Below are 129,093 nucleotides of genomic sequence, written 5' to 3'. Positions count from 1 at the left end.
CATTCAAATATTAGTGCATACAATAACAATATAAATTAGAGGTAAATCATTCTACATTTACTAGAGAGCAAAGACCATAATTTTGGTTTAGATAGCTGATAAACTATCTTTATTTATGAAAGAAGATACAATCATATAATATACTAGCTTTTTTGCAAGTGCAATGCATGAGTTATTGTTTATAGTGGTTAATTTTAGATGAATTTTTAAAAATTTTGATATCACAATTGGAATTTTCATTAAGTTATATATATTCTTAAATTGAAAGCATTCAAATATTAGTGCATAAATAACAAATCCATAATAATTGAAAATGAATTATAATATCAAATATGGATAAAGAAAATGATATTACGTAGAAAACATGTCATATTTTTTAAAAATATCAAATTCTAAAAAATTATAATAGAAGACCTCCATGTATTTTGTAAAAGAAAGAGAGTGCAAATCATCTATTTTTAATAAATTTTTAAATAGATTTATCTGTTATTATTTCAAAAGTATTCAATATTTAAACATACAAGTGGTTGGTGGAACTCACATGGTAACTTGGCCACGTGGCGACACATGTCGAAAGCTGGAAAAGCCAAATATTACACGTGACCATTGTTATCAGAACCAGACCAGACCGGCCGATTCGACCAGTTGGATCGAGAATCGGCACCATGTTCAGTCCGGTTCGCCTAAAAATCCAAATTGCAGATTTGAATTGCCAGACCCATTAAATCGGCGAGTTTTGAGCAAAATTTCATTGAACCGACTGGTTTTATGAGTTTTTAATTTAGTGTAAAAATTGTTTGGTTGTGCAAGGATTTGAACTCATGACCTCTTACTTCCTATACTAGCATACTACCAATCAAGCCACCACTACTTTCTTGTTCTTTAAACCCTAGATTTAAGTACTTATTAAAATCCAATATTTATTTTGGAGTAAGAAATATTAAATATAGATATTTTCTTACACTATTCTTATATTTCTTTGAAATCATCATACTTCTATCTTAATTATCATAATTTTTTTAATATTATGAATATTTATTTTATTTTAATTAAACGTGCGGTCCGACCTATCGAATCCACGGTTTGACCTATAAACCCATGAACCCATACCCTTTCCAGTTCATCATCTGGTCTGGTTCTGAAAACACTGCACGTGACACAACCTGGTTAACTGCTCCAGACATTATATATTCGATTAAATTAATTTTTTTCATTTAATTAATTTTGTATTTTTTGCCATGTCTATTTTTTGTATTTAAATTAAAGGAATTGTTTTAACCCTGTAATTCTACCAATTCGATTGAAAGATTTTTTTCATTTAATTAAAGTTATACATATATATTCGTATTAAAATTAAAGCAATTGTTTTGGCACTGCAATTATACCAATTCGAAAGTTAAATTTGATCAAAATTATTTTTTATTGAAATAATTTTTTCTGTTGAATCTTACATAACTTTGCCACGTGTATTTTTTCGTATTAAAATTACTACAATTCTACCCATTCGAAAGTTAAATTTGATTGAAATTTTATATATATTCGATTAAATATTTTTTAATTTTGTAATTGATGAGGCACTTGAACACATGACAAGACGTGGTTGGTGGAACCCGCATGGGAACTTACTTACGTGGCGACACATGGCAAAAGTTGGTGAGGCCAACCATTACACGTGGCGTAACCTGATTTACTGTCCCAGGAATTATATATTATATATATTGATTCGAATGCTAAATTTGATTGAAAGATTTTTTTCATTTACTTAAAGTTATACATATATATTCGTATTAAAATTATACCAATTGTTTTGGTATTGTAATTATGCCAATTTGAAAGTTAAATTTGATAGAAATTATTTTTTATTGAATAATTTTTTCCATTTAATCTTATATAACTTTGCCACGTGCATTTTTTCGTAGTAAGATTACTACAATTATACCAATTTGAAAGTTAAATTTGATCGATATTTAATTAATCTTATATACATATTCGATTAAATAACTTTTAATATCGTAATTAATGAGGCACTTGAACATATGGCAACCAGCGTTTGGTGGAACCCACATGGGAACTTGCCTACGTGGCGACACATGGCGGAAGTTGATGAGGCCAAACATTACACATGGCGTAATCTAGTTTACTGTTCTAGGCATCATACATTATATATTGACTTGTTGCATAGATTTCTCTTTCAATTACTAATTATGTTGAAATTTTTTTATAAATATTTATTTTAAGGAATTATATTTTTTATGAATAAATTTTGTGATTATATATTTTAAATAAAAAATGTGCTTGAATAATAAAATTATTAAGTAATTAATGATTTATATGCATTTATTAATTTAGTTCTAATTATATATACATTTATACTTTATTTATTTAGACATTTACCTTTTTGACTTTATGATTTATATAAAATTACTTTTCTAATCCCATTTATTATGGAGGAGACAACTTTACCCATATAGGATTTGGTATATTGTTTATTATTATTTTTTATTGGATGAATGAAATAAAATATAATCATTGAGGAATTTTATAAAATCAGGGGAAATAAATATATCTGACTGTTTTTACAATGAAATGAGTGCTAAAATCGCACATCTTAAGGTGTGAGATTGCATCCATCAAAGAAATTAAGACAATAAAGAAAAATCATTTTCTAGAGATCATAATGAAAGAATTTTTAATACAACAAATCTGGCCTACGCATATGTGCACGGATCCATTCATTTAGTATATAACAAAGCAAAACTTTGGTGGGCTTGGCCGGATGGCCTTAGAATGTCCGAATTGCTTAATGGAAGTTTCTCGATTTTTGAGTTTTTTTAAAAGTAACTTTTAAATTTCTTAAATATGCAGATATAGATATGTGGGATCAGTCAATATTTTCTCAATTTCCTAAGCTTTCTTGAAAAATAATATTTTTGAATTTTTAAACTTTTATATTTTTTAAAACAGATAAATATAAATTTGTTAGATTGGTCGTTATTTTCTCAATTTTTTGGGTTTTTTACAAAATGATTTTTTAATTATTTAGTTTTAAAAATAAATAAATTTAGAAATTCTCAATATATATATATATAGATTCTTGGGATCATCCTTATTTTCTGAGTTTTTTGAGCTCTTTCTAGAAAATGCTTGTTTTAATTTTAATTTTTAATTTTTTGAAACATATAAATATAGATTTGTGTAATCGGCCATTATTTTTCTGAGCTTTTTTTAGAAAGCGATTTTTTAAGTCTCACATATATAGATATATAATTTTTGGACATGTCATTATTTTCTGAATTTATTTTTTAAAAAAAAAATTTATCTCGTGCAATACACAGACTCCGCGACCAGTATATATTCAAGAGGAGACATGGTGGGCTCGACTGCATGGCCTTGGAATGCTGTAATTGCAAATAGGACATTGTCGCTTTTTTATTTTTTCATTTAATAATAACTTTTAATTTTAATAAAAATATAATTTTTTAGCTTCAAAAGATATTTTATGATAAGAATATTAAGTAAAGGGGTATTTACCTAAAATGGCTCATGATTTGCCCGTTTTGTCAAATCTATCATATGCTTTTTTTTGTCAAATCTATCCCATGGTTTACTTTTTGCATCAAGTCTATCCCGGCGTTATCTTTTCCGTCGACATCTAACGGCCGTGCTGACGTGGCGCCTACGTGGCAAGTGTGGCCCACTATCTCTCCACGTGCCACGTCAGCACGGCCATTAGATGTCGACGGAATAGATTTGATGCAAAAAGTAAACCATGAGATAGATTTGACAAAAAAAAGCATGGGATAGATTTGACAAAACGGGCAAACCATGGGCCATTTTAGGTAAAAAACCCCTTAAGTAAATAAAACGTAATATTTTTTAATTCCTGATGAGAACTGTTGGTTACAAGATATTTGACAAATCACAAAATTTTGAATTTTCAAAATAAAATGTATATTTTTTAATAAAATATGGATATAATATGATATTTTGAAAACTTTTTTAGAAGATTTTATTATCTATATCTATATAATATTTAATAATATTTAATTATTTAAATAAAAATTAATATTTAATCACATAGTATTATTATTAAAATAAACATATATTAAAAAAGGGTAAATTGCACTGGTGATCCAAAATGTTTTACAAATATTTTATTATGGTCCAAAATATTTTTTTCGCTACATGATTTTACAAAATGTTTCAAAATTGTTTCAAGATGGTACAAACCGTTAATTGGCCATAACGCCGTTAATATTTTGCTGACGTGGCGCGTCTTATGTGTCACTTTTGTTACGTAGAACCAATCATAGTGCGCCACGTCATTTAAGAGAAAATAAAATTTTAAAAAGTTCAAAAAAATACAAAAAATAATTAAAAAAACAAAAAAAAGAGTAAAAATCTTGAAAAAAATAATTTAAATTTTGAAAATTTTAAAATTATTTTTAAAAATTTTAAAAATTTTAAAATAAAAAATACAAGAAAAAAAAAAAATTAGAAAAAATATAAAAAAAATATTTTAAAATTTTGAAAATTTTAAAATTGTTTTTAAAAAATTTAAATTCTTAAAATAATTTTTTATTTTTAAAAATAATTTTAAATACTTTTATAAAAAATTTAAATTTTAATATTAAAATTATTTTAAATTTAATATTAAAAATATTTTTAATATTAAAATAATAAAAATTATTTTAAATTAAAAGTTTAAAATTATTTTTAAAAGATTTTAAAATTTTCAATAATTTTAAAATTTTAAAATTTTTAGAATTATTTAAAATTTTTCGGCCACGTCAGCAAGGAGGTGACATGTAGTAACCACATCAGCGTCGACTTGACGGCGTCAAGCTCAAGTTGACGGTTTGTGCTTTGTACCATCATGAAACAACTTTGAAACATTTTGTACCATCATGTAGAGAAAAAAACATTTTGGACTATAATAAAACATTTGTAAAATATTTTGGACCACCAGTGCAATTTACCCATTAAAAAAATATTAATATATGTTTACACATAATAAAATTATATTAATATTCATATTTCTCTTGATAATATATGGTTGTGTGGACGATATTTAACACAGTTTTTAATCTTTGAATTAATAAATTTGAATGAAAATATTTTTTAAAATATATTGATTAAGAAAAATATTTTTGAAACTTTTTGAGAAGATTTTATTGTCTGCAAAATATTTTATAAACTTAAATTTTTTAGTTAAGGTAAAATCAATATATAATCACGTCGATATTAACATTATAATTAATATATATTCAATCGAGGGGCTAAATCCAGTGTCTCTACCTCAGGTATCCTCTTTGAAGTACTTGCATCTCCAGTACAACAAATTGATGGGTGGCATTCCAGAAAGTATCGGGCAGCTGTTTAATCTAGCTTGTCCAGTCTTGTCCAACAATCTCTTGAAAGGAGTGGTGACCGAACTTCACTTGGCTAATCTCACGAGCTTGACTTGGTTGGACATTTGTCAAATGACTTGAGCGGAGAAATTTCTTTGTGCAATATGAAGTCCTTACAAGGCTTTGACCTCTCAAATAACAAATTGTCTGGGACACTCCCAGAGGGTTGGAAAAGGTTAAGCCAACTGCAAGAAATAAACTTGGGGAACAACCAGTTCAGTGGCCTAGTTTCAATATCCTTATGCTCTATAAAAGAGCTGTCCTTTTTGGGGCTACACGACAATGCATTCAGTGGGAGTATCCCCAAATGCGTAAGCACTATGACTTATCTTGATGTGCTTGATCTGAGTCGAAATAAATTGGCTGGTCGAATCCCCTCCTGGATTGGTCGCATGGTTGAGCTCAAGGTGTTGAATCTTCAGTTTAATTCCTTCTATGGGGAGATTCCTGTGAGCATATGCAAACTCGGATACCTTCGAGTTTTAAACCTCGCGCACAACAACCTCTCTGGAAGCATCCCCCTTTGCTTTGACAACTTAACCACCATGTCCGACCCAAAGTACCCTGTTCAGACAAACAACTCTTATTGGTTTGGAGTTGAGGTCCAAATGAAGAGCATAACCCAAGTATACACCAGTGCACTCCGGTATCTTTTCTCCATTGACCTTTCAAATAACAAATTAAATGGAGATATTCCAACTGGTTTGACACGACTCTGCAACCTTGAAAATCTGAACCTATCACAAAATGATCTCGAGGGAGGAATCCCTCCAGAGATTGCCGATATGAAGAGGCTGGAGTCTTTTGATTTGTCCATTAACCAACTCTCAGGCCCCATACCCCGGAGCTTATCCGAATTAGACTCCCTGGGTTATCTGAACTTGTCATTTAATCAATTATCCGGTCCCATTCCCTCGATTGCCCATCTAAGTACATTTACAAATGAATCATATATCAGGAATGATGCACTCTACGGGCCTCCACTTTCAAAGAATTGCTCGGGAGATCATGGTCAATCTGAAGATATTCACAATCAACACGGTGATGATTCGGCAGGTAAAGACGAGTCCTATGACCGTTGGTTATATGCAGGCATCGCACAGGGCTTTGCCACGGGATTCTTGGGAGTTTGTTGCTCATTATACTTCAAGCATTCTTGGAGGCAGTCCTTCTTTCTTTGGTCGGACAAAATTATCACCCAATTGCTTGTGAGGGTAGAGATTAAGCTGCAAAAACTTACCCGAAAATGCAAAATGAACCCAAATCAGGTGAGTCCTTGCCTCTCCATCACTCCCTCCTCCCCATTCCCAAATCCTTAGCAGTTCTGATCTTATACCGGCCCTTTGGGGCAAGTTGCAGGTGAGAACTGACAATATCCAGCAATGAGAAGCACTTGCAACGATAGCTATTTCAAAGGTACCTCCAAGTTTTTTTTTTTTTAATCCCTTTTCGTTTTCTGGTTATGAACTTTTCTCATTGGGGGCTTTCTTTGCTGCAACAAACCTTTAAAATGTCACACTTATGGCTTCTTAGTTTATCTCAACTATAAAGTTTGAAGTCCTTCCTATTTAAAGTTTGAAATCTTCTTAGTTCGGTAAAAATCACATTGAAGCCCCAGTGGTCTAAAACCAAGCTATTTTTGCGTTCCATGTTTAGTTTAAGACTTGCACTGATATTTAGTTTACGAGTTATTGCGAATGCCTGACCATGTAATGAAAGTATCCATGGTCAATTATTCATGATGTAGGTCTGGGTAATGTGCATTGGGATTGGAATTTCATCATTTTAAAAGCTTGCTTTGTCCATTATCTCAAAGTCTCAACTGATCCTAGGGGCCTTCGGGCATGAAGATAATTGTAACCATAGACATGTTTTCTTCTTTACATGGATGCACTAAGAGCTTATGATATTTTCAATCTCCCGAAAGGTACTCACTATTGACATCTCATGTCTGATATTCAGCAATAAAATGAAGTCCAAAGTGAAGAGACGGTTCATCTATGAAGACTCCGGCAATTGCACTGTGGGCTAATCGTCGTGATGTAATGTTTAGGATCTTATGTATAAGTGAGCAAGTGAGGGCTTCTTTCATGTTTCATCAACAAAAAAGCTGTATGTTATTTGTATTTCTGTTGATCAGTTGTCACGTCGCTACAGTTGTCATCTTCTGTAATCAGTTAAGCCAAGAACTTTGTACAAAAAGCAATTTCCGGTTACTTAAAACAACAGATGAGGAATAACTACAAAACAAAGAAGCAGTGCCCAATAGCCAAGGCTTGGGCAATCCTCTCTTTCTCGGCTTTTGTATATTTTTCAGTTGCAGAAAGAGCCTCGACCATGGGCTGTGACCGGCCACACCATGAATTTGTTAGTGCCTTGGACATTGAGTGGTCAAGAGAGCTCCTGATGAGTGCACTTTCTCTGGATGCTTTCTTCAGAGGTTTGATTGGGCTTCCCTTAGTCAAACCTCCGAGGTGCTTCATTAACCGAAGATAAACCAAAGATACCAGCTTCTCAAGTAATTACTGCATCATACTCCTCCACTTTGTATTTCAGATCAAACAGAACACAAGCTAGCCATCATAATATAGTACAGTTCAAACCAACAGAGAAGTACGAATAACGGCCCTTTCCACATGCATCATATTTTCTTTCTTCGAAAATACAACGGTAACTGTTGAGGGTAAGCTTCAAATTTCCTGACCAAACCTATGTTATGAAAATGGAAAATATACATACAACAGGGAGGATGATCGCCCTGCAAGCAAGATAATTTTCTCCTAGATCTGCAACATTAAGTTACATTTACCTGTCCACACCAGCCTTCAGAGTATCTTCTTCCTTCAAGCTCCACATCTTCCTTGGCCAACGTTTAGAAACATTTTTGTGTTCAACCTTCCTTAATGGGGAAACGACTATTCCTTTAGAAGTATGATGTTGTGGTCGATCCTTTTGCCTCAGGCTAGTCATCCCACTATAAGAATAGTCAGATTAGAAAACATCCCCAGAACACAACTTCGTTATTTTATTTTTAAAGATAACATAAAAGGGAGAATTACAGCTGGGTAACACCTTCGCAGCAAACAAAAGGATAACGGAAGATGTGATATTGCCAAAGGTTACCCAAGTAAAGAGCAATACAAAAGAACTCGTGCAAAGATTGACCGATGCTGCTTAAGGACCTAACACCAAGATAAAATGGACTGGTGCTGCTAGGCTACCGACATGAAAGAAACAAGACATTTCTCTTCCCATACAATAACATAATTACACTTAATTAAAACCGCAATACTAAATAAAACACCGGCAAAACATGTAATACACAATATATAACTTCGATGCATGAAAATTGAGTGTTATGCAAGATATTCAGTTTTGACAAGGGATGTCATCAGGAAGATATTTGACCATAATAAGGAGATATCTGACGCGTTTAGTTGGAGCGGTTCTTTTCCAACGGGCTGCGTCCAGTTAGGACGATCAGAGGGCCACAATGTTGAGCCTTACAATTCCCCAGCCTTGACGGAGCAACATCAGTAGCACTCTTCTCCAAAAATGGTTCAGTTGCACTAACATCTTTTCCAATCTGATCTAGTGGCATTGGCTTGGGATTTGGAGCCGTATTGGCACCATCAGGCACCAGAGATGCTGGCACTCGCATTGCCTTGGGGATAGGATCCTTCACTGCTACTTGCAGCTTCAAAGAACTTAATTTGAATGCCTAACAGAGGATTAGGTAGACAACCAAACCTGGCAATTGAACCGATAGTTGCTTGGAGCAGAAGGCGAGAAAGTGAGAGTTTCTCTCGCGTTCAGCTAGCAAAGGAGGTCGGGTCCATTCATTTTGTAGACTGCACAGTCAGTATTATAAGCCAGTCGACTGGTTGTTTCTCTTGTCAAGATTTATGCTAATCATTTAAGCATCTCAACTTTAGTAGGGGAACGAAGGCGTTCTGCTTTGCCTTTTTCTGGAGAATCTGGTCACGAACCCCAGCAAGTCACTATTCCAATATCGGTAATCTCGACTCGAGGGCAAGTTCCATAACATTCCAATTTTTATCAGATGTCTGTAAAGATATATTACAAGATTATTACACAATATGGTCATTTAAAATGTCCTGCAAGCAATCTATTCTAGGCCATCAACATTCTTATGTTATGTCTCATTGAAAGATCACACAAAATAGTAATTTTTATCAGATGTCCGTAATAATCTCTTTGCCGCTGCCACCAACAATCTCTTTGCTCGCCATCTGATAAAAATTATTAATAATAATTTGTCATCAATTTTTTGAATTAATATAATCTACAAAAGATTTTGATTTATCATCCAAATCAAACAGTTTGTAGGCTCAGACTAATAGATGAAATTTTCTCTATCTTTAAGTTTTTATAAAAAAAAATTAATCTAAAATTTTTAAGTTTTAAATTTTTATAACTTTATAATTACAATTTTTAAAATATTTAATTTTAAATAAATATTTTTGATGAAATTTGGTTATTCACAAGATAACTTTTAGAATATTTGTAATATTTTTGGAATAAGATTTTGTGAAATTTGTAAGATTTTTTGAAATTTTAGTTTTTCAGACTTTTAATTTTAGAATTTTAATGCATTAAGCGAAGATGTAATCTCTGTATATAATATTTTGTATGATTTATTAACTGCATCTATCACCATATTTTGTATTTTTGGCACATTTCAATTTCAATAACTGTATGAATTACTAACATGTCATTAAATTAATTAAAGAGAGTATAGTGCATTGGCGTATGCCCTCGCTTGGTAATCAAGAGATTGCAGATTCGATACTCGATGCGGGACTATCCTTATCCGTTTATTAATTGTTAAGAAATCTATTTCATTGTACTAACATTATGGGTCTCCTTTATAGCTGAAAAATATATCATTAAATTACACTTTTACCTTCTTTAGTATAATTTTTTTTCTTATTTAGTAGTCATACATCTAATAATAAATTCTTATTAATTACAAATTCTGATTTTCAATAACTAAAAACACATAATCTTATATAAAATTGAATTTTTATTTATAGCTTGCCCTTGTTAACACAATAGTAATTCCCTCACAATCAACCACTTCCAACTGCCACCTGTACGCAATCGAGTGGATTTCAGTTCCTTAGGGTTGGACGACCCCGTACTTTACTCTTCGATCGATCACGTTCACACTATTTTAAGTTTAGACTAGCTTATAAACAAATAAATAAAAAAAAGTGTAGATCAACTCTGTCCTATTCAAGCTATCTCACAATTACCTTCGTCTTCACATATATTCTCGAAAGTCGTAGCCTCGGTTTGTACATAAAAAATGGAATAGGAAGAATTGGAATGAATTTTTATAGTGAAATTATATTGAGAAAAAAATAATTATTTTTAAGTTGAATTAGAAATGTGACGGATTATATAAATTATATTTTTAAATATATACAATTGAAAGAAAATAAATATATAATGCACATAAAATTTAGCATAGATATGGTGAAATCAGCATTCCTTAAATTTGGCGTGTTTTGCATAACTTTTTTAGTTTTTTTTGGTATTTTTTTTTTGAAGTATTGTATTGTATATTAGTGGTTGGTTGGGGGGAGGATTGAGCAAAACAAACAAGCCAAGCACGCGCCGTCTACGCGTTAACTGATTGAGACAGACAGACGGTGGCCCCCTCAAACAATCCCCCTGTGTTCTCTCTAATCTCATTGCTATAACTTCCTTAATCAAACTCAAAATCTCCTTTTTCCATCCGAATATTCTCGGCAAAGCCAAACAACCCCTCCACTAAACCTAACTTATGGCGTCTGAATTCCCGTTACTCACTAAATTAAACCTTCGTACTTGCTCCTCCTCGACCTCCTGTTCCCGTTAGAACACCCACCAAGCTATATTTGCAGCATCAATTCATTGTTTGATACCTTACCCTATTTCCGAGTTCTCGATTTTCAGTTCCAGCATCTTGGAGTGGATCTTGCCCGGTGGAGTGATCAGACATGGTGAAGAAGAAGAGCGAGAATGTTCCAAAGGACATCAACCACCTCCACCAGCACCCCCACCAGAAGCATGGTAGGAGCCGACCATGCGGTGGCATGGCCCAATCAAGTTGTTGTTGCCCGTGTCTTGGGGATCGAGAGGTGCCTGTTCGTGTCGTGTTATCTGGTGATTCAGTGCTTCCGATTGGACGAGGGCCGGTACCTCCACCACCACTACAGGCATTTCTATTGATTCCCCCAATTTGTTTTCTTTTCCAGTCTTAGGAAAGATGAAGTGTCAAGAGCCGGAATTAGAACAGAAGAAAGCATTGACAAAGACGAGAATTGGCCAGAAGTGCTTGCGTTTGTTATTCATTCATACGGTATGTATACACCAAAGTCTAATGAAATAAAAGGAAAGAGTTATCCACAGCTAAAACTAAGGCTATCCTAGTAAAATATGTAAAGATATATATACATAATTTATAATAGGAAGAAAATCTTCCCATAATACTCCCCCTCAAGTTAAAGAATGAGGATTACGAATTCCCAACTTGTCGAGGAGAAAACGAAATTGATTACGTCCAAGTGCCTTAGTGAAGATATCGGCCAGTTGAAAGCGCGTAGACACATGGGATGTTTCTATAACTTCATATCGCAGATGTTGCCTAATGAAGTGACAATCTATCTCAATGTGTTTGGTGCGCTCATGAAAGACTGGGTTAGAGGCGATGTGAAGAGCCACCTGATTATCACAGAATAAACGCATCGGGCCTGCATGATAAATGCCAAGAGAACTAAGGAGACAACGAAGCCATAGGAGTTCACTAACAATGGCTGCCATAGCTCGATATTCGACCTCGGCGGAAGACTTGGAAACCGTCGTTTACTTTTTAGTCTTCCAAGAGATGGGGCTTCCTCCCAAAGTGATGAAATATCTAGTTAAAGACCATCGAGTCATGGGGCAACTAGCCCAATCCGCAACACAATAAGCCGTTAAAGACAGTGATGTAGGCCGAAGAAAAATTCCTTGTCCAGGAAATTGCTTGAGATAGCGAAGCACTCGCATAGCGGCTTCCTAGTGTCCCTGGCGAGGATCTTGCAAGATAGAATATGGACAGGATAACAAAGCTCAGGCCCAGTGATGGTGAGATACAAGAGGCGACCAATGAGACGACGATACTGTCCCAAATCAGAAATGGAATTGCCACTGTCTTGAGATAACTGGTGTTGTTGTTCCATCGGAAAATAGGCAGGTCGAGAACCTAACATGCCAGCCTCAGTGAGAATATCCAGAGCGTACTTACGCTGATTGAGGAAGAGACCAGAACTGCTGCGAATAATCTCTATCCCCAAAAAATAAGACAAAGGACCTAGGTCCTTAATGTGGAAGCATTGATGAAGATAATTCTTAAAGCGAGCACATGAGACAGAATTATTAGTCACGATGATCATATCATCCACATAAACAAGGACGGCCAGAAAAACACTAGCATGAGAGTAGGTGAAAAAAGAGTGATCAGCCTCTGTCTGCTGAAAGCCATACTGAATGAAAGCTGCGGCGAACTTGAAATACCAATTGCGAGAGGCTTGACGGAGACCATATAGAGACTTCCGTAGCCAACAAACCTGATTAGTATGAGCTGAACGAAAACGGGGAGGGAGTGACATGTAAACCTCCCCATCCAAGTCGCCATGGAGAAAAGCATTGTTAACATCGAGCCGATGCATCACCCACTGCTTAGCAATAGCAATAGTCAATAGACAACATATTGATATCAGTTTTGCTACTGGAGCGAAAGCCTCGTGGAAATCTACTCCCTCGATTTGCGTGAATCCCTTAGCCACGAGCCGAGCTTTGTAACGTTCTACAATATCATCTGCCCGTCTTTTAATCTTGAAAACCCATTTACAGTCAATGAGTTTCTTCCCAGGAGGAAGTGACTGGAGAACCCAAGTACTTTTATCCTCAAGAGCACGAATTTCATTGGCCATAGCGAGACGCCATTGTGGATCCGTAACTGCTTGTGAGTAAGTTCTTGGCTCCGTGTCGGAATCAATAGCAGCAAAGAAAGATAATTGTGTGGCATCAATGTCAGAATATGTAAGAAAATACTCTAGAGGATGAAACGTATCTAAAGAGTGCAATGGAGTGGGTGATTTGATGGGGAGGGGATAATCAAAGTGGCGAGCAGTGTGGGAGATATCTGACGCGTTTAGTTGGAGCTGTTCTTTTCCAACGGGCTGCGTCCAGGTAGGACGATCAGAGGGCCACAATGTTGAGCCTTACAATTCCCCAGCCTTTGACGGAGCAACATCAGTAGCACTCTTATCCAAAAATGGCTCAGTTCCACTAACATCTTTTCCAATCTCATCTCGTGGCATTGGCTTGGGATTTGAAGCCGTATTGGCACCATCAGGCACCAGAGATGCTGGCACTCGCGTTTTCTCGGGGATAGGATCCTTCACTGCTACTTGCAGCTTCAAAGAACTTAATTTGAATGCCTAACAGAGGATTAGGTAGACAACCAAACCTGGAGATTGAACCGATAGTTGCTTGGAGCAGAAGGCGAGAAAGTGAGAGTTTCTCTCGCGTTCAGCTAGCAAAGGAGGTCGGGTCCATTCATTTTGTAGACTGCACAGTCAGCATTATAAGCCAGTCGGCTGATTGTTTCTCTTGTCAGGATTTATGCTAATCATTTAAGCATCTCAACTTTAGTAGGGGAACGAAGGCGTTCTGCTTTGCCTTTTTCTGGAGAATCTGGTCACGAACCTCAGCAAGTCACTATTCCAATATCGGTAATATCGACTCGAGGGCAAGATCCATAACATTCCAATTTTTATCAGATGTCTGTAAAGATACATTACAAGATTATTACAAAATATGGTCATTTAAAATGTCCTGCGAGCAATCTATTCTAGGCCATCAACATTATTATGTTATGTCTCATTGAAAGATCACACAAAATAATAATTTTTATCAGATTTCCGTAATAATCTTTTTGCCGCTGCCACCAGCAATCTCTTTGCCCGCCATCTGATAAAAATTAATAATAATAATTTTTATCGACAATTTTTTGAATTAATATAATCTACAAAATATTTTTATTTATCATCCAAATCAAACAGTTTGTAAGGCTCAGATTAATAGATGAAATTTTCTCTATCTTTAAGTTTTTATAAAAAAAATTAATCTAAAATTTTTAAGTTTTTAAATTTTTATAACTTTATAATTACAATTTTTAAAATATTAAATTTTAAATAAATATTTTTGATGAAATTTGGTTATTCACAAGATAACTTTTAGAATATTTGTAATATTTTTGGAATAAGATTTTATGAAATTTGTAAGATTTTTTGAAATTTTAGTTTTTCAGATTTTTAATTTTAGAATTTTAATGCATTAAGCTAAGATGTAATATCTGTATATAATATTTTGTTTGATTTATTATCTGTATCTATCACCATATTTTGTATTTTTGGTACAATTCAAATCAAATAATTGTATGAATTACTAACATGTTATTAAATTAATTAAAGAGAGTATAGTGTATTGGCGTATGCCCTCGCTTGGTAATTAAGAGATTGCAGATTCGATACTCGATGTGGGACTATCCTTGTCCGTTTATTAATTGTTAAGAAATCTATTTCATTGTACTAGCATTATGGGTCTTCTTTATAGCTGAAAAATATATCATTAAATTACACTTTTATCTTCTTTAGTATAATTTTTTTTCTTATTTAGTAGTCATACATCTAATAATAAATTCTTATTAATTACAAATTCTGATTTTCAATAACTAAAAACACATAATCTTATATAAAATTGAATTTTTATTTATAGCTTGACCTTGTTAACACAATAGTAATACCCTCACAATCAACCACTTCCAACTGCCACATGTACGCAATCGAGTGGATTTCAGTTCCTTAGGGTTGGACAATCCCGTACTTTACTCTTCAATCGATCACGTTCACACAATTTTAAGTTTAGACTAGCTTATAAACAAACAAAAGTGTAGATCAGCTCTGTCCTATTCTAGCTATCTCACAATTACCTTCGTCTTCACATATATTCTCAAAAGTCATAGCATTGGTTTGTACAAAAAAAAATGGAATGGGAAGAATTGGAATGAACTTTTATAGTGAAATTATATTGAGAAATAAATAATTATTTTTAAGTTGAATTAGAAATGAGATGGATTATATAAATTATATTTTTAAATATATGCAATTGAAAGAAAATAAAAATATAATGCACATAAAATTTAGTGTAGATATGGTAAAATCAACATTCCTTAAATTTGGCGTGTTTTGCATAACTTTTCTGGTTTTTTTGGGTAAAATTTTTTTGTAGTATTGTATTGTATATTAGTGGTTGGTTGGGGGGAGGATTGAGCAAAAACAAACAAGCCAAGCACGCGCCGTCTACGCGTTAACTGATTGAGACAGACAGTGCCCCCTCAGACAATCCCCATCTGTTCTCTCTAATCTCATTGCTGTAACTTCCTTAATCAGACAAACTCAAAATCTCCTTTTTCCATCCGAATATTCTCGCCAAAGCCAAACAACCCCTCCACTAAACCTAATTAACTTATGGCGCCCGAATTCCCCATTACTTATTAAATTAAATCTTCTTACTGGCTCCTCCTCGTCCTCATGTCCCCATTGTAACACCCACCAAGCTTATATTTGCAGCATCAATTCATTGTGTGATACCTTACCCTGTTTCCGAGTTCTCGGTTTCGGTTCCAGAGTCCTGGACTGGATCTTGCCCGGTCAGAGTGATCAGACATGGTGAAGAAGAAGAGCGAGAATGTTCCGGAGGACATCAACCACCACCACCTCCAGCACTCCCACCAGAACCATGGTAGGAGCCGACCACGCGGCAGCATGGCCCAGTCAAGCTGTTGTTGCCCGTGTCTTGGGGTCTCTTTTGTGGTGAAGGGGATCGGGAGGTGCCTGTTTGTGTCGTGTTATCCGGTGATTCAGTGCTTCGGATTGGACGAGGGCCGGCACCTCCACCACCACCACAGGCATTTCTACTGATTCCCCCAATTTGTTTTCTTTTCCACTCTTAGGAAAGATTAAGTCATCATTTTGGATTGAATAATTCCTTGCCAGAAAGTGTACTCATCAAGCTATGGGATCGTGTAAAATTAGCTTTCTGGCTTTGCAGCTTCTTCCATTCATCAATATGTGAATACTCTGTGCCTTCAACCTTTAACCGCATTAATCATCATCCCGGACTAGATTTCTTTCCTGGAATTTTGAGTGGAGTCCGTGATTCGAGTAGGTGATTCTTGTTACATAACCGACCGATTCCTGTTACGGAACCATAGTAATCAATTAAGATCACATCCGATGGAACTAAATGAAAGGGATGGATGGTTCTGTATGAGGTAAAACTCCCATATGGCAAGTTAGGAAGGCAGAAGAAGATGGCTAGCTGCTTGAGCAATATGTACATTAACAAAGTAGATAGATGACAATACCCCCAACAGAGAAAGGGAAAAAAAAAAAAAACAAAGAGAGAAAGAGAGAGATTTTCCTGCAGGGAAGCGAAAACCTTCACATTTTCATATGTTAGAAGATTCATTCACATCTAGACAGGATCTTGTTATTTGCATTAAATTCACCTCATTTTCAAGGTTAACTAACAACTTCAAGTTTTTTTCATCTCGGACTGTGGAGATCTTGGCCCTTTTAAGCCTCTAAAGTTCAGTAGATGAGGCATCTCAGCTTCTTCACATCCGACTGCTTCAGAGGCTTCAGTATGAACATCTGAGCTCCCTCCTCCAAACACCTGCTTGGGAATCGAATACCAATTAGAGGTTGTGTCAAGGAAAAATTATGAGTCGAGGAAGCTCGCATGAGTGTCATGGGTTTGAGACGCTAATTACTTGTTGATACGAGTTGGGACGTTCTCGGATGACATGATTACAACTGGAACCTCCTTTAGAATCGATGAACCCTGCAATACAAAATAAAGACAAAAGGAAAATTTCCACAATCAGCATATTACATCGATTCAACATGTATAAATGGCGTCGGGCGTTTTAGTGAAAAGTAATTGCATATGGTCACTACCTTGATCTTTTTTAGGAGCTCGTAACCTGTCATTCCGGGCATGCAATAATCCGTGATGATCATATTTACCTTTGAACCCTGAAAGAGAGCTCGTAATCAGAGAGCGAAACAAAGCAGAACACAGGGTTCTATCTCGAGTATTGCATAAATCGCGTACAAGTCAGCTGTCTACAATGCTTACCGTTGCCGAACAGTTGGGCTGGTCATCCCTCAAGCCCAGCAACTCCAATGCTCTGAGCCCATTCTCTGCCGTCGTCACTGCAGGATGAATTTCACAATATCCGATGGTCAGGTAGGTTATGACATTTTTCGAGACACTTCACAGCTACCTAATTGAACCAAACATAGAATACAAATTCTGCGGTACATATGACAAAATTAAAGGATGGATGGACATGTATCGATGTCGAGAAGGACAGGCCACCGGCATTTAATATGTGCCCAATGAAATTCACGAGCCCACATTTTCATGTGCATGCGAAAACCGAGAGGCTATTAAGTAACTGTAACATCAAACCAGTAAATGCAGCCCTGCAGATATGCTAGCAGGGGAAGAGAAGCATCCAAAGTGTTTGCAACAGTGGAAGGAAGGGAAGCTGTTGCTGAAATGGAAGAGTGAATAAATACAATGTAGCCGTCGGCAGGGGAAGAGAATCAGCCACGGGATCTCCCCCATTAATGGCAGCCTTAAATCCACACACACACACACACACACACACACATATATATATATATATCTGTGTACTTTCAGTTGGTGAAGTCAGTGCTGCAGATTCTCTCCTTACTAAAATCCAAGTAAGGTACAACCGGACCGACTGGCGGTCTGGCGGCCACGGTTAAGGTCGTTTAGGGCTTTCTTGATCTAGGCTCAGGATCTCATTTTGATACAAGCCCAAATGGACCATGTGGGCTCGAAAGCCGGGTCACGAGAACCCGATTTGTTTTGTTTCTGTATAAAAATATATGTGATATAAATAGTTAGAAATATAAAAATATAGAACAAGACATGTTCAGCCATCCTTATCCGTTTCCTTGATACGCTGACGTCGTTATCCTTCCTGCTTTTAGTGTTTTTATCTGGGCAAAGCAGGGTTCTCTGTACTTGCATGGAGAACTACTACGCCATAGCTCAAAGCTCAAAATCGATTCTGGTTTTTTTTTTTTTGTTTTATTCTTTCCCAGTAATCCTGACAATTTCCTTGCATGCAAGTCAAGATCAAGCACAATAGTTCGGAACGAGACGCTCAAGCTCAGGAAAATCGAACGGAATGTATGCTCTGTTGTTTCTCGAAGGTGTAACTACAGAGAGGATGAGATGAGATAGACCATCACCTTTGCAGGAGGAGTTGAGGAGGAGCTTCTCGATGAGCTTGCGGTCGAGGAGGTTGTCGTCCACGGCCAGAATATGGGGCCGGGAGTCTCCTCCGTGCTCGGACTTTGAGTTCAACCTCGACGAGCAAGAGGAAGAAGAAGAACCATCGAAGCTCCCTCCAAGGTTCATGTCCGAGGAACCAAATCAAACGACCCTTTTGTTGTTGAAATGTGAGAGACGGAGACGTAGGAGGCAGTGAGGGGGAGGTGTCTGCTTGGTGTTATATAGACAGAATACGAAATGGGTGGGGTTGAAATGGAATTGAATGCGGAGGGGACAGAGTATAGGATTCTCTGACAGAGATGGGTAGTTAATAATGGGGGGAGGGAGATATTGAATTAACGGAGAAGAGAAGAAGAAGACGAAGAAGAAGAAGAGGAGAACAAGAATTGCATGCTCACAAGAGATGTATGAATGGAATCCGCCATTTATACAAAAGGCTGAGGAGAAACAGGGGAATTGAATTTTGGTGGGTGGGGTTCTGTCTCTGGAATTTGAGGTGAAAAAGGTAAGACAAAACACCAGCTTCTTAGAGAGAGAGAGAGAGAGAGAGAGAGAGAGAGAGAGGTCATTGATATCATCAAGGGGGAGGGAAGGAAGGTCAGTCAGTCAGTCAGTCAGTCACAGATATTTCGTGATCCTTTTTGGGTTTCTCTCATATTTGTCTCTCTGTCTCACCCTTTTCGATTCGATTCGATTCAGGCACCCTTCGTTTTTAATGGGGTTCGCCATTATTCTCTATCCATATCCAAATCTCTCTCTTTCTCTCTCTAAAACTGTGTCTGTGCGTGGAGAAGAGAGGCAGACAGATGGAGGGAGATAGAAACACAGTATCTGATGAATCTTTCTGCTCGCGAGAGGTGAAGAAGAAGATCCTCCTAAATCACGTCTTCAGCCGTTGCGGCCCAGCCCTGCCCCTTACGCTGCATAGGTTTTTGGACCACGTTAATGCCCCATCCTAAAGTATAATTATAAAATGAGTGTGGCGCGGTGATATATACTTTTTTTAGTTAATAATTAAAATATTTTAATAATTGGATCAATATAAAAATATGCGTAGTTCTTTATTGGATGCTATAATTTTTATTTTATCATTATAATAGACTGACATGAGTCTCTCGTAATAAAAAATGAAGTAATTGGAAAAAATTCAAAATACGGTAGTCGCATGTCCTTCATAATAATCTAGTAAGTGTTTCATGTTCGATTCTCCCAATTACCCATGCTATTTTAAGTTATTTATTCCTTTTTATTTCATGTTCGATTAGACTCTTTATTTCTTTTTGTTTCATGGTCGTATCTTACAATGAGATTACTCTTTTAGATATTTTATTTTGTTGTACTTATGTACGAGTCTCTCCTGTATGGGTGTAAATGAAATTAGAAAAAACCGAAAAAAAATTTGATCCTACTCCACCGAAAAAACTGAGTTTTGGGTACCCTAAATTAAACTTGGGTGGTTTCTTAAGCTGAAAAAATCACCCAAGAGAATTAGGTACTCAGACTGAACGGAGCTCGACCCACCCACTAGAATTAAAATGATTATTTATGCTTCACACTTCATATATAAACGTTTTCGTTCTCCCCTAATCTCACTTTGTGAGACAATATTTTAATTTGTTGGGCGTAAATGATGTTTAATTTATGTTGATGAACTTATTTAAGTATCGAATATAATGTATCGTCTTACTGTGATATTTTTTATTTGTTAATTTTTCATATTTGAGAATTTATTATGTCAAATTCAGAGACCGAAAAAACCAAGTCCACTAATGGGTGGTTTTTTGTCACTTAAGATATATTTTGTGTGGTTTTTTTTATTTGAAAAAACCACCCGAGAAACTTGTTACCCACCCATTTATGTAAAAAAATCCACACCCACCCATTTACACCGCTACTCTCTTGTAATAAAAAAAATAATTATTTGAGAAACTTTTTAAATTAAAACTTATAAGTGACCTCCCTTATAACCAGAAAAATTCATAACTTAACATTATATATGCAAGTTCACATAATAAATTAGTAAATTCTGACCAATCATGTTGGGTTGCTACGGTGCTATTTTTTTAAAGGTGTTAATTATATAAAAAAAAATACGACATTTGTACTTTTTCTTAAATATAGCATAGCCTTTAGAAAGTAACACAGAAAAGTACGACATTTGCATTTTTTTCTTAAATGTAGTATGACTTTTGCAAAGTAACATATAAATGCATGACATTTGCACTTTTTCCTAAATAAATCACAACCCTTCAAAAATAGCAAAGAAATACACAACTTTTAGGTTGAGCTACGATTCCAGCATGGCCTCAATTATTCTGTCAAATGTAAGGATAATAACTAGCGGGAGTTAATGATACAATGTGACACAACATGATTGAACGAGTGACACTTGACATCGTTAGTTTCATGTTAACTGTTATCTTCCAATTATGTGAGGTCTACTCATTCAATCATGTTCTGTTATGTGATACCATTAGTTCCAGGTTAGCTTGACTGAATAATTTACATTATGCTCAACTAAACCTAAAGATCATGCTATATTTAGGAAAAAATATATAATTATTATGCCTTTATATAATACTCTTCGAAGGTCGTGCTATATATATGAAAAAAAAAAATATAAAAGTAATGCATTTTTATATTATTTTTCAAAGCTTATACTATATTTAGTAAAAATGGGAAAATAGTGCTTTTTAGGTAATTAAAGCCTTTTAAAAGGTACGTAGGGAAATGAAAGAGAAAAGGAAAGCAGAAGATCTTAGAGAGTTTGATGTAGACTTTTGTCGGAAAATGTCCTCCAACTTCCGTTATAAGAATATCGTATCTTATGGAGATGCTTTAATAGTCCACATGGTATTGGTTGCTGTGTAATTACGAACTGATGGACTTTGATTTATATTAAATAAACAAAGAAATAGGCTGGCTTGATGAGTTCTTGATGGAACAGAATTCAGAAAGGGAAAGAAACTCAATTATGGGGATTGAGATCGAATTCAGCACACTCTCCAAGTCGGAATGGAACAACTTATGGAATTTCTGTACATAAGTTAATCGATGTGAGGAGTTTTTTTCGTCTAAACTTTTGCTGAACTTTGAGTTTCGCACAAAAAAAAATACAATAAAGTTGGTATATGCTCTCAATTAAAAATTAAGAGGTTTTGGATTAAGTTCTCATTAATGAAAGTATATATACTTCTTTATCTAGCTTTGCATTATTTTATATGCTAGATTATGAGCCTCCCGCATAATTAAAAAAAAATTGAGTTGCGCACAAATGCATTATAGGTTAGTTAATATGGACATGGGGAATACTTGTGAAAATGTTTTTTTTCGGGGTCGATGCCTTGTTGAGTTCCCGCCTGTTTCGGTTTTATTTCATGCCATTTTGGTGATCATGCTACCATCTGTAGAGTTCTTGTAATTGACAATAATCGTATCTTAGTAAAAAAGTGACCATTTTATATTTATATATCAATCAAATTGTGTGACACTCAGTTCAAGATGATTTTGACCCATCTATTTTTTGATTTGATAGGCTAATACCAACTGTAGACATCTGATTCCAACACTTCAATGGAAAACTTTTACAATCCAGAGACGGGACTGCCTGAGGGACACGAGACCGTTAGAAGTGAAACTTCCGTTTTTCAAATGAGTTCCTCCATCCAATGGTTCCAAGTGCCCTGAAAAGTGGCCTTAGAACCAGGGGCGAATCCAAAATTTTTGTTCAGAGGAGTAAAAATATTGTTTGATATAAATAGTACATAATTTTTTTTTTCGGGGGGGGGGCAAAGTGCAAATTTTATATAAAAAAAATTCATAAATTAACATAATTTTGGGGCAAAATTATAAAAAAGTCAAAGTTCAGGGGGGACAATTGCTCCCTGGTATTACATTGACTCCGCCCTGCTTGGAACAGTAAAGCCTTCTCCTAAATGGAGCTGCAGGGACATCTTTGAGGCTGCAAAATTTGATATTAAGTGGTACATCCAGCCATTCTTTGGCAATAGGTAGACATTTAAATATCAAGCGAATGGTAACTACCATATATATATATAAATGTATGTATGTATGTATGTATGTATGCACACACACATATATAGATGGCTCAAAAGCAATATGAAAAGTGAACATTAGTCATGTGGGTCCTATTAGCACATGGAAAAATAAGTAAACATTATTCCAAAACCCAGTCCCATGCATATAATGAAACATGAGATACAAAATCTGATTTGTTTGGGAAGAAGGAGAAAAGTCGAAAAGAACAAAAGCTAAGTTAACAAATGAATGCTTTGGGGATGATACGTCAGTGTCATCACATATGCCATGAGTAGATCCGAGTTAGGCGAACATAATTGGATTCTTTACGTCTCTCCGCCCATCGTATTATATGTTTGTTTTACTAAAGATTAGATTTAGATGAAAAGTACGACGCTTGTCGTATACGTATCCAAAGAGTTTGTCAAATCTAACATGTCTTTTTGTTATGAAAAATTTGATATGATCTAATTAAAGACTCACCTTTGCCCCAAATAAAGAGATAATATGGAATATTTTTCCATCTGAACTCTCATAATTTATTTTTGGCTTTAAGCAACTGAGAAGAGAAAAATACACGATTTAGGAAAATTTAATCTTTCTTTGGCATTATCGAATCAAAAACGTCATCGTAGTGTGAAGACGTGCGGGAAAAACCAACACGATATGATCTCAAAGATTCTCACCATTTTTAGGGCAAATCTTTAATCAGTTCCAATAATTCAACCTGGTTAGATTACAAGTCACATCAATGGACATATAATTTAGAACAGCACAGTAAAAGATACTCTTCTTGTTCTTGCTCCATGTTAATAAGGTAAAAGAATTACTGATACCATTTAGGCCTTACAATAATCCATACTAATTCATATATATATATATATATCCTCTCCCAAGATGAAATGCGATTGCACGATATAAGATTTCTGCGCGAGTTCTGTGTGACAAGTTAACTTATTGTACTCGTAATAATAGCGCCAATTTCTGAATAAAGTGGATAATGACTCCTAGTAAATTTTACTTGTACCATAATCAACAACTTACACCGATTGTTAGCTTTATATATATATATATATATAATTAGAACCCATTAATTACTGTCATTTGCATTTCTTTTTTCTTATATTTTGTTTTGGCAGTTAGGTACGAATTCTGCTTTACCTCACTATGGATTTGCGCTTCTTTGTTAGGTTGGATTGTTTCTGCCTGAGAAATAGGGAGAAAAAAAATTCTTGAGGCCTGTAAATTTGAGAGAAAGGAATTCTCTATATTCACTTGTCACACCGGTTTATTGTACATCCATGACTTAATATACACCAAAATTGTCTAGAAGCTTAAAATAGGAAAGACAAAATACAGCAAGCTAATTCCAGTGGATATGGTAAGATACAGGGTAAATAAAGATACAGAATTAATAAGCAATATATCCGGGATTGACTTCCCTAATACTCCCCCTCAAGTTGGAGCGTGAAGATCATGAATGCCCAACTTGTCGAGAAGAAATTTAAAACGATCTTTTCCAAGTGCTTTAGTGAAGATGTCAGCTAGTTGTATCCTAGTAGACACATGAGAGGCAATGATGGTTCTTGACTGTAGATGTTCTCGGATAAAGTGACAGTCGATTTCAATATGCTTTGTCCTCTCATGGAATACCGGATTTGCTGCAATGTGGAGAGCAGCTTGACTGTCGCAGAATAACTGTACAGGTTCGGAGTGATCAATCTTGAAGGACCGAAGTAGACTCTTCAACCATAATATCTCACTTGTAGTAACCGCCATGGAACGATATTCCGCCTCAGCAGATTATTTGGAAACCGTGGTCTGTTTCTTGGTTTTCCAAGAGATAGGACAGCCCCCAAGAGTGATAAAATACCCGGATAAAGAACGGCGAGTCATTGGACAGCTAGCCCATTCTGAATCGCAGTATGCTTTTAACTGGAGAGATGATGGCTTGAGTATTATTCCTTGACCCGGTGTACCTTTGAGATATCGAAGTAATCGCATCGCAGCATCCCAGTGCGGTTGTCTTGGATCTTGCAAGAATTGAGACAAGATATGAACCGGATAACTTAACTCCGGTCGTGTGATAGTTAAGTATACAAGACGTCCGATGAGCCTCTGATACTTTCCAGGTTCCGAAAACCTCAACCCCTCTTCAGTAGACAACCGGAGCTGTTGCTCCATAGGAAAAGTGGCAGGTTTAGCTCCTAGCATGTCAGTCTCTGTCAATATATCCAATGTGTACTTGCGTTGACAAAGAAACATTTGGCCTCCTTTACGAGCTATCTCAATACCGAGAAAGAACTTTAGATAACCGAGACCCTTGATGCGAAAATGACGATTGAGAAATTCCTTGATGGCTGTGCAACGAGCTGGACTGTTTCCTGTCAAGATAATATCATCGACATAGACAAGAATGGCAACAAAATCGTTGTTCTTTGACCATGTGAATAATGAATGGTCTGCTGCAGATTGTTCAAAGCCAAAACCGCGTAATGCAGAAGTGAATTTGGAAAACCAATTACGGGAGGCTTGTTTCAAGCCATATAGAGACTTTCGAAGACGGCATACACGGTGTCGATCAGTCAAGTCAAAACCTGGGGGCAGCTGCATATAAACTTCTTCCTCGAGGTCCCCATGAAGAAAAGCATTGTGGACATCAAGTTGATGAAGATCCCAACCTCTAAATAATGCCACTGTTAAGAAGCATCGAACTGTAACTATCTTAGCAACAGGAGCAAACGTCTCATTGTAATCAATTCCTTCAACTTGCGTGAACCCTTTAGCAACAAGGCGAGCTTTGAATCGCTCTACGCTTCCATCGGCTCGACGCTTAATTTTGAAGATCCATTTACATCCTATCGGTTTCTTGCCTGGTGGTAATGGTTCAAGAGTCCACGTATGATTACTCTCTAAGGCACGTATTTCATCAAGCATGGCTGCTTTCCATCGTGGATCACGGATAGCTTGCCTATACGTGCTCGGCTCAACGTCAGAGTCTAGTGATGCTATAAATGCTTTATGAGAGTTTGAAAAACGATCATAAGAAACATGATGCTTGATATCGTAGGCCATACCTGAGTGAGATGAAGGAGCAGCATTCTCGGGGGGGGGGGGGGGGGGTGTGTGGCACTCGAGCATGACATATGTAATCCTTCAATCGAGTGGAAACCTTTGTTACCCTTCCTGACTTCCTCAACAGTTCCCTTGTGCCATCAGGTTCCACAGACTCCTGCAATTGTTCTCCATGTTGAAGTACTTGCTGAGATGGTTGCCCACCGAGTTGATCAGTATGAGAAGAGCTACTGTCTCCTGTATAGTCTGCAGGCCGAACTTGCTCCTGTGATTGTTGATCAGAAAGCGCACCAATATTGAACTGTGACTCCCTGCTTGAGTTATCCCCTGGTGGAGTTGTACCATCACTCCCCCTCTCGTTGAACTCAGTCTCTTGCTCATCATTATAACTGTCAGGATGTCCACTTGCAGCTTGAAAATAAAAATATTCATCTCCACCATCAGTTGGAGGAATTAATCTCGCTGAACTCTCTTTACTTTCCTTGACCGTTGCAGCAAAAGGAAATACATCTTCATAAAAAATTACATCCCGTGAAACAAACACTTCTTCGGTGGCTAAATCGTATACTTTCCATCCCTTCTTTCCATAGGGATATCCAAGAAACATACACTTTCTAGACCGATCTGCAAACTTATCTTTATTCTTCGGTTTGTATAATGCATAGCATAAAGACCCAAAGACACGCAAGTGTCCAATGTTAGGACATCGACCAAACAATAACTCATACGGACTTCGTCCTCCTAACACTGATGGGGGTGTATAATTGATTAAATAGCTTGCAGTCAGCACACACTCTCCCCAGAAAGTTATAGGAAGTTGTGCTTGAAACCGCAAAGCCCTGGCCACATTCAGTACATGTCTATGCTTGCGCTCTACCCTGCCATTTTGTTGTGGGGTCTCAACACATGTGGTCTGATGGAGAATGCCATTGTCAGTGTAAAATTTTTGCATTGCTCTTGAAAGGAATTCAGTTCCATTATCTGTCCTTATCACCTTAATCGACTTTTCAAACTGTGTTGCCACCATACGATGAAATTCAAATAATTTGCGCTGTGTTTCAGCCTTCTCGCGCATTAAGAACACCCATGTGGCTCGACTATAATCATCAACTATTGTCAAGAAAAAATGTGCTCCTGATAGAGAAGGGGTATGATATGGTCCCCATATATCGCAATGAATAAGATCGAATATCTGCGTGGCGTTATTGGAACTATAAGGAAAAACAGCTCGAGTTTGTTTGGCTCTAAAACAAACATCACAAGCCTTATTCTCAGCACTAAGTAGTTTTATTGCAGGGATTAAAGACATTGCCTTCCGTGACGGGTGTCCCAAACGCATATGCCACTTCTCGAAGTCTTGTCCTTCGAAAGATGCCAGAGCTGAGTGAGTTGCCACACACCCGAAACAGTAGAGTCCCCCAAGTAATTTAGCCACTCCAATCACCTTCCTCATGGTTTGGTCCTGCACTATGCAAAAATCAGAAGAAAAAGTGACAATACAGCTCATATCCTTAACCAAACGCCCAACGTAAATGAGGTTGCAAGTGAACTCAGGTATGTAGAGCACATCCTTCAAAAAAAAATCAGGTCCTAGTTGAACAGTCCCAATTCTCTTAGCGTAAACAGACCTTCCATCCGCAACCCATATTGGGTATGGCTTTTCAACTGGGAATGATTCGGTCATACAATTTATATTTCCTGTGATGTGTTGTGTAGCGCCTGTATCTAGTATCCAGTTTGAGCCTCCTACAGCCAAGTTAAAGGACATACCAGAGACTTGTTCAAGAGTAGTCTTGCTGTTCTGTCCTAGCATGGCCAGTAAATGCTGAATCTGTTGGACTTGTTCTCCAGTGATGGTGGCAGCAGCTCCCTCTTTCCATGAGCTTACCAGAGGATTATCATTGGCCAGGTATCCAGTAGACCGTGCCCCTTCTCTCAGCTGGTTGTCTGCCTTTGATTGCTTCCATCCTTCTTGCCTTCTTCCTTGATAATTTGTGTCTTTCCTGCCAACACCATTTCTTCTTTCGCCCTTATCAGCTGGATACCCATTCAACCGATAGCAATCTGTTCTTTCATGCCCATTCTTCCCACAATAACTACAAGACATTAAACGATAACATTCAGCCCTCTCATGACCATTCTTCCCACAATAACTACAGCTTTTCCTTCTCGGTAGGTCACTGCCCATTGCTGCGAGAGCAGTACCTTCCATGCTAATATCCCGATTTCTCGTGGCCATCTTTTGACTCTCCTCCAGGATCATCATGTTATAGACCTTTGCCATTGATGGTAAAGGATCATATGTCAAAATCTGGGATCGCACAATCCCAAATGTTTCTGCATTCAGCCCCATTAAGAACTGATGAATCTTCTCTTCTTCCTTTTGCTTCACAAACTCAGCCACAGCAGTACATGTACACTTTGGTATTGGCGAGTAGTCATCCAACTCATCCCATAACCCTTTCAATACAGTGTAGTATTTCCCAACTGTGAGTCCATCTTGCTTCAGAACACTCAATTCTGCCTTAATCTGCTGAATCCTTGTTGCATTCCCTTGAGAAAAACGTTGCTTCAGATCATCCCAGAGTGCCTTAGCCTCACCTGCATAAGCAACACTGGCGTGTAGACTCGTATCTAACGAGTTAAAAATCCAAGCAACAACAGTAGCATTGCAAATTTTCCATGCTCCATACTCCTCTGCTGTCTCTATAGGTTTCACCAGACTTCCATCGACAAAGCCGAGTTTATTCTTGGCTTGTAAGGCGTTCAACATGGCCCTTGACCAGGTCGAATAATTTGTGCCCGTGAGCTTGCAAGTCACGAGTACGGCTCCCGTGCCATCTGCTGTACTGAGAAAATATGGCGAGGTGATATCAATCATCTTCCCCTTGCTGCTACTCATTATCTCACTCTTACACAAGTCTCAGAGATCCCTTTTGCTCTGATACCATGTAAATTTGAGAGAAAGGAATTCTCTATATTCACTTGTCACACCGGTTTATTGTACATCCATGACTTAATATACACCAAAATTGTCTAGAAGCTTAAAATAGGAAAGACAAAATACAGCAAGCTAATTCCAGTGGATATGGTAAGATACATGGTAAATAAAGATACAGAATTAATAAGCAATATATCCGGGATTGACTTCCCTAATAAGGCCCTATAACCATAAAGAAATCATGATGAAAATAAAGAAAAGGAATCAAGGGGTTCGACTTTGATTAATGTCACCTTGAAAAAAATGTCTTATCTCATAATGATATGATGAAAAAAAATTAATGAGATTTTTTTTTAAGTTATGAACAGTTTACTCGAGTGATTAACATCTATTCCTCTATATCATGTAATTTAATTGATGTTTTCTCATACTACGTGACAATGTAGGATCACTAAAAAATTTCTCACTCGTTAATAAATTAACTGACTAGCTGATTAGTAAATCAAGTGATCATCTTAATAGCATTGAAAGTTTTTACAGCGGTCATGAAAAGTTTTCATTAAAATTTTAATGAAAAACAGATACAGCAATTCATCAACCATGAATGAGTTGCTAATTTGTTATTGATGATAATGGTGTAGCTAAAGCTTTTATAATACATAATAACAAGAAAATCATCAATACATAAAATAAATTTTAGGTGGCCAAAAAAAATAATTTAAGTACAACACCCATGATACAGCAGCTAATTACTTGTTAATAAAAGAATATTTACAACGATCAATTGCTGCGAGTTAATGAATCTATTGCATTAGCTCTCGATCTACTTTTATGCGGTCATGGAATATTGAACATTCTCCCGGCAAAGTGCCTTGGAAGATATAGGAGCACCAGCTACTGCCCTTAAATGCAAGGGAAGTAAAGAATTAATTAAAGGGCATTAATTGATTTGTAGGCAACATTAAATAGTATTGTTCCATAAGATTTCGGCATACCCTACAAAAGATTCTATTTTCAATTTTTTTTTATGGAGCTATATAAGGTTGAATAAATTGAGGCCATGGGCTCCATGGTCCATGTGACTGAGATACGTCTATCTTTCACTTTTTATAAGGTTCATCAAGAAGAGAAAGGGGAATTATCATGATAGTGTATATAGAGATCAGTATGCGGTCAATTATCACCGTCATCGTCATCGTCATCGTCATCACCATCGGTGCATAAAAGTATAAGATCACTTGAGAAATGGCTGATCCGTTAATTTATTAGAGATTCTCTTTGGAGACATCCGATGAAATTGGAACGATATATGAGAATCTTAAAACCGGATGCGTGTACGAATAAATTCCTTCTCCAGAGCCCATTGCATCAGCTTGCATGGACTTTCATGGGCTCAACGATTAGCCCAAACAATATTTGATGATTGGGCCTTTGCCTTTACGATTCTTGGAATTGGACCCAAGTAGAGCGATGCTCTCTTTAGAAATTGCCAGGATTTCTTGAACGCGACGATTTACACATGAACCCGGGTGAAGATAAGCATTGCATGATTTCTCCTTTGTTACTCATGTAGACTATATGAAATTTACAGTTGGTGAAATTTCTTTTTCTCGTGATCAAATACTATACCTTTTCAGTGCTATCACAAACAAACAACATGTTGTAACAAACTTCAGGGTTCTTAGGTGGGAGTGCTTTTAAAATTTTAAAGAAACAAGTCGTCGATAATTTCATCCCAATAATAATGGCTGAAAAATCGTAGATATACCTTGTGATATGGACAAGATCTGGATGACCGGATTCTAGCCAGAATTTGATGTCCCCCAGTCCCGGCGATGAGAGGGAGCAAAGAGCTTAGTGAGAGAGTGAGATTGTAGAGAGATAGAGTCTAAATGGAATGACGAGTTAGCTCCCCAATTTCCCGCCTATTTTCCTTTTATATCGGGTTGTTCACTGACCCGCCTCGAGTGAGAGGATCCATTAGAGGAGGAACGAGCTAATCGAAGGACAGTTCGTTTTATTCGGGCTCGTTACCGAGTCCGTGCCGAGTTGAAGTATCAATTAGACCCCGGCTGGACTTCTTTTTGGGCTGAGCATATTTCTTCTCGGCCTAAGCCATCAAGCGATCGGGCTGGGCTCATTCACTACTGGGCCATGTCCTTCCAACTACGAGCCCCATTCCTATTTTATATCCATGTCCTTATCAAATAAAACGAAACTTTTCTTGGATTAGCTCGTTCCTCCTCTAATGGATGCTTTCATTCAAGCCGTTTCAGTAGCCAACGCGATATAAAAGGAAAATAGGCAGGAAATGGGGGAGCTAACTCATCATTCCATTTAGACTCTATTTCTCTACAATCTCACTCTCTCACTAAGCTCTCAGCTCCTTCTCATCGATGGGATTGGGGGACATCAAATTCCGGTCAGAATCCTGTCATCGAGATCTTGTCCATATTGCCTCGATCATTAAGAATTTTATAGGGATTTTGGAGTGTCGGGCAGATATGGTTCAGTTCCAAAAATTTAAAAAGAAGAGAAAGAAGAGAATCTGAGGGAGGGAGAGAAGAGAAAACACAGAGGAATTGATAGGCAAACTTCACAATGCCTTCGACTTCTCATTTCCTTCCTTTAGGACAGTTACAACCGATCAACTGTTAAAACTGCTAACTCTCAATTTTTACACTGCAATCTCCTGATTACATTTTATTACAAATCTGCACCAACTATTCCTTTCTTTACAACATGCCCCCCAACTATTCCTTTCTTTCAATGTCATTAGATTGACTTGCCTGCGTTATGCCGGTGTTTATTTTAGATTAAAAAAGCCTAATTTCTACCTGGAATTAAAATATTTCGTTTTGAGACCTTGTTAGTTGAGTTTATCATACCTCTTATTTTTCTTTTTTCCTTTTTTCTTGTCTTTAGTTAAATCTATGGATCTCCATAATAAAAATGAATAAAATTTAGTTAACTTATGATAACTATTGAAAAAGAAAAAATTCTCCATCTATCAATGCAATTTGCAGCATCCGTTGTCCTTAGAAATATGCTCTTATTGTAGTTGTGATGAAATGGCCAGAGTAGCTTTCAAATCTCTCAAGATCTGCATAAATTTTAGCATATAAATTAGAAAATATCACCATCTAGCACCAATAAGAAGATTTTCAAAGTAGCTAGACACGAATACTTGAAAACGACAAGCTTTACAATAAGTTGCGTACAACATATGAGATTTATATGAAAAATTCGAACAGCTAAAAATTGAAATGGGGGAGAGGGAAAAGAGTGGAAAGTGGGTGGTTATCTGATTATTCTCAATATCAACCTTGTATTAGAACTAGATTAGATGGTCTAACCAGAGCAAGTATGTTTGGCAGACATTATTCTTGTAAACATTGATTTATTTGATACAGCTATGCTCTCATTTTGCTAGCTTTTTTTTATTTCAGAAAAGAAGCTTTGGACTTCAACTTAACTTCAAATGCAAAAATTAATTGTTCAATAATTAGCATGTAGGCAAATTATCAAGAGATATGCTATTTCTACCAAACCATGTGCTTACATATGCTGAAATTGTGAGTAATTGGCATGCCCTACAATTTCTTTAAGCATGAGGAGCATTTATCAATTCAGTCACATTGGCCACTTCCTCAACACAAGAAATTCGAGGAAAAATCGTTCCCCAGTTATCTATTAATGAAACTCAATAAATCGGTATAAGTGATTAAGCTTTGTTTGTTTATGGAGTAAATCATACTTTATTTAACTTCACTTTACTTTTACCTCAATTTAACAACACAATTATTACATTTTTATATTTATTTAATTTAGTAATAAAGTCTCATATATATTAATTTTTAATACTAAATTTCTCAAACTATCCATTATTTTTTTCTCAATTTAATAATATAATCATTACTTTTTTATCTTTTTTTTCAATTTAAAAGCAAATTTTTTCATATACTTTTTCTTGATCATTATCATAATTAATTTTTTAATAGTAAATTTTTTCAATTAATTTTATTTTCATTCGGTGGAATTAAGTAGAATAATATTTTACTCCGTTACCAAACACCACTAATGTCTCGTACCTTCCTAGATGATCTTATTATTACTATTAATTTGCCAAAGAAATATGGGGAAAAAATTCTTGATTTTGCCAACTTTGGTTGTGTATACTGTATGGTATGGGAAGGGGGAAACCTCGTTTGACCCATCAAAATTGAAAGGCAAAAACCATTAGAAAAAGGAAAGATAGAGCTCGATCGAATAAAAAGCAAAAGCAGGCATTTAATGCCGGGTAGGGGTGTCGCTTGGCTGTCTCGTTTTCCCTTTATTCCCATTTCTTCCTTTGCATTAGGAAAAGAAATGAAACGTAACGCGAAGGGGACGGGTCTGCTTCGACTCTTCTATCGATAGGCGTTTGGTTGGATGTGAAGTTCAGATTTTATAGAGAAAATCTGAACTTTGCATCGCAATTTATAACGATTAGTTATAAAATCAATCATTATAATTACTTTTTCGAGTTAAAATTTTACAATAGTAGTTGATAAAGATTTTACAAGTAATTCTTCAACACTAAGAGCTGATTTAAGTATGTTTTGTGCTTGCTTCTTATAGGATCTTGCACATCAAAACACGGATTGTTCAGATGCAATTCGGGATAATTTTAGGAAATTAGTAGTACCGACAATCATAGGCAATATGGAGCACGTGCTTGAGCATTTGCCGAAGGAAGGCTATGAAGCTCGCTAATAAGCATGATATCGACTTCCTCTGGCCCGTGGTTATTAGTCCTATTGCACTTCTCTAACCTCACCCCGAATTAGTACACGTGGAAATCTCAAATTACAACAAGATTATAATTGTTGGATCCACATTTTATCACTGTAAAAAAATAAAATACATAAAGTATATTATTACCACATTCTTGATAATTCAATATATTTACCTTATATAACAATCTCAAATTCCGACTTACAACTTTAAAAAAGCAATTTCATAATTAATTAAATTTAAAATTTTATATTTTCTGATTTTACAATGCTCAAACCAAATACTCTCTCAATCCATCCTTTAAAATTCTCATTTAAACAGAAAGCCCTGACAACCTATTTGCAATGTTTTTTATAAAATTATTTCAAAGATTCTTATCACACACCTCAAAACATTTTTATCTCAACTCATTTCACCAAACTAATATGGTTTTGTCTCAGAAAAAAAAAACATTTCGGAAAACTCCATCATCGCCCATGAAATAATGCACTTCCTCAACCATCATTAAGGCGATGATCATTTTGTTTCTATCAAAATAGACATGGAAAAAGCTTTTGATAGACTTGAATGGCCCAATCTTTTCGAAATTTTTTATGATTTTGTTTTTGATGACTCATGGATGCAATGGATTTCACAATGTATCAACATGGTATCCTAGTTTGCCCTCATCAATGGGAAGCCTTTTGGTTTTTTCAAATCTTCATGCGGCATTAGACAGGGAGATCCACTTTCTCCATTCTTCTTCCTTTTGGCCATTAAGGCCCTCTCCCGACTCCTTATTCGTGAGGAAAATTTAAGCAACATTCAAGGAATAAAAATTGGCAAAGATTGTCCGACCTTCACTCATCTCCCTTTCAATGATGACATCTTCCTTTTCGCAAAAGTCACGGAATCCAACTTGCAAAACTTCTTTAACATTCTTCATACTTACCAATCTTGGTTGAGACAGAAAATCAATTCTCAAGAATCAGCTATGTTCTTCGGTAAAAATGGTCCTTTATCCCTAAAGAACCACCTCCCTTGGCTTTTTCAGATCAGACAATGCACACCAAATTCCAAACACCTTGGCCTTCATCTATACATCCAAAAGGCAAAGACATCTGCTCTTTTAGCCCATCATCAACAGAGTTTTGAAAAAATAAAGATGTTGAAAGCCAAAACCTTGTCCTAAGTAGCCCGTGGAATGCTGTTAAGATATGTTGCTTCTTCCATACCCACTTCCATTATGAGTACCTTCCTACTCCTTAAAACACTTGTTCTAAATTGGACTTGATGGTTGCAAACTTCTGGTGGGGCTTCAATTCCTATGAAAAATCCAAATTCATCTCAAGGCTTGGGATTCCCTTTGTGCACTAAAAAACCACGGTAGGTTGGGTTTTTGCCGAATGTACGATCACAATAGAGCCCTCCTTGCAAAACAATCTCGGGAAATCCACACCCTCCAGGTTAAACCTCATATCTCTCTCATGAAAGCCAAATGCCTCAAACATAGGCCCCTTCTCCTCCCACAATCCAAACTCTCACTCTTCCTACTTTTGGAAAGAAATTTGTCACACCCATGACCTCATTTCTAAGGGCTCTTACTATAGAGTCAATAGTGGTCACGCCATTAATATCTGATCGAACCATTAGATTCCTCCCATATCCCCTTTCACCCATAACCCTTATATCAACTACCAGCCCACCACCCTAATTAGGTCTCATAATTGTTTCTACCAAGGAACTAGAATATGGAATATTCCATTTCTCCACTCTCTTTTCTCTATAGAAATAGTTCAAAAGATCTATTCCATCTCTTCCCACCACACATCTCCATTCGATGAACTCTCATGGCAAGGTACCATAAATGACACATTTTCTACCTCTTTTGCCTATATTCTTGACCAGTCACATAGATTTCCCACATCAGCTTTAAATCAACGAGAATGGAGAGTTCTTTGGAGACTAAAAATACATGATTGTCATAAGCTTCTTTTATGAAAACTTTGTCTGGAATTGCTTGCCAATAAAGGTTGTTTTGGCTTCTTATTTCAATATTGTAGACACTCTTTGTCCCTTCTGCAAGGAAGCCCTAAGAGAGATTGACCATATCTTCCTCCACTACCCCTTCTCCACAATTGTTTGGGCTTTACTACCTATACATATACGATTTACAAGCCTTGAACATGTTAAGATATTGGCATGGATTAAGCTCTTCATAGGTCTTGTTGATTCCTTGAATATTCCCTGGGATATTCAGCATAAATTTCAGCTCCAGGCTTTGGTCTGCATGGATTACTTATGGATGCTTCGAAACAACCAGCGAATTGCTCAAGACAGTCCACCTTCAACGCAACCTGCAGCTAATCATGTTGATCTCAGTCCTATGCAAACAGCAACAGCAATCCACAAGCTGCTTGTGGAACTTGAAGAAGCTTGGCTTCACTAGACAACGAGCCAAATCCTACCACGAAAGATCAACTCTCATCAATTATCATTCTCTTTCAATGCAGTAATATGCAATAATTGTTTTACCCTCGCAGTTATCTGCTAAGACAACAGGAGCAACATTATTTTTGTTTGGGCATTCTCCTCATACTCCACGGACCCAACTCTTGAGGAAGCAGAAGCTGCACGCAAGGTTGTCCAGTGCGCTCAAGGTATGAACATCAGCTGATTGTTTTTTTTTTTGGAGATGCTAAGGATGTCCTAAACTGTATAAACTCTCCCGTTCAGCCAACCTCCCACAGGCTCGGAGTCTATCTTTGCTAATATGTTTGCTGATCTTACTTTTTTTTTGTTATGGACTGCCTTGTATATACCGATGGCTGAAAACTTTATTGCCCGTAATCTTGCACATTGGGCAACCTTTTATAATCTCAATGGACCTATCAGGATCTCCTCCATCTCGTCATCTGTCTTTGTAAGGGAAGAGGAGATGTAGATAGACACGTTGAGTTTATGCTATTTAGTTTGAATGAATTATCCTTCGGAGCCAAAAAAAAAAAAAAAAAAAGCTTTCACAAAGTTGTAGGAAGTTTTTTCTTTTCAAATTGAAATTTTCTTTTTTGATAAATTTGTCAAAGCGACTTGTATCAGAACCAAATATCATCCATCACATACGGCGAAACCAATAATATTAAACTTAGGACACCCTGCTCTTGTTACTTTAATCGTAGGTTCATGATTTTGCTTACGTCAACGCGTGTCATGGGCCAAAGATGAAAGGAATTATAAAGGAGCAGTCACTAGAACAAATAAACGTCTCGCATTGATCACATATGAGTTTGTACAAAATGCTCATGGATGCATTTTAATAATTTGAGTGCTTATTTATCGAAGTTAACAATAATGGTGGCCAAACGATGCTCCCTACTCTAGAGTCTAGACATATCGGGGAAATTTCTATATAAGGTGTTGTATATATGTATAGGTCCAAAGGCTTTGGACGATAGTAGCAGCTCAAGGGAAGGCCCTAATCGGTCTGCACAAATATATATATGTGTGTGTGTGTGTGTGTATGATATATACAGAAGCAGAAGGGGAGGATCGATAGCTGGATTCCCTGTTCCCAACAGAAGCTTCCAAATCCAACCACACAGAAAGTCAGCCCTAAAAATGCCATCTCCGACCTGAAGACAAACATGTAATGGTTTGCCCTAACTAATCCCTCACAGTCCTAGACAAAGCCAGCCATAACGATAAATCTGGAGGAATGCAGTCGCAGTTCAGATGTGAATCGCTGCGGGTGCTATTACCTATATTTTCAGACGACTGCTTACTATATATATGAGCATCGATCATATACGGATAAGAAATTTTTGAAGGATTAACGAAACTTCCCATGGCGCAATTATATCGAATTTGAAGTGTCAACAATATTAGAGCCCGGAGAAAACAGCCATGCCAAAAGGGTCGCGTGAGTTTTGTCATTTCCATATGAAAGAGAGAGTAGAAAATACAGGATAGGATAGCCTCTACACGCCACGCGTGTCGGGATATAGAGCTTCCATGTCACGTGGAATTGTAATTTACTGGTCTGGAATTCCCACAAAAATCAAATCAGACGAAGAAAGAAGGATATTCATATACATTCATATATATACCATATATATGTATGTATTTTCTATCTAAATTGTATGCCTTTTGGATGCATTATTAGAATATTAATGTAATATATATGAACATGCAATGATATACAATACAACGACCGAATTATATTATTCCTTATTAGCCTACGGAAGACAGAAAAGAAGTTTCTAATTTCGAAAACCATGCAGACGGTGGCCTAGGTTTCCACACTCTCTCTCTCCCTCCCCCTCTCTCTGTGCAAAAATGGCTTTTAATGAGGAGGGAGCATTCAATGAATTGCATTTAATGGAATTTGCTAGATTAGTTGAGGGAGGGGGGGACCTCTCAGTTCAGATCAAATATTTCGTATATTAAATGACATTGCAAAGCAAAAAAATAAAATAAAATACAAGGGTCTTATAATTTCTAGCTTTTTCCATAACGGTTTCCATAAATATAATCACTACCGTTCAAAGGATGAGAATTTACTGGAGTATAGCATCAATCGCTCACTTAGAATCAAAAGATTTCTGATTTAATTTTCGAGAATGAGATTATTGTACCCTTTATTTAACTTAATTTATTATTGCACTCGACTTATAGGTCTTTTTATAATGAAAATAAAAAAAATATCACATTTCTTGTTGTAAATATTTTAAATACGAGTTAAAGGATAATTACTACCGACTGTTATGATCGTTAGATCAACTTCTTATGGTCTACCTCAGTATCCGACATAACAAGTTCGTCCGGAAGCGACTGCAGGACGGTAACACTTTCCTATTTATGTTTACTGGTTTTTGTTTTTGTAAGGTGATATTTGATTTGTAGAAAAATCCATGCAATCCATCAGAAAAAGATGCCCTTTTACTGTTACTTCACTTTCACCTCTGCAATTCTCTACCTCTCACCCCTTCTAACTTTGTTATTTATTACAACCTACCCAACAACACACCATTGCCAGCCCACTCACCTACTTGCCTTTATTGCTCATTGCCCCCTTCGGCTTCTTTCACTATCTGCTGCTTCCCTATCCTGAAAATTGCCCTTCCTCTTGTACCTTTCTTACCAAAACGGCCACTCCTCCTTCCCCGACATCCATTCGATCAAATCTAAGAGCCTCAATTGATAGAGAAAATTGAAGTCGTGCTACCTAGATTGACCATCTAATGGCACCCTCGTAAGATCTGGTAGCTTACGCTCGCAGTTAATTAAAGAAAAAGGGACGTAATTACAACATTCCCATTCGAATATATTATTATATGATGAAAACATATATGTTTAGTAGTTGCCAAATTAAAGAGAGCGAAAGGAGAGGCCATTTGTGCTGCTTCGTGACTTCGCAATTGATCCCATCTTGATCGATTGGGGGATCATATATAGCTGGTTTGGGTAATTATAGAATCTTATCCACCATTTGTTTGTCTAAGGTAAAGATTTTCTTTTTTACATCAGTATATATAAGTGGACATAAAGTCTATACCCATATCTAGTTTGTCTATTGGTTCCATGATTAAACGCAATATATAGCCGGATCTATTGATGAAGTGGACAAAATATGGGAAAGTGTTGGGAGGAAATTCAATTTGTCTCTTGCTTTTTCTAATTTCAAACATGGGGCAAAATAATATTCATCCTTATGATCAGGAAGTTTGAAAGATCCATTGTATAGTCAATTTAAGTTTATATTCAACTAAGTACCTTTTTTTTCCCCCTTTTCTTTTCTTTTCTTCTATTTTCTTTTTTGTTTTCCCTCAAAAGCAATTAATATATATTGTTTCATTATGATATGTATATGTAGTGCAAAAGGTATATATTATAGGCTTACGAAAAATTACAAGTCAACAAGCACCTCGCTGGTAAGGATATAATTATCTCCTTCAGGTGTGCATAACAAATTAGTTTGACCTCTCCATACATAATGTTTCGTACTATTGCCATGTTCTAATAAAAGAAATCATGTTCTTTATTCAATTTTTTTTTATATTTGACGCATTGAAATGAAACGAAATGAAATTATTTATTTTTACACTCCATATTATTATCTTATTGCACTTTCTACGAGTTTAAATTCTCATTCTTTAATATGACACATTTTCTTCTTACTTGATGGAATCAACCCAAGAAATTTAAGGAATGCTAATTTTACTATTTCAACAAGTTTAGATTAAAAAAAAACAAAGATCAAGATCATGAGTATGCACGTTTTAATGTTTAATTTATTGGGAGGTTGTAATGCACCTTCTTAAGATAGATATGAAATTAATACGCCATGCAACTTAAATCGATTAATTTCTCAAGAGACAACGATGATATACTGGTTCATAATTTCTGTGATTTGAGATGCTCTTATGAGCTCACAATAACTTTTTATTTTTGGCTTAAGAGTGGGCACTACCAAAAAAGGGGTTTTGACCGATATTTTTTCGGCTTTTCCCGACGCCACAAACGTCGGCCTATACACCGGCAACATTTCCTGCGACGTTTTGAAAAACATCGTCTTAAACTCCGTTGGCAAAGGCATCCTGACGCTTTTTAAAAAACATCGGCAAAAACCATCCTAGGCCGACGTTTCCCAAACGTTGGCCAAAACTTATGTCGGACAAAACCCTACCTAGACCAACGCAAGAAATGTTGGCCAAAATGTGCCTAGGGCGATGCTGATTACATTGCTAAAATTAGACCTAAGCCAATGCGAAAAACGTCGGCCCAAACCATTTTTTTAAAATAAAAATGACATCATATTGTCAATAAATTGAGAACCTATTGTCAATGATAAACGTTATCACTAACAACAGGTTGTCATACCCTAGAAATCATGAAAATTACCAAATCATGCAAAAGAATCACACTATAAATCAATATAAACTTATTATTATGATGAAAATGAGCTAATATTCACTTGAACAAGTATCAAAACATGAGTACATGATATCGAAAATTGAGTACAACACAATTTTCTCGATCGGACCTCTCGCCTTCTCTTAGTCTCAACTAAGAACAGCAAGTGTGCGGCTCTCCTCGGCGGACTTGATAACATGGGTGAAGGAGATAGCGACCTTAGAGAAGGAGATGCAGGTGAACATGTGGCAAACGGTGTGGAAGAGGTCGGGGCTGAAGAAGAAAAGGAAGAAGGCTTAAAGACCTCGGGTAGGGCCACATCTTCAGGTGCAATAGCAGAGCCATCCAGACGGACCAGAAGAAAAGCCGGAGCCTCTTGAGGAACCACGAGAAGTAGAAGATATTGAGGGCCTTCTTGTTGTAGATGTTGAAGATGATGTTTTGCAGGTACCATAGTCCGAACACCATCCCCGGCTGCAGGGTCGACTTCTTTTTTTCTCCTACTACAGCGGCTCAGGCACGACTATCTGCTCCCTTTCGGGGATGGCTTCGGCAGAAGCCCTGACGAGGCCATTGTAGTGGTGGAGGCGGGAGAGAGAAAGGTCGAGTGGGTAGATGCCGGTGCAATGGGATCTGAGAGGAAGGGGAGGTGGGGGTTCTGATGGAGGAGGAGTCTGGGGGTGCAAATGAGGAGGGCAAAAGATGAGGAAGGGAAGCAACGTGTCTAAGGGGGAAGACAATTAATAAGAAGAAAGGATGAATCAAATTTTTGGGTTTTAAATTTCACTGGTTGGGCGGGAGAGTTCCCGCTCAACCTTTAAATTTTTTTTTATAAGATAGTAGTGGGCGTTTATGAGATGTCGGCTAGTCGAAGTTTCATGAAATGTCAGCCAAAAACAACATTGGCCCAACATTTAAAGTGTCGGCCCATATCGTTCTCAAGTGACAATGTGTTGTCCTCCAAGGAGACAACACATTGCCTCGTCTATTATGATGCACAAATACCAGTGATAACAGATTATGTCAGATGGAAACGTATTGCCCAAGAACATTATAACACACTACCATATTTCAAAATTTAACACCGACTTATTTTTCTTGAAGTTCTCATTGAGGTTTAATTTTATTAACATAACATTAACTAATATTTGTTTGGATTTGTACTAGTTAGACGTAATTAGTTCGATAGGTACATGGATTAATAAGCGACTAGGAGTTCGAAGTATAAGGATAACGTCCATACATATAGAGGGCATCAAAATTTGACATGAAACCAAAGTGGCCCAACTCGTGGGCATGAAGATTATTGTTCCTTGAAATCCAAGAACAATTCCAACTCGAAAAATGAGAAAGAAAACGAGAAATATCCAAAATAAGAGATCTAATATGTGACTTTAATTTTAGGGGTTGACATTGCTTCGACAAGCAGCAAAGCATTGCTCTCAGTACAAATTTTGACCAACCATTATCAAAGGCTATGGAGACTATAATATTGAGGTCTGTCTAAGCTATGTAATATGCGGTTATGCTTATCAGTGTTGTTTTTCTTTTCGGTTTCATGGAAATTTATACCATGAGGAATTCAAAAGTTGTTGTATGATCGAAATGCGGCCAATTATCATGGAGTATTTTAACATTGGGTTTGATCTAGTCAAGCTTGGGAGAAACAAGCCTCTTGCAACTCAATTCCGTCATCGACAATAGGGTTTCTTTCATGTAATTAAATATTAAAGAGCACCGACATGTTGACTTATATCTTGAATTATCTTAGTCAGAACAGACATGTGTCAAGTTTTCATATGAAATGTGGAAAAGGTAATTACAAATGTTAGAAAAATCATTATTATGGAATGTTTTTTTAAAAACATTGCATCGCATTTTATTTCTTAGTAAGATGGTAAATTATTCTTTTGATAAATTAAGAGCCACCGTGAGTTTGCACAATAATGTTTTCTTGACGGGGCCTATCGGAGCTTGTACTCTAATAGTCGAAATTGTGATCCCATAAAAGGCTAGAAGCCATATTGTTTCCTCAATAGAACATATTCAAAGTTTATTTGAAACATTCTTTGTAAGTAAATATGCCATTTGATAAGAAAAACTATGAATTTGGATCCATCGATAACTATTGAAGACCAACGTAAACTTAATCTCAAAGATTTATTTTATCAACATCATCCTTGATAATATTTTTTGTTATATGATAACATATTTTCACAAGGAAATAACACGTTACCTTTTCCATTATGAATCACGAATACCAATGACAACAGATTGTATAATAAGGTGACACCGCGTTGCTTTTTTACACTTTGGTACTTTGACAACATCTAATAGCGAAATGATAATATGTTGACAGACTTTAACAACATCATGACAAAGGCTGGCGTTTGAAAAGTTGGGAAAAGTTCCAAAAACGTCGGGGTAGGGAAAGCAAAAGGCATTTTTTTTTGCATCGACTAAACTTAAAAATGTCGACATATGATTAACAAAGGCCAACGTTTTTCAAAATGTCAGCTAAAAAGTGGTCAATCCTGACGTTTTGAAAAACGTCGGGATAGACTCTTTCCGACCAATTTCTCCCAACGTTTTGCTGTGCGTCGAGCCAAAAATGTCAAGTTAGGCCCATTTTCTGTAGTGATCATAATATATAAAAACTGAAGCATGCGGCGTGGATATGCTGTCTAAATTCGATTAACAAATCATTAACTTGACAATAAATGTTTTTACAGTTCCATTGAACGAATTTTGTCACAGTTTTCAATTTGATCAAGTTCAACGAAACGTTTCTAATTAGTCCACATTACCAGTACAGATAAATTAATTATTAACATTTTTTAAAAGAATATAGAAATTTACTCGATAATTGTAAATGATCTCGAGATATAATTCTTTTTTTATATAATCCAATTGTCTAACGACTAAAAATTCTAAAAATATGCTACCATTGACAATTTTAAGTGCAATAAATTGAAGTTTTATTTTATCACATTTTCCCCCCAAATTTTTTTTCCATCTTTCTCAACCCCAATCCAAACTGCTCATTTCTCTCAACTTATTGCGTTAAATTTGCATATGAATATATAACTATACATATGTGTAAGTATACATGTTAGATATTTAGCTATATGAGTAAATTATTTTTATATGTCTCATCTAGATGGAAGTGATTTATTAGCTTAAAATTAACATATATTTAATAATATTTTTTCTTTTACATATTTTAAATGCAATCATCATTTATCATTAAACATTTTTTTAAATTAATTGAAGTAGTATATTTAAATAGATATTTTCTTTTAATATTGAATTTTTTCCATTTTAATTATAAAATCATATTTTTTTTGTGCACTTTCGATTTTATTAATATTACTATAATTTTTTAAAATATAACTCGGCAGTATATTCGTAACAAATTTCTCGTACAACATTCGGATTATCCCCTACTTTAATCATGAAAACAAAAGGTTGAAAATGTGAGCCAAATGCATTTATTTTCCCATATATAAATTTCCTCCTCGGGGAGAAAATCTCTAACGGACCAAAATTTCCGTTAGCGCTGAAAGTGAAACCTTCTCCAAGAAAAATGCCAAGAACAAGAAGACGAGACAACGTTAAAGTAGTGGGCTAACCGTAAATGCACGCAGCACATGGGGGCATTCCTGGTCTTTAAACATCCCTACCCTCCCAAGCTTGAAGTCCACGTCAAAAGCATCACCTGGTTTTGTTCACGTGTCAGCCACGTCGGACAGACCCACAACCTACTCGTGGACACGTGGCACACGCCCAATTAAATACCCCCCATCTACCCATCTGACCCTTCTCTGCCGTTAAAACAAAAGGTGGAAAATCTTCCATTCGCTCTCTCTCTCCCCCTCCCTTTAGTTTCAACACCAAATTTTTAGAGCCAAAAAACAGAGGAAAAAGCAGTCCCTGCATCTCTCTCTCTCTCCTCTCTCTCTCTGTCTGGTGCCTGAGACCACTTAATCTCAGCTGCCCACATTTTTCTTGAACCGCTCGCCGGGGCCCTAGCTTTATCCCCAGGCGCCGGAGCATTCTTGGTCCCCCCTGCACACCATTGTGAGCTCACAGCTGCTTCTCCCTCTCCAACTGCTGATACTTCTTTTCCAACAATGGCGGCCCTGCATTGTGCGTCTCTCGGGTCGGTCTTTCCGGAAGCATTTCCTTCATGTCCTCTTCAACCCATTTGTCTTTCAAGCTGAAAGGAAAAACCTTTTCCTCCTCTGGAGTAGCTCAACCTCTGCGGTTTCGTGCTGTTTCCTTTCAGTCCCTTCAAGAATCTCATCTCACTGTTTTTTCACCTTTTTGGGGTCTCTTCAGTGCTCAGTGGATTCTTGCTTCACACCGACGTGAGCATTTCGTGTCCTCTTGGAGACCCATTTCCCATTCTTATCTTCTACTGAAAGCTCCGGTAGTTAGAAGTCAGTGAAGGGTCTCTAATAATGCTCTCTTAAATTTGACCCTCTTACTCTTCTTCAAAGAGAGGGACTGGAGAGTGTTCCTTTAAGCTGTCTCCTTCACTGGATCGTCTTCTGTTCGGGCATGGCTTGTTAGCTCCCTCGGGAATTTAGTAGAATCGATGCTGAACATGAGGAGGCTGCTCGTTCTGCTCTGTTTCCTTTCCCTAGCTCCGCTTCTGGTGAAGCCCTTGAACCCTTCTTTGAATGACGATGTCTTGGGGCTGATCGTGTTCAAGGCCGATGTTCAAGATCCCAAGGGAAAGCTCGCATCTTGGGACGAAGACGAAGACATCGCTTGCGGTTGGGAGGGCGTGAAGTGCAACCCCAGATCCAATCGGGTCGTCGAGCTCAACCTCGACGGTTTCTCCCTGTCCGGCCACCTCGGGCGGGGTCTTCTGCAGCTCCAATCCCTTCGGAAACTTTCCCTCGCGAACAATAATCTTACCGGAAGCATAAACCCCAACATTGCTCGGCTCGATAACTTGAGGGTTCTTGACTTGAGCGGGAACAGCCTTTCGGGGACTATTCCCGATGAGTTCTTTCAACAATGTAGCTCTTTAAGGTCGATATCTATGGCAGACAACAAGTTCTCCGGCAAGATACCGGAGAGCTTGGGCTCATGCTCGACACTTGCTTCTGTTGACTTGTCCTTCAACCAGTTCTCGGGTTCTCTGCCTGCAGGGATATGGTCTCTGAGCGCCCTTAGGATGCTCGATTTGTCTGGGAACTCTTTGGAGGGTGAGATTCCTGAAGGTATTGAGGGCATGAAGAATCTGAGAGCCCTCAATTTGAAGGGAAATCGAATAACCGGATCTATCCCTGGTGGGATTGGGAGCTGTTTGCTCTTACGGTCGATCGATTTGAGCGAGAATTCTTTCTCTGGTAGCCTCCCTGGAACACTGCAGCAGCTTACGCTATGTCATAATCTTGATTTACACGGGAATGCTCTTTCAGGGGAGATTCCCGAGTCTATCGGTCAAATTGAAGCTCTGGAGACCTTGGATCTCTCGGCTAATGCATTTTCCGGGAAGCTTCCGAGTTCACTCGGAAATTTGGTGTCTTTACAAGTGCTGAACGTTTCTGGGAATAGTCTTGTTGGTCCTCTGCCTGTATCCCTGGGCAGTCTCAAGAACCTTCAAGTGGCAGGTTTTAGTCAGAACTCCTTCACCGGAGACCTTCCCCACTGGATTTTTAAGAGCTCGTTCCAAAAGCTTCGGGCATTGGATCTGTCCTCGAATTCTTTCTCAGGTCAAATTCAGTCTGATATCGGAGATTTTACCGGCCTTCAGTTCTTGAACATGTCCAATAACTCCCTAACGGGTCCTGTTCCTACGAGTATTGGGAGGTTGAAGACCATGGATGTCCTCGATTTGAGTGATAATTGGCTGAATGGAAGCATCCCTTCTGAGATAGCAGGGGCTACTTCTCTGAAGGAACTGCGGCTGCAAAGGAATGAACTGGCCGGAAATATTCCGGCTTCAATTGAGAAGTGCTCTTCTCTAACTACTCTGTGAGTTCCTTTCCTTTTGCCTCAGTCTGTCTTTCAATTTCTAGCACTTTATTGCACAATATTTTCTGAAGTTGTGATCTTGCTGCCGCTGTTAGTTTAATATGCATAATGCTCTAACATTTCAATACCGAGACCGCCTAGAATTATTCTTGCTGTAGAGTATATCTTATTAGGGTTCACCTTGCTGGTATAATTTAAGATCTTATTTTCTTATTCTGACAATATTAAAACTTCACATTCTCATTTTCTTTTTGGTGTATTTGGTTAAATGTTGTAGAATTCTGTCACAGAACCACCTCGGTGGACCAATTCCTTCATCCATGTCAAAGCTCGGAAATCTCCAAATTGTCGACCTTTCATATAACAGCCTTTCCGGGACACTGCCCAAGCAACTCGCCAATCTTGCGCACCTCATCACCTTCAATATCTCCCACAACCAATTACAGGGCCAACTCCCTCTTGGCGGATTCTTCAACATAATATCCTCTTCATCCGTCGGCGGAAACCCATCTCTTTGTGGGTCCCCTCTGAACAGATCTTGCCCCGGAGTGCTTCCCAAACCCATTGTCCTGAACCCAAACTCCACTGTGGATTCAACTCCCGGATCCTTGCCTCCTCCTCTTGGCCACAAGAGAATAATCCTCAGCATATCAGCCCTTATTGCTATTGGAGCTGCTGCTGTCATTGTTATCGGGGTTATAGCAATCACCGTCCTCAACCTCCGTGTCCGGTCTATATCAGTCTCCCGCTCTGCTGCTGCCCTTACGTTATCTGGTGCTGTTGATGAATTATTCAGTGGGTCCCCCGGCACGGATGCTAACTCCGGGAAGCTAGTGATGTTCTCCTCGATGGACCCCGACTTCAGCACTGGAGCTCATGCCCTCCTCAACAAGGACTGCGAGCTCGGGCGGGGTGGTTTTGGGGCTGTTTACAGGACAGTTCTCCGAGATGGTCACCCCATTGCGATCAAGAAGCTCACGGTCTCAAGCCTTGTGAAGTCCCAGGATGAATTTGAGAGGGAAGTTAGGAAGCTAGGGAAGGTCAGGCACTCTAATCTTGTGGCTCTTGAGGGTTATTACTGGACCCCTTCCTTGCAGCTCCTCATATCGGAGTTTGTATCCGGCGGAAGTCTATACAAGCACCTCCATGAAGCTTCAGGTGGGAATGCAAATTCCTCTCTCTCGTGGAATGACAGGTTCAATATTATTCTCGGGACGGCCAAAGGGTTGGCTCACTTGCACCAGATGAACATTATCCACTACAACATTAAGTCAAGCAATGTACTTCTAGATAGCTTCTCAGGTGAGCCCAAAGTGGCTGATTTTGGCCTTGCAAGGCTGCTCCCAATGTTAGACCGGTATGTTCTCAGCAGCAAGATACAGAGTGCATTGGGGTACATGGCCCCAGAATTTGCCTGCCGAACAGTGAAGATAACTGAGAAATGTGATGTCTACGGGTTCGGTGTGCTAGCATTGGAGATTGTTACTGGGAAGAGGCCCGTAGAGTACATGGAAGATGACGTCGTCGTTTTATGTGAGATGGTGAGAGGGGCCCTCGAGGAAGGGCGAGTCGAGGAATGTGTGGATAAGGCACTAAATGATAGTTACCCTCCCGAAGAGGCGATCCCCGTGATGAAACTGGGTCTTATCTGTACGTCCCAGGTACCCTCGAACCGTCCCGATATGGCTGAGGTAGTTAATATTTTGGAGTTGATTAGGTGCCCTTCTGAAGGACAGGAGGAACTTGTGTAACCTCTTCTTTTTCTGACTTCAATGTCGAGGAAATCCCGATTCAAAGGAACGTTTACTTCAGTATCCGGCGAAGAAGAATCCAGGCTTGTTCATCAGATTATAACATCGAGTGGCGGAGAAAACAATTTTATTCACTGAAGTTAGCCTAGCTGGTGTTTTTTTGTTTCTTTAATTCTGTTTCTTGTCACCTTTCTGGTCCGAGACCAATTGTCGAAGTTGTTTCTCCTCCTCTGCATATGTGTTTGACGAAATTATTGGATTCCTTTTCACCGGGTCCTTGCTTGGGACTGACCCTTGAGCTGGAATTTGCTCCCAACCTACTAATTATTGCTGAAATTATTGCCCATTCATTCCGCCTTCTCTGCATTGAAGCATTTTGCTGCTTCTTGGTTTTGTTGATGAACAATGTGACGTATAATTCCTTCTCGGTCAATGCACATTGTATTTGAACAGTTTCTGTTATGTGGGCTCAGTTCAAAATCTGGCCTTTCCAGCAGAATCAATGTCAAGTTCCAATCTTTGCTGCTGCAGAACAGAATCAATGTCAAGTTCCAATCTTTGCTGCTGCAAGAAGGTCAAAAAGTGGTAAAGTGGAAAAAGAAAAACAGAGACCGTCTGACAAGAGACCCCGTCCAAAGATTCTTTTGGCACCCACCTTTAAGCCATAAATAAATAAACCACTGGAGAATAGTATAATTCACTTGCCCATCTTGAAAAAAAAAAAACTGCAGAAGAGAATAATTAATTAAATCAATTAACACAAGAGAGAAGCATGAGCTTATGGGCCTATGAGATGGAAAATGGTGAAAGCAAGGAAAAGAGAAGACGAAAACGGGGGCATGCTAGCCTAATGCTGCACTCCCGCATGCAAATTGTTTTCCAAGAGCCATTCCTCGAAGCTAGCCTTAATCGAAATGCGTTACGTTTATCTATGTAATGGAAGTCGGAAAACCAAAAATCCATATGTACCCTCACTTCTCGAAGGTATGGTCTCTATTAACCATAACAAAAGTCTTAAAGTGGAGGGAAAACCCATGACATTCATTAATTAGTCAAAAGGAACATAAATATATCCATATGTATTTTTTAAATCCTTTTCTCCCAAGGAGACATGTGCATGGATTTGAAGAAATTGGGTTGCCCCTATAAACTATGAATTTAAAAAAAAAAAAAGAGCCAAAAGACTAATTCTTGATAGGGCCCGGGAGCTACCTAATGAATAGATTAGCATAATCATCCACAGAGCACATGCTACTCATTTTAAAAAACAAGGAGAAAGGGAAAACATCTCAATTTGATATGATAATTATTACTGTTTTCTGTGTCAGATTACTTGGGGAAAAAAAGAAAGAGAGAAAAGCACCTACTTCTTTTGGTGGCATTTGACAGTGCAGCAGATTCCACTGGGATTTTTCCTTATCTCTGCACAGCACAGCTCCACATATCCTTGTCAGCTTTCTCTAGGATCCATTAACCCCACCTCTGACCCTCTTTTTTAATCCACATTGTTAATTAATTCTTATTATTTTTTATTTTATCAAGGAGAGCCAAAAAAACAGAAAGAAAAAAAGGAAAAGAGCTTCTTTGAGCATTCTTAGATCCCTATAGATGCATAAAGGAGCAAATTTTTCACTCTTCGGATACCGATTTATCGTCCGCAGTAAAACACAAATGATGTAGCTCTTTGAGTTATCGGGGGGGGGGGGGGGGGGGGGGGGGGGGGGGGGGGGACGTGGCGTTGATGCTTAGGAGTTACATGCGGTGCGATCGAGGGAGTGTATAGCTGTCCGCGCGTGCACTAATTTCTTTGGATACATACGGGTATGGGACCATCATGGACTGTATTATATAGAGCCAGAGGGAAGAAAAGTGACTGCCAGCAATGAAAATCTGCCACAGGAATAACTTTTCCCTTGTATAGTGCTTTTGCTTTTACAGTGGGGGCAAAGCATCCCAACAGTGGAACCCAACAAATTGGTAAAGACATAAACAAAGACAAGAGGATAATTGTCTGTTGGTTCTTTGGGCTCATAGAGAGGCCCTCCTCACTCGCTCACCAGTCCAACAGAGCAAAGAGACAAAGGCACTGTTCCTTGGCCCTTTTTCTGGGCCATCTTACAGTCCAAATGGACAAAGTTGTCCTGTTAGCCGTTGTTAATCCACATCGAGCAATGCTATGCGTTTATCCGATATCCTCGGCCTCCGGATCTGCTCTGTTTTGATAATGGGGGACATCGCACTGAATGAGGTAGCCCGAGAAATGGGCCTAAAACTGGCTTTGTAAGGAATTTACGCAAATGGGTTCCGATCCGACAACTTCACTCAAAAAGCAATGAGACAAGCAAGCTCAATTGGTCATTGAAAAGAGTTTTAAGTACAATAGATTTCACTCTGAAAGGGAAAGCATATGAGACAAATAAGAATTCCCCCATGAATTTATAGAGGGGACATTGTAACTACCAAAATTTGAGATGTATCATTCAACCTCCCCAATTCTTGAAGGGACCGAAGAACAAAAAAGCCAACAAAGACAAATCAAAACTTCACCTGTTTCTATAACACTTTGACTTTAACATTCCTACGTGTATGTATGGATATAGCTTCACTGTTCAATTTCCGTGCGTCGATTTCAGTGGGAGGTGTGCTGTTGATGGCCCGGATAAAATCGTGACATGTTATGGTCCATGTGAGGCTAATACAGGCCGCCGGATAGCCAGACTTCAACCAGAGTCATCAAAAGCAGCAGCTCTGCTACAGAAATCACATGTAGAGGAGCCAAATCTGTGTTTATGGGGGCCGAAACTGGAAAAAGACCCGATCTACCCAATAACAAATCTTTAATCATCCCAATTGTCTTCCCATCCATCTTTGTTGGAGGACTTTGACTTATGGCCATTTGGCGATCCATTCCCTACCCGTTTTTTACTTGGAGGGGGCTTGACCTCCCTTATCTCGTCACCCCAATCATCATCCCAACTCTCATCCCATCCATCGGCCGTTTCTATATCAACAGCCAAGGTCGAATCTGCCTCAGTCCGCCCCATCTCGAGCTCCTGGTATGGGACACCATCAACATGCCTTTCTTTCTTCCCAAACTTGCAACAAGCCCACACTCCTCCAATGACAAGAACTGCAGCAAAGAAGAGGTAGACTCCATGAATGGGTGAGACTTGCGAGGCATAAGGGAAATTCTTATAAAAGCTGCCTCCTGCTGTGGAAGATTTCAGTTGAACCACACAATCCCCATTTCCAGCATTCAACACAATGGAAGAACTTCCTTGAACCTTCGCTGTGAGATTGACCTGATACAGACCATTAGATGATCATGAATCATGATCCTCATTTTATTATGCATTTCTTTTCATAAAAGATAAATTAGGGCGGAGGGAACGAACAGAAAACAGCAAGTCTGACCTTTGTGATGTTTTTTTTGGCTAATTGGATCTTATCAGAAGTAATGTTTGCTGGTAAGAAAACGATATTCACATTTAGAGGAATTTCCCCACTGTTTTGGAGAACAAGAAACGCTTCCTTCGGCGCTACAGGAAAAAGAAGAAATTCCCATCAATAAACTTTCACTACATTAATCAGACCTCAGGATAAAATCACGAGATTGCATCATATCCCACCAGTTTCTGCATTGATATTAACCTACATATCAATATGTAAGACGGGGGAAAAAAAATCCCTTATTGTCCTGCCCTCCCATTAATAATTTAGCAAGATCAAACTCAAATTTGACGGATCCAATTCAAAGCGCTCTGGTTAAGTCTAAGCAATTAAAACCCAGACACAATGAATTTAGCTTACTCCAAAAAAATTATGAAGAACCACACATTTAACTGCATTAGAATGGCATCAGGATAGGGAGAAAACTACTGTCAACTGTCAATCTCTTCATAAAATCATTACGACGCCCACAAAACCCGCAACACACTTTACTCTCGGCACAAATCAAACTCATTACTGTCAGCCTAGACTAAGAAAGAGCAAATCAACAACTCTCACTACAATCAACCATCCTGACACCTTTTCCTTTCATTTCCTCATAAGCTCTCCTCGCAGTGCCTGCTAAATATTCCATAAACGGATATAGAACCATCCATCAATTAGAACTCGTCTTCTCTTCTTCCATGTCTACAAGGCTTCTGAAGATGGAAACTTATCCAAATCAATCTCTTCCATAGACTTTTAGCGCCAACTACTACATGTATAGATATTCTGTCCATTTCAGAAATCAACGGAAAAGCAAGCAAGAAAGAAGCACCGGTCGATACTTCGCAATGGAAATGGCAGTTTTCTCTTTTAAGCACTGCTGACATCTGGCAATGGATGATTGTTGTCGACAGAAAGTAGTTTGCTCAGGATGGGAAATTACTATCCCTAAGATCTTAATTTTTCACTTAACGATTTAAACAGCACCGAATTCAGAGCATTCCAATTCCTTCATGACAGTCATGTGGAGCGAGACACATCCCCCGAGACAAAAGTTTAAAGCAGGACCATGGTCCTGCTTTCGACAGCATGATCAGTTAATAAAACCATTCACCATGCAATGAGCACCTTAGATCAATATTATTAAAGTGTAGAAGCTTGTTTTTGTTACCACTCCCAGCATAAAGCAAGCAGGCACTCAAGTCCTTGACATGGCAGGCCTCTGATGACCCCAAGCACCCCTCTCTACCAGTCGGGTCAGCCTCCTTTCCCGAGCCCTTGGTTCCACCCAAAACCGAACTGGGACTTGGTGCCGGAGAAACACCCTGCAATCAAAATTCAACATTTTTTGAATACCCAACAAGCATTTCAGCATTCTGCATAAGATAATTCACTCACAGCCAGCTAACTCTTCCAAGAACTTACTTTTCTGAACATTACACAGATCAATCCAATCAAGCCTTCCTTTTTCCCGCGAGCAACCAGCTAAAAGAAAGATAACATGACATCAACATACCTCTGCAGGTTCGATGTCCGCGAGAATTCTGGGCAGTTTTCGGATCCTCCAAGGATAAATAGCATCGGACCGGTGGGCGAAAATCAAGAACAACGCAAGGACCACCGAAGCGGTCCGAGTCTGCAACATCTCGACGGATCCCCCGACAGCAGAGGAAGACCCTAAATCGTAGACTCGGAATCAGAAGAACCCATCACCAAGAATGGAGAATTCTGGCCGGGTCTGCGTCTCCCGATTATCAGAATGTCAAAGTCAACGCGAGTTCACAAGGAAGGCTGCTTCTGGGCAACGACCATGACGCGACCAAGAGAATAAGGGAAGAAGAGTCTTGTCTTCCTCTCCTCTCCCCACCTCTCCCTCCATCGACGGTATCGTCGCCAAAACGCTGCGGATTGAAGCCAAGTCCATCATAAGGCCTTCTGGCTTCTGCAGACTGCAGGCCGAAGTGGGGCCCGCTATTTCTGTTGGGCCCCTCATATAGATATTCTACGGTGAGTGCAGCTTTCGCGCACAGTAACATAACACTATTATTTTCTACAAAATATAAAAGATTAATTTATATCTAACTTTCGCACTAAATCCATATAAATAATTATTGATATCCTAATTTTGTTTTAGTATATGCACATCTAATATTTAATTAAGTATCATTAATCGTTTTCTAAATATCACTTAACATTATATTTTGGAAAGCAATTCTTATATTAGATTCTTCCTCTTTACCGATATATATATAGTTAATTAATTTTAATTACAATTTCATTATTATGAACATCTAATTTCTAAACTAAGCATTATTCTTTTTTTAAAAAAAAATTTCAAATATTTATCTGTATCGCATATCATTAATTTTGACTTTGAAATGAATAAAACAAAAACTAGAATATTTTTAGTTTTTTTGCTACCACAAATACAAAACTATTTGAAAAAATATTTCTTTCTTAAAAGTATACATCTTTAAGTACATATATATCATATCTTTCAAAAATTCGTAATTTAAGCCGTAATGTTGATAATATATCTCTCAATCTTCTTATTTAATTTTATGTATTCCATCCATTTAGTATTATTAAGAACATTTTGAATTTAATTTATAAAAGAACTACTAATTTTTTTCAGTGAACATACTAAATATTTAAAAATGCGGACGTCTGTGCGTCACATGACTAGTTATAAAGAGAAGAAGAGGGAAAAAAAAAAAAAAAGAAGAGAACTACAAGTCTACAAGTACTTATTAGCCACACGAGACCAGTTCTCCATTAGATCAACTGGGTGAAGCTTTACATGTAGGCCCATCGCCTGGGTCGGCATGGGGTTCTGGCATATCGGCTCTCCAGGAACCATCTCTGTCCATTCGTACCTTGTTATCAGATGGTGGAGCAGAAGCAGCACTTCGATCCTAGCAAACTCAGCTCCAAGGCAGATCCATGGGCCAGCACCGAATGGAATGTAGGTGTATCGAGGCAACAGCTTAGACGGCCCTCAAATCTTGCAGGATCAAACTTCTCTGGCTCTTGGAATATATTCTAGTCCATGTGCTTACTGGAAGACATCCAAAACACCTGACAGTCAAGCATTCTGAAGTTAGAACTCACTCGAGTACAGCTCAAAATTCCAAAGTATAAGGTTGCGTTTGGTTTCATAGTAGGATTTTAAAATCAGATTTTGATTTTGATTTTGAGTAGAATAAATGGGGCCCATCCTTTGACTTTGTATGAGTTATATTATTTTGTTGTGGAAAAAAGTAGTATAAATGGGGCCCACTCTTTGACTTTGTATGAATTATTTTGTTTTGTAATGGGTAGGGTTAAATTAGAATTGTGATTTTAAAATTGCATCCACAATCCAAACAGGCCCTTAGGCAGTTATGCATGATTCGATCTTTTCCGGTAATCGGTCTTTGTTTTTACTATGCCAATGCTTCCAGATGTTCTTACTGAAACTGATAATCGGGGAGGTGTCAATCGGAAGCAGGGAATGTATACTTAACTGCCAACCTTTGTGGATGTCAAAGCCTTGAAAGGTGGTGTCTCTGCAAGCACATTTGAAGTTGCCAAAAACAGGAGGATTTATCGTCATCACCTCTTGAGCCACTCTCCATGTGTACTTTATCATTTGAACCTCCCTCCAAGTAATAAGGTTTTTGTCTCCTTTTCTCCCTTCTCTAGCCTCCAGAGCTCTCATTTGCTCTGCCAGAAGGCTCGGCATACATCAATCAGGAAGACACAAATCAAACGAAAACCGGGAAAGGAAAAGGAAGAAGTTACTTTCATAGACCTTGCTTCAAACATCAGTATCCGTGTGGAGGAGTCTGATTAGAAGGCTGAGTAGGACGGTCGTTGTGTCGTGGCTTGCTATTATCAATGTGATCAAGTTATCACAATCTCTTCTTCTAGAAGTTCCGTGCCGTTTTCATCTCTTAGTCTAAGCAAACTTGAGATCACGTCCTCCCTGTCTCTCCCCGACCCTTCTTCCGATTACTTCGTCCTTCGACAGGTGAGATCCACGAGCAAGTTGGATATCTGGTCCCGTGCCTGCTCTGCTCAGTCATAAGTTATGCCCCTCAAGTTCAGGGGGATAGCCCATATGCCGCTGAGGGCGATGGTGAAGTCTTCAAAAAGGGTATCTTTTTCTTTCCCTTCAGGCAGTCCGAAGAGTAAGCTGCAAGTTACCTTGAAGGTGATCTTCTTCATTAAGGGCACAATCTGCACCGAATCCCTTGCCTTCAAATTCCCATGTCGGGGTCAAATCTGAGAATTTTGGAAGAAACTTGGAGAGCATTCATTTAGTTTTCATTTTTTTTAACTGTATGGAAATATGCTCTCTACCATGTTTCCTTTCGGTTTCCGGAGACTGTGTGTCTTCTAAGAATGAAATTCCGAGCAGAATTTACTTAAATCTCCAATGAAGATGAATGATGAAGTGAATAATATAAGTCAAAAACACTCGTGACCTGCAACAGCTGTTGTCGAATCACTGCATCCATTTCCCCAACGAACTTTTGGATGCTTTATGGTTTTAAAAAGCTCATGATCGGACCGCGAAGTAGCCTACGCCTAGACCCTGAGAGCTCAAAGATGCTGTGGCTCCCAAGTATGTCTTTAGCAGTGGTTACTTGAGTAGTCGAGATCCCACTATCGCTCCTGCTGAACAAGAATTTGTTCCCGGCTTGGCACGTCAAGAACACGGCATCTGAGCCCATCAGAGAGGTTTTGAAGACTGGCCATGCTTCCGCATCGGGGCTTGGATCCACTCCCAGGTCTGGTCCTGTTTCTGTGCCTGTAGGAAGCTTAGGATCTCCCCCCTGAAACGGTACTGGGCGGGAGGTTCTGTAGCATAGAAGAAGCGAGGCCCTGAATTTGAAGCACCAAAAAAAAAAAAAAGACTAAAAACGTCAGTAGGAAATTAGGTTCGGTGACTTTATATCCATCTTCTGATGCTTGGCTGAAAGCTATATGCTGCACTCCCTTATTCTTATATAGAAGTAAGGATGAATAAATCCCGACTGCCCATATGAAAACAACATGGATGATTTCCTACAAAAAAAGTAAAGTATTCTTAAAAGGGCAAATTACCCTATATATCTTCAATTTTTTTTCAAATCTATCATATACTTTAAAAATGATCTAAAATATCTCATGGTTTACATTTTTTTTTCCAAATCTATCTCGCCGTTATATCTCTGACAACATTTAACGTTCTTGCCACTGTGGCTCTTTTACCTGGGATAGATTTAAGAATAAAATTAAAATCATGAGATAGATTTGGAGCATATTTACGTTTAATTAATGGAAAATTTAACGCTGGGATATATTTGAAAAAAAATATAAACCATGAGAAATTTTAGATCATTTTAAAAGCATATGATAGATTTGAAAGAAATGTAAAACCATGGGAAATATGGAGTAAAAATCCCTTCTTAAAATTAGGTGTTTGTTTTGCCTGTTTTGGCTATCGCGTAAAAGATAACCCCAAAGTGATTAATTTTTCTGTATTGTCTGGCTGGATCGCTTCACCAGATAACAAAAGTTGAAATGGAGAAGATTCAGAGAGGAGAAGATCTGCAGCTTGCATATGCATTCTTCTACATGTCTTGTGAAAAAGGGATAGTGACTTGCCCTCGTCAAGCATATATATATATATGTATGTATATATATTTGATTTCATTTAGTTCATCGATGTTGTTTTTCTATTAATCTCTTTTTGCAAATTAAAATGCAATAAATTTCTGTACTTTTGTTTTTGTCTGAGGGCTCGTTGCAGCTGCTTTGTATTTAGCTTATTTAGTTTTAGTCTTGCTGGACTGACCACCATCCATGATGTCTCAATGGAAGAGACAATCTAGCTAGCTATTACTGGAATGAAGCTATGGTAAAGCATCGGGGTGATCACCGGATCATATCCAGGATTTTGGTCGAGGAGGGGCGAGTCCTTAGGAGGGGCCAAAGGGAAAGTAACTTTGCCGAGTTATAAGGGACAAATATAAATAATTTGATTAAAATTGGAAAAAAAAATTATAACTTTTCATATAACGTCAAAATTTTTGGAGGGCGACTACCACCTCCAACCCTCGTCGGTCCATCCCTGGGATCAGTCGTCTCAAGAATGTTCATTTATATCGTTCTCAGACGAAAGATTAAATGGCTCTTCCTGGCAATTTTTTTTCCTTCTTTTTGCATTATATGTTGTTATCTAAACCTGGCAGGTCCATCTTTTCTCAAAATCTATATATAAGAACTGGTCACAATGAAAATTTGATAGCATAAACGACATCAATAAGTTGCTATCAATTGAATCATGAAAATTAATTTACTCCAATTGATAAACCAAGTGCAATATGGTTATCATCTGTTGATTAATGTCATCGCACCATATTGAAAGTACTATAAGGCCTTCAGCGAGGTGTCATTTCGGTTGTGTCAATTGTGATGTTCAAGCATAGACCTCATACGATGAATAATGATCTTATTCGGGCAGTTAATGGATAGGGATACAAACTTATTGTAACAGAGTTCGCGCCACTGGAATTACTAAGATAATTACAAACAGTACTTTATTTGCCACCCCATGGCCCGTTCTACTGACCCACTACTGCAGTGGGCTTGCTTTATTATGGTTCGAGGCTCCTCTAGTTTCTCGGATGAAGCTTCATGGGAAGGCCCGTTGCCGGGTACAGCATGGGGTCCCGGCTTATTGGCTCTCCAGGAAACATCTCTGTCCATCGGTACTTTGTTATCAGATGGCGGATCAGAAGCAGCACCCCGACCCTTGCAAACTCAGATCCCAGGCACACTCGTGGCCCTGCGCCGAACAGAATGTAGGTGAATGGAGGCAACAGCTTAGACTGGTCCTCGAATCTGGCCGGATCGAACTTCTCCGGGTCTTGGAATATATTCTTGTCCATGTTTGTGGGCCAAGCCATCCAGAACACCTGACAGTACACACAGCATTTTGAAGTTAGACATGATTAAATCATTTCCAGTAATGAATCGCTTTTACTACACCAATGCTCCCCAATGTTCTTACTGAGATGGATACCTCGGGGAGGTGCTGGGAGCGAGGAATGAATGCGTACCTGCCAACCTTTTGGGATGTCAAAGCCCTGAAAGTTGGTCTCTCTAGAAGCACATTTAAAGTTGCCATTCTATCCTCATAATCTCCAGAGCCACTCTCCATGTGTACTTCATCATTTGAACCTCACTCCGAGTAATAAAATTGTCTCCTCGCCTCCCTTTTCTAGCCTCCAGAGCTCTCATTTGCTCAGCCACAAGGTACAGCATACGTCAACCTGGAAGACAAGGATCAAACAAAAACCGGGAAATGAAAACGAAGAAGTTACCTTCGTAGACCTTGCTTGAAACATCGCTGTCCCTAGCAAGGTGCCTGATGTGAAGGCTGGAGAGGACAGTCAACGTGTCGTGGCTCCCAATTACCTACGTGATCATGTTATCAACGATCTCTTCTTCTAGAAGTTCCTTGCCATTTTCATCTCTCAGTTTAAGCAGACTCGAGATCACGTCCTCCCTGTACCTTCCGGACCCTTCTTCCAATTGCTTCCTCCTCCAACGAATGAGATCCAAGAACAAGGTCGATATACGGTTGCGTGCCCGCAGTGCTTGGTTATAAGTTGTGCCTCGTAAGCTCAGGGGAATCGCCCATAAGCCTCTGATTGCGATAGTGAAGTCTTCAAAGAGGGCATCTTTCTCTTTCCCTTCAGGCAGTCCGAAGAGTAAGCTGCAAGTTACCTTGAAGGTGATCTTCTTCATTAAGGGCACAATCTGCACTGAGTCCTTGCCTTCAATTTCCTGCATTAGAATCATATGTGAGCATCTTGGAAGGAAAAATGGAGAGCATTTTACTCGAAGTTTTCGTTTTTTTTTTAGTCTAACATGAGAACATGCTTTCTGCGATCTTTTCTTTCGATTTTCAGAGACCAGATATTTTCTTTTTTTCTTCTTGTTATACTAAAAGAAGAAGAATGAAATTTCAAGAAGAATTTACTTGATCTTGTAACGAAAACGAAGAACGATGAAGGGAACAGTATAGAATACTGAAAGACTCATGACTTGTAACAGCTGTTGTTGAATAACTGCATCCATTCTCCGACGAACTTTTTGACGCTTTCAAGTTTCAAAAAGCTCATGAAAGCACCACAGACGAGCCTATGCCTCGGTCCTGGGACCTCGAAGATGCTGTGGCTCCCAACTATGGCTCTAAAAGTGGCTACTTGACTGCTCAAGATCCCATTGTCACTCCCGCTGAACATGAATTTGTTCCTAGCCTGGCCCATCAAGAAGACGGCGTTTGAGCCTATCAGAGAGGTCTTGAAGACGGCCCCGTGCTTCCAGATCTGTTCTTTGATCCATTCCCTGGTCTGGTCCCCCCCCCCCCCCGAGAAACGGTAACCCGAGGGAACTGGGCGGGAGGTTCTTGTAGCCCGAAAGACGTGAGGCCCTGAGTTGAGGCACCCGACAAGAATGACCAAAGGGGTCAGTAGGAAATAAGGCGCTGTTATTGCTCATCTTCTTGTGCTTAACTGAATTCCACATGCTGCCCTCATGCATGCTTTTATAGAAGAACGTGGGGATGTCTAAGTTTCGATTGCGTGCAAAAGATTGAAGCCGATGTATTTGTTTTGCCTGATTTTCCTATTGTAAAAGACGATTCGAAAAGTGATTAATTTTCTGTACTGCTCGATTGGATGCTTCGCTCGACAAGAGTTGTTTCTCGTGTTTGGACATATTGAGTTTGAGTTAAATGTAGAAGAATCAAAGCAGGATTTAGCTGATACTTCCTGAGGAGCTGCCTGCGTATGTAATCTTGCCATGTCTTGAGGAGAAGAGACAGAGACTTGCTCTTTGCTCCTATATACGTACAAGCTTATCAAATTTGAATAAGTTCATTAATGTTGATTTTATCAACATTGTTGCTAATTAAGTCCTATGAATTTCTGGTACTTTTGATTCTGTCAGGCTTCTTGAGCCTTGTCAGCTCAGTTAATCTTGCTGGACGGACCATTATTATCAATGGTATCTCACTGGAAGAGACGAAATCTATTATTGGAACGAAGCTAGTGTGAAGCATTGGCATGACCACCGGGCCAATTCTCTCAAAGCTTTTACATAACAATAATTATCAACTCCGAGGAAGGAGGTTTAATGCGGTGGCTTATATTGTCGATTCGGAATCAAGAGTTCTTCAGTTTGATCTTCACCGGTGGAACGTTCCGTGCATAGGCAACCGTCAGTAAGTTGCCTCCATATATCTATTGGATCATGAAAATTAATCTGCCAATTATTATTATAGACTGGACGAGAGAATTCAACCCTACAAATTAATCTATTAATAGGAAAGTCGTTTAGTGTATAAATGTCGGGTTGATATATCAAACATTGAGTTGAAATTATTTATATTGTACATACAAGTAAATTAATCGTATTTTTTTCATGTAAATTATTTGAGGTCAAGTAATTTATTTTTTTTACATAATTTACTTTTGTTTTTGCTGAATTTACGTAATTTACTTGAATTCTAAGTAAATTAATTGAAAATTTTCAACTGAATATATGTATGCACCATACATGCTTTTTAATCGTATGTATTATAGAATTTTTTTATAAATGTCACGTCAATTACTTGTATAATCGATGTAGGATATATCTCATACCTTGCAATAATTGGTTCAAAACCGTCCTCCCCTAAAGACCAACATCCCTATCATTCACGGCGCGTTGGTCATGGCCAGCACTCCCAATCCATCCGAGATTGGTTCTGATATCAATTGTTATAAACTAAATGTGAGAGCGATTAACAAAAAGACTAGGCTATTAGGTAAGAAAACCCATTTAGTCTATAAACCATGTACCAATTGCCCATCTAATCAATATTCGATATGTCTCATACTTTACCATTAATTCAGTCCATAACATCCGATAAAGCACGTACCATCTCCCCATCTCCTAACTAAATAAATTGGATTCTGATTCGTTACTCGTCACATTCATATAGTAGATTTCTTTAACCTAGCTACGTGTATTTATCGACTTAGAAATATTCAAAAGTTGTACTCTCCATCCCACCCCTTTCAATTTTATCCATTCGGGATTTTTATACTAATTTAGGTTCGGAATATAGCATATGTAAGAGAAATTCTTGAATAAAATTCGTAGGCATGAATTCCTTTGAGCTTCCGTGGCTTTATGAGTTTCTCAAAAAATTGTATATTCCGTATGTTTCTGTATGAAAGATGCGTCAGCTGAAAACGGGTAGGTAAATTGAGTGGTGGATAGAGAATTTGGCACACGTGGGTAGCTGCACAGCCTCGATTCAAACCTCGCTGAGATCCCATTAACATTGACCGATGATGATGTTGTGTCTTATAATGTTAACTTCACTTTATTCTACTCCTTAAACAAAAATTACTTAAATTTCATATTAAGTTAAAGAATATTGCGATGATGATGGGAATGGCTTCTGGGTGTAAATTGTACTTGATATGCGCATACGAAGGGTTCTTTTAGGACAGAGATATCGAGAGTGACGATTGATATTGTTGTTGATAAGCGAATTACAGTTATTTTCCACAATAATCAACATTCCTGCACCATTAGATAAGAAACCATTCGAAACCTAAGACGGTAGAGAAAGTCACATTCTTGGTGGTGCACCGTCGTATGTGCAGTCATTCATGACAGAAGCATGCACGACCTCTACTCGGGGACGCCGTGTCAGGCATGATATCTTTGTGATCGAAGGGTTTAAGGTGTGATTAGCAACTAAATCAAGGGAATTAATAAGAGAATAGATCACGTGGGTGGGGTGATTGGAGAAGAAGAGATGATGGGATCACAAGCCTCATTAGCAGCTCCCTCCACCTACCACCATGGGAGATATAGCTTAGCTACCACGAGCGCCACCCAACCTTGAATTTGCTCTTATAAATCCATTAAATTCCTCACGCTCCTCTTAGTCCCAATTCCCTCTGCAACCCAGAATTTGCCCTGAGCTTTCCATTTCTTCATCCTCCATCACAAAACCTTCATATCACATCATATCATATATACTTGAAACAAAGGACCAGTAAGTTGCACTCTGATGATATGCATCGAAATTTCCAAACATAAGCTTTGAGCTCTTGTCCTGTTGTTGTGTTCATGGAAATTTAATGTGTTTTCTGGGGATTATGTGCAGTGGGTTCTGAGATGGTTATGGTGGATGGAATTCCTTTCCCTCCTCAGATCGCAACCGCAAAGCCTCTGACTCTGTTTGGTCATGGTGTGCTCTTATTTTTGTCCTGTCCTCTGCATTTCTGCTTGCCTCCTGTAAATTTTCTTGTGGAGTTCGAAATTTGACTGCGGTATTGATCGTCTTCCCGTGACATGAATAGGAATTACCGACATCGAGATCCACTTCCTGCAGATCAAGTTCACAGCTATCGGGGTATACTTGGAACCCGAGGTCGTGGGACATCTGCAGCAATGGAAGGGCAAGCCCGGGAATGCCTTGGCTGAAGACGATGATTTCTTTGAGGCCCTTATTTCTGGTAGCCCTCCATTTGAACTATTTCCTAGTTGTGGCATTCATAATATTCCGTTTATTAATTTTGATCACGCGAACTCTTGAATTGTTATATAGCGCCGGTGGAGAAATTCGTGAGGGTTGTGGTGATCAAGGAAATCAAGGGATCCCAGTATGGAGTGCAGCTCGAGAGTGCTGTAAGAGATCGGCTCGCTGCAGACGACAAATACGAAGACGAGGAAGAAGCGGCCTTAGAGAAAGTGGTGGAGTTCTTCCAGTCGAAGTACTTCAAGAAAGATTCAGTCGTCACTTACCATTTCCCAGCAGCTTCACCTACTGTCGAGGTACAAATTCGCGCTTTCTTTTAATGCTTTCATTTCCCCTACAGGATGCTCTTATTCATGCTGATTCTTGAACAGATTGCATTCACGACCGAGGGGAAAGAGGAATCGAAGATCACGGTGGAGTGCGCAAACGTGGTTGAGATGATCAAGAAATGGTACCTGGGCGGGACCCGAGGAGTGTCTCCCTCGACGATCTCCTGCCTCGCGAACAATCTCTCCACGGAGCTATCAAAATGAGCAAATATTCCTGTCTAAAAGTTGTGTTTATGCAACATGATGTTCTGTTTACTGAGGAAAAGGTGTCCTTAAGAGCTTGTGCTCAATGGGAATAAAGATAAGAGCTTTTGATAAATGGAGTGTAATACGATGGCACGCGCTCTTGCTGTAACCTAGAAATTACAAGTCCGATTCTTACGTGTGGGACTACCTGAACCCATTTAATTAGCTTTTCAGTTTCCTATACTATCGACGGACCTCCTTCGAGTAATTGGAGATAAGAGCTTTTACTTAGTTTATGTTGCTAGGCATCAAAAGCTTATAAATATCCCTACTGTCTCCCATCAGCATGCCAAGGAAAAAGCAAATTCTGCAATACAGATTCGGCCTAAGAAAGATATTACAGAGATTCCATTTCCATGAGCCACAACACTGATATGACCCTGTTTCCTTCTCCATTCCCCATCACTTGAAAATGTCCGGCGAAAACCCCAAATTTAATCTCTTGTCAGGCATATGTATGACTTTTCGATTACTTAGCAAACGCTTAGGCACAATAACCAGTGTAAATGCAACTCCAGTCTTCAGTGGATATGCCAAGCAAGAATTCCGGGGAAGGAGCTTCAGAGATTGCGAAAGTTATTTACCCGAACCGAGTATTAAAATTTTCGATTAATGAGAAGCCGGATCCGATAGTTTTAGAGCATCTTGAGCGATAAAAACATCAGGAAGGAACAAATCGAGAAAAACAACCTTATGCACTTGCATAATTGCATTCTTTCCAACCAATTTTCAGAAGTGAATCATACCGACTGTCGAGGAACAGCATATTTTTCCTTAAACCATACGCGTATATTCTGTCCCTGTAGTGGAATGGAGCTACTACTTTCTCTGTCTGCACAACTACGTTCACAATTATGAATTTATGATAATGTATAATACTCCTAAACTGCAACTTGATCTAATAAATATATTTCCTGAAGTCTGAAACACTAGCACCTTACCAATTCAGATGGAAGCCGACGCTTGGTCGAGTAACGATTGCCGGCACGTCGGACAAGAAGAGTGCGAGAGCAGCCACGTGTCTATACACTTCACGTGGAAACCATGGTGGCATTTAGGCAGAACCCGGACCTTGTCCCCTTCCACAAACTCCCCGAGGCAGATCGGGCACTCGGTGGCTGGGATGCTAACCTCCGCTGCCCCATAGATGGCCATGGGGATCCTCCGGAGTGCACTCTTCTTGAGGCCGGTCGATGCCAGTCTCGCGGCGGTACCCTCTGGAGTCTCAAAGGGGAACCTCCGGCCGTATCTCATGGCGCAGCGGACAATCGAGTTAAGGCCCAGGGCACAGATCAGGGCACAGAGAAGGGCAGCTAGGATGATCACCATGTTGGTGTCAAAATCGGTCTGGTTGAATGAGCCTCGGGTTCGGTTCTGGGTAGCATTGTGGGTGGGTGGGGCAGGGGGCCCAGTCCCAAGCAAAACACGGCGAGGATGATGAGTTAAGCTCCGGCGCGACATGGCCGTCCCGTTTAACAACCCATCACACACAGCTAGCAAATTACAAACCAAAACCAGAATCAGGGCTTTCTCGAACTCGAACATTGCAAGAAACTGCACCGCTGGCTATTCGAAAAGTTCTCAAAACTAAACCCCTTTCAGCTGCAAATTAAAACACCATAAGAGCTTCGCTTTGCCAATTTAAGGCCTGCCGGTTTGGTGCTGAGGAAAGAGGGTGGTTGAAGGACAATAATAAACAGAGTGAGAGGGCCTCTGGTGAGCAAAAACAGCCACAATAAGTGCTCCTCAAATTAAGGCTTCTTCATGCCTCCGGTGATTCCAACAACAGTAAATGCACCCAAATTGCATCTTTCAGTACAATAAGGGAAGGCCCAACAGAGAAAAGGATTAATACAATTTCAGCTTTGAGTAGACAAACACTGCATAAAAACCATTCCTTTAATGGGACAGAATGCTATATCAGGAAAAGGGAAACAGAAAAGAAAACGGGCTGCTAAAGGCAGATGCGATCAACAAACCAAGAAGGGTTCTTGATCCTTACCATTACTTTGACCATCACGAGGTTACTGTCGCTTCCCAAAATCTTCAGCAGCAGGTCTTCCTCTGCAAATCACACCTTTCAGGGAAGTCTGAATCATACTTCCCCCTTATTTTGGGCGAAGAAGTATGTGTATGTATGTTGCAGAAGGTTTCTTGTGCTACTGGAGAGTGATGGGAAACACCCGAGTGGAAGTAATTACACGGTGTTGGGTGTCTTGTCATGTCATTATTGTTGAGAAAAATGACACTCTTTATATATAAAAGAAGAGAGAGAGAGAGAGAGAGAGAGAGAGAGAGTGAGAAATGACACTTTGGAAGGTTGAAAAACATGGGTTCATTAGTGCAGGAGATTAAGGAGGGACTGGGAGAGAGAGACAGGGAAGGGATAAGGATTTCTCCACTTGTCTTCTCCCCTCTAATGATAATTATTAATGACAAATTACTTTTCGAACCTGATCCCAACAAAGTGCTCACATTTTCAGGTTCTTAATGAATCTGGTAATAATATTATAATTCCATGCTTCTGTAACTTCCCACCGAAACAAAGGCTCGTGTGAAACCGATAAAACACCATATCTCGATGGCAACTGAACAGTTTAATAGGGGACGGGCGCAATTATGCCGATTGAATCTCGCAAGAGGTGTACAAAAGAAACGAAAATTTTGCCATTGTTTCTGTTCTGGAATCATGATCATCCAGGTTCATCAATCCAATCCTCTTGCAGTAAACCAAATCTGAAATCTGAAATAATGTGATGTGGCGGGGTGAAGTGTGATGAAATTTAATAAGAAGTGTGTGGTGAAAGGCCTGTCACCTGTGATGTGGAGAGCGGAAAGGCCACGGGAGCACATGGCGATCATGTGGTTTCATCAGCTACTGAGGAAGGCCACTGCTCCCGCTTTGATTGGTCCACCTTTCTTCCCTGTCTCCTTCATATTAATATAATATCTAATCTAATCTAATTATATATGCAATCCCTCGTGGACCCAGAATTGACGCCTTTTAACAAGATATTTTTGACAAAAAAAGAACAGGAAAAAAAAAACCTGAGTTTATTGGTAATCAGTATTAACATATAGTCTTTGATCGTTTTGGAACAATTTTTATAGTATTTTTCTTTTTTTTTCGCTAATCATCTAAAAAAGTACGACTTTTGCTCAAATTATCAATTCTAGGACGACCTTTCGAAAATAGCACAAAAAGACACGACATTTCATTTTAATTTCAAATCTAGCACTCAGTTAAATATTCTGTCAATTCTAACGGTATTAACTGATTAGGCATTAATGGTGTCACGTGTCCCCATATTATTCTATTAGTGGATCCCATATTTTTTTAAATTGGTGGCCTAGATTGCGGCCACAGCCCCCCCAATCGGGGTCGGCGGCGACGACGACCCCGACTGAGGGGGCGATGGCCGCAATCGAGCCCACCACAACTGAGGGGGCCATGGCCGCAATCGAACCCACCACCTAGAATCGCCTTAGGCCTTTTGGCCCCCTTCCTCCTTATCTTCAACCCGACCCTTCCCTTTTTTTAAAATTTTCAACATTATTTTTATTAAATTAAAAATGTAAAGTCCACTCATAAAGTAATGTGACGACACGTGCCACTATTAATGCCTAGTCAACTAATATCATTAGAATTAACGAAATATTTAACGTTATGCTATATTTGAGACTAAAATAAAAGGTCATGTCTTTCTGTCAAATTTTTTAAATGTCGTGGTAGAATTGAGAATTTGAGCAAATATCATGCCTTTTTAAGTAGTTAACCTTTTATGTTAATATCATTTTTTTCGATGATTAAAGGGTGGAGGCCCAATTACGAATAGAATAAACTAAGAAATAAAAAAAATAAGGACAAAAATCCTAGGACCATCTCCATCGGGAGAGATTCTATGGATCTCTAAAGTGGATTTAATTTTCACCATATGGGCACCATGTTAAACAAAGGCTCAAGCAAGGAAATGAGAGGCTAGAAACTTCAATTGTTGGTCTTTCATCGAGTCTCTATTATGGTCCTATAATTTTTAATTGTAAAAAAGAAGAAAAAAATTGTTTTACTCTTTGTGTGGTCCACTGTCCGCCCACGCGATCTGGAGCAACGGGCCCCACAACAAAAGAGCTCTTTGCTCTCTTCATTTACGATTCCCCTAAACAAAACACCTATAATCGAAATGTTTCATTCCGATTCTGACTCCCTCTTAATTTACATGAGCCAATGGGGTCTTAGACAGACATGGACTAGAGAAAAGTCCATTTCTTTAGGAGGCGTTTGGTAGATTCCTGACAATTAAATTACTAGTAATGCACATTCCTATCAAGGTGGGAACCACATTCATTCGAGCGAAAATGTGAGAATAAAAATGTAGATTGCCATGACACAACCAAACATGGAAATCTTTTGGGTTCAGGAAATTTAAATTTAACTTTTCTAGAAATTCACATGGATTCTCACGTACTAAACGCCTTAAGTTAATCATATTCTTCCGCTTATTTGCATCTATCATAGGTACAAGTACGACAAAGTCATATGGAAATTAGATCGAGGTACCCAACTCTCCGACTGTGTTCCATTACGAGAGATCCCGAGGCCATGGGCAACCTAGGCCTTCCTCACATTTTAGAAATTAAATTTTTTTCTCTCTTCTCTTATCAAAAAATAAGATCAATGACGCGTTAATCTGGAAATGTAAATCGGGTTACTGTATTGTATGGACAATCATTTGAACATTACATGTGATACCAACCCTCTCTTACCAAACATAGGGTAACGCCTTGATACCCGACATATTTTGTATGAATCTAGGAAAAGAAATAGACATCTTTGTATGAAACATGAACAAGGAAAATCATTCAATTCATTGCAACACAATATTTTTGGCTGAAAATTTAATTCGCAAAAATCGGAAAACACGGAATTTATTTTTAAAAAAAGAAGACAAGAGGAGTAGAGGGAGAAAGAGAAGGGATTGATTATGGTGACAAGTGAGAGAGAAAGAGAGAACGTTGAAAGGCAAAAGAAAAGAATGAAAATCCTCTGACTCCATTTTTCTGCCTTTCTCTCTCTTCTTTTTCGAGCCATTTCACGTTCCCCAAATCTCTCTATCTCTCATCCTCTTCCATCTCTGCCCAAAGGAAGAACAGGAGAAAAAAAAAAAAACAGAGACACACACAGGGGAGAGATAGAGAGAGGGAGAGAGGCGCATTGGTTCGTTCATGGCGATGCAAGATCCGTCGAAGCCGAGCTCGACGACTCAATTCCAGGCCATGCCGGCGCCGAGGGGGTCGCACCACAGGAGGGCCCACTCCGAGGTCAACTTCCGGATCCCCGACGACCTGGATCTGGGGCCCGACCCCTTTGACAATGGCCCCTCCGGCAGCTTCGAGGACCTCGGCGGCGGATCCGAGGACGATCTCCTCAGCACCTACATGGACATCGAGAAGTTCGGCTGCAAGCTCGAGGAAGGCCCCGCCCCTCCCCCTCCCGACCAACCCAAGCCCGACAATGCCGCAGGCGCGTCCGGCTCCCAGCCAGCCCCGGACCCCCAGGAGAAGGGCGGCGGCTGCGTCCGGTCCACCAGGCACCGGTACAGCAACTCCGTGGACGGGTCCTCCATCCTGGAGAGCATAGAGGCGAAGAAGGCCATGGCTCCTGATAAGCTTGCCGAGCTCTGGACTATCGATCCCAAACGAGCCAAGAGGTCACTGTTCCTCTTTCAAATTTTCCCGCTGCCTGCATTAAGCATTCTGCTCGGTTCGTTCGTCATTCATGGATGCTCTAAATCTGACCAGAGTGAATTGGAAACTCTGAGTGGGCAAAATGTCTTCGTCGTTTACTAGAATATGTTTGGGTAGTGTTTTCTTTTTCTCCGCTGGGTCGAATCTTTTAGCTCTTGATGTAGAAATCAAGCATATGGATCCTGCAACCTCGAAATGAGGTTTTCTATGTCTGATATGAACCTATGAGCTGACTTTACTGTGATATGAGGACTTGGAGGAATTTTGAAATGTACTTTGTGATAATGATAGCATGAAATTGACGCTCAAAGTGACCCGTTTCTAAAATGAAATAATTGTGGGAAAGCTATGTTCGAGTCGAGTCTCCAAGTATGTACGAAGGACGATGCAACTTAAACATGGTTATAGGTTGCTGGCAAGAACAATATTGAACGGAGTTTCCCGTCTTACTCGTGCTTAAATTCATGATTAGCTGGTAGCAGTAATGGTAATTAACTGAAAGTAATCTTCATTTGTTGTCCTCAGCTCGCATCTTGCTCTGTTTGAGCTTAGATCTTCCCTTTGATAAGCTAGAGTAGATTTCACTTGGATGGACATATACTGTTTCTTTTCTTCCTGCCTTCCTGTCTCTAACATTTTCCATCATTTATTACTGAAGGATTCTCGCAAACCGACAGTCTGCTGCTCGCTCAAAAGAGAGAAAAGCTAGGTATATCTCGGAGCTCGAGAGAAAAGTCCAGACTCTTCAAACGGAAGCAACTACTCTCTCTGCACAGCTTACATTGTTTCAGGTTTGTCCTCTGATTTTTATAGTCCTAGCTGGAAAAAATGCTTCACCGGAATAACTTCTGGTCTAATTTGCTTGACCCCTTTTTTGTAGTCACTACTTCGTTGCATGGAAGGGCCATTTGATTAATTTCTTCCGTAAAGCTTTTGTCGCTCCCACGTTTGGTAGACCTTATTACTTTCACCCAACCAAACTACAGTTCCTTTCCGTAATTTGCATCTCCTGATACAAAGCCCCCTGTTTTAACAGCTTGGCTTCATCTATGGTGGTCACACATTATCTTTCTTAATATCAGGTGGCGGTTGCTTGAAAAAATATTGAGAAATGAGACTTTTACATCAAAATTGAAACTTGATTGTTTGGGTTCATGACATAAATCTTAATACTTGGACTCTTAATACTTCAACCAGCCATGGTCAGGGATTAAGAAGTGATCTCCAGTTTTAATTCAAGATAATAAGGTGGGATCTGTTAGTAATTTGATCCCCAAGTGTATGTTCAAGATAATATGGTGGGATCTGTTAGTAATTTGATCCTCAAGTGTATGTTTTTCAGGTGAAAACAGATAAATCCCCAAGTAAATGTTTTGATGTTAATTAATTGGTTGGTCAATATTTAGATTGAGTTGTACGATGCTAAGATGCTTGCTCTATCTGTCATGGTTGATTGCATTATATGCCAGATCGTTAGATGAATAACGATTAAACTAGTGATTGAACTTCAATTATTTGAAAGCTTCGTATTTCTTTTTCTGTTAAAATCATTGGTTTCTTTTCTTGTCTTGTGTTTCAGAGAGACACGACTGGTTTGACTGCTGAAAACACAGAGCTTAAGCTTCGACTTCAGGCTATGGAACAGCAAGCGCAGCTACGTGATGGTATGTTTCATGCATTATGATGATGTAGTAATTAAAGCATTGCTTTCACACTCTTTTCCTTCTGGTAGCCGCTTTCAATGATTGACTTGCATGATTGTTTTCTTGGTCTGACTTGCATGATTAACTTCTTGGTCCCTTGTCTATACTTTTGGATATGGCAAACCTTTTCCTTACACCTGTCCTGTTCAATTGTCCTCTGCGTCAAAGCTTATGCCTTCATCTTGCTTATCTTCCATATACAATAACATCTAGTGTACAACCCAATAAGTGTTCAGTGTGTTAACTTGTTTTCCAAATTCATCGGATTTTTATTCTTTTAGTTTTAACTGCTTTGTTTTGCCATATAACCATGTGACCAGCTCTAAATGAAGCGTTGAAAAAAGAAGTGGAGAGGCTGAAGATAGCCACCGGGGAGCCAATCACAGCCACCGACACATACAACCTCGGGATGCACCACATCCCATACGCCAAGCCGGCCTTCTTCCCTCAGCCACAACAGCTCAACCAAGTCCAGCAGTTCCACATGCTCCAACCCAACAACATGGTAGGCGGGGGTCCACACCAGCACCCTTTCATGGTTCAGCCCAACTCCCATGCGGCCTTCAATGAGATGATGCAGCAGGACCCTCTCGGCCGTTTACAGGGCCTTGATATCAGCAGCAGGGGTTCCCCTCTTGTGAAGTCTGAGGGGCCCTCGATCTCAGCCAGTGAGAGTAGCAGCACATTGTAATTTAAATCGTGAGTCAAGCCCGTTCTTCGTTCATTGGATTGTTCATAGACTAACAGAAACTTGTTGACCATTCATCCGGGGCATTTATTTGTTAAGAAGAATCGATTCTTTGTGGGGTTTTTGGGCCATTTTTTGGGTGTTAGTCTTGTGTAGCTTTCTTCGTCATAAGTTTGGGCGTTAGAATTCGTGGCTTCTGTCTTGTTTTGGATTAGATTCATTTGTTGGCAAGCTGTTAATGATGTTTAACAGAGGATTGGAGTTGAAACAACTAGAGAAATTGTATTTCCTGTCCCGGTGTGTTGTCCTGTTTCACCTTTCTGCATTGCGTACTCTTATATGATTATTTTTCTTACTTAAGGTTGGTCACAGTTTAGTTCATTTTTTGGACTTTGGTCTGAATAACTCAAATTGGAACTCAAAACTGAAAACCTTAAAGAGGAAATGTGCTTGAAATAGTGAACGAACCCCAGAGGACTCGTCAGTTGTATGATACATGGTATCGACTAGGAGACCGAGTACCACTACTGGAAATGTTTAAATTGGCCCTGGACCAGGGAAGAATAGTTAGAAGAAACCTGATCATGTTTTTCATACTTTATGAATGGGTTTTCTTAATATTAAGGGTGCAATCGTTTTAGGTAGAAAACTCGATTACTGATGCAAGCTAATGCAAGCTATTGGAGCTATTCAAGTGAAGCTATTCGAGCTATTCAAGTCTAAGCACGGGAGAGCTCCGAGCTCAACGAGAAAGGATCAAATTTCTTCAGTAAATTTGGCTCACGGGCGCTCCAGGTGCCCGCGCAACTGGGCATAATTGGGCTTGTGAACAAAATTTAGTTATTTGGTCCAAACATTCCATGTGAATGTGATCCAATTTTGGTCCATATAAGTGCTTTCTTGGTCCAAACAATATGTTAAAACTTGGAAGTAGGAACCTTGATAGCGGACAAGATGGAACAACGGAAGGCTCAGACAATTTTCCCAGATCTTATCGACCTAAAGTAGCGTAGCGCACGTTTTCGCCTAATAACTAAGAGGTTATAGATTTGATACTCGTCGTAGGACTACTCATACCATTTTATTAGCTATTAATATTTTTATAATTTATTGTACCAGTTTCACGAGCCTCCCTTGTAATCGAAAAAAGTAACTATTACTTGTTCCATCCAAGGACTGAGCAGAAGATCATTCAAGATGATCCAACGAATAGCGAGGGGCAAGTCCTGGTCCTTCAAACCGTAGATGCTCCCTTAGTTTAATTTCAGAACCGTACTACCTGAAATTTTCTAAGCAACAATTTGTCACATTTGAATCGAATCGTACAGATATTTATCTTTGTTGTATGTGAATTCTCGAGCAAGATCATACACAGGTACCGTCCCCGATTCGGTCCTTGACTAGTGAATGGGAATGCGAGATTATGAACATGATTTTATTTCAGCCCGTGGTTTCACCAAGAACAGAGACATGGACCTCGTGCCAGTGCGGTGGCCAAACATGAATAACCTGTCACCCCTTTCTGTATGACCATTAAATCAATGTGGCCTACCTCTGAAGACATCCTCTTAAATGCCACATGGAAGGGCTTCTCGTTTTTGTGGCACTCCATTTTCAAGAACTCATGTGCCCTTGTCTTTAGTTGCTGTCTACGGTCACCTATTCTCTGATCTTGTCCGAACGCTTCATAAGTTCTCTTATGAAAATCTCCAGGTCGTAGTTAATATTACGAGACTTTCAAGTCTGAAACCATTATGAGATTCATAATCTTCATCATTGGTTTCATTTCTGTCTATACCATCTCTTCTGGCTACTCGCGCCCATCTGATTACTATGGGCAGTGAATCAACCTACATATATGGTCTTGCATTTTATGATGGGCCACAGTATCGACTCGACCGCTCGACCGGACCAACTTGAAAACGACCTATCATATGGTGGACATAGCTCCTTAATTCCATAGTTCATGTTGGGGATGGATGTGTATACGAGTGGGGACTTTGGGACAAACCCCTGTGTAGGGAACTTCCCATCGGTGGTGGCCCAGCAAACGACATATGGATAGGATCCACATGCCCTTTGTGGCTCTTGTTCTTCAGTTTGAACAACTTTGTCCCTCTTCCTTTCTCAAGGATCTTCAATCTGGACCATACTAGAGTATCCCACTACTAGCCTTTTTTTTTTTTTTAATAATGAAGAAGAAATGTATAAATTGGGTAAAAAAATATGAAAATGAAATAATATTATTTGAGAATGTATTGTATATCACGAACATATTGTTGGGATAGGGGATACATTCCTGATTTGATAAGATATTCTAAAGCAAATTTCCCGTAAAGAGACTCAAAGAATAATCTAGATTCTTGGAGATTTCTTGTGTATCCTTATTAGGAATTATCTTCTAATTTGATCGGGGTTTAGTTTCCTACCGTATGGGGATATTAGGGTGCTCCTTTGAAACTATTCTGTCAGGGTTTAGGGAGGTGTAACATCCTTGTAATCTCTCGTGCTCGTTGCCAGGAATAAGAAGAAAGCTGTGCGCGGAGTCTTGCCCGTGGATGTATAGACTTCACTGTCTAGAACCACGTATATTAGTCGAGTGATTTCTCTCTCTCTCTCTCTCTCTCTCTGAGTGATCCAGAAATTTTCCTAACATGTATCACATGATATTATGTTACAAAATACATGAAAATTTTTTATTTTTGTTAATAATATATTTTTTGTGATATTTCTAAAGACCTATGCTGAATTGGAAAATATTTATTGACTTGTGACATATACTCAATATATGTAAATGTAAGAGTTTCTCCATTTTGGGTGGAGGCAAAAGAAAAATGGTTCTATTTTGGGGAGAAAACATTGCCATCTTTTCCATTATTGGTTTGAAACCATTCTTCCTCTATATGACATTTTGATATATACATATATATCACGAATTTTAAGATGACGACTTCCGAAATCTATTCACTCCTTTTAAAAATTCGCTAGTGCAATATATATTTCATCGCTTTTTCGTGCATCTTTCCTCGATGATGAGAGGGAAAAAAAAAAGGAGAAAAATGAGACGGATTCTCAACGCAAATTCTGTGTGAATTTTCCATTTGAAATGCGAACGAAAGTAGATAAAAGTAGTCAGTAATTGCGTCCTTTTCATAGCAATTCTCGGAGAAGAAAATATTGCAGTATCACCATTTTTATTTTTATTTTGCTTTTTCTCTTTTTCTCCATTTGAGATTTTTATTTTACTTTTTTTATATGTATTTATGCAGCAGACATTTATCATCCCTAGGCAGGATATCACCTTGTCGTTTGGCATTTGGCAATTAAGAACAGCTTCTGCATATAAAAAAACAAAACACCCACACGTTAGAAAGAAAATAAAAAAAAAAAGATGTCGTAGAGAGCCCACAAATTCTGACTTATCAATCTGCACCGACTCCCCCCTCCATCGAATCACATTAATTTGGACTTTCATACGCTTCTTTTCCATGACCTTAGTCTAAACAAATCCAAAAGATAAACGAAAAATCGAACTGCTCGCACCAATAAATCAATCGATTTAGGATCCGAAAATTACGGAAAGTACATAGAATTTACTGTATCAAGTCTCAATTACAGATTTACCTTTCAAGTAATCCAAATATCAATTTTCTCATGCGGAATTCATACTTGGTGAAAATCGGGTTTACCAATAAAACGTATGTGCAATTTTCCTTTTTTCTTTTGGTTAGAGGGATAAGTCGGACTTGAGAGTTGAGAGCCTGTACTAAAACAGATTGTGATTGTGAGAACGATGCATGAATTAAGGAACCGCAAAGCCCGGGTCCTGCATGTGCTGCTCACATGGCGGGTCCCCTATCTCGGATTTCCTTCTCTAATTTCTTCTTCCGGGGCTGGGCCCCATTCCGAGTTCGAATCCACTTTACACATAAGACAGCCGAACAACTGAAAAGAGCAAACATTAAACAAATAAGTCATTGTGATTAGGGAAAGAGATTGTGTCTATGTTTAATGATTAACCCATAAAACAGCCAAGCAAGCCCACGCAATCAAAGCTAATCAAAATTTATTTGCTTGCACACCGTTGGTCGTCTCATGTGCCTCCACGTAATCGAGTGTAAACATTTACTAAAATGCCGTGAGAACAACATCCTACTCACATTCTGCAATTTTATATTGATTGATGGAAACGAGCGAGCGGTCATCATCGTAAACAGTTAGCTGTAAATAATTTCCTTGTCTATTTTTTTCAGTTACAGAGAAATATCAAATTCTAATATAATAAAAGAAAAATTTATAATTAATAAATGGATACGGATAGTCTCATCAGATATTAAATATGTTATCTCTATATCAATAGATGATAGTATATGTCACTACGCTACACTCTTTTTTATACTTTTATAGTCCATTTTCCTAACATAAATGTATCATTTTCCCGGTACAAAGAGATAAAGACGCATTTAGTGCAGACATAAGCCGATTAAAATACACCGAGATTAGCGTTTCGATATGAGTAATGACAAAAACTAACACAGTTGAGGATTTTGGTTTTTTCTTTATCAACCTTTTTGAAATCGTTATCTACAGTTTGTTTGTGTCTTTACGACTGCATTGCATGTCTTGTCTGCGACAGTAATAATGAAATATATAATATATAATAATGTAATTATATTTGATTTGATTGGTGAAGGGGCGGCCGATTATTGATATATTATGTGAAAGTGACGAGGAGACTTTTTTGAGATTTATCTAGTTTATTGCAGTTGTGATGCCCACATCAATTTGGTATCTGAAACCTTCTCCTCCCAACAAGCAATCAATTATTTCAATGCATGCAACTTCCATTATTTGACTCCAAATTCGTGTTGTCTTATTCCTATTTTTCCAACTTTTTCTTTTCACAAGAATCGAATAACTAAGTAAGATATTCGTATTACGTACAATTACCTATTGAGTCATACACGCGATGAATATCTAATGTGCATGAGTTCGATGTGCCTGCACAAGCACTCCAAGTTTGACCTAAATTGTTCAATACCATCAATCAGTTTCGATTGAGCTTGAGATTACACAGAAAGAGATTCCCACATACATACCTCACATCGAAGATAGCAAGTTAGAGTGTATGGTAATCAATCATATGTACTAACACTCAAAACCTCAACATCCTTTCTTTTCTTTTTTTTTTTTTTTTTTTTTCTGTTGTATGGGAGGTTTATAGATATAGTACAATGAAACATCTTTAAAAATAAAAATAAAAACAATTTTTAAGAGTTTTAGTTACATGTCCAGCATAAGCAAGGACGAGGTCGGTTTTTATAGTAGCCCTAGTAACCGGTAATACTTGTACTCGAACTCGATTCTCTCGCATGGAAGTTAGTAAGTGTTAGCTCTGTATTACTAGAAATTCGACCTTGCTCTTGATAATTAGTGTGAAACTATTAGGAGATCAATTTTCGTTTGTTTTTTAACTAATAATCTTACTTAACTCAGCTCAATTTTATTTTTCTCAATTCATCAATACAATCATTACTTTTTATTTTTTTCTAATTTAATAATATTTTTCTAATTATTTTTATAATTAATTTTTTAATAATAAATTATTCATCTACTTTCACAACTATATATATTATATATATATCGATTTTTTAATTTTCTCATCTACTTCCATATATACATATGTATATATATATATATATATATATATATTTCCTCACATCAATATATCCGTAAACATTTACAATTATTATATAAAATCAAGTCGATTTGAATCATTATCCAACACGAAAACTAAACCCGAGCTCACGGGCTTCTAATTTCAATATGGTTGAAAAGCTTTGTTTGACATTAAATTTTAGAATGCTGTCAGAGTCAATAATGGGAGCATAGGGTGGGACTCGAGGCATCTGCTAAATGTGGTGGTTACTAATTCAGTTGGCCTTCCCCCGGCCCGGTCCAAGCTCTGGTGGGAATGTCAATGCAGGGTAGTTAATATAGATCGGTACAGCACAGTCCAGTCAAATTAATTTAGCTACGCCTATATACTTTCCCTTTTAATTATAAATAAATTACACTGGTGGTCTAAAAAATTTTAATAATATATCATATTGGTTTAAAAAATTTTCCTTACTACTTGATGGTACAAAATATTTCAAAGTTATAACATGATAGTATAAACCATCATCTCGTCATTCACGCGGTCAAGCCGACGCTGATGGTGCAAAATTAATTTTTGTAGGACGTTACATAATGATGTAAAATATTTTAAAATTGTAACTTAATATTACAAAATATTTTACGTAAGTTACATGATGGTATAAAATTTACAGTATTATAAAGGACGGTTTGACGGCATCAACGGCGAGATGACGATTTGTACTATCATGTTACAATTTTAAAACATTTTATACCATCAAGTAGCAAAAAAAAATTTTTGGACCAACCTGATACATTATTAAAATTTTTTGGACCACCAGTGTAATTAACCCGTTAATTATTCACATCAAATATTTCTAGCGTAAATCATCATATGTAAAAGTACTCGTGGTACGTGCTACATCAATCAGAAGAGTTGATTTGATGCACGTCCCGTTGAATCCAACATGACATTTTCTGTAGATGTTTTATGATCTCTGTGGATGCAAAACTCTGCTTATTACTCTCGCGATTTTCTCGTCACATCAAATATATTCACATAAATTGGATTTAAAGAGCTCGATTATTACAATATGAGGATAATCGCCCAACGAGATAAATCAAAAGGCAACAAAAATACAGCTGGAATAAAGCTCTAGGATTGCAGTTCGAAGAAGCAAAGAAAACACAACGGGGCGAGTCCCTCTCGGAAGAGTTTCTTCCCTATCAATATGTGGCATTTATTGCATTATCTCGATGGTTTTATCTCGATAGTTCATTGATCCCGATCGGTCCATTCACGGTCGCATAACATATGCAGTGCCCCTCTTACGTCATTCCTGGAAACATCGCACCTGCGTGCCTTCTAAGTAGATCGGGTTGCGCCTCGAAGGAGGTGGCTTTATTATCGAAAGAAGATTTACAGATTCGATGAAACTTGTTAAAAGACATTTTTTCACAGAAGAATGATAGAAAAACCGAATGCATTATCCATCGTCGTCCCACATGGCCGAGGAATCCGAGAAACCTGAATCGGGCGTGCGGTTTTCATACTAGAATGCAACGTTATGAGAATGGTTATAGATAAGGTTTTAGACTATATGCTCTGATTAATTTCCTCCGATGACCAAAAGGTTTGGACTGACTCAGTCAGTCTCAGATGTAGTACAAGAAAAAGCACGAACACACCGCCAAAATGATCGCCTCGATTTGCTGCAACTTCCCGACAAACAATTTGTCATAAACATATTTTAGAATATCGACTTCTCTCTCACGGTTGGAAAAATTGAACATATTATTTGACTTACCCACACGTAATTGGGAAAAAATTGTGAAGAAGGGGGGAAAAATAAATAAATATATCATTATAATGGGTTATCGTCGTAAGGATGGTAAATGTCTTGATAAAAGTGTAATTTTGATTTACCATAAAGACACGTGGGAGAATACTTCGTATTGGACAGATTCATGACCGGCATGCCAATCTTATATGTTCCGTGAACTTGCAAGACACGAGCACTGCAAGTCAATAGTGCGAAACTCCAAGACACGGGAATGTATAGTGTATAACAGATTGTATCACAAGACATTATGTCGTAAGACATATCAGAAATTTTATTTCTGTTAACAATAATTTTTTTTTGATAATAATAAATTCTTATTAATTTGTAATATTATCGTGTGATATACACGTTAAATATGTTTATATGAAAAAAAGAAAAGAAAAGGATAAGTTATTTATTTATTTATTTTGCTGAATACGGAGAAAAGGATACGTCGGTAGACGGTTGAGAGATGCATGTGCTGGTGGGACCCAATGGGGCTCAGCAGTTGGTCCGACTGGAACATTTGCATGTGCTCTTTGATGCTCTGCAAACGAGTCAACGACCTTAATACTCTCGAAATCCAAAATTTTCTTTCTTTCATTTTTCCTTTTATTTTTGTAAACGTTAATTAATTTACTTGCGTCTTTTTTTCTTTTTCTTTTTTTTGTGGTTTCTCACTTACTTGTTGTGTCCATTCCGTTCCTTATAAAAGGCGAAAGCCTTCGTACTAATCCTCCCACACTTAGCAACGAAATCTCTATCCTCTCTTTCAACTACTCCCTCCTCCTGTAGTTCTAAGCTATAGAGAGACCCCGAGACTGACTAACATGGCGAGAATTTCGGCTCTATTGGTCCTGCTCTCCGTGCTCGGTTCATGCCTTCTCGGCGCTTATGGTGACAATGGAGGGTGGCAGAGCGGTCACGCCACATTTTACGGTGGCGGAGATGCATCCGGCACAATGGGTATGTCCAGCAACTCTAATACTGCCAGCAAGTAACCATTCGGTTGAACTGTTGAAACCAAGTCCTTTCCTTCTTCCTTTTTTTTTTTTTTATAAATTCTTTTTAAAGTTGGATAGAGACCTTTTCTTTGGGTAGATTAATCGGAGCAAAATTTCAATGAAGAAACAGAAAACAGAGAGAAAGTTCCATGAATCGAGTCATTGAATTCGAAATACTCCCCCAAAGACGTCCCATATTTGGACCGTTTTGGGCCATTCCATCATTTCACTAAGAAAAATGATCCCATCAAAGTCCAATATTTCATTTGACCAAAAGACAAGAAAATGTTTACATCAATTACAAAATTTCAAATGACTTTGCTTGTGTGACGATAACTAAAAATATTATGTGTATTTGACATGATGTTTTTTTAGAAGAATAAATAGAATATTTTCGATTACAATGGAAGTACAATAAATTAAAAATTAATATCTAATAAATAGTACCGGTAGTCTTATCATGAGAATCAAATACGGAACTTCTTACTTGTTTGTTAGATAAAGGATATGCGCTGTTGCATTATAATCCTTTTCTCAATAATTTTTTATTGAGTTTTATGACACAATGTCGTTTCAAATATATGTTACACAAGACTTTCATGAGTACGTCAAGGGGCTATAGTAAGTATATTTTAAAATTAAAAAATTTCCAATTTTATCTTAATTACACATTTGCAAATACATGATACATATTGGTTAATTGTTGTTCTGAATACTCATTGCATGCATACAGGAGGAGCATGTGGATACGGTAACCTGTACAGCCAGGGATACGGGACCAACACTGCGGCCCTGAGCACTGCCCTGTTCAACAACGGCCTGAGCTGCGGGGCCTGCTATGAGATGAGGTGCGGCGACGACCCGAAGTGGTGCCTGCCGGGGACCCTCACCGTCACTGCCACCAATTTCTGCCCTCCGAACAACGCCTTGGCCAATGACAATGGCGGCTGGTGCAACCCTCCCCTCCAGCACTTCGACCTCGCCGAGCCTGCCTTCTTGCAGATTGCCCAGTACAGAGCCGGAATCGTCCCCGTCTCTTTCAGAAGGTACTTACTTATGTTCGATGAAGTTAACTCCTATTTTTAACCATGTTCATCAAATGAATGAAATCTGACATGGGAGTCGAATTGTTGGTCTCTTTCTTGACAGGGTGCCCTGTGTGAAGAAAGGAGGGCTAAGGTTCACCATCAATGGCCACTCCTACTTCAACTTGGTCCTGATCACTAACGTTGCGGGCGCAGGAGACATCCACTCCGTGTCGATCAAGGGGTCCAAGACCGGATGGCAGACCCTGTCCCGGAACTGGGGCCAGAACTGGCAGAGCAACTCCTACCTCAACGGCCAGAGCCTCTCCTTCCAGGTGACCACCAGCGACGGCAGAACCGTGACCAGCTACAACGTCGCACCGGCTGGCTGGCAGTTCGGGCAGACATTCGAAGGGGGTCAGTTCTAGGATGCGGAAGCCCCGGTGCGGGGCAGCTCCGATTCGCTTCACCCAGTGTCTCTTCGATGAATCCATTCGGAGGCCCGCATATGACAGAGGCTATTAGTCACCTCGGCATAAAATACGGGTCCAAGTAACGGAGCGGCCACAAAAACAAATATAATGTAGGGTAGGAGAAGGATTGAATTAGTGTCTAGTGCTATTGCTGAGGTGGCCCCGTGGGCACCCGCTAGGCAATTATAAATATAAACGCGAGTCTTTTATTTACATTGTAGATTTTTTTATATATATAAGATTGAAGGGTTTGTCTTGTGGGTCATAGAAATTCAAGAAGTGAGATATTCCATTGGTCGCCTTTGATTTTGAAATAATTTAAGGCCATGAAATGTTCTTTTTTATGCACTGTCGATTTTATTTTCCCTGCTTGTATGGTCAATTTATCGAAATGTCACAATGCCCGATGTCTCATTTTTCTTTTTCCGTTAAGACAATGAAGTGAATGTCGAACGTCTCAATTATTTTGATGAAAGCTACGTTTGAAATTTCACCAAGGCGAAGAGCATCCATAGTTGATAAATGGGCCTCCAACCTAAGGCCTAATAGTCTATCGGGCTTGAGTTGCGGCCCAATTAGAACTGGGCCCAGTCCACTGAATTAATTAATGATAATAAAAAATAGGAAGAAATTAAGAAAAATGGCGGGTTTGAATTGATCCGATTCCACCTCTCTTCTTCTCCGTTGGAACTGTTCCCTCGCAGCATCCCACTCTTCCCCTGCAATGTCAAAGCTTGCGAGCTCTGCTATAAGTTCTTAGTAGAACGAATCTCGTAAGCTGCATCCGATGCCATTTCCACTTATTCGCCGCTCTTCGGCTTCAGAAGCTTGTGTACGCAGATGATTATGCGAATTCTTGTTTTGAGCGAATGTGATGGTAAGAGTGGGTTGCTGCTTCGTTCTTTCCGAATTTCAGGTCCGTGTTACTTGTTCAGTTTCTTCTTCTACTCCATTACTGAATATCTGCATGTTAGAGGGTAGCAATTAGCTTTAAGGCTCCATGTTCATAAAGGAATTCACGAGTTTGATTGCACTGACTGGTAGACTCTGATCCATGACAAAGTAAAGGTTTTTTTTTTTGGGGGGTTGAAAATGTGAATGGTTGCTTTCCTCCAGAGATTGTGATGTGAGATAGAGAGTGCAGTTCTGCACTCGCGTGATTTATTCTCTCCATGCTAATTTATGATTTCATAGGTTACTCTACAAACTTTGGGAAAGGCAACCTGCCCGCAATGTGTGGGTGACTTCATTATATAATATTGAATGGTACAAGTATCAAATGAAGTTACAAATACTGTTCCCGAATTACATATTCTCACCATATGTACAATATACACTGATACGCCCCCCTCAATCTGTTGGGGGTGCACGACACCGGCAGATTGGATTGGTGAGACTGAAACGTCGAGATAGAGACATTTTTTGTCAAAATGTCCGCAAGTTGAGAAGATGTAGGAACTAGCGAACAAGTAGATCTCCTCGAGGAATCCTCTCCCGAACAAAGTGATAGTTGACAGCGATGCATTTGCTGCGATCATGTTGTACAGGATTTGCTGTAAGGTAGGTGACACTAATATTATCACAGTGGTCTATAATTGGACTGGGGGAGTGAAGTCCAATGTCTGAAGTTAGCTGACGTAGCCAGAGGGTCTCGGCAACAGCATATGCAAGAGCCCGATATTCTGCCTCGGTGGAGCTCTTGGATACAATTGGTTGTTTCTTGGACTGCCAAGAGATAAGGTTGGGCCCGACAAAAATGGCATAGCCTGTAGTGGAACGGCAACTGCATCTGTGTAGGCGGTGATTTGGAGGTCTCGTGACCGTCGGAGCTGCAAACCATGTGAGGATGTGCCGCACAAGCACTGAAGGACGCATTTAGCTGCCTGTAAATGTGTGATTCGTGGAGCCTGCATAAACTGGCTAACCAGGTTAACTGCATAGAAAATATCTGGTTGGGTTATGGTTATATATTGTAGTGCCCCAACTATCTCCTATACTCAGAAGGATCTGATAAGACATCTCCTTCGGTCACTGACAGTGTGAAACGGGTTGGTAATGGAGTTTTGACGGGAGAGGAATTATGAAGACCAAATCTTGTGAGGATATCATTAATGTACTTCTGCTGGGACAGGAATAGGGAAGTAGAAGTTCGAGTTGCCTGAACCCCAAGGAAAAAGTGTAATGGGCCGAGATCTTTCATTGCGAACTCCCTGTAAGTTACAAATATTGTTCCCGAATTACATATTGTCACCATATATACAATATACTCTAATAGTTACTAAGAGAGTTATTTTGAATGATTTCCTTATAACACTTTTATCTTGCTTGGGGTTCCATACCGTGAAGCAGTTTATTTGAACATGAATTTTCAGACCGTGTATTCTCAAGATCAAAGCTATGGCATTGTTCCCGAACTATTCTAGTCCTTTCACGTAAGGTGCAATGGCAAATTCTAACGTGGCTATTGGAATCTAATTTAGTGCCATGAATCTGAATCTTGGGATTCCTCCCTAATTCATTCAATAAATCTGAGTGTCTTCTTCTTTTGTGGTTCATTTCTTTAGCAATATCTGGCTTTGCTGAATGATTTCTAATGTGTAAATTTCATCACTATGGTGGAGATCTCTTAACATTTTATTGGATAGGAACTGGCATCAAATGTCCTCATTGTCACCCTCCTGCACATAAAGTTGATGGGCTATCATCCTCTTGCCGGTCTTTATTATATTTGTACTGCTACAAGGGTAAAATTTGTTGGCTAATTTCATTGAGAAGCTTGGAGGGAATTCAAAATACCCTATGGGATCTAAAGAATTCTATTATCCATCTCAGCCCATGAAGTAGAAACCACCCAAATTGAACTGCAACAGTTATAGCTTTGGGCTTTTTGGTTGCTTTCTTCATAAGTTACTTTCCTTAGGGCTTTAGGTGCATGGTTGCTTTCCTTCCATTTGACTTAGCTTCATTTTAAGTTACTTTGCAGTTGTCTGTTAGATTGCCAGAGATCAATGGATGATTACACACACAAAGTGCTATAATGTTCTAGAGTTCCCGAGCAATGTGAATTTCTCGTAATTGCTTCTCTTCCTTTCATTTGATTTAGGTACATGGCATGCGGACTGATAATGCTGAAAATGGTTAATGTTTCTCTAGAATGGAACTATGGTGGTTCCAGTCTTCATAAGCTTTGCTGCTGGGACAACCTTAGCCCTATAAATGTATATACAAAACATACTATTGTGTGGTGGTTGATATGGATAGTATATCAATTTGTATGCTCCCTCTGAAAAAACGCTTCTGTTATAGCATGATAATGAGAGTGTGCCTGGTGTTATCCAGACTTTTTGGCCATATTTTAGTAATATTTTTACCTGATGAGCATTTTCATTATATGCTCTTAACATGACATGCTTTTGCTTCTAATCTGAATGCTTGGATGCCACTGATTCCATCATCTAATCTGTGTAGATTCTAGGAACTGAATGCTTGGATGCCATTGATTCCATCATCTGACGAGATGGAACTGGATGGAAACTCTGTCCTCCCATTATTTTGATTGAATCAACAGACCCCGTGTTGAAGAACAATAACTCCAATGGTCTGCATCTCCCATCCGAGAAGGTGCGGAATATTCTTTCCTACATTGAAAAGTATTTAGCATTTGCTGGCAGCAGAATTGATATTATCAGGCAATTCCATATAACTGTTAGTGTGTTCGTTCCAACCGACAGAAGAAAATTGTTCATTTGAAGAAAATGCTGTTTTCTCTAGATTTACATCCAGTATTTTGTCCCGTTATGTGCATTCTGAATTAGTCACGACTGTTTCTTTGTTTCCTTGTTAATGTTGGTGCCTTTTGTTTAATGAGCATATGTTGACATTCATCAATAAAAAAAAAAAACTCTCAGGTTGGGAATATCCATAATATTATATGGCCAGATAGGCTCAAGTGTTTGGATCTTAGGGCTGTTCATTTACTGATGACTAAGTGTTTGAAAGTTGGTCAAAGGTAGTAAAATATTTGTTAAGAAGAAGAATCAATTGAAGGGACAAATCAGATAGAGTTCAATGGAGTAAAATGACTTAATGTATTAAATTTCATTCTCCATATAAGTAATTTTTCACTTAAGTGGCCTCATCGTCGTCGTTTCCCCCCTCTACCTCCGAGGCATTCTTCTAACTAACTAATTTCTAACTAACTATTACGTTTTTCTCCTATTAACTTTGTGCAGTCTATTGATCAGTTCAACTCATCCTACTCATTCTATGGTATTTCCATCCAAAAGAGCAGAAGATAGGAGCACAAGAATACATATGGAAACAGAAAAATGGATAAAAGAAAGTTTTCCTTCTCATTCATATGATAAACCACAAGAAGAACAGCATGGAAGAAGGGACCTTAAAAAGGAAAAAGAAAAAAAGGACTGTACAGACTGAGCTTTTTTCATATAAAATATGTCTGGATATTTCATCTTGTGATTAGCCTCCATTCAGAAGATTCTCTTCCAAGTCATTGTTTTCATTTTGGGGCCTTCTTTGGATCAACTCTCCTGCACTCTCTGCTTGTGCCTGCCAATCAGTGCGAACTAGAGTGTAGACTATCATGCACACTGACGAAGCCTGAGCAGCAGCAAGTGCATACCAGAGCCCTACGAACCCTATGTTGAGCTTGAAACTCAGGAGCCATGAAAGAGGAAACCCAATCAGGTAAAAGGAAGTCAAGTTTATAATAGTGCCCCTCTTGGGGCGACCAGAACCGCTCAAAATCCCACACGCAGCTGTCTGTGGAGAGTTCCCAAGCTCACAGAGGCCCACTATAGGAAGTGTAGCCGATACCAGGCTGAGAATTTGTGGCTCAGCTGTGAACATCTGCCCCCACAAGTTTCTGACTGCAATTGTAAAAGCAAGAGCAAACAGTCCACAAATAGCTGCCATTATCAGTCCAATGATGGCTATTTTTCGAGCTAGCGCAGGTTTCTGAGCTCCCAAATTCTGGCCAACAAGCATTGACAAGGCGCTGTTTAACGAATGAGGGACCACATATATAAATCCTGTTGTCTGTATGAGAATTCCCATCGAAGCAATACTGGCCGGTGGGTTCTCAAGCATGCAACACATTAGCATCATTATTTCATACCACCACCACTCCAAGCAAGTGGAGAAAAGGCTAGGAACTGCAAAAGAAAGTAGAGATAACCAGCCCTCAGAGCACATGTACTGTGTTTTCCACTCCCAGGGCTTCAGTGGTGTACGTGATAGGATAAGATAGACTATCAGAACCAAATTTAAGCAAAAGCTGTAGCATGCGGAGGCTAGAGCAACTCCTCTTACTCCCATATTCAAGTATATTGCGAGAGTGTAATTTATTGGGATGTGAAGGATTGTAGCACAGACAGCAGCCGCAGTAATAGGTTCATTCAGATTTTGTGCTCTCAAGAAGTTCCTCAAAGGCACGAGGGAAACTTGCGCTAGCAAATCCGGAACCAAGTATTTTAAGTAAATTTGTGCCACGTATACAGTTTGTGGCTCTTGACCAAACAACCGGAGAACGGGTTCTATGTTTAGCCACAAAAGCGAGATAGGGAAAGCCATAACAAGGAGGAGACAGATAGCCCTTTTGTAGGTTGCACAGAGTACTTCACATTGTCTAGCCCCATATGCTTGGGCACATATAGGCTCCATCCCCACACCTAGGCCTTTCATAATTGAGTGGCATGTAATGTTTGCCAAGCTAATTGAAAGTGACCCTCCAGCCAACTCAGTGTTCCCTAATTGCCCCATGAAAACCATGGAGATGATGTTCTTGGAGTAAAGGAACAGCCCTGTCAACAGTGCAAGGAATGCGGTTTTACAAAGAGATGCCAACTCCTGTTTCACCTGCAGTTCCATTAAATAAATGAGCTAAGAAAATCAGAATGAGAAAGCACAGTGGAAATTGATATGATGACATATTGCTATTAAGCGCAGAAGATTACCATCTTCAGCGCAGAACCAAGAAAGTCGACTGCTGCAAAATTAAAGCCACAGAGTGCTCTCTGTTCCTACTGTTCTTTTTAGTCACAGAGTGCTCTTTGTTCCTACTCCTCTTACCTTTTTTTATACCTCTAGGTTGCTTTTGTTTATGGGCGACTTGCTTGACGAGAAAGGTTATTTGCATTCAGCAGGAGTAGAGTCCTTGACCAAGGTGTTATAGCACACCAGGTGAAGACTCGAACCACAATACTGAACCCCTTGAGGTTAGACCTTGCCATTTAATAAGAAACGAAATGCAATAAATGAAATTATTTTTAATAGATTAGCTTTTCCTTCTCGATTTGTTGTTTTCTGTCGTATTTATTTTGACACTAAAGGCAATCACTCTCCAATTTACTCTAAAATAAATTTACCATAGTGATCACAATTGTGAGAAGTTTGTTGCACTGCAATAAGGCATGCTTTACATGTAGCAAGCCAGATAAGCCATTATCATAAATATCCGAAACAAATACATGGCATGGTTGGTTGGTCTTGAAAAGAGTCTTAAGAGATTTTTAATTTTCACAGTTAGTAATTACTGACTTTCAATAAGTAGATTACAAGGTGAAGCTTGCGTTGACTTTGGATTTCTTGTCATCACATGTTAGTGATATTTATACCATGAGGTGCAAAAATGATCAAAGGTGAAACTTGAGGATGCAAATAATAATTAAACCTATTGAGCAGGATCGGCCCGTTTGTTTTCAGGATTAAAATCGCAAAAACTTTAACTTTAACTTTAACTCAACCCACTACACAACAAAAATACACATTTCCCAAGTCAACTTTAACTTTAACTCAACACACTATACAACATTTGTCTTTTTCCACAATCAAAATCAAAGTTACTTTAACTCTGAAACCAAACGCCTCATTTAGTATTTAGATATATCTTCTTTGAGGAAAGAAACTTGCTTTCTGATTATCTGACCGGTGATTGCCATGCAATTAGAAATTGACATGGAAAGTTTTAGAAAATTAACCCCTTTCATGGCAAGTTTCTTATTTCGAAGTCTATTGATTGCTCTTTTAGAAACATGCAGTCTTTTCGTGGAATCACATGGAATAAAAGCATAGGGTTCAAATAAACTGGTAAGTGTAGGGTTCACCATAAATTCTTGTGTTGCCTACTGTAGGATGTAATTTTTTATGTCATTTAGATGAAGAAGGATTCCAAAAATAATTCCATGAGCTATATATTTGTGCAAACATGAAAGGATTAAAAGATGTTTTCCTGGAATTTTATAGGAAAGGGTTTGCTGCAAATTGCAAAGTGAAAACAAAACCAAAACTTAATAATGCAAAGTATATTAGGCAAAGATGGTAAAATGTGAATGTTACTTTCGTCTTCAGAGCAGCCTTCCTAGTGTATAGGAAGACCGTGATTGCCTATATACTAGGAAACACTAAATTAAAAGTTAGAAATCAACATATGAAATGAGACTACAGGGATAGAGAGGAGGATTTAAAAGTTACTATGTTTCTTGTGGAAAAGTACTACTAACTGATAGGAAACAATTGAAAGGTGCTAGAATGTCATTCACCAATCACTATAATATGTGGTTGCATTTCATATGTTGATTTCTAAGTTATCTCTGTTTATTTGCACTAAGTATGCCTTCAGTGTTGGAGAATTTCTCATCATTCTTTCAATTGAAAAGCCTCTCAAAGTTTGAATTAAATGGGCCATAGATAACCAAATGTAGAGCTATGAAAGCTTCATGGGATTTTTTTTTTTTCAGCCTCGTATTTTTCTTCCTCTATTCATTAGTTCTGTGATGTACAGTCTTGCTTCCTGGGATTGCTTTATACATAAGATATTTCCTTTTTCAATCTTTGGTTTCTTTTCTTTGTTACTTCTCCCAATTTTCACTGTGAAATGAAGTTGTACCTGCTATAACATGTTCATTTTTCTGGTGAAGTCTACATGTTTTAATGGGTCAGAAAAGGGATAAGGGCGAAGGTATTTTTCTTCCAATTGATATTTTTCAACTTCTAAGGGAAAGGGAAGTCATGTCATGTCGTGGGAAACTCAACTTTTCTTTGTATAGATGTCCTAGAAAACACGTGAAATGGATAATTTTCAGAAGGATGTAGAATTCTTTCGAACAGTGTGAAACTCTGAAAGAATAACTACCAACTGTTTTAAAAGCCTATGCTTTTTAGAGGAAGATGTAGTTTACTGTTTGTAACTCGAAACTTACCTTCACCCGTGGGTTGAAATAATGATGAATGCCAATGCACGCAATGATTAACGAGAGGCAAAAACACCAACATGGAGAATTTAACCGCTCTTTTAATATTTGAAACTATTGAAGAACCTCTGGAAATTTTGTAAAAGCTTAGGATAATCCTAGGAAGTTGTGGTTTTTTATTCATGGCTTAACAGTATGAATTGTTTCAATGAAATGAGCACACTAAGGGCAAAGGTTCTTGCTCTCGAAGAAATTTAATATAGGAGAAGGTAGATTTGCATCCTCCAACAGCTCTTCTTTTCTTCTTCTCTCTCTCTCTCCCTTTTTTTTTTCCCTTTACGGGGGGTTCCGGGCTTCGCCCATAATCCCCATGGTCCATGTGAACACCCTGCAAGCCCACGGAACAGGTCAGTCCAGCCACACAGGCCGTGCAGGTTTCTCAATAGGGAGTTTCCTCTTGCATGGTTCGTGAGGTGACTTAAGTTTGGGACTTTTCCTAGGAAGTCACACTCCTTAATCACCAGGTCAATCCTATTGGGAATTTCGTATGTAAAATGTGTTGTTATGAGAGGATAGGAATAGGATGTGTTTTTGCAAGAGAGGGAAGGAACACTTTTCCCATTTGCTTGGAATTTCCAGACATAAAGTGGACAATTTGGGCAGGGGGACCACATTCTGTTTTATTATATGTGTAGTTAGTGTGAGGATAAGGAGTGGTGGGGACCTCCCTTGTGTTCCTTTGTTACTTAGCCTTCTGAGACGTCGTGCTCACAAGCTGCAGAATGAAGCGGGCCCTAGATGACAATATATTATGTACTTGACCGAAAACTGGTGTAAACTTTTACAGAACAGGGAGGAGTCTATTTTTTGTGCTGCATGTTGGTTCTGTGAAAAGGGGAGAAAGTAATACCCCTTGTTGTTCCTTTTTTACTTGGCCTCCTGAGACGTCCTGTTTAAACATAACAGTGCTCACAAGCTGCAGAATGAAGCGGCCCTAGATGACAATATATTATGTACTTAACCGAAAACTGGTGTAAACTTTTACAGAACATGGAGGACTCTACGTTTTGTACTGCTTGTTGTTTCTGTGAAAAGGAGAGAGTAATATCTTCACAAATAATGCTGCAAATCCTACAGAAAGAAAAGGAGCTTCTCCACTCCTTCGTGCTTCTTCCTGCACCTATTCCCATTCACAGAGAGCATAATGACCAAAAGATCTCCACACTGAGTGCGATGTGATGATGAAACATGTGTATGCTGGGGAGGGTGCAATGATGTTCTTAGGCTCTAACGGGGTTTCCTGAAATGAGGTAAGAGTTCAAACTTCTGGTTTGAGAATGTGAAGGGTTCCTAAGGAAAATGTTACCTGAATACCCAACAGTAGACAGGGAGGACCAGAAATGCAGCTCTTACTTTCACCTTTCCTGCTGTTTTTTTCTTCATTACTCGGATAATCTTGTGCAGGCAGAGATGGTTTTGTTGCCGCTGCAGAGGAAACCGCAGAAGTTACCTTGTCCATGTAAGGGGGACTCAGATGCAGTAAATTTGAGCTTCACCTGCTTCCTCCTCATCACAAATTTATAGTCCCGCCTCCATGCAGGTTAGTCGTAGTGGTTTTATTTAGGGAGCAAAACCTTATTTTTTTGGAACCATTATGTGTCTGCTTGGAAGTGCGCTGATGATATTTTGTTTTCGGAGCCTATTTTATGAGGGGTGAATAACGAAAAGAAAGGACTGTTGCATTGCATTGGAGAGTGGGAACAAATTTAAAACAGAAGGAAACAAAAACAGACAGGCCTAGGACCACTTTGTTTTGGGATAGGATTGAATAGTGCTTTTACAAAAGACAGGGTAACATATTCAATGGTCTGTTTTTGGTCTCAGAATCTGTCATTTTTCACGAATTTTGCTTTAGGACGGCCTCTATTGATTCAATCTATGCGGGTCGGATGTACATGTGTCATAAGCAGTGCTCTTTAGAGAAATATTCCTTTTTATACTCACTAGTTGTATTGTTCGACTTCTTAGCTGCTGGGAGCAACATAGTTTTGGCAGACAACCTCAGGTGTAAACCAACAGGTACGAAGATTGCAACTCGCAAGCATGGCATGGGATGTGAGCCATGCGAGTTTGTAACCGTCTGGTCCATCTCTTCTGCTGTTGAGATCAAATATGTGAGGCTAATGGGGAACTGTTACATGGCCAGGTTTAAATGCCGGCTAGGACACATAGCTGCTTAGAGGCCAAAAACATCTCGAGGTTGAGATCCCATAATCGAGCGCATCAATCTCTTCGGACTCTGGTATACCTTCCAAAGCTGCCTAAAGATCTTTTACTGTTGGGTACTGCATGCAGTATTATCTTGATCTAGACGGCTATGTCTAGGCAACATCTCCCCCAACTAGAACAAGCCAAAGATCAAAGAAGAGTAATTCTTTTGAGTTCATTGTGGAGCATCATGTTTGCTGTGAATATGTCAGTTTTCCAAGACATTTATAATTTTCATTTTCACGAATCACAGAATTCAGCAACAACTAATTCACTTGGCATGACTCCATTAATTATCTTAATGCTTGGTAGCGCCATTAGTGGCGTCGAGAGTGCTGTCAATTGGTAAGTCCCAATGGCCCAACCGAAATTCGATAGGCACCGATAAACGCGATGTTGACTATCCAGGGAAGACTCTTCTATATTGTTATAGCGTACAATGAGGTTATTCTCTCGGGTCAATTATGATCCACTGGACCAGAGTTTCTATTCTCCTCATCTTTATTGCTAAGAAAGGGTGCGTCGATTTTCCGGGTCTCAAAGCCGCATGTCGGAGCAATGACTGAACTGGAACCGCGTTATGCCTGGAACCTTAACGAATCTGATAAAAAGGACCGTCTCTCGTTGATCAGGCCTTCCCCCCACCCTTGGACCATAAGCTGTCAATATGGCCCTTGCTTATGGTGATCTCATGTTCAAATATCGAAGCAACTTTAATTACTACTTTGAGCCGCGGATCAAGAAGAGTTGTGAAGGGTTATAATTACAAGTCTCCATAATTCACCCTTTCATAACCCGCCATCAAACAAGCTATATCGGGATTATAGCCCAACTAGGACGGATCAATATGGAATGTTAGAGAAAATTGAGGGCTGGATTCTTAAATAAAGGGAAGATGGAGTCCTAAAGTCGAAAATTCGAAAATTCGATCCGGAATCTTTCTGCTTTGCGTGGCGTCTCCACCTTCCTCGGCAACACGTGTCTGCTTTTCTTGGCGAGTTGCACACTGTATTTCGTAGACGCACCGCGCCCTTGTCACTTCTGTTCTTCCTTCCTCTCCTCCCCCTTCTTCCTCCGCTTCGCCTCGCCGAGCTCAGCCATGGCTCTCAGTCTCCGTAACCTCGTCAGCAGAAATTCCTTAGCTCCACTGCCTATAGGTCGTCTTCTCCTCTCCACTCGAGGCCTGCAGACATTCTCGCTGCCGGACCTGCCGTACGACTATGGAGCCCTGGAGCCCACCATCAGCGGGGAGATCATGATGCTGCATCACCAGAAGCACCACCAGACCTACGTCACCAACTACAACAAGGCTCTCGAGCAGCTCGACGACGCCATGAACCGCGGCGACCCCTCCACCGTCGTCAAGCTCCAGAGCGCCCTCAAGTTCAACGGTGGTGGTCACATCAACCACTCGATCTTCTGGAAGAATCTGGCCCCCGTCAATGTGAGTTCTTGCAAATTCAGATCATTTTCCATGATGCCTTCAATTTAGATGATTCTTGGGGGACTTATTTATTTGCTCTCCAACTCCAAGCATTGCAGGAAGGAGGCGGCGAGCCGCCGAGAGGTTCTCTTGGGTGGGCTATCGACACAGACTTCGGGTCATTGGAGTCGTTGAAGCAGAAGATGAACGCGGAAGGCGCAGCTCTGCAGGGTTCAGGATGGGTGGTAAGTCGGCCGTCGGCTGTAAATTACTCATTTTGCTTTACTGCACCCCCTTCATTCTGCATCGGAGCTGAAGGTTCGTTTTGTTCTCGATCGATCGGGGTGATAGTGGCTCGGCGTGGACAAAGAACTGAAGCGACTTGTGGTTGAAACCACTGCCAATCAGGTTGGCTATCTGTAGTTTTATCATTATCCACCGTATGTATGAGAATTCTTGTCGTGCCGAGTTTTCTAATCAGTTCTTTCTGTTTGTTTGTTACTTTCCAGGATCCCCTCGTAACGAAAGGACCGAGTTTGGTTCCTCTGATCGGCCTAGATGTTTGGGAGCATGCCTACTACTTGCAGGTACTCATAAACCCCGTTTGCAATGTTGGTTCGTTTTCGGTACCTCTGCCTTTAGTTGTCTTGAAGAAGTGTCTGCTTGCAACCCCGACATTGCACAAGATTTTCTGTTCCACGATGCCGTATTTCGTATTTAACATCGGGTTGAGTATATCCCATTTCTTGTGTCGATGTACCCTGTCCTGTAGAACAAGGAAATTCGGTTCTTTTCCTCGGACATGCTGATGAAAATGTGAGTTAGAGAAGGAAGAAATGAGGAGGTTCAAAGGAAGTAATGTCTTGATTAGCTATGTCTAGTATATGTTGTGGCTCGATCGTATGCTTACTATTAGGTTTGTGAATAATCGAGACATGACATAGTCTGTTAGTACGAAGTTCGTTTCTGGTTGTTCTGTTAATTAGATTTTATTCTTGCGTTTTTTAGTGATTGTTAACCCATTCCTTGAGAAATTTTCACTCCCTTTCATTTTGCAGCAGTGATCTGTTTTTCCCTGTGTCTGATCCTTCTCTTATCATCTTGAATTCAGTACAAGAACGTGAAACCCGATTACCTGAACAACATATGGAAGGTCATTAACTGGAAATATGCGAGCAACGTCTACGAGAAGGAAAGTGCCTGAGCAGTCCAGAAGCCAACAACCAACAGTAGCGTTGTAAATACAGGGGAGTCGTACTCATATCTGAGCGTATCGTATATAGAGAGATAGGGCAGGCCTTTTCTCTCTTCGAGCTAGGTTTTCCAGGCGTATTGTTCGTCATATGTATCAAACCGAGTGCGAGCTGAATAAGTTATGTGTCCCCTGTAATCTCTTTTGCGAACTTTTGCATGATTACCTACACCAACCACTCTCTTTTTCACCGGGCTTATGTTTCTGAAATGGGAGCTTCCGTCCGATATCTTCAAATTGAAGGATTTGATCTCTTTCTTGCTTAATCACAGTGGATCTATAGCTACGGGAGGGCTTGAATTAGCAAATCATTATCATGAAAATAGCCATGTCGACTAGAAATGAATGATTCGTCTTTTTCGGGACTGATTAGGTCACGTGGTGCTTTCAATATATTATGAGCTTCTTTTTTTAGGTGCGAATTCTGATATCCAAAAGTTCAATTAAGTCCCGACTAATCTTAGCAAAAATTGTCTAAATTTGTTTAAGATCTTGCTTTAGCGTAATAAGCGTCGAACAACTTGAATCAATCCACGATAGTATATTATGAGCTTTTTTACTTTGATGGGGTCACGAGGTGTTTTCAATATACTATGAGCAGTTTAACTACATCGGAAAGTCTAGTATGCTCGTGTAGTGTCATTGTATCGGTCATCATGATTCACGGCCATTCCATCTATCCGCCAAATCCACGCATGATGGACGATCATGATCCGAGTCATGCAAGACTCTCCGTTACTGCATGAATAAAGTCCTTTCATAGGGAAGTTAATTTGCGTTGAGTCATATCACCGTTTGATTATTTGCCCTAGTCATCACCTCAATATGGACTCCCATTACGTGTCGTGGGCTGGGCCGAAGGAAATAAGAATATGGAGTCTCATTTCGGGCTGGGATAGAAATGCAAATCCGTATAAAATTGAGGGTGAAACGATAATAATGATTTTTTTTTGTGCGTCCACCTATAAATATGAAGTTGAAAACCCTACCGCAGTCCTCACCTAGCAGAAACCCTAGTGTGCTCCGGTGAGAGACGAAGCCGTCGAGGCCACATCGTCCGTTCCTTCTCTCGAGCGAAAGCACTGACAAGTAATCATGGTACGTATCCGATCAGCTCGCCTCTGGTTGCTGTCTCAGGTTGCGTTCCCTTTCGAACTCCTCAGCAATGTACTGATCATCTTGTGTTTCTTTCGTTGTTAGACTTTCAAGCGCAGGAATGGTGGCCGCAACAAGCACGGCCGCGGTCACGTGAAGTTCATCCGCTGCTCCAACTGCGGAAAGTGCTGCCCCAAGGTACCGCTTCTGATTCTTCTTATATAGGTGTGGGGAAAAGCCGATTTCTATTAGGAGAACGCTGTAATTTTGCGTGTGCGCGGTTTTGGTTTGTGATTGAGCAATGCACTGGCAGATGGATCTGTATGATGCGCAAATTCTGATTTGCGATGTCGTGTTTGCTTAGGATAAGGCGATCAAGAGGTTTCTTGTGAGGAACATTGTGGAGCAAGCTGCGGTTAGAGATGTCCAAGAAGCCTGTGTCTATGACAGTAATGCCTCTCATTCCATTGCCGAGATAAAGCTACAATTTTTGTTCTGTTTCTAATCCTCCTAGGCACAGTTCGGATTAATGTAACTTCCTTTGCTCTGCTTGCAGCCTATACTCTCCCGAAGCTGTATGCGAAGATGCAGTACTGCGTCTCTTGCGCCATTCACTCCCATGTCGTCAGGGTTCGTTCCCGCACTGACAGGAGGAAGCGTGAGCCCCCGCAGCGCTTCATGAGGCGTCGTGTATGTCTACTCTTTTTACAATTTTGCTGCCCTCTTGACTGTTTAGTTCTTAGTGTTGCTTTGCCCATTCCCTGTGTGTTGTTGATTTTGGTAGTGGGTTTAGCTACTGAAGCAGTCCTGGCATTCCTGACTTATATGGGTGCACTAAGAAGAATTTCTGGAAACTTCACATGCCTTAGAACAACACATTAACAATCACGTACAGCATAAGTGTTTTGTCTAATGAATGTCAATGTTTCACGATTCTGTTGATGGTAAAAAAAGGCCTGAACATGAAATTCTGTATCAATTGGAAATGATTGAAGCGTTAGGTTAATTGTAGTAGGAATCCGTCGCATGAACCTTGTCAAATCTTCAAATTCTGAAGTTTGCGCTTTCTTTTTTCCTTGTCTAATGGTGACAATTTACATTTACAAATTTCCTTTTACCAGTTACTAAGTAAAACCATCAGCAGTTTTACTTTCAAAGATTTAAATTTATTGTTTTCGTTCACAAGAATGTTCCATTCATCACCTATCTAGCACACCTATTCATTAAACATGCAATTTTGAATCTTTAAGGGGCTTTTGTTCACGGAATTTCTGTCCTTTCATTCAGGATGATGGTGGGAAGCCTGGTCAGCCTGGTCAGGGACCCCGTGTTGGTGGAGGTGCTCCTGCTCGTCCCTGAGAAAAGAACCCCCTGAATATCTCCCAACTTAGGAACGAGTCTTTAATTTGAATGCCTCTCTGCCTCTCTCTTCCGAATATTGCTATCAAACTTGAGATATTCTGAGAAACCTTTCTTTTGCATGTAATGGTTATTTCTTATTTATGAGGACGTGTCATAAGTAATATCTTTGCCAATCAGATTTCTATTTATATTTCTCTTTGTTTTCATCTATTCAACCCAGGATTCGAAGAAGGTTTATTTGAATTCCTCTGCATTGCCCTTTAGTAAATATACAACCAATCGATTCTGAAAACTTAACTCTTGAGGGTCCACGAAGTCCTATAATGAACATGTCATGAGAATTTCTTCTGCACGCACAAGATCACAAGTCTGCATATGCCATAAAGTACTGGTGATCGCGCAACCTATCATACTCCCGTGTTAAAAGTACAAACATTCAATCGTGTTCCGCGGTTGGATTTAAGTCATTCCACACCCTTTTCCTTTTATGTTTGAATAAGGTCTTGGTTTGAATCTTGTGAGGGAAAATATTTGTAATTGAGAGTCTTGCCTTTTAGTGAATCCATTAGATAGTAACTCGGAGATATAGATTGCTTTTAGGGAGTCGATTAGATTAGATCGTAACTAGGAGATATAGATTGAATTAACGACTGGCGATTTCAGAGGGGTAGGGATGGGGCAGCCGGCCAACGAGCTCACCCCTTAAATCAGCCAAGAAACTTTAATATCTCAGTCGATTCAAGCTGTGAGGCATTGGACAACGACCCTAACCCCATCTTTGAGGTCATGACCTCGAAGGTGAGCTCAAAGGTGGGGTGAGAGGGCTACTAGCCTCCGCACCTCCTTGACTAGCTCTTCCCTTGAGCTTGGACCTTCTCTTTTTTTTTTCTCCTGAAAATGTAATTATTAATAAAAGATATTAACTGAAATTAGAAATTCATGGGATTCATTTGGCTTTTGATTAGTGGTGCTGGCTCCCTGTGGATTGTTTGGGTAAAAAGTATATATTATTATAAGGTCGGAACTTCTGGTCTTTAAAAGTACCTAGCATCTGCTCTCATACTTGGAGGAAGTTACAAAAGCTTCGTTACATGCCTAACCTATTGTTATGATTAGTTTAGGCAGAAAAACTTGGTTTTGGTTGACAATTGGCATACTCTATGCCCCTCGAATGATTATATGCAGAGAGGTGGAATGCTAAGTACATGTCTCTCTGTTCAAGCCAAGGTTTCTGATGCTATCGAGGAGGAGGGATGGAGATAGAGAAGTAGGGGCTCCCAATAGATGGCTATTGTTAAAGAGCAAGCTAGCCATAATCAGCTCCATGAGAAGGAGGACATGACTCTGTGGTCTGCTCATCCTAGAGGCATTTACACAGTGGCCAGTACATGGAATTACATTAGGGTTAAAGGGGAAGAGAAAAGTTGGTATAGAGTTCTAAGGACAGCTCCTTCGATTCCAAGGCGTATTTTCATTACTTGGCTCGCGATAAAGAACATATTGCCAACTCTTGATAGAGTTTCAAGATGGAAAAGGGCCGATACCTCTCGTGTTTTGTGTAAAACTGAAATTGAGATGGAAGATCGTCTATTCTTTGACTGTAGATTCCCAGCTGAATTTATGGTCTGATGTCATGCAGATTAGCGAGAAGATAGAAGTTGCACTGACTGGGGAAGCTGTTTGTAATGGCTATAAGGAGATACAAGGGGGAGGGGAAAAAGATAGAAATAGTCATAAAAGTTTACTATTTTTTTAGTTTGATTACTATAAGTATGACTTTACAAAAAACAGTCTTAAAACGTCTAAAAAAGTGATAGATTTAGTCCATTCAGTAACCGACCGTTAATGGTTTCTGACGTGGACATAACACCGTTAAAAACAATTCTAGTTGGTTGTCAATTGGTACACATGGATCAACCATCGCACGTCACGTCAATAATTCTTAAATATTTATAAAAAAACAGTAATAAAAATAGAAATATAGAATAAAATTAACTAAAATTAAATACAAATTAGGCAAATGTAAAAAAAAAGTAAAAAAGATTTGAAAATCAATAAAATTTAAAAATATTTTGACATTTTTTATAAAATACGAAAAAAAACATAAAAATAGAAATATAATTTGAAATTTCTATAAATAAAAAAAAAAATATGTAAAAAAGCAAATACATAAGAATTTAGAAAATGGAAAAGTAATTTGACATTTTATAAGTTAAGAAAAAAAATTAAAAATTAACTAATATGAAATACAAATCAAATAAGAATAAAAAAAGTAAAAAATACAAAAATAAAAATAAAAAAGAACAATCTAGCCCCGGCGTGTGGGGAGAAATAGGGGTGGGGGAGGTCTGGATCGGGAGAGCCCTTTCGGCCTCCCCTCTCTTCTGGCCAAGTCGCCGAAGTCACTAAAGACCCCGTCGACATCGCCGGGAGGGAGGGGAGGCCGGAAAGGGGGACTTTCCAATCCTTTCCTCCTACATCCTAGCCCCGATTGATGTTGTGTCCTTTTTTAAAAAATTTTAAATTTTATAAAAAAAAATGTCAATTTATTTTTTCATTTTCTAAAATTTTTTGTATTTTCTTTTTAAAATCACTTTTTCTTATTTATAAAAATTTCAAATTATATTTCCCTTTTTTTGATTTTTTTCATATTATATAATAAATGCCCAGACATTTTAAATTTTTATTTATTTCAAATCCTTTTACTTTTCTAATTTTTTACATTTTTATTTGGTTTATTTTAAAAAAAAATCTTTAAGAATTATTGACGTGGCGTGCGATGGTTGGCCGCGTGTACCGATTGTCGGCCATCCGGGACTATTTTTAACGGTATTATGTTCATGCCAACGACCGTTAATAGTCGGTTACGGAATGAACTAAATCTATCACTTTTTTAAATGTTTTAAGGCTGTTTTTTGCAAAGTCAAACTTATAGGACTTAAACTCAAAAAATGACAATTTAGGACCATTGCTATCTTTTTCCTATGGGAAAACTATTGCAACTGCGCTAAGGAGGCTCTTCTGGCAAGATATGATTTATCATCTGTGCAAAGCAAGGAATGATTGTATTTTTGCTGATATTTCCCCCTCAACAGGAAGAGTTCAAGCCTGTATTGTTAGGGATGTGAAATGCAGCTGGAGCTCTCAATTCACTAAGGAAAAGAACCAGAGCTAGCTAGAGGAACCTGTTAGTAGCTTGAGGAATTGAAAATTAACACTGTATAAGTGCCTTCAGAGCTTTGGTCGTAAGCTCTCAGCGGATCCGTGTTGCTCACCACACTAGACTATTGCATAGTTGAGCATGCGTGCCTCGTTTTCTTTTGGTATGCGTGCCAATTTTGGGTCTGCGTGACTAGCTTGTTTTGGATTAGCGAGCCTATTATTATTATATAGCCCGTGTGTAATGGACTATTAAGTATTTTTTATCTAACGAAGAGCAGCACTTACGGGTCAAAAAATCTAAAAATTAAAAATCCATGTCACCATTTGTTGATGGAAAATATAACTTTGGGATCAAACTGGCAAAAATGTCCCAGACTAAGGGCAGGAATTATAAATAAGAAAGATTTAAGATGAAAATGAAAAAGAAATCAAAAGTTGGAAAAAAATAAATAAAAGTATCCCTTTTTTCTAAATTAATTATATTATTTTTTCTCGGCGCGATTAAATTTTTCGGTGTGAAATTTATTCTTATTTTTAAAAATATTTTTTAACAAAAATATTGGTTGCCGTGTCGTTCTTAGATAAAACCGGGGTTTCATTTTCTTTTTCTTTTTTTTCTTTTTTAAAAATGTATCTTCCGAGTTAAAGAGGCTGCGGCCATAACCGTAACCAACCATTTCCCGCCATGTTTGCTCTTACTCCCACCAAAACCCTATCAGCTTCTCCACTGCTCTCCCATCTGCAAAACCCTAATCCCAAATCCTCTGTCAGGCCCCAATGTTCCCGTTCTCCGCCTCAAATTAGTCCCTCGAGCTGCAATTCCCAGCTTCTGACGGAAAGCGGTCTCGAGTTCGAGGCCGGCGACACATTCTTCCGCCACGAGAGCGCCACTGGCCGGGACCTAGGCGTCCTCGCGGCCTGCCTTTACAGGAATTCCTATGGAAGGTTGCGGGTCCTCGATGCAATGTGCGGTTGTGGGGTCCGCTCCCTCAGGTACCTCGCCGAGGCCGAAGCCGATTTTGTGTTGGCCAATGACGCGAATGATGATTACAGGAGTGTGATTGAGGGTAACCTGTCTAGAGTTCTGGACGAGGAGGGGAGATGCACTGTTGTGAGTAATGACGCGAATCGGGTCATGACCGAGTGTTACCTGAGGAGGGATTTCTTCGATCTGATCGATGTGGATTCCTTTGGGAGTGATTCCACCTTCTTGAGGTCTGCATTCAATTGCTTAAAGCTCGGCGGGTTGCTTTATATCACGTCCACTGATGGGTACTCTTCAGGCGGCCACAGGCCTCATCAGTGAGTTTCATAGTAATTCTATGCCCTTCTTGCATTGAATTCCTATTGGTTGGCTTTTTACTTCATGGACTGCCTAGTCTGCTGATTTAGTGATGACAATATTTATTATTTCACTCTCTAGTTCGTTAGCTGCATATGGAGCATATGTTCGCCCGATGCCATATTCGAATGAGATTGGTTTACGAATGCTTATAGGTGGGGCTGTCCGTGAAGCTTCTGTACTGGGCTATCGTGTTACTCCTCTCTTCTCTTATTACTCATATCATGGACCAGTCTTTCGTGTCATGCTCCAAGTTACCCGAGGGAAGCTTCCCGATAGCAGGTTACAGGCAGCAACTCTTTTGCCTCTTTGGCCTTGTGAATGTGAATTTTCTTAGCTTTTAAGAAATCTTTTTTGTTTTTCTGTAGGCATTACGGGTTTATTAGTTACTGCACTAGGTGTGGGAACTCTCAGTCTTACTCTTGGGATGAGCTTGGTCAGCTGAGTTGCCCCTGCAATGATGGGAAGGTGCAAACTTGTGTCTTTAAGTGTACATCTGTCGAAGATTTGTTTCTTTTGGTGGGTTCACAAGGGACCTTTAATTCCTCTTTGTAGGATTCGAGTTCGCTCGTCATCTCTGGGCCCCTTTGGACGGGACCACTTCACTGTGCTTCTTACCTCAGTGATATGTTAAAAATGGCTGAGCAACGGGGATGGGTGGGTGATGGGAGAGGGTCTGATCTAGAGAAACTTTTACTTCTGATGTTGGACGAAAGTGACCCGAGACTGCATTTTGGTTACATCAAATTGGATGAGGTGCTTTCTTCCTCTTTTTGTGCATGGTTTTGTTTTTCCTTGTTTTGTTCTAGTTAATTTGGTTTACTGGAAGTAGTTGGGATACAACTCTATGCATATCAAATGATTTTTTTTTTTTAAGTTCCGGCTGTTTTTAGCAACTTTCTTTCTCTGTGGATCCTGCAGGTTGCTAGCCGTGCCAAGATAAATTCTCCTCCACTCAGGGTCATGATGAGTGCCTTGCACAAGGTATAATTTTTGGAGGGAAAAATCTAACTAGACCTGAATGAATCGTTCATAGAAACCACACAAGTTTCATGACATCAATGCTTTACTCGATTATAGAAACTGGTTTTCAGCATGGATTGTCTTTTGAAGCATTACACGTAGCTCGGCAACTATAGGATATTCGTGAAATATGTTGATGCAAAAAGGCCTGATGAATCATCTACCGGGAGCATGACGGATATTCAAAGACAATTCTAAAGAGCTCCCGAGGATACAAGGCCTCTTCGTTCTTTTGCATTAGTTCCCAAATAAATAAACCTGTCCATAGGCATTCAGTTTCTTAAAATTTCATTGTATTTCTTTTCCCTGATTCAGTAATATTGTTGTTGAATATGTCCTTAGCTGAGCTATCCTTGATCCTTTGCTTTACAGGAGGGATATGCAGTTAGTAGGTCACATATTGCATCGAATGCCATCAAGACAGACTCTTCCATGGCTACTTGCATTCGAATTGCAAAAGGCCTTCAGCAGTGTTGAATGGTCGCTAAGCCATTCTGTCCTTCGCGTAGGCCGTACTGAGGGAAACAGACCCCGACTCCTTCCTTTTGCATTTTGGCTTCTCTCATTGAAGAAGGAAGGGAAATTGCGATCCTTTTGACTTTCAAGCACAACAGGATAGGAGTTGAATAGGAGAAAGATTAAAAGCGGTTTCCAGAATCAAACTTCGAAGACTGAGGCAAGACAGGAACCGAAGCTTTTACTGGCATGTGATGCCCTGTAGGGTGTATCGACCTTAGTCATAATAATATGAGCATTATTTGCTTGAACAAATGACGTTCGATTAGCAACTAATGTGCCAGTCGAATGAGTTCATAGTTGATGATCTGGCTATCTGATATATTAATGCAACAACAGACCACTAATATGTAACAACTCTTTTAACACACGAGCCAGTTGCAGATGAAGATGATCCTCTATTCAGTAAGAGTTCGCGACCTTCATAATGCTCTCTCGTCTCAGAGAGCCAATCGAATGTACAGAAATACATTTGGGACTTAAATACAAGCTCACACTTCTGAGTGTTCCATGCACTATTTCTCGTCATCTGACATGGGGATCCAACTAGTTGCATAAAAGGTGACATTCTGTTGAACCACTCGATAAGGTTAAGACCGGACATGAGCTACTCCTGTTCCTGGACTCAGATTTCAGAGCGAGATATTGTCTGTGGTGTAAAAATATACATGTTGCAGTCATGAGAATCGACCCGGGCACCAAACGATGACACCGCATCTCCTGCGATCTCTTTGTGCTACAACCCCCAAAAAGATGAATATAAATACAGGATTAGGAATTGAAAGGTCAATGTTCTGCTAAGCGTGAAAAATTCTTCCTCACCTGCCACAGATCTCTTATGGAGACACTTGTGCTGGATTCGAGACCGAGAGCTCCCCATTGAGCTGTGATGGTTGCAGCCTTCGAGCATCGGTTCCAAAGGACAACAGCCAGTCGATGCCCAGACAAGGGTCCAGCCCAGACCTGGAGGCATCCACCTTCCCCTGAAGACTGCACCTTCCTCCCCTGAACCCCTAATGAATCTGCCGAAAGATTTGCATAATAAAAAACCAACGAGGAAAGGAAAATGCTTGCCTATAAGGTTTACCGTGATAGCGAACAGAACGTGCTAAATATTTCTATAAATTTTACTTGCGAAGCTTCACCTTGGTTCACAGCTATAACCTCCTTATTGGTCAAAAGCTCGTAAGATTCTGCAGTCATATTTCTCACATCGCAACCAATCAAAAGTGGAGCCTGCTCATAACATTCGCAAACTATGAGAATTTGCAGACCATCTAATAAAGTAATCATACATAGAAAACTCTGAAGCTGCAAACAATGAAAAATGCATCACTGAAGATCTCTTTCTATTCTTCAAGGTGAACTTAGGATCGCTCTTGACAAGGAAATGCAATTTTGTATTGAATGGAGCCAACAAGAGAAATAGATCGAGTAGTAGACAGGGATACCTTCATCAAAGCCCAGATGCTAAAATGCGAACGGTACTCCTGATAAGTCATGCCTCCATTACCGACTTCCAACATATCTGGGTCTGTTTCAAGGAAAATAAATTACAAAAAATAATGTCGAATATATTCATCTTTTATATCTAATAACAAACAACGAACTAGAAATTAATTAGCAAAACTTCCTAGTTCTTACCGTTCCAACCCCCAGGGCCAGCATAGGATGCCCACTTGTCATTCAGATCAGCTATTGTAGTCATGCTAAATAAAGTGAAATGAACACATAATCAATGGACAACCCAAGATTTAGTTCATTGCAATGATAAGAAAATTAAGTCCAAAACCTTATTTTTCTTTCAGTTACATAATCTGTTAATCTTATCAGTTAAGAGAGACAGTAAGTCAGGATATCTGACCTAACCCATGAGTCATTGATATCATCAGTAGTACGCCAACTGTTCCCAACAGTGCCTGCCCACAAGGCAGGGTCATCCACACCCCTATAAAATCAAAGCATAAGAATGTATTATTTTCTCGACAAACTAAAAAGTAATTGAATAATGACGATTCTGCAGTGAGAAATGGATAGAACAGACTACCATTCACAGAGAGAGTAGAAAATCGTGCGACCCGTCTCATTCAGAGCATTTTGCATTGGCGGATACCTAAATTTGGTAACAATTGGTAACAGATGGAGTAAGAGGAGATACTCAGTGATACAGGTTCGTCAAAAGCTAAACAAAATTTAGTTGAAGTAACCTCTTTTTTGGCGGAATTCCCAGGTTATAACAGTTGTCATACTTCAAGTAATCCACACCCTATTAAGAAGAGTAAGGAGCAACAAATATTACATTGATGCAGTGAGAATCTGGAAAACAGTTGAAGGCGTAACGCTAATATTTAAGTGTATTAAATGAACATTTTATCAAGTTGATCATTTTTAACCACTAGCAGAAAGCATAAGCACCATATTTGAAGCAAAGCACATGACATAGGAGAATTTGGAAATTATGCCACTACCCCAACTTCTGCTGTTTCCTCTAAACCTATGAGCTCATTCACAAAACTTAAAGACCACTTTGACATGCTGCAGTGAGCAAGATAATAACAATCCATATAGATCATTTAAGTCACTTAAGTTCAAGAAACATCAAGTAGAAAAAAACAGAGAGTTCAGGGAAGACCAGAAACTGACCCAAGAAGCAAACAGCTTTGCATCATCAGATTCATGGTAAAGTGATCCTGGTCGAACTTGACATGTGAATGCCCTAAATACACAAACGAGAATGAGCCTGGGAGCAGCAAGCAATGACCTAACGACACGAGGCTACAAACACTATTTTCTAAACTAAGAAGAAAGCTGTTAATTTGGAAATTTCGCCCTACCCAGCATCAGAATAAATGCCAAGCTTAAGACCTTTCCCATGTATGTAGTCAGCTAAGGCCTTTATTCCTGATGGGAAAGTTTCTGGGTCAGGGACCAGTTGGCCCTGCAATGGATCAGAAGAAAAATTTAGAATTCTACTCTACGACAAACGTTATTGAAGTTACAAGTTATACACTGGATGAAATATGTGCATCTTTTAAGATGCCTCATTCATGAGAAAGCTGGTATAATGATATGCGAGAAAAGTGAAGTGTTAAAAACCTCTGAGTTTCTTTCAGGAGCGGACCAACAATCATCTGTGAAGGCAGATTCAAGTAAAATTAAACTTCCATAAATTTACAAGAAAGAATGTGGAATGATGCGACAGAGAATTTAATGATGAGAAGTATACCTATATTGACGTATACGTATCCCAAGTCAGCCAACCCAGTCGAAATAAGTGCGTCGGCTGTCCATTATAGAAACAAATGTCAGCAAATCCGAGTGGCATCTGAATAAAAAGCTTGATGTGTCATTATGACTCAGCTTGATCTGTCACACACATCTTCAAAAAACTCGTCTGTACTGACTGTAATGTAACAACTGTAGCAAATATCAGCACTTCACCTAGAGACCGTTCATGGCAAACACAACAAGAGGGACTCTATTGAAATTATGACATGTAATAGCCTTCCCAGGAGGCCATTTGTGGAATGAATAAATATATAACTCAAAAAAAGGTATGAAGAGACTCATATCTCGCGTACTCAACCACCTAAGAACTTTGTCAATGTTCGCCACCATGTCAATTTAGAAACAGAAAATTAAAGACAGGAACAATCAAAGAACCAGCACTCATGGTTTCCTCCTAAATTCTTCCACTAATGATGAAAATTCTTTTCCTAGTTCCCTTCTCATGTCCTCACACTTCACACTCACCATTAATTGATAGATCATCCTAGAAACATTGAGGGCATCGCAAACAAAACATTTACAATTATTAAGTTTACCATCTGTGAAAGAAAAGAACACCTGTTTCCTTGATAACAGTTTCGTTGATATCACAGGCGAAAAAATTCCAGCTATTCCACCTGTCCCCAAAAGGAAAACCCAGTTACATTCATGATATGACAAAAACAATTCCATTAGGACTAAGTGAAAATGATTAATTACCGGTTATATCATTGTTATAAGTAGAGATCCTAGGACTAGTCGTGAAGGTGATAAAATTTAGACCTTTAACAAAACAGACTGATACCTGCAATCTAATGACTCACAAAAACTAACTGAATATATATCAATGAACAAGCATTTAACTGCCGAAGCTCATCTATGTCTTCTTGCTTTTCTATAGGTCCCAGCTCTTCAAATTCAAGGCAACAAAGATCACAGCAGGGCAAATCCCATAATACCAGGAAACCAAGAAAACGGGACCGCGACGTAACTTTTTCTCCCACCATTATCGGGGGAAGAAAATATGAGTGTGGGCTTTTTCGCACCCCCAACAAAGAAAAAATGTGGAATTTCATGGAATATATGAAATAGCAATGACGAGATGATGACACTTCGCTCAGCTCCGACATAACGGTAATCCGACGGAAACAGCTCTGAGAACCAATACCAGAAAACTTCCTAACGAGAAGTCAAAAGGGAATCTTTATGAAAGAGGAAGACACTGACCCCATCTGAGGAGTTCCACCCAGGCCGTTGTTGAGCTGAAGAATCCCATACTTGGAAGTGTCAAAAATCCGATTAAACGATCCGCTGAAGCCCGGCTTCTCGTAGCTCTGCAGGAGATTCCCTACTCTCCCTGCAGTACCAGCAACGAAGATCGCCGCTAGGTAGAGAATCAAAAGAAGCGGGGAAGTAGTGCCCCTCCTCGCCATGGATGCTCTGTCTCGAGCTCTTGCAAGGTATTGGGTTGGAGTTCGGTGCAGGGGAGGAAGAATCAGAGACAGGACATAAGTAGTATTGATGATTGATGATGATGAAGTGGTCAGGTCCGGTAGTTCCGTATAAGAACAGGGAAATAAGCAATTTCTTCGATATATTATCCGTTCGACTGACAGGTCAGCATAATTATTTCATTGATGTAATTTAATTAGTTTATATGGATTGGATTGGTTTCCCTATGATATAGCAGCTCATATTAGCTCACTCACAATAAAGGCAACCAATACACGATCATCAGAACCCTAGTATCACAGTTGCGGGGATACCAAAAATGCCAGTCCATAACACATATGACTTTAAAAATGGAAAATTAATTTATGATTTCTTGTAGCCTCACTTTTTTATGCAGAATCGGTGTTTATAATGAGGAGAAAATGCTCAGTTTGCTTTGTAGAATGTTAGTAGGAGTGCGTGTTGATCCTTGGTTTAACCTAAAAAAAGGTGATTATTCATAAGAATATGCATAAAAATTACCTTCAAGACGCTACATTCATATCTTACAGAAATTTATAATTTCTATAATTCAATTTTTCTTTCGGATTTATGTACCCTTTACTGTTCATTAGAATCTCGATTTTGACAGCTTTGCATGTAGGTTCTTCGTCGATATGTACTTTTTTAAAGATGGAATTAAAGGGTAGATAATTTCCAAGAATAAAACTGGGGTATTGCAGTTGTGTATGCCCAATAATTTGAAGTGAAATATTTATGGATAGTCCATCAGTGTTTCTTTTTTTTTTTTTTAGTTTGAAGGAGGTAAATGAGCATAATACTATGAAATCCATCAATGTTTATTTATTCCTTCAAATTCTAAAATACACAGAAAAAGATAAAGATGTATCATTGAATTTATTAACACATGAATTTATGCACCGTAAATAACACATGGGTCTAGTACTATGAAATCCATTAGTATTTACTTATTCCTTCAAATTTAAAATATATAGAAAAAGATGAAGATGTATCATTGAATTTATTAACACATGAATTTATGCGCTGTAAATATTTAAAATAAGATGACTTTTTTTTTTCCTGATCACGTATGTGAAGAAAAATCATATAATTGCGACAATTTTGAGGAATTATTATTAAAATTCATCTTTGTATGCTAAGATTTTGAATGGCTAGTTTCACCTCTGACCGGTAGCTTGGTCTTTCCCTAATATATGAAGGGATAAGAATTGAAAGTGATACAGGAAAGAGATCATTCTTCAAAGTGTTAGACAAGAGATTCAATTACCATATAATGGGATTTTTCAGCGTAGCTCAATTCCTGAACCAAATATCTATTGGATCGATCCATCCCCTCTCATCCAATCGAGAAATTTTTAAATGATCTTATAATAATGATACGATTAGAAAGAATCAATATTCTTATAATTTAGTAATTGCTCATACTTTAGTATCCATTTATGAATTTATTGCATTTTCATTGATTTCCTCACATCACATAGTGAGGTAATGCCGTCCAATAATTTTTCCAATATTTGAAATCCTTCGAGAGTTGGGACAAATCCAATCCTCTCCAATCTTTGCTTTACCTTTATGGATGTTCCCAATAGAGAGATACTGATTCACTTTACTTGATTCATTTAAGCCGCTAATCTCATCAAATAAGAGATAATACATAAATCACGATAATCATCCTCAAGGTTTATTCTATTATAGCGACAACAATAATTTTACAATTTCGTAAAATTAACTATAGAAAAAGTCATTTCGATCTGCAAGCATTCATATGAGACGGGACCTGCTCAAGTTAAGTTCATCGCACCGCTAAAACAATTTCTCTCAATATATCGTCATCTTATTCTTAATACTCTTCGGTCGAGTATTCGCCGCACCATCTTCAGCACGTAACATCAACTATTTCGCGGTAAAAAAGTCATGAATACGGACAGCAGGCTGCCGTCCATCCTTTTTATTAATCCCCTGCGCGAGAAAAAGAGAGACATGGTTTCCTTAACCTGCAAGGAAACTTGGATCTGATTCCATGCAATTTCACCTTTATTCGGACCCACCATTCTTGGTGCTTACTATTGATCTTATTAATATTAACAAGAGGGACAGACCCGAGATTTAAAATATGAAGGAACGAATAATAAGATGACTTTTTATAAAAAAAAAAACTCGTTCTTTAAGCTCTCAAAATTTTGAGGGGAATTTGTCCCACCAGTTTCCCGGTCCGTTCTTGATTAAGAACTTTTCTTTTTCTTGGATAGGTTAATACTAAGAACCTTTTTTTTTGATGAATAATTAATATTAAGAACCTAACTAAATAGGAAGAGGACAAGGATTTGCTAAATATGGATATATAGATATGATAATAAACATGTTTATTTGTGTAGGTGGATAGGGGTAATGGGTCCAAGCCCCTCGATTGGCTTAATAATATGATTGAATTGGTTGGTCCATAAAATAAAAATATGATGTGGCCAACGCGGACCCCCCCTCTTAGTCCCGTTTGTCGTAGTGCGGCCAAACGCGACCATAGGAGATAAAAGAGTCTCTAAAGATATCTTGTTGATCAGATCCCAATCCCCATCTACATATATACTCGCCTATGAATTTCTTTCTCACATTAAGGAAAAAAAAAATAGAGCAATATGCACTTGGATGTTGAGCTGTTTTAAGTGTTTTCTCGACACATGCACCCGGTGAAAATGTTCATGCTCGAAAATGATGTATGAAAGCAGAATTTGCCCTTTCCATCGCTTCTAATGATTGAACTTAAGTGGTCACCCATTCGTTCCGCTGGACCACGATAAGAGATTATCAATGAGGCTTCTGTTGTCTGCATCGCAGAGGCAGGAATGATTTGCCTAACAGTTGCCCTTAGCTAAAGAGAGATTGATTGAGCGAGCAAGCAAATCAAAATCAAGTGATTTTTGAAATATAGAGGTGACTGATACGTGTTAAGGGCAGTGGACCGCAGCCCGGCAGTGGCCCATTTCTATCAGGCCGGTTTATTTAATCTAGAAAAGGCGGGCCTGTAGAAATCGGTAAGCCAGAATCGAACCGGAACACCAAGTATCCTTTGAGGTCTGGTTTTCAGAGGTAACATTCGCTTTCGATTTTAGATCTATGTAAACGTGTAAATTCGAATTTGATCCAAAAACAAACGGACGTGGTTGCTTCATGTTCGGATTTGGACCTCATCCATGAACGAGTTCAAACAGAAAGCCATTGAACCGGAATAAAACCGTGTAAATGTTAACCGAAGTCGAGTTCTTTAACCAGAGATCCGTGTTAGTGGCAATTCATCAGTCACGTGAGATTTTATTAGTTAAAAATCACGTGAGACCATCACATGTCATATGATTACTACTTACAAGCATGGCGTGCAATAAATTTATCGCACTAGAATCAGATGATGGAAAGCTGAAAGAGATATGGCATGGCTTGTGTCGTGTTAACCCAATTCATATCTCAATGCACTTTCTCCACACGGAGTACCTTCTCAGTTCCCAGGATCGGGTCGAGGGAGCAAATCCATCATCAATCGCGTTGGTTCTAATCGGATTCACAGTGATGTCAACGATACAGCACATCATAAAAGCTCACGATTTTGATACGATAAATGCGTAAATTTATTTATTTATGTTTTTGGTAGGATAGCAGCAGGACAGAAGCCCAGAAGAAATCAAACAGAACATATATGCGTAAATTTACTCTGAACTTAATTACTCCCACATCTTACAAAACATTCGTCATTATTTCCATAAAAATAAGTTTTATTACGGTAATCAATTTCAGTCAATAAAGCGAAGACATCTCGTCAAGTTAGAATTTTATTTGAATTTTTATATTATTATATCGCTTATAATCATGACCAATAAGTTGAAAACATCTCGTCTTGAAATAAGTTTTATTACGATAATTAATTTTTACTATCAACAGGAGATATGGAAAATTCGTCAAGTTTGGTAGGCTAACACAAATGTCGGGTCTCGAAATGGTTGACCGTAGAAGGATATTTTCGGGCCTATCACGAGGAAGAAAAGAAGCGGGAAACCGACGAATTGTAAGTGACACACGTCATTTTCAGTGGGCATTTTCCGTGTTTTAGACGTGGAGGACTCAACGCCACAGTCAATTTCAGTACTGTCATTTTCTTTTTATTTAGTGACTTCACGCAATGGATAATATAATTCACTTGTTGCCAACATGATACGCGCAACAAGTATGTATATATATGTGTGTGTATCAGTATATGTATATAACTCTTGATATATGGAAATGTTTTAAATGACTCGTGAGGTCTCCCATTGTCAACATTGACGTGATGCAACGTAGACAACCATGTGTACGTAGTCTTAGGATTCACATATTGTCAAGAACACAATAATTATGGTCTATGTTTTTGGTGTCGTTAGTCTTGTAATTTATATGGACCGAGATAAATAATGTTAAATTTTAGTTTTGGTTTGATGCAATCATGTATTGTCAGGATCAGCTTATGCGCATCTCGACTGTTCTATCTTTCCAAACAAGTTGAAGACAGATTGTCCACACTATCTCGGCTCAGGAGATTCACAGAGTTAAATTCTCACGTCCTGGGCCCAAGGGAATATTTATACTTGTCTAGCTTATGTAGACATATTTATTCATTTAATTTTTGGAGAAGTCGAGAGAGAAATTAGATTATATGAACTAACTGATGATCGTCGGAATTGGAACGTATCGGGTCCATGAGGAGCGGATTAAAGTGATGGGGACCGATAGTTAATGTTTTGTAGGATTCATTGTCGAAATTCAATTCTTGAATATAGCAGCTTCTGATTAAAATTGATTGAGACAAGAAAACAAGTTTAATACTAAATTTCTCTTGATCAAGCTAATAAAACTTGTTTTCTTGTCTCAAAATTGGCACATATGAACTATTTATTTACATAAATAGAAAAAAAAATCTGGAAAAAAACCTAAGAACATTAAGAAAAATGACAAGCCAGCAAAAAGAAACGAGAGGGAAGAAAAAGGAAAAGAAAAAACGCAGACACGTCTAAAGTTCATTAATTTCGGCCAAATCTGCCCTCTAGTCCCGTAGGTCCTTAAGCTTTGTGCGGTTGGTCCCTTTGCTGGGCCCGGAAGGCGTGACTGGGCCCTTCGGGAGTGCATTCAGGAACATCTGCCGAAACGATCTCCCGGAGGATGATGCCGCAGCTCCGGCGCCGGATTTCCTGCCGAATGAAGGAAAGGCGTGCTTGGGACGATCTCCCTCGGGGGACGGCCGAGGCTTGGCACTGGGGAAGGCGATGACATTACTATCTCCAGGGAGGGCGAGGTTGAGGGCAGGTTTGGCCCGTGCCATGCGGCTGTGCCGGCTGCAGTCTTTGAGCAGCAAGCGTGATGATTCCGATGATGCGACGAAGAGGAGGAATACAAGGGACGGGGCTACGAGCTTATGCGGGAACGCCATTAGAGAGGGAGGAAGCCAGGAAAGGGATATGTCCGTGTAGAAGGGTTATATGGTTTTCTGCGTTGAGAGTTGAGACGGGAGGAAGAGAGAATTTATAATGGGCGGGGAAAGGAGAGGGTGGAAGAAAGCATCTGAAACGGATTTTGGTGTCAGTGGAAAAAGTCAGCGCTCATGGTCTCAGGTGAGACCCAAAAAAAAAAAAAACACTCCCACGCGCTGTTACTAGCCTCGGCTGCCCGAACGGAAACCGTCAATCTATTTAATTTACTGAGTTTCCCGATTGAATACACGAGTCGATATAAATCTGTTTGTCCAAATGATATATTGAAATGGAGAGATGGGGAATCAGTATGCACGTGAATAGAAATTTTATTTTACAGGTTTGGTGAATTTTTGGTGTAACTAAAATAGTCTTGGGTGAAAATTTACTAAAAAAAACTAGTATTCTATCACGTGCGTTGAACATATTCATTATCGTATACCTGTTAATATTTTTATGAGAACTATTTAGATTTTTAACTATAAACTTTTCGTATTAGTAAAAATAAATGATTAATTTAAAACTCAAAACAATAATCTTCAATAATATTAGACTAAATATAAATGATTAAATACAAATTTTGTAACTAACTTTCTTATGCTATATGAATTATATATCGATTAATGATCAATATATTGTCTTATCATGGAAATTCAGTTCATATTTTTACTAAGTCACAAATTTATTTTGCTCTAAAAAACATTGTTTTGTGAGATTCTAATTTTCAAATGTTAGTTTTTTTTAATGAATCATAAGCTTATAGAATTTGTGATAAATTTTAATTTTTCAAATAACCTTAATTCCATTAGATTAGTGGCTCATGATAATCTTTATCTTTTTTAAAAATGACATAAATAAAAATTAATTGTTTCTTTTAGTGTCCTATCTTTGTATTTTAAAGTTGCGTGATTTATTTAGTTTTTTAAATAAAAAACTTGATTTTAAGTCATTTAATTAATTAATTAAATATCCCATTGATAATTTGAACAATTTAAATTTGAATTTTAAATATTTATGAAATTACACATTTATCATTTATATATACCAACTTTTAATTAACACACACACATATATATCTATAACTATAAAATCTACATAGATATATAATTTTCTAAATTATATTAGTTCGTGGAGCTTCCTCATATGTACATTACTATATATATAGATAAATGGATATATGAATACTAAAATTAAATATATTTTATAATTATAAAAATATTCTCAAATTATATCCTATCTTCGACCTTAATTGAAAAAAAATAAGGACAGTGGCTAAAGCAAAACATATCGTTTTTCGGCATTTATTTTTCAAATTTTATAAGAATAAGAAAATTAATTGATAAATAAAACAAATTGATATTTCTAACCCTAATTGCACGAGTTTATTTTTAATGGTAATTATATTCATTTTATTAGAATTGTTAACTTTGACGAAAAATTCTTAAATATTAATTTTAATATATTCAACACTCATTTTAATAGTTTAATGACAACTTGCTACCATTTATCTTATTTAAATTGCATTGGATATTTAATTTATTTTTTTGAAAATACTATTTTAGATATTTTGTTGTGAATTCATAAATAATAATAACAGTTTCACTCATATGATTAAATCAGCTCTCTTATTTTTCTAAAAGATTTTGTTCGCTAATGATAAATCATTTATTAATATAGGAGTCAATTTTAGTTATATGACCATAAATTTATAGAATTAGTGATTTGTTATTATTTTTTGAGAAATTTTTATATGAAAAATTAATCAATTATTTATATTTTTTTAAAAATATATGTTTAAGAATCATAAAGGTATAAAAAAATTAAAATTTCACACAATAATCTTTAAATAATAACCTCCGATAAAGTTGTATTAATTAACTTATTCAATATTTTTTTTGAAATTTCTCTTATAAATTTGATTTATGCATTTTTATACGCAATTTCATATTTTAAATTTCTTTCACATGCTAGTGTTTTATGGTTTAGTCCTATATACGATCAATTAATCGCTTTTTCAATATTATTTATATAATAATAACTTAAATAATAATAATATCCAATTAATATTTCATTGTTATGTAATTATAAATTGACCATTTTAATCATACTAATTATAACCATATTTAATACAAAGTAGAGTCAATTATACTATGTTTATGGATTATGGAAAATTAGGTGCTTGAGCTATGGGTCTCCTTGGGACCAGACCTGAGAACTTGTTACGTGGGGAATCAATTGAGTGTGGGAAGCGCGTGGTGGGAGCTGCGAGTGGGGGAAGGAGAGGCCTCCGCCGGATCCTGGGAGGTGCCGTCAGCAAGATTGACTCCGGTGACGTCCACCATGGACTCTCCGATGGGTCTCACGTCCACGGCGCGTGAACTTCACCTGCTAGTTTTAACTAAGGAGTGAAAAAAAATAGGCCTACCATCATTACTTGGAGTCCACGTTCGGTGGAAGGACGGCAGAAGATTTCAGCTGCTTGCTTTCTTCTCACGTGCTTTCCCTGGAAGAGAAAGTCTACCCATGTAAACGCAATTTTTTCCAATCGTTTGCCTCATCAGTTACATCGAAAATACGATAACTTCATTATTTTACGAGAATTTTACCATCCTAGTGTTTGTACTGACTCAAATTTATTATTCCGTGCCAAAAATGATATTTTATACGCCTCCATATGATCTCCAATCACAATAATATAAATCAAGTCCATCCGTAGTTTACTTTTCATAATCACTTTTAGGCCATTACTCCTCTATAAGTGCTATTTTGATTCGAAAATATATTAGGATATCTTCCCTCGAGCATCAAGTGAAAATTAACTTATGATTTCATTCAATTTTAAGATGGGAGGGCTTCTATTATCCTTTTTTAATCATTGAAACAGTACAGTAAACAAATTTTACCTCGAAGTGGGAAAAAGATAACAAGGAGAGATCAAGAGGAAAACGTTTTGTATGCAACGGTGGTACCATATGATAATATTACAAGTCAATAAGGGTTTGTTATTTTGGTTTATAGTATGTAAATAAAAATAAAAAAAATCTATTGTTAACAAAAGTAATTTATTTTTAGTAAAAATAGTATTTTTTTATGTGTCTTGTGACATAATTTTACGTGTTACTATTGTTCAACATCAGACCTTCTCGATGAAGAGAGGCATTTAATAAGGGTAATGCAGCGGGGAAGAACATAAATGGATCATTGACTATCCCTAACTTCTTCCACGTTTTAAGCAGGAAAAAGGATTTTTTTTTTCTTTTTTTCCAAAGAATAGGAAAATGGAATCATAGGAGGAAGGAATAAAGGATGCACAGAATGGCCTCTGAAATAGCTCAATTACCTCACCAACCTCCATTAATTACAACTTTGATTCTTTCTCTTTGCTACGGTTCCAAGAGACAGCCATAAGCTCAATAAGAAATAGCTAAATGATAAATAGAGATCTAGAAATCATTCTTAATAAAAACATTGCTCAAAACCTATTGGGTTTTGGATAGATAGCAATTATCACCACACTAGACCCTCTTAGGTGGTCAGAATCTATATATAATATAAAATGACTGAAATATTTCATCGAATTTCGCATTGTCGTTTTTGACTTCTCTGAATTTTATCATATATTATTTTTTACTTTTCTACCCTCTTTCATTGACTTATAATATAGAGCAGACTACCACTGTCATTTTCCAATTATTAAATTGTCACAACTTTTACCATCGACATATTTTTGTCACCAATTAACAGTAATATTTTCATTTTATTTAACATTTATACCCTTCCGTCAACCTTCATGACGGAAAAGTGACATGGCATCCAAAGTGAAGATACGCCATCCATGATAATTCTTTTCTATTACCGGACACACGATAGATACGAACAATGTCGTTTAGCCCTCCTTCGACAACATTAAACGACATCATTTAGGGCATTTTGAAAAGGATATTTAAAAAGAAGAAGAAGAAGTAGAAGAAGTAAGAGGGACAACGGGAGCTCCGGTGGGGAGCTCTATCCAAGCTCCTCCCTCCTCTGTCACATACGATCCGTGATATAGGAGAGCTCGACTGGAGCTCTTAGCATAGTAACCTCTCCCCAATGCGATGTCACCATAAGAGTCTGACCTCTAGCAACCTCGTCTTAGGGGGAGGTCACCAGTAAGGAAGTCCCCGCCGGAGCTCCCCCTTTTGCTCTATTTCCCTTCGAAGGGAGAGGGAGCAAAAAAGAGAGCTCCAGCTAGGCCTCCCCCAATTTTTTTTCCTTTTTATTAATTAAAACGAAGTCGTCTTGGAGTTTAGCTCAAACGATGTCGTTTTAAATAATTTGGTACAACATCGTTTTGGGCCATGCGTCCAAAAATAATGTCATTTAACAAACTTGATACAATGTCATTTTGGGCCATACAACCCAAAACGACGTTGTTTACTTGAAAAAGAAAAGGGAAGGGGAGCCCATGTGGAGCTCCCCTTCTACTCCGTCTCATTTCGAAAGGAAACGGAGCATAGGGGGAGCTCCGATGGGGGCTCCCTCGCCGGTGAGCTCCCTCAAAGGCGAGATCGTCGAAGGTTGTTGTAGCCTCTGTCGACCTCGTCTTTAGGAGAGGTTTGACCCCCTTCCTCGCATTCCCTTTGGTCACAAACCGTATGTGATAAAGGAGTGGGGAGCTTGCCCAAGTGAGGTCATTAGAGGGGCTAGGCCCCTCCGATGGCCTAGCCTAGTTGAGTGGTTGCTAGCAAGGAGCTTTACCGGAGCTCTCATAGTCCCCCTTCTTTTTTTTTTTAAATAAATTTTTAAAATGCCCCAGACAATTTCATTTATGGTTTTTGGGAGGAGGTTGGGCGGCGTTATCTCCAGCTAAAATGTCAAGTCAATTTTCCGTCACATGTGTTAAAGGAGGGGTATAAATATTAGATGGAATGAAAACGTTTAGGGCTAATTGACGGTAAAAATATATCAATGGCAAAAGTGGTGACAATTAATTACCCTCATTTTAATTAAAATGATTCCATTCATTTGATATTACTAATCTTATTTATAAATTCAATAATTTTAATAATTTTGAATTTAACTAGTGAAATTATATTTACTAAAATATTTAAGAACATTTAAAAAATTCCATGCCAATATTAAATACACTTGAAAATAAAAATAATTATACAAGTAAATTGATCTAAGAATTCGTGCAACCCAAGAATATATATATTTTATAATTCAGTTAAATTAAATTATTTTATTTCTCTAGCTTTCAATTTTACTAATGCTTAATTTTATTCTTGAAATCCAATTTTAAAAAGTATTGAATTTTTTTTCACACAAGTAGTAACTTTGCATAACTGAAGTTGTAAGGAGGTTTGGAATATTAAAAAACTATTACAAATTCTTTGTTAATATTTGTTGGGAATTGGTGTATGCCCTAGATGCAATCTATCATCAGTTCTGTAATATGACATGTATTTCATTATATTACGAGGCATATCTGTTATTGTGTAGATTGCGCTAAATATGATTTTACACAATAATGTCCTTGGAATAGTAGGTTCAATAGGCATCAAGTGTGACTTGATTGTGAGATCTTATAATTACTGAACATTATTCCTAAATGTCCATAGTCAAAGTATTATCGTTAATTAGGACAACGATAATACGGTTAGATTAGTGTAAGTGTTGATTGATGATCAAATCTCATAGGTCATGGATATGGAGATATCAAATCACACCACATGTATACATTAAGAGTAATGTGTATAGGACTGATTCGCCATGAGATTGCTACATGGGTTGTTACGTGACTGTCATTAGCATATCTCAAAGTGACTATAGTGTAATGGTCTTTGACTTGAGGTCACCATAGATTCCTACATGTAATGTCATATACTTTGATACTGTCAAACGCCACTGTAACAGGATGGTTATAAAGACAGTTATTGGGTATACCACAGAGTATGGAGATGAATGTGAGTGATCAAGATAGGATTTGTCCCTCCTACGAAACGGGAGCGATATCTCACGGCCACTTGGTGGTTAAGTCTAAAAGTGTATGCATACCCAAATGAGTCGATATAATGATATCGAGCTCATTTGTTCTGATAGACTTACCCGGTAAACCAAGAAAAAGAGATATTGAGCCATACAAGGATGTCATCGACCATGCCTTGGGCTCAATAGAGATATAGATGACAAAGGGATTATATTACACGGTAACGGAGGTCACAAGGTTCGTCGAGAAATTGACTTTCCGATTACTTGAGTAACAGTGATGCATTGCTAGATGCCACTCACTGTTTGTAATATTGAAATAGAGATTTTGATATTACTGTCAACGTAATTGGGAACCTACAGGGTCACACACTACGACTAAATTGAAGAGATATCTTGAAACAAATAAAATCGTCTAATAGAGATTAGATGATTTATGGTGCGACCGATTAATCGGATATTTAATGAGATTAAATTTATTGATTAATTAGACTCAATTTATTAGATTAAATGGACCTAATTGATGCACGATCAATATGGTGACACATGGCTTTTACGTGAATAGACATGTGTATGGACACATGTAATGTGGAAACCCAATTTGGGTTAGTCCCACATCGGCCAGGGACTTGAATTGTCCCCCCCATATTGCTTATAAAAAGGGGGGCAATGTGCATATATATAGATATCAGCAGAGACATATATATATATGTGTGCTGCATATATATTTGCTAATATATATATATATATACACGTAGTGTATGCATGTGTGTGCATATAAGTATATATATATATATATATAATTTGAGTTGAATTGTTCAACTCAAATAAGGTCCATTAGTCTAATAAATTTCGGGTGTCGCATCGGGGTGTTTCTTTCGAGTGTTGGTCGCTAGCACCGCCGATCTCGAAAACTCGTCGACAAAGTCGGTGTGGATACCAGTAGAGGCGTCACGCGTAGGACGCTCGGTCGACAACTTTAAATATTCCAGGTACGCTTTTATTTACTCTTACTCTTCTAGTAGGTCTTGGAATTAGTTTCACGGGTAGGAAATTTTGAATTTCTGTTCCTTTTTCGCTTCCGTTGCGCCCCGTGGAACTAGCAATTGGTATCAGAGCCTAGCTAGTTAGAATCTGAGTAGATAATAGCATAAAATATGATTTTATGCTTGGTACTGGTATGATTATGTTTGATATTTGCGGTGCATGACTGTTAGACATGGACTATGTCCTAGTTGTGTTAGTATAATAGTTATACGTGTGGACTATTATGTAATAGTTACATAATAGTGTATAGTGAGATCGATTAAATGTTAATCAAATCCCTCAAAATATTAAGTCCATATCCTTCCACCGTGTAACGCTCGTCAAGACCAAGATCGATGAGTGTGTAGACCTTGCCTTCGCAGGATGCCCTTATCTATCCTAGTAAGACGTTGTGTTTACCAGTGGGTCGGACTTAACTGAGCAAGCCTAATAGGATTAGGAGTTCAGAGGCATGTAGTTGGGCATCGATCTATAAGATAGATTTGAATAAGGAGTTATTCACTCAACTAATCAAGAGTTGCATGTGATGCAATTGGGAAAGTGAGTTCCCTACCTAAATAGCCAGTTCTGGGTGAATCAGCCCTCGCTGACTCAGAGCTTGGTGAGATATGGATCTTGAGCTACTATGAGAATGATATTCTCTGAATTAATGTTGAGGGTCATTGATTTGATATAAATAGTGGGAGCAATATTTATAAAGTCCTCATTAAATATTGATGTGTCATAATACTTATTTTGTATATTTCTATGGTAGTTACCATGGCAGGGAGCACTTCTAGTACTTTTTGTTTGCGATCCGTCCTTGATAAGGACAAACTGTCAGGGAATAATTTCCTTGGTTGGTATCGAAACTTGAGAATTGTTCTCACCCAAGAAAAGAAGCTATATGTCTTAGAGCAACCTCTTCTTGCGCCACCGCCTGACGATGCCCCCCAAGCTGAGAAAGATGCTTATAGTAAGCATCATGATGATGCCGTAAACGTCGGATGTCTCATGTTAGTCACCATGGACTCGGAGCTTCAGAAGCAACACGAGAACATGAAGGCGTACGATATGATCGTGCATCTCAGGCAGCTCTATCAAGAGCAGGCCCGACATGAGAGATTCGAGATCTCTAAAGCACTTTTTCAGGCAAGGTTGACTGAGGGTAGCCCGGTGGGTCTTCATGTACTCAAGATGATTGGGTACGTTGAGACTCTGGGAAGACTGGGATTTCCTCTTGGTCAAGAGTTGGCCACAGATTTAGTCCTACAGTCGCTGCCCAGCAGTTATAGTCAGTTCATTATGAGCTATAATATGAATGACTACAATAAACCATTGCCTGAACTGCTTAGTATGTTGAGAACAGCTGAGCATGATATCAGCAAGGGGACGTCCGTTCTAATGGTCCAAGGGACCAAAAGAAAGGGCAAGAGCAAGAGTAAAGGCAAGAAGGCTAAAGGTGCATCCAATTTTGACTTGGTGCGTTGAAGCCTAAAGCCAAGGTGGCGAAGAATGATTACTGCTTCCATTGTGGCAACACTAGATATTGGAAGCGGAATTGTAAGATATACCTGGAAGAGTTGAAGAAGAAGAAAGGAAGTGAGACTTCCACTTCAGGTATCCATGTTATAGAGATTAATGTATCTACTACTTCTACATCTTGGGTATTAGATACCGGATGTGGTACTCATATTTGTAGAAATATGCAGGACCTAAAGGACAGTAGATCGTTGACAAAGGGCGAGGTGGACCTACGAGTTGGAAATGGAGCAAGAGTTGCTACATTAACTGTAGGGACTTATCACCTAGTTTTACCTACTGGGCTTGTATTAGATCTTAACGACTGTTATTATGTACCTGCTATTAGTAGAAACATAATATCTGTTTCTTGTTTGGACAAGAAGGGATTTTGTTTCACTATAAAGAACAAGTGTTGTTCTATGTACATGAATGATGTATATTATGGCAGTGCACATTTAAGTAATGGTCTGTATGTTCTTGATCTAGATACGCCTATTTATAATGTGGAAACCAAACGGCTCAAATCTAATGATTCGAACCCGACTTACCTCTGGCATTGTCGTTTAGGCCATATTAGCGAGAATCGCATCTCTAGACTCAATAAGGATGGATTACTGGACTCGTTTGATTTAGAATCGATCGAGACATGCGAACCTTGCTTAATGGGGAAAATGACTAAGGCCCCTTTTACTGGAAAAGGTGAGCGAGCTAGTGATCTTTTGGCTCTCATACATACCGATGTATGTGGACCAGTGAACAAGCTTGCTAGAGGTGGGTATCTCTACTTCATTACATTTACTGATGATTTCAGTAGATTTGGATATGTGTTTTTGATGAAACACAAATCTGAATCCTTTGAAAAGTTCAAAGAATTTAAGAATGAAGTGGAGAATCAGTTGGGTAAGAGCATTAAAGTTCTTCGATCAGATCGAGGAGGTGAATATTTGAGCTATGAGTTCGCTGACTATCTTAAACAGTGTGGGATTTTATCTCAACTGACTCCACCTGGAACACGACAATGGAATGGTGTAGCTGAGAGGAGGAATCGAACTTTATTAGATATGGTTCGATCTTTGATGAGTCATGCAAACTTACCTGACTCCTTCTGGGGATATGCTCTACAGACAGCTGCTCTCATATTAAACAATGCTCCGTCGAAATCAGTTGAAAGGACACCATATGAGATGTGGTATGGGAAGCGTCCCAAGATGTCTTTTCTAAAAATATGGGGTTGCGAAGCTTATGTGAAGAGATTGTCTTCGGATAAGCTTGGCCCTAAATCGGACAAATGTTACTTTGTGGGGTATCCTAAGGAAACTCGAGGATACTATTTCTATAATCCCATCGATGGCAAAGTGTTTGTCGCTCGAACTGCGGTATTCCTTGAGAAAGAGTTTCTCTTCAAAGGAACTAGTGGGAGGAAATTAGAACTTGGGGAAGTTCTACCACAAAATGACATTGACCAATCGACGGGCGATGTTGCAGAACAAGTACCACAAGTTGTTGTGGCACAATCTTCTGCACAAGTGACACAGGAGCCTCGTAGGTCTGGTAGGATACGTCATGAGCCCGAGAGATATGGATTTCTCGTGACTCAAGATAATGACGTATTGCTCATAGATAATGATGAGCCTACAACCTATGCGGAAGCCGTAATAGGCTATGACTCTGAGAAATGGCTGGTGGCCATGAGATCTGAGATGGAGTCCATGTACACTAACCAAGTATGGACTTTGGTTGATCCACCTGAAGGGGCAAAACCCATTGGGTGTAAGTGGGTCTTCAAGAAGAAGATTGACATGGACGGTAATGTGATTACCTTTAAGGGCCGACTTGTGGCAAAAGGTTTCAGACAAGTTCATGGTGTTGACTATGACGAAACCTTTTCCCCGGTAGCTATGCTTAAATCCATCAGGATCTTGCTTGCAATTGCAGCTTATTATGATTATGAGATCTGGCAAATGGATGTCAAAACTGCTTTCCTGAACGGGAAGCTCCTCGAGGATGTGTTTATGACACAACCTGAGGGTTTTGTCGATCCACATTGTGCCGGAAAGGTTTGTAAGCTACAACGGTCTATTTATGGACTGAAGCAAGCTTCTAGGAGCTGGAATCTTCGTTTTGATGATGCAATCAAAGAGTTTGGTTTCATCAAGAATGAAGATGAACCCTGTGTTTACAAGAAGGTTAGTGGGAGCGTAGTAATCTTCCTGGTGTTGTATGTAGACGACATACTTCTGATTGGGAATGACATTCCTTCCCTACAGTCTGTGAAGACTTGGTTGGGAAGGTGTTTCTCTATGAAGGACTTAGGCGAAGCTACCTACGTGCTAGGTATTAGGATCTATAGAGACAGATCCAAGAGACTGCTTGGCCTAAGTCAGAGTGCATACATAGATAAAGTGCTTCGGCGCTTTAGCATGCAGGATTCTAAGAAAGGGTCGCTGCCTATGTTACATGGCATAAGCCTTTCGAAGGCTCAGAGTCCTTCTACTCGAGAGGAGAGGGACAGAATGAATAGGATTCCATATGCGTCAGCTATTGGATCTATCATGTATGCTATGTTATGCACTCGATCAGATGTCTCGTATGCTTTGAGTATGACGAGTCGATACCAATCAGATCCAGGTGAAAGACACTGGATTGCAGTAAAGAACATCCTTAAGTACTTACGAAGGACTAAGGAGATGTTTTTGGTATATGGAAGCGAAGAAGAGCTCGTTGTAAGAGGTTACACCGATGCTAGCTTCCAGACCGATAAGGACGACAGTAGATCGCAGTCAGGGTATGTGTTTTGCCTGAATGGAGGTGCTGTGAGTTGGAAGAGTTCCAAACAGGAGACAGTAGCCGATTCTACCACAGAGGCCGAGTATATTGCTGCCTCTAACGCTGCAAAAGAGGCCGTTTGGATCAAGAAGTTCGTGACAGAACTTGTTGTGGTTCCTAGCATCGCAGACCCAGTGGATCTCTATTGTGACAACAATGGAGCCATTGCGCAAGCTAAGGAACCCAGGTCTCACCAGCGATCCAAACATATACTCAGGCGCTTCCATCTCATTCGCGAGATTATTGACAGAGGAGATGTGAAGATATGCAGAATACCAACAGATGAGAATCTCGCAGATCCACTTACGAAGCCTCTTGTGCAGCGCAAGCACGAGGCTCACACTAGATCTATTGGCATTAGACAGATGCCAGATTGGCTCTAGTGCAAGTGGGAGATTGTTGGGAATTGGTGTATGCCCTAGATGCAATCTATCATCAGTTCTGTAATATGACATGTATTTCATTATATTACGAGGCATATCTGTTATTGTGTAGATTGCGCTAAATATGATTTTACACAATAATGTCCTTGGAATAGTAGGTTCAATAGGCATCAAGTGTGACTTGATTGTGAGATCCTATAATTACTGAACATTATTCCTAAATGTCCATAGTCAAAGTATTATCGTTAATTAGGACAACGATAATACGGTTAGATTAGTGTAAGTGTTGATTGATGATCAAATCTCATAGGTCATGGATATGGAGATATCAAATCACACCACATGTATACATTAAGAGTAATGTGTATAGGACTGATCCGCCATGAGATTGCTACATGGGTTGTTACGTGACTGTCATTAGCATATCTCAAAGTGACTATAGTGTAATGGTCATTTGACTTGAGGTCACCATAGATTCCTACATGTAATGTCATATACTTTGATACTGTCAAACGCCACTGTAACAGGATGGTTATAAAGACAGTTATTGGGTATACCACAGAGTATGGAGATGAATGTGAGTGATCAAGATAGGATTTGTCCCTCCTACGAAACGGGAGCGATATCTCACGGCCACTTGGTGGTTAAGTCTAAAAGTGTATGCATACCCAAATGAGTCGATATAATGATATCGAGCTCATTTGTTCTTATAGACTTACCCGGTAAACCAAGAAAAAGAGATATTGAGCCATACAAGGATGTCATCGACCATGCCTTGGGCTCAATAGAGATATAGAGGACAAAGGGATTATATTACACGGTAACGGAGGTCACAAGGTTCGTCGAGAAATTGACTTTCCGATTACTTGAGTAACAGTGATGCATTGCTAGATGCCACTCACTGTTTGTAATATTGAAATAGAGATTTTGATATTACTGTCAACGTAATTGGGAACCTACATGGTCACACACTACGACTAAATTGAAGAGATATCTTGAAACAAATAAAATCGTCTAATAGAGATTAGATGATTTATGGTGCGACCGATTAATCGGATATTTAATGAGATTAAATTTATTGATTAATTAGACTCGATTTATTAGATTAAATGGACCTAATTGATGCACGATCAATATGGTGACACATGGCTTTTACGTGAATAGACATGTGTATGGACACATGTAATGTGGAAACCCAATTTGGGTTAGTCCCACATCGGCCAGGGACTTGAATTGTCCCCCCCATATTGCTTATAAAAAGGGGGGCAATGTGCATATATATAGATATCAGCAGAGACATATATATATATGTGTGCTGCATATATATTTGCTAATATATATATATATATACACGTAGTGTATGCATGTGTGTGCATATAAGTATATATATATATATATAATTTGAGTTGAATTGTTCAACTCAAATAAGGTCCATTAGTCTAATAAATTTCGGGTGTCGCATCGGGGTGTTTCTTTCGAGTGTTGGTCGCTAGCACCGCCGATCTCGAAAACTCGTCGACAAAGTCGGTGTGGATACCAGTAGAGGCGTCACGCGTGGGACGCTCGGTCGACAACTTTAAATATTCCAGGTACGCTTTTATTTACTCTTACTCTTCTAGTAGGTCTTGGAATTAGTTTCACGGGTAGGAAATTTTGAATTTCTGTTCCTTTTTCGCTTCCGTTGCGCCCCGTGGAACTAGCAATATTAAATACAATTAGAAATAAAAAATGATTTATGAGAATTTACTTATTTAAAAGTTCATAAAATGAATGGAGAATCCAGTGTAAAAAATATATTGCAATATTTTTGTAATTTTTTTTTACACGTGTAGTTACTTGCATAGTTGAAGTTGGAAGGATGTTTGGAATATTCAAATGCTATTGCAAATCTTATGTTAATATTAAATATAATTAGAAATAAAAAATGATGTTATAAGATTTTATTTATTTAAAAGTTCACAAAATGAATGGAATAACTTTAGTTTAATTTTTATTAAATTTATTTAAAGTTGCAACATTTAAATTCCATGAGTAATTTATTATTGCATAAGAGATGTAAAATTAATAAAATCCAAATATTATCTAAAATTTCGATATTAAAAATTTAATTTCTTAAGAAATTAAAAGGTTTTGGTTAATTACCTTAATTTTAATTAACATATTTTTCATCGTTTGATTTTACTAATCTTATTTATAAAATGTATATATATTTAATGCTTTTTAAGTGAATAATGTAGTTTTTATGTAAATAGATATTTAATAAAGCACATTTAGTACAATGAATTTAACATATACTATTCATCATTATTTTGACGATTATCAAATTTTCTTTTATGAATACGATTATAAAAGTTAATTTCCAATTTTAAACTAATTAATTTTGTTAAAGACTCTGCTAGTAAATATATTAAATTTTTGCATGAATAAAAATCCGTGCAATATGCCAATGAAATGGCTAGTTAATATTTGAAATCAGGTTTATACTTTTTTGATGAATAAAAAGTCAAGTTTATACTTGTAGAGCGAGAGAGTGGAAGAGAGTATTTATTGTGAATAAATTAAAAATAAGCCGGCTATAATTGGGCTTGGATTATATCCTCGCTTATTTGTACAAAGGCCCAACAAAAAGGGAGGCAGAAGGCCAGAGAATTGGGCCTCATCCAGGCCCAAACCGAGCATTTCCACCAAAGCGGGACAATTTGTCTTTGCTGTATGTAAGCAGCTTCTCCACCTTAGAAATGACTAAATACTGAATTAGTATTACTTATTCATTTTAAATGAGTAAAAACTAATCAAAATGTTTGAAAGTGAAAATCTGTAAGCTCATTGTGGGGCTAATTTTCGACTTTCAGGTATCTTAATTGGGTGTTACGTATTCCAATGAATGAGTAATACTCACCCAATATTTGCTCATTGAAAATTGCCGATAGCATGTGTCAAGACCTACAGTGACCTGTCAATTTAGTTCGGATACTAGTCCGAATCGTAACTCGACGACCCATTATAAGATGACCTCAAAGAAGTGATCTTGACTTCAACTTTTGATGTGGTCGATATCGATATAGTAGGTGAATTTCATACTTTACGTAGTGACCGAATCATGACAAGTCGAATCAGAATCCTGCTTAAAAAAATTCCCACACACAATAATTAATGGATGTGGAAAAGGCATATTGCTTGATCAAAAGAGTCCTACATGGCTGCTAAAGCATCCGCCCGCCCCACTATGTGTGTGCATGATATTCCAATACTATAAGAAAAGATGTGGTGACGGTGACGGTGACGGCTCACCCGAAACGACAGAATTACTTGCAAAGAATAGTTATTGCTTTCTTTCCTACCACGTGTTTTATCAGATTTGTGTTTTGGGTCAAAATAATATACTGGGGACCGAAAATACCTCAGGTAATGTCATATGAATCAATAACATATAACTAACCGATAATCAGAAAACTATTTAAATCACCAGG

At 38.6% G+C, this 129,093-nt stretch overlaps 12 protein-coding genes, 1 long non-coding RNA gene and 2 pseudogenes across 19 annotated transcripts; 9 read left to right on the top strand and 6 right to left on the bottom strand.

The window, feature by feature from the left end:
- The first annotated feature begins 5,731 nt into the window (after window positions 1–5,731).
- On the top strand, window positions 5,732–7,818 carry LOC116193891 (receptor-like protein EIX2). Its single transcript, XM_031522634.1, has 2 exons — window positions 5,732–6,679; window positions 7,729–7,818. The coding sequence occupies exons 1-2, from the start codon at window positions 5,732–5,734 to the stop codon at window positions 7,816–7,818; spliced, it is 1,038 nt and encodes a 345-aa protein (XP_031378494.1).
- Window positions 7,819–16,844: 9,026 nt separating this feature from the next.
- On the bottom strand, window positions 16,845–19,798 carry LOC116196856 (two-component response regulator ARR17-like). The gene is made up of 5 exons (XM_031526769.1): window positions 18,821–19,798; window positions 17,670–17,746; window positions 17,489–17,566; window positions 17,302–17,372; window positions 16,845–17,204 (listed from the first exon to the last, which is right to left on the bottom strand). Exons 1-5 carry the CDS (start codon window positions 18,987–18,989, stop codon window positions 17,120–17,122), a joined length of 480 nt encoding a protein of 159 aa, XP_031382629.1. The 5' UTR covers window positions 18,990–19,798; the 3' UTR covers window positions 16,845–17,119.
- Window positions 19,799–44,437: 24,639 nt separating this feature from the next.
- LOC116196711 (probable LRR receptor-like serine/threonine-protein kinase IRK) lies at window positions 44,438–48,676 on the top strand. The gene is made up of 2 exons (XM_031526571.1): window positions 44,438–46,575; window positions 46,853–48,676. The coding sequence occupies exons 1-2, from the start codon at window positions 45,185–45,187 to the stop codon at window positions 48,324–48,326; spliced, it is 2,865 nt and encodes a 954-aa protein (XP_031382431.1). The 5' UTR covers window positions 44,438–45,184; the 3' UTR covers window positions 48,327–48,676.
- A 1,983-nt stretch (window positions 48,677–50,659) lies between these two features.
- LOC116196768 lies at window positions 50,660–53,662 on the bottom strand. The gene is made up of 4 exons (XM_031526651.1): window positions 53,278–53,662; window positions 52,933–53,086; window positions 51,741–51,865; window positions 50,660–51,628 (listed from the first exon to the last, which is right to left on the bottom strand). The coding sequence occupies exons 1-4, from the start codon at window positions 53,404–53,406 to the stop codon at window positions 51,164–51,166; spliced, it is 873 nt and encodes a 290-aa protein (XP_031382511.1). The 5' UTR covers window positions 53,407–53,662; the 3' UTR covers window positions 50,660–51,163.
- Window positions 53,663–54,284: 622 nt separating this feature from the next.
- LOC116193890 lies at window positions 54,285–56,682 on the bottom strand (annotated as a pseudogene).
- Window positions 56,683–58,253: 1,571 nt separating this feature from the next.
- On the bottom strand, window positions 58,254–60,795 carry LOC116193889 (annotated as a pseudogene).
- A 1,812-nt stretch (window positions 60,796–62,607) lies between these two features.
- On the top strand, window positions 62,608–64,148 carry LOC116196656 (probable chalcone--flavonone isomerase 3). Its single transcript, XM_031526505.1, has 5 exons — window positions 62,608–62,856; window positions 62,968–63,051; window positions 63,164–63,319; window positions 63,412–63,638; window positions 63,714–64,148. Coding segments are annotated over exons 1-5 (630 nt in total). The 5' UTR covers window positions 62,608–62,855; the 3' UTR covers window positions 63,876–64,148.
- A 445-nt stretch (window positions 64,149–64,593) lies between these two features.
- Window positions 64,594–66,225, bottom strand: LOC116196657 (RING-H2 finger protein ATL72-like). Of its 2 annotated transcripts, none has more exons than XM_031526507.1 (2): window positions 65,920–66,225; window positions 64,594–65,797 (listed from the first exon to the last, which is right to left on the bottom strand). In XM_031526507.1, the coding sequence occupies exon 2, from the start codon at window positions 65,460–65,462 to the stop codon at window positions 64,863–64,865; it is 600 nt and encodes a 199-aa protein (XP_031382367.1). In that variant the 5' UTR covers window positions 65,463–65,797; window positions 65,920–66,225; the 3' UTR covers window positions 64,594–64,862. The 2 variants fall into 2 exon arrangements, with proteins under 2 accessions (XP_031382367.1, XP_031382368.1); XM_031526508.1 differs by having other exon boundaries at window positions 64,594–65,410; window positions 65,920–66,215.
- Window positions 66,226–68,895: 2,670 nt separating this feature from the next.
- LOC116198083 (transcription factor RF2b) lies at window positions 68,896–72,368 on the top strand. The gene is made up of 4 exons (XM_031528406.1): window positions 68,896–69,625; window positions 70,321–70,453; window positions 71,242–71,326; window positions 71,686–72,368. The coding sequence occupies exons 1-4, from the start codon at window positions 69,141–69,143 to the stop codon at window positions 72,054–72,056; spliced, it is 1,074 nt and encodes a 357-aa protein (XP_031384266.1). The 5' UTR covers window positions 68,896–69,140; the 3' UTR covers window positions 72,057–72,368.
- Window positions 72,369–80,242: 7,874 nt separating this feature from the next.
- LOC116196145 (expansin-A8-like) lies at window positions 80,243–82,359 on the top strand. Its single transcript, XM_031525727.1, has 3 exons — window positions 80,243–80,479; window positions 81,251–81,563; window positions 81,667–82,359. Exons 1-3 carry the CDS (start codon window positions 80,344–80,346, stop codon window positions 81,968–81,970), a joined length of 753 nt encoding a protein of 250 aa, XP_031381587.1. The 5' UTR covers window positions 80,243–80,343; the 3' UTR covers window positions 81,971–82,359.
- A 254-nt stretch (window positions 82,360–82,613) lies between these two features.
- LOC116196144 lies at window positions 82,614–92,763 on the top strand. 6 transcript variants are annotated; one of them, XR_004154766.1, is made up of 7 exons: window positions 82,614–84,227; window positions 85,119–85,233; window positions 85,484–85,636; window positions 91,273–91,535; window positions 91,690–91,825; window positions 92,254–92,304; window positions 92,432–92,763. It is a non-coding gene; the product is annotated as an uncharacterized LOC116196144 (long non-coding RNA). The 6 variants fall into 6 exon arrangements; XR_004154762.1 differs by lacking the exon at window positions 85,119–85,233 and having other exon boundaries at window positions 82,618–82,931; window positions 83,397–84,227; XR_004154763.1 differs by lacking the exon at window positions 85,119–85,233 and having other exon boundaries at window positions 82,620–82,931; window positions 83,563–84,227.
- Window positions 92,764–93,503: 740 nt separating this feature from the next.
- LOC116198122 (superoxide dismutase [Mn], mitochondrial-like) lies at window positions 93,504–95,416 on the top strand. The gene is made up of 5 exons (XM_031528466.1): window positions 93,504–93,937; window positions 94,036–94,161; window positions 94,268–94,324; window positions 94,426–94,503; window positions 95,028–95,416. The coding sequence occupies exons 1-5, from the start codon at window positions 93,593–93,595 to the stop codon at window positions 95,118–95,120; spliced, it is 699 nt and encodes a 232-aa protein (XP_031384326.1). The 5' UTR covers window positions 93,504–93,592; the 3' UTR covers window positions 95,121–95,416.
- Window positions 95,417–96,106: 690 nt separating this feature from the next.
- LOC116194068 (40S ribosomal protein S26-3-like) lies at window positions 96,107–97,819 on the top strand. The gene is made up of 5 exons (XM_031522782.1): window positions 96,107–96,266; window positions 96,369–96,461; window positions 96,628–96,712; window positions 96,820–96,953; window positions 97,551–97,819. Exons 1-5 carry the CDS (start codon window positions 96,264–96,266, stop codon window positions 97,620–97,622), a joined length of 387 nt encoding a protein of 128 aa, XP_031378642.1. The 5' UTR covers window positions 96,107–96,263; the 3' UTR covers window positions 97,623–97,819.
- A 3,621-nt stretch (window positions 97,820–101,440) lies between these two features.
- LOC116195794 (tRNA (guanine(26)-N(2))-dimethyltransferase) lies at window positions 101,441–103,972 on the top strand. Its single transcript, XM_031525142.1, has 6 exons — window positions 101,441–102,089; window positions 102,211–102,411; window positions 102,498–102,597; window positions 102,685–102,885; window positions 103,051–103,113; window positions 103,525–103,972. The coding sequence occupies exons 1-6, from the start codon at window positions 101,473–101,475 to the stop codon at window positions 103,627–103,629; spliced, it is 1,287 nt and encodes a 428-aa protein (XP_031381002.1). The 5' UTR covers window positions 101,441–101,472; the 3' UTR covers window positions 103,630–103,972.
- Window positions 103,969–108,646, bottom strand: LOC116195792 (alpha-galactosidase 3-like). The gene is made up of 14 exons (XM_031525141.1): window positions 108,163–108,646; window positions 107,515–107,573; window positions 106,895–106,951; window positions 106,765–106,799; window positions 106,503–106,606; window positions 106,312–106,384; window positions 105,876–105,934; window positions 105,716–105,781; window positions 105,533–105,616; window positions 105,313–105,377; window positions 105,120–105,202; window positions 104,814–104,904; window positions 104,491–104,690; window positions 103,969–104,404 (listed from the first exon to the last, which is right to left on the bottom strand). Exons 1-14 carry the CDS (start codon window positions 108,366–108,368, stop codon window positions 104,294–104,296), a joined length of 1,293 nt encoding a protein of 430 aa, XP_031381001.1. The 5' UTR covers window positions 108,369–108,646; the 3' UTR covers window positions 103,969–104,293.
- Between the last annotated feature and the right edge of the window lie 20,447 nt (window positions 108,647–129,093).

The sequence above is a fragment of the Punica granatum genome, chromosome 2, assembly GCF_007655135.1.
Source record: "Punica granatum isolate Tunisia-2019 chromosome 2, ASM765513v2, whole genome shotgun sequence".
NCBI lineage: Eukaryota > Viridiplantae > Streptophyta > Magnoliopsida > Myrtales > Lythraceae > Punica > Punica granatum.
Note: the sequence above shows the minus strand (reverse complement) of the source record. Positions and strands in the feature narration are given on the sequence as shown.

Bases quoted from the DNA above. Each gene is read 5' to 3' on its own strand.
- LOC116193891 (XM_031522634.1), top strand. From the start codon at position 5,732: ATGACTTATCTTGATGTGCTTGATCTGAGTCGAAATAAATTGGCTGGT. The intron at 6,680-7,728 runs GTGAGTCCTTGC...TATATTTTTCAG, and splicing joins GCAAAATGAACCCAAATCAG to TTGCAGAAAGAGCCTCGACC.
- LOC116196856 (XM_031526769.1), bottom strand. From the start codon at position 18,989: ATGAACCTTGGAGGGAGCTTCGATGGTTCTTCTTCTTCCTCTTGCTCG. The intron at 17,747-18,820 runs GTGATGGTCTAT...TTCATCCTGCAG, and splicing joins CCTCAACTCCTCCTGCAAAG to TGACGACGGCAGAGAATGGG. The intron at 17,373-17,488 runs GTAGTGACCATA...TTTGTATTGCAG, and splicing joins AGCTCCTAAAAAAGATCAAG to GGTTCATCGATTCTAAAGGA.
- LOC116196711 (XM_031526571.1), top strand. From the start codon at position 45,185: ATGCTGAACATGAGGAGGCTGCTCGTTCTGCTCTGTTTCCTTTCCCTA. The intron at 46,576-46,852 runs GTGAGTTCCTTT...TAAATGTTGTAG, and splicing joins TGCTCTTCTCTAACTACTCT to AATTCTGTCACAGAACCACC.
- LOC116196768 (XM_031526651.1), bottom strand. From the start codon at position 53,406: ATGTTGCAGACTCGGACCGCTTCGGTGGTCCTTGCGTTGTTCTTGATT. The intron at 51,866-52,932 runs GTAACAAAAACA...TTTTTCCTGTAG, and splicing joins CTTGCTTTATGCTGGGAGTG to CGCCGAAGGAAGCGTTTCTT. The intron at 51,629-51,740 runs GTCAGACTTGCT...GGTCTGTATCAG, and splicing joins CCAAAAAAAACATCACAAAG to GTCAATCTCACAGCGAAGGT.
- LOC116196656 (XM_031526505.1), top strand. The intron at 63,052-63,163 runs GTGTGCTCTTAT...TGACATGAATAG, and splicing joins TCTGACTCTGTTTGGTCATG to GAATTACCGACATCGAGATC. The intron at 63,320-63,411 runs GTAGCCCTCCAT...ATTGTTATATAG, and splicing joins CTTTGAGGCCCTTATTTCTG to CGCCGGTGGAGAAATTCGTG.
- LOC116196657 (XM_031526507.1), bottom strand. From the start codon at position 65,462: ATGTTCGAGTTCGAGAAAGCCCTGATTCTGGTTTTGGTTTGTAATTTG.
- LOC116198083 (XM_031528406.1), top strand. From the start codon at position 69,141: ATGGCGATGCAAGATCCGTCGAAGCCGAGCTCGACGACTCAATTCCAG. The intron at 70,454-71,241 runs GTTTGTCCTCTG...CTTGTGTTTCAG, and splicing joins CACAGCTTACATTGTTTCAG to AGAGACACGACTGGTTTGAC. The intron at 71,327-71,685 runs GTATGTTTCATG...CCATGTGACCAG, and splicing joins GCAAGCGCAGCTACGTGATG to CTCTAAATGAAGCGTTGAAA.
- LOC116196145 (XM_031525727.1), top strand. From the start codon at position 80,344: ATGGCGAGAATTTCGGCTCTATTGGTCCTGCTCTCCGTGCTCGGTTCA. The intron at 80,480-81,250 runs GTATGTCCAGCA...GCATGCATACAG, and splicing joins AGATGCATCCGGCACAATGG to GAGGAGCATGTGGATACGGT. The intron at 81,564-81,666 runs GTACTTACTTAT...CTTTCTTGACAG, and splicing joins GTCCCCGTCTCTTTCAGAAG to GGTGCCCTGTGTGAAGAAAG.
- LOC116198122 (XM_031528466.1), top strand. From the start codon at position 93,593: ATGGCTCTCAGTCTCCGTAACCTCGTCAGCAGAAATTCCTTAGCTCCA. The intron at 93,938-94,035 runs GTGAGTTCTTGC...CAAGCATTGCAG, and splicing joins AGAATCTGGCCCCCGTCAAT to GAAGGAGGCGGCGAGCCGCC. The intron at 94,162-94,267 runs GTAAGTCGGCCG...TCGGGGTGATAG, and splicing joins TGCAGGGTTCAGGATGGGTG to TGGCTCGGCGTGGACAAAGA.
- LOC116194068 (XM_031522782.1), top strand. The intron at 96,462-96,627 runs GTACCGCTTCTG...GTGTTTGCTTAG, and splicing joins GCGGAAAGTGCTGCCCCAAG to GATAAGGCGATCAAGAGGTT. The intron at 96,713-96,819 runs GTAATGCCTCTC...CTCTGCTTGCAG, and splicing joins AGAAGCCTGTGTCTATGACA to CCTATACTCTCCCGAAGCTG.
- LOC116195794 (XM_031525142.1), top strand. From the start codon at position 101,473: ATGTTTGCTCTTACTCCCACCAAAACCCTATCAGCTTCTCCACTGCTC. The intron at 102,412-102,497 runs GTTACAGGCAGC...GTTTTTCTGTAG, and splicing joins GGGAAGCTTCCCGATAGCAG to GCATTACGGGTTTATTAGTT. The intron at 102,886-103,050 runs GTGCTTTCTTCC...TGGATCCTGCAG, and splicing joins GTTACATCAAATTGGATGAG to GTTGCTAGCCGTGCCAAGAT.
- LOC116195792 (XM_031525141.1), bottom strand. From the start codon at position 108,368: ATGGCGAGGAGGGGCACTACTTCCCCGCTTCTTTTGATTCTCTACCTA. The intron at 106,607-106,764 runs GTTTTTAACACT...GATCCATTGCAG, and splicing joins CTCCTGAAAGAAACTCAGAG to GGCCAACTGGTCCCTGACCC. The intron at 106,385-106,502 runs GTAGGGCGAAAT...TTGTGTATTTAG, and splicing joins GGCATTTATTCTGATGCTGG to GGCATTCACATGTCAAGTTC.